The sequence below is a fragment of the Bombina bombina genome, chromosome 8, assembly GCF_027579735.1.
Source record: "Bombina bombina isolate aBomBom1 chromosome 8, aBomBom1.pri, whole genome shotgun sequence".
In the NCBI taxonomy this organism is placed as follows: Eukaryota; Metazoa; Chordata; class Amphibia; order Anura; family Bombinatoridae; genus Bombina; species Bombina bombina.
Window position 1 is genome coordinate 157,704,769 of NC_069506.1, and position 144,179 is coordinate 157,848,947.

At 37.6% G+C, this 144,179-nt stretch overlaps 1 protein-coding gene across 1 annotated transcript; it reads right to left on the reverse strand.

Annotated features, from left to right (window-relative positions):
- Positions 1-16,226: 16,226 nt before the first annotated feature.
- Positions 16,227-116,276, reverse strand: CACNG7 (calcium voltage-gated channel auxiliary subunit gamma 7). The gene is made up of 5 exons (XM_053689929.1): positions 116,081-116,276; positions 41,857-41,943; positions 40,221-40,361; positions 36,589-36,734; positions 16,227-16,484 (listed from the first exon to the last, which is right to left on the reverse strand). The coding sequence occupies exons 1-5, from the start codon at positions 116,274-116,276 to the stop codon at positions 16,227-16,229; spliced, it is 828 nt and encodes a 275-aa protein (XP_053545904.1).
- Between the last annotated feature and the right edge of the window lie 27,903 nt (positions 116,277-144,179).

The following is a 144,179-nucleotide window of genomic DNA, read 5'->3' on the forward strand; positions in this document are numbered from 1 at the left end:
CCAAAAATAGCCTCCGAAGAAGCAAGGTATCAAATTTGTTAAATTTGAAAAGTATGAAGCGCAGACCAAGACTCCGTCTTGTAAATCTGTTCAACAGAAGCCACATTTAAAAAAGGCCCAAGTAAAAACCACAGCTCTAGTAGAATGAGCTGTAATCCCTTCAGGAGGCTGCTGTCCAGCAGTCTCATAAGCTAAATGAATTATGCTTTTTAACCAAAAAGACAGAGAGGCTGCTGAAGTCTTTTGACCTCTCCTCTGTCCAGAATAGACAACAAACAAGGTTAACGTTTGATGAAAACTGTAGTAGCTTGTAAGTAAAACTTTAAAGCACAAACCACGTCCAATATTGTGTAATAGACGTTCCTTCTTTGAGGAAGGATTAGGATACAAGCATGGAACACCTATCTCTTGAGTGATGTACTTGTTAGATACCACCTTAGGAAAAAACCCAGGTTGGTACGCAGGACTACCTTATCCGTACGAAGGACCAGATAAGGAGAATCACATTGTAACACAGATAACTTGGAGACTCTACGAGTCGAGGAATTAGCTACCCAAAAGGAACTTTCCAAGATAAAGATTGATATCTATGGAACAAAAAAGGTTCAAACGGAACTTCTTGAAGAACCTTAAGAATCAGGTTTAAGCTCCATGGCGGAGCAACAGTTTTAAACACAGGCTTGGATCTAACCAAAGCCTGACCAAATGCCTGAACATCTAGAATACCTGCCAGACGCTTGTGCAAAAAAATAGACAGAGTAAAAATCTGTCCCCTTTTAAGGAATTAGCTGACAACCCTTTTCTCAAAAACATCTTGGAGAAAAGATAATATCCTGGGAATCCAGACTTTACTCCATGAGTAACCCTTGGATTCATAACAATCAGATATTTACACCATATCTATGTTCAATTTTCCTAGAGACAGGCTTTCATGTCTGTATTAAGGTATCAATGACTGACTCGGAGAAGCCATGCTTTGATAACATCAAGCGTTCAGTCTCCAGGCAGTCCATCTCAGATTGATTCTATTTAGATGGTTGAAAGGACCCTGAGGTAGAGGGACCTGTCTCAGAAGCAGAGACCGTGATGGAAAGGATGACATGTCCACCAGATCTGCATACCAGGTCCTGCGTGGCTACGCAGGCGCTGTCAAAAACACCAAAGCCCTCTCCTGCTTGGTCTTGACCTCCGGAGGAAATCCCACTCCCCCGGAAGAAAAGTCTGCCGACTTAGAAAATCCACCTCCCATTTCTCAACACCTGGGATATGGATAGCTGATAGACAAGAGTAAGTCTCTGTCCAGTGAATTATTGTAAGACTTCTAACATCGCTAGGGAACTTCTGTTCCCCCTTGATGGCTGATGTAAGCCACAGTCGTGTATATTGTCCGACTGAGTATGATGTACCTCAGAGTTGCTAACTGAGGCCAAGTCTGAAGAGCATGGAATATCACTCCCAGTTCCAGAATATTTATTAGAAGGAGGGTCTCCTCCTAAGTCCACTATCCCTGAGCCTTCAGGGAGTTCCAGACTGCATCCCAACCTAAAAGGCTGGCATCTATTGTAACAATTGTCCCATCTGACCTGTGGAAGGTCATACCCTTGGACAGATGGACCCGACATAGTCACCAGAGAAGAGAATCTCTGGTCTCTTGGTCCAGGTTTAACAGGGGGACAAATCTGTGTAATCCCCGTTCCTCTGACTGAGCATGCATAGTTGCAGCGGTCTGAAATGTAGACGTGCAAACGGTACTATGTCCCTTGCCACTACCATTAAGCCGATTTCATTCATGTACTGAGCCACCGAAGGGCGCGGATGGGATGAAAAAAACACGGCAGAAATTTAGAAACTTTGACAACCTGGACTCCGTCAGGTAAATTTTCATTTCTACAGAATCTATCAGAGTCCCTAGGAGGGAAACCCTTGAGATTGGGGATAGAGAACTCTTTCCTTGTTCACTTTCCACCCATGTGATCTCAGAAATGCCAGTACTACGTCCGTATGAGACTGGGCAATTTGGATGTTTGACGCCTGTATCAGGATGTCGTCTAAATAAGGGGCCACTTCTATGCCCCGACCGCCAAAGCGACCCCAGAACCTCCATAAAGATTATTGGGGCTGTAGATATCCCAAAGGAAAGAGCTACAAACTGGTAATGCCTGTCTAGAAAGGCAAACCTGAAAAACGATGGTGATCTTTATGCATCACAATGTGAGGATAAGCATCCTTCAAATCCATTGTAGTCCTCTATTGACTCTCCTGGATCATAGTTAAGATGGTACGAATAGTTTCCATCTTAAATGACGGAATTCTGAGGAATTTGTTTAAGATCTTTAGATCCAAAATAGGTCTGAAGGTTCCCTCTCCTTGGGAACCACAAACAGATTTGAGTAAAAACTCTGTCCCTGTTCCTCTCTTGGAACTGGATGGATCTCGTACACAATGTAAGAATGCCTCCTTCTTTATCTGGTTTGCAGATAATTGTGAAAGGCGAAATCTCCCCTTTTTTTGGGGGGGAATCTTTGAAATCCAGAAGATATCTCTGGGATATAAATTCCAATGCCTAGGGATCCTGGGCATCTCTTGCCCACGCCTGGGCGAAGAATGAAAGTCTGCCCCCTATAGGATCCGTTACCGGATAGGGGTCCGTTCCTTCATGCTGCCTTAGAGGCAGCAGCAGGCTCCTTGGCCTGCTTATCTTTGTTCCAGGTCCGATTGTCTCCAGACCGCCTTGGACTGAGCAAAAATTCCCTCTTGTTTTGCCTTAGAGGAAGAGGATGCCACACCTGCCCTGAAGTTTTTAAAAGGCACGAAAATTAGACCTTTTTTTTTTTTTTTTTGGCCCTTGATTTGGACCTATCCTGAGGAAGGGCATGACCTTTTCCTCCAGTGATATAAGCAATAATCTCCTTCAAACCAGGCCCGAATAGGGTCTGCCCCTTGAAGGGAAGTTAAGTAGCTTATTTATTAAAGTCACGACAGCTGACCATGATATAAGCCATAGCGCTCTGCGCGCCAGTATAGTAAAAAACAGAATTCTTAGCCGTTAGTCTAGTCAAATGAACAAGGCACCAGAAAACAAAGGAATTGGCTAGCATAAGCTTGTCAAATATATTCATCCAATGGAGTCGCTTAACTGTAAAGCCTCATCAAGAGACTCAACCCAGAACGCCGCAGCAGCAGTGACAGAAGCAATGTATGCAAGGGGCTGCAGGATAAAACCCTGTTGAATAAACATTTTTTATCCATTGGATCTAAAAAGCACAACTGTCCTCGTCAGAGGTAGTGGTACGCTTAGCTAGAGTAGAAACTCTTCTCTCCACCTTAGGAACTGTCTGCCAGAAGTCCCGTGTGGTGGTAACTATTAGAAAACATTCTTCTAAAAAATAGGAGGGGAAGAGAACGGCACACCTGGTCTATCCCATTCCTTATTAAAAATTTTTTAGTAAACCTCTTTAGGTATTGGAAAAACATCAGTACACACCGGCACTGCATATTATTTATCCAGTCTACACAATTTCTCTGGCCCTGCGATTGTACACATTCATTCAGAGCAGCCAAAGCCTCCCTGAGCAACAAGTGGAGGTTCTCAAGCATAAATTTTAAATGTAGAAATATCAGAATCAGGTTAAATCATCTTCCCTGAGTCAAAAAAAAATAATCACCCACAGACTAAGCATATTGTGAGGTAGTATCATACATGGTTCTTAAAGCGTCTGTATGCTCTGTATCTACCCCCAGAGCTAACTGCTTTCCTTTAATTTCAGGTAGTCTGACTAATACTGCTGCCAGAATATTATTCACCACCTTTGCCATGTCTTGTAAAATAAACGCTATGGGCGCCCTTGATGTACTTGGCGCCATTTGAGCGTGAGTCCCTGAAGCGGGAGTCGAAGGGTCTGACACGTGGGGAGAGTTAGTCGGCATAACTTTCCCCTCGACAGAATCCCCTGGTAAAAGAAACGCTATGGGTGCCCTTGATGTACTTGGCGCCATTTGAGCGTGAGTCCCTAAAGCGGGAGTCAAAAGGTCTGACACGTGGGGAGAGTTAGTCGGCATAACTACCCCCACGACAGAATCCTCTGGTGATAATGTTTTTAAAGACAAAAAATGATCTTTATTGTTTAACATGAAATCAGTACATCTGGTACACATTCTAAGATGGGGTTCCACCATGGCTTTAAAACATAATGAACACAGAGCTTCCTCTATGTCAGACATGTTAGAACAGACTAATAATGAGACTAGTAAGCTTGGAAAACACTTTAAATCAAGTTAACAAGCAAATATATAAAACGTTACTGTACCTTTAAGAGAAACAAATTTTGTCAAAATTTGAAAAACAGTGAAAAAAAGGCAGTAAAACAAACAAAATTTTTACAGTACATGTAATAAGGTAACAGAGCATTGCACCCACTTGCAAATGGATGATTAACCCCTTAATGCAAAAAAACAGATCAAAAAAACGACATAGACGTTTTTAAAAACAGACACAACAAACTGCCACAGCCAACAGTGGGAAGCTTCAGTTAACTGTTTCTATGCAAAATTTAAGCCAGCCATGTGGAAAAAACTTAGGCCCCAATAAGTTTTATCACCAAACATATGTTAAAAAACGATTAAACATGCCAGCAAACGTTTTAAAACACATTTTTACAAGAGTATGTATCTCTATTAATAAGCCTGATACCAGTCGCTTTTACTGCATTTAAGGCTATACCAACATTACAGTGTTATCACCAATGTACGTTAAAAAACGATTAAACATGCCAGCAAACGTTTTAAAACACATTTTTATAAGAGTATGTATCTCTATTAATAAGCCTGATACCAGTCGCTATCGCTGCATTTAAGGCTTTACTTACATTACTTCGGTATCAGCAGTATTTTCTTAGTCAATTCCATTCCTGGAAAAATATTTTACTGCACATACCTTATCTGCAGGAAAACCTGCACGCCATTCCCCCTCTGAAGTACCTCACTCCTCAGAATGTGTGAGAACAGCAAATGGATCTTAGTTACGTCTGCTAAGATCATAGAAAAACGCAGGCAGATTCTTCTTCCAAATACTGCCTGAGATAAACAGCACACTCCGGTGCCATTTAAAAATAACAAACTTTTGATTGAAGAATAAACTAAGTAGAATGCACCACAGACTCTCACGACCTCCTATCTATGTTGAGGCTTGCAAGAGAATGACTGAATATGGCAGTTAGGGGAGGAGCTATATAGCAGCTTTGCTGTGGGTGGACTCTTGCAACTTCCTGTTGGGAAGGAGAATATATTCCATAAGTAATGGATGATCCGTGGACTGGATACACTTAACAAGAGAAAAACCCACTAAATTACACAAAATAAAAAATAAATTATCAAATATTTAAACTAATTACTCCTAATCTAATAGCCCTATCAAAATAACCCCCCCCCCCCCCAAATAAAAAAAAAACCTAGCCTAAACTAAACTGTCAATAGCCCTTAAAAAGGCCTTTTGCAGGGCATTGCCCCAAATAAATCAGCTCTTTTACCTGTAAAATAAAATACACCCCAACAGTAAATCCCACCACCCACTCAACCAAACCCCCCAAATTAAAACCTATCTAAAAAACCTAAGCTCCCCATTCCCCTGAAAAGGGCATTTGGATGGGCATTGTCCTTAAAAGGGCAGTTAGCTCTTTTTCAGCCCAAACCCTAAGCTAAAAATAAAACCCACCCAATAAACCCTTTAAAAACCTAACACTAACCCCCAAAGAGCCACTTAAAGTTTTTGAAGACCCGACATCCATCCTCAACGAAGTGGCAGAAGTCTTCATCCAGACATCATCTTCTATCTTCATCCATTCATCTGGCGCGAAGCGGCTCTATCTTCAAGACATCCGATGTGGAGCATCTTCTTCTTCCGAAGGCTCTTCTTGAATGAAGGTTCCTTTAATTCTGATTGGCTGATATAATTCTATCAGACAATCGGAATTCAAGGGACGCCATCTTGAATGACGTCACTTAAAGAAATGGAGCCGCTCCGCGCCAGATGGATGAAGATAGAAGATGCCGTCTGGATGAAGACTTCTGCCAGCTTGGATGAAGACTTCAGCCCGCTTGGATGAAGACTTCTCCCGGCTTCGTTGAGGACTTCTTGCCACTTGGATGAAGACTTCTGCCACTTTGTTGAGGATGGATGTCAGGTCTTCAAAAACTGTTAGTGGATTTTCAGGGGTTAGTGTTAAGTTTTTTTAAGGGTTTATTGGATGGGTTTTATTTTTAGCTTAGGGTTTGGGCTAAAAAAGAGCTAAATGTCATTTTAAGGGCAATGCCCATCCAAATGCCCTTAGGAGCTTAGGTTTTTTAGATAGGTTTTTATTTGGGTGGTTTGGTTGTGTGGGTGGTGGGTTTTACCGTTGGGTGGGTGTTTGTATTTTATTTTACAGGTAAAGGAGCTTATTTCTTTGGGCAATGCCCCACAGAAGGCCCTTTTAAGGGCTATTGGCATCTTAGTTTAGGCTAGGGCTTTTTTTATTTTGGGGGGCTTATTTATTTTGATTGGGTTATTAGATTAGGAGTAATTAGTTTAAATATTTGACAATTTCTTTTTTATTTTGTGCAATTTAGTGTTTTTTTTTGTGTAATTTAGTTAATTGTATTTAATAATGTAATTTATTTAATTGTAGTGTAAGTTTAGGTTTTAGTGTAACTCAGGTTAGGTTTTATTTTACAGGTACATTTGTATTTATTTTAGCTAGGTAGTTAGTAAATAGTTAATAACTATTTACTAACTAGTCTACCTAGTTAAAATAAATAAAAACTGTGAAATAAAAATAAACCCTAAGATAGCTACAATGTAACTATTAGTTATATTTTAGCTAGCTTAGGGTTTATTTTATAGGTAAGTATTTAGTTTTAAATAGGAATTATTTAGTTATTAATAGCAGGTTTTATTTAGATTTATTTTAATTACATTAAAATTAGTGGGTGTTAGGGTTACGTTAGGGTTAGACTTAGGGTTAGGGGTTAATAACTTTAGTATAGTGGCGGCGATGTTAGGGGTGGAAGATTAGGGGTTAATAAATGTATGTAGGTGACGGCGATGTTAGGGGCGGCAGATTAGGGGTTAATAAGTGTAATGTAGGTGGCCGTGATGTTAGGGGTGGCAGATTAGAGGTTAATAAGTGTAATATAGGTGGCAGCGAAGTTGGGAGCAGCAGATTAGGGGTTAATAAGTATAATGTAGGTGTCGGCGATGTCGGGGGCGGCAGATTAGGGGTTAATAAGTGTAGGTAGGTGGCGGCGATGTCGGGGTGGCAGATTAGGGGTTAATAAGTGTAATGTAGGTGTCGGCGATGTCGGGGGCTGCAGATTAGGGGTGTTTAGACTCAGGGTTTATGTTAGGGTGTTAGGTGTAAACATAAATTTTCTTTCCCCATAGGAATCAATGGGGCTGCGCTTCGGAGCTTTACGCTCCTTTATTGCAAGTGTTAGGATTTTTTTCAGCCGGCTCTCCTCATTGATGTTTATGGGGAAATCATGCACGAGCACGTAAAACCAGCTCACAGCAGCGCTGGTATTGGAGTGCAGTATGGAGCTCAATGGAGCTTTACGCTGCAATATTGCCTGCTTACGCCGGGGTTTTCCAAACCTGTAATAGCAGCGCTATAGGGAGGTGAGCGGTGACAATAACTTGCAAGTTAGCACCGAGCCGCTCATAACGCAAAACTCATAATCTAGCCGAAAATTAGTTATTTAACTAATCAAAATGAAACGGAAAGAAAACAATTTTTTAGGGGCACATGTCTACAACTACGTAATGTCTCCAATCTACCTGACTAATAAAGTATTAAAAAAAGGCCCTATTATAACTATAGGAGCTATTTTGCTACATTTATATCCAATTTTAAAATGATATGCATTGTCATGTATAGTGAATATTATTTTAAGTATTGTATCTAATTTAACATGTAGTTATTTTTGATTGATAATTTTATTATTTTAAACATAAATATATCATTTTAATTATATATTTATGCTTAAAATAATAGAAATAACAATGAAAAAACCCTACATTTTAAATAATATACAATACTTAAAATAATATTCATTTTACATGACAATGCATATCATTTTAAAATTGGATATAAATGTAATACTAAAATAAACTATTAACTCCTTATGCGCCTCACCCCCAGTGCAAACGACACTATTAGCCCCTAATCTGCAATAACCTAAAGACCTTACCACCCCTAACCTGTTAACCCCTATATTGCCACAACCCACCAACCCAATATATCCCCTAACCTATTAACCCCATCACCAACAAAACCTCCAATAACCCCCCTAACCTATTAACCCCTAAACTGCCACAACACCCCAATGCAAACTACTCCTACACTACTTCTGCCTAACACCCCACTTCTAAACTAAGTTACAAAAAATAACAAACCTTAAATAACATTAACAAACACTAAATAAAAAACACTATCAAAAATAAAAAACACCATTATGCCTATACTAAAACTAAGCCCTCCTTTAAAAAAAAAAAACACCCCAAAATAAAAATCCTACACTTGCACTAAAAGTTACTATAATGATAGCCAAAAGAATGGCTATTTTTGTAGGGCAAAGCCCAAAAGCTCTTTTTCTACACAAAAATACAACCCCATTCTACAATCAAAGTAACCCCCCACTTCCCAAAAAAAGCTTAATCTAAAAAAACTAAGCTTTTTCTATTGGCATAATCAGCAAATATGAATGCAAGGGTATCCCTATATAACGGGGTACCTCGCAATTAAAAATCAGTGTGCAGCCGGTGGACGCATAAAAAGGACATTATGGAAAAAGATCACAGATGGCAAAAAAAGAAGATTAGAAGATGCATCGGTGAAAGATGGATGAAGATGGACCAAAGCCGCCATGTTGAAAATAGAAGAGGACTGTCACCTCCATAAAGATGGGCCCCCGCTGCTGTCAGAATGAAGATGGGCCCCGCCATGAAGAGGAGCACAGCAGTTGGCAGAGTCAAGTTGGTGAGTACAAACTTTGGGGTATAGCGTTAGTATTTTTTGGGGTAGGCTTTTTTGTTGTTAAGCTTAGGTTTTTTTCCGTTTTTAGTTTTTTTTAGTATAGGATTTTTTGAGAATAGGTTTTTTATTTTTTGGCCAGCCAAAAAGTTGTAATTACTTTAGGGCACTGCCATACCAAATGCTCTTCCAAGGGCACTGCCCAACCAAATGCCCTATTAAAGGCAATGCCCAACCAAATGCCCTTTTGTAGGGCAATCTTTTTTTAGGAAAGGGTCATTTTTTTGTTTAGGATTTTTTTTTTTTAATTAGGCTTTTTTTTGGGGGGGGGGGTAGGTTACTTTTATTGTAGAATGGGGTTTTATGTTTGTGTAGAAAAAGAGCTAAATCGCTTTAAGGCAATGCCCTACAAAAAAGCACTTCTAAGAGCTGTTGTTATAGTAACTTAAAGTGTTATTATAGGGGTTTTTTCATTTGGGGTGTTTTTTTTTTTTAAAGGGGGCCTTCATTTTAGTATAGGCATAACTGAGGTTTTTTGTTTTTTTTTAGTAGTTTTTTTTCTGTAATGTTGTTTTTTTTATTTTGTGTAAATTTAGTGTTTGTTATTTTTTTGTAATTTAGGGGGGTTAGGTGTTAGGTAGAAGTAGTGGAAATCGTTTGCGTTGGGGGATTGTGACAGATAAGGGATTAATAGGTTAGGAGTTTATTGCATTGTGGGTTTGAGGCAGATTAGAGGTTAATAGGTTAGGGGGTTTATTGTGTTGGGGCTTGTGGTGAATTAGGGTTTAATAGGTTAGGGGGTTTATTGTATTGGGGGTTGTGGTGGATTAGGGGATAATAGGTCAGGCGGCTTATTCTGTTGGGGGTTGTGGTGGATGAAGGTTTAATAGGTTAACATTATTATTGCATTGGGATGTTGTGGTGGTGTAGGATTTAATAGGTATGGGGGTTGTGGCAGTGTAGGGGTTAAGTAGAGTAGGGGGATAATGCATTGGGCTATTGGCAGTTTAGGGCTTAATAGGGTAGAAGGTTTATTGAGGTGGGTTATTGGCGGTTTAGGAGATAGTAGGGTAGAAGGCTTATTGTGGTGCTCTATTAACTGATTAAATAGTGTGGGGATAGTTTGCGGTAGTGGGTTCTGTCTTTTAGGGGTACATACTGTAGGTATAGTTGTTAGGCTTGCCATAATACATTCCAAAGGGATCCTTTACTATACATCCCCAATGTTGGTGCCGATGCTGGCTGAAATTTATCGCCAGCATCTCAGACCATTGGGATGTATAGTAAAAAGTAAAATGCCTCTCAGCGATGCTGTCTGTTAATCTCTTTGATTGTATCCCTGCATCTCAGCACTTTTGATCATCAGGGCCTCAGCCATAGCTGCAAGCTATAATTTCTGCAACAATAAAGTGTTCCAAAAATTAAATAATGAATTAGTACTTTAACATATCCCTCCAATTATCTTTTAATCTTTTCTTTTTTATCCTTGTGCAATAATAATCTACAGTATAATCTCATGAACAAAAAACATTTATCAAACATATTTAATATGTTAATATTTTTCTGAACAGTGTTTTATCAGGTCAAATATGACACCAATGTATTACCAGATTTGTTTTATTTATCATAATTCTGAAATGACAGTAAAATGGCTGCTGGGTCTTGTGAGAGTTGAGAATATTACTCTCATCTTATTCTGCAAAATGGTCATGCCCCTAATTGACAGCACATTTTATACATCAATATTGTGTAACAGAAAAAAACTTTTGATGTTTCTAGCTATTGGCACGGTACCTCCTTCCTCTGTCTCCAGTTTACCAGGTTTGTAACGATAATTTAAAACTAATACATTGCACTTAGAGCAAAATCCCATTAAAGCATCTTGAGATTTGGAAGCAGGTTTAAAGTACATTTTATAAGCTTTAAATGCTGTTTTCTTTTTCAGAATGCATTTTTAAAATAAACAAAACAGAATTTATGTTACAATTATCTCTTCAATGCATTGTAACTTATACTCATTTATCAGTGCCCCTTAAAATTAACATTATAAAAAAGGCATTTTTTGATGTCATCCAAATAACCATTTTCAGATCTCAACAACCACTTTTGTATTGTATGTTTGTAAAATAATTTGCAACTCAGACAGCAATGCCTACTAGATTGTTATTGAAATACATAGCTTTCAAAACTAATGTAACAAATAGTATACAGAGGTTTTATCAGGATGCATATCAGTACCATGTTCAATTTACATTTGATTTAGATTTCTGGAAGACAATTTTGTTTAAACTAACAAAAATAGATTTGGCTTTTTCCTATACACTAATTCATCTCTTATATTGCTGACCATGCTTTAATGTATGTGCAAAAAATAGCACCAGTTACATCTATATCATTTCTATATTATTTACATTTTTAATCTCTTCTATATATTTTATTTTCTATCATAATTCTATACATTGTAATATGTATAATATGGATGAGAGACGTGTGATATGTATTTTTAAAGAATGTACTATCAGGCAGGGGATAATTTTTAAGAACCAAATAAAAAAACAACAAAATTATTTTAAATTGCAAAATAGGAAACTCAGAGATATTTTGCTTAAGTATTAAATCTAGTGGCAATACAGAAATTAAGCCTATAATATTTATACAGAATAATGTGGTAAATAGATGGGCTTCGGATTCTTTTCTGGAATCACAATATATATGTTCCATTATTTTTATCCTATCACTACTCTGTGTTTTATCACTAAATATTTAATTATATGCCACATCATTCAAAGTGCACAAAACTATTATATTTCTTTTTGTCTTTTTTGTTTTTTACAGACCCCAAATAAAATTGGTGAGAGTCACTATCTTCACTGCATCCTATAATCAAATTAGAGCATTTTATGATTCCAATTAGCAAATAATTCTCATCAATTTGCAACTTGAATAACCCACTATATAAAAATATGCTATAATACAAATTTCAGATTACACAAGCTATACATGGTTTATAACCCTCTGAAAATTAGTATCATAGACTTTCATATTGCACTAAACATTCTAAATTTATGATTGTCTTACTATCAAAATGTTAACAGTATTTTTACATGTTTTTGTCCTTGTGCAGTTCCTATGAACAATTTATTTATCTGTACGTCTCTTTACCTTAGGTAGCTTGATGTTTCCATTAATATCATTCATCTGTAGTGATCAGAGCAGTCAAAAATTATTTTTTGGTAGAGAATGTATTCTCAAGTATACCTGTACCCTAAAAATTCATTAAAAACTATTTAATTCCATCCAAATTGTGATCAAATAAACGGTAAAGTAAAATGTACAATTGAATACCAATTAGGAAAATATATTGTGGAAAAAAAATTCCCTGTCCAACTTTAACAAAAAATCTTTAAAACCAGACTCTGAAACTTGCCAAAGCTGTCTGTATACATGTGCTTTCCCAAACACAAACATCTATGTATGTCTAAAATAATCTAAACATTCTCATTAATTAGAAAGTTGCACAATAAAAAGAAATCATGATTACAGCAATTTACATGACCAGAGTGCACTAATTTGATCTCTGAAATTAAAATAGGTATTTTATTTTCATTACAAACCAGAAATTACAAATTGTGGTGCCACTAAATGAAACTTTCTGAAGATGTAGGGAAAAAAGAATAACTATAATTTGGCCTTAATAAAATAAGTTATGTAAACAAACTAAATATATACTGTATGTGTATGTATATATATATATATTTTAAACTGAACCAATATATAATTGAGATACATTTTGCACTCTGCCTTGGGAAGCTTCCAATATTACATTTTTTCTTGAATAATACAAGGATCAGGACTATCTAATGCCCTTGGTAAGAAGGATCTTTGTTAATAACATATAACAATATTCAGAATAATTTCTGATATAATACTGTACATAATGAATATAGCTATCAAACTAGAGACTTTGAGGGCTACTAATGACCCTACTTTTGAGTGCATCCCTACTAAAGCAAGGATTTATTAAAAAGGACTTATTCAAAACAGTTTAAAAGCAGGTAAATATTTGAAGTCTAGCCTGTGGCCAAAAATTTTAAAATATTACTGTAGACAATGACTGAAGATCATTCACTTCAGTTTTTCTAAGAATTACGGTAATGAAGCGCAATCACATGCCAACAAGACTTTACAGTCATGTAGGAGACCTCAATGTTTTGTTGGAATGCCAAATCTCTCAAACCAATAATGAAACCTTTTAAACCTTTCAATAGATGTAAAATCTGTACCTGCTTTTTTTGTTATCACCTATAAAGATTGGACTTAAAAAACTTATCATGGCCACCAATAACTAGAAAACAAAAATATGTAATTTGATAATTATTCTTCATTGTCAAAATAGTTGTAGACTATTAAGAAATTGAATGGTGTAAATGGGGGGTTTAAATTATTAACCAACACTTTGCTTATGGAACATCATGTTTTAAGATATATTGAGCGGGGCATTTCAGAGACCATAGTGCATTGCCTGCATAAGCAGCTGGTGCCTTTAAACTTATTGAGTCACAAACCTTAATAACATCTTACCAATAAATGTCTATATATAATCATCAATCAGATGTGCACATGTAATAACAGCAGTTAAATACTGCAATGAAAAAAAAGCAATCTGTTTGGTCAATTAGAGGTATGTATCATACATTACATTTTTCTCTTAGCTTTGTAGACAACATATCACGTTCCCATTTAATGATAGGATATGAAAGCAGAGCTGAAATCTATACTATTTCAAAAATATATTATCCTTAATTAGTAAGGAGATTATATTACAAATAATGATACATCTAGAGATCTTTACCAAAATGCCATAATTTAGCCTAATCTATGGGTAATTCAGATCCAGTAAAGATTTCCAGACAGGTCATTATTTTGTTACTATATTTCATGTTACATTTCTTACATTGCATTGATATATATCAACTATCTACATACATTTCAGTGCTCTTAAGATACCATCATAGTCTGCTCATTGCAGAAACAAAAAGTCATCCACGGATGAAACGATATATAACATGGACTTGCTGTGTCCCTGTGAACAATCACAGTGGCAAATTGATTAGTATAAGTCAATAGGCCTTGCTATATTTGTTAAACCAACACTCCACAATGTGTTGTTTTGGTAGTGCAACAAGGAAACATTTTTCAGCTGACATGTTATGTTATGAACTTTGAGGATTCAAAAGAATCTCTTTTATAGTCTGTAAGTCTTTATGCTGTCCTGAATTCCAAAGTTTTATGTGCACTGTGCCAACGAAATTGAACCACAGTACTTATTGGTGTAGTTTTATATATCTCCCCATAATTGTTGCCAAGAGTCAGAATTTGTGTTTAAATATTAGTCTTCCAATAGGTTAATATTTGTCATTTAGGAATTATTATTGTACACAATTCCAATAAGGGTTTGGCCTCCTTAAAGAAAATATTCACAACATATCAATTGGAGCATAAGAGAAGAATGATACAAATAAATTTTTTTTCTACATATTTCAGATGTTTACAGAAACAAAGTTATGGTTATAATGTGATGCCATTATATCCTTACTTAGAATGGGGTCCTTTTATTGTAATATTAGCTCAAGCTCAATAAAAAAGAAATAGGACTGAACTTATTAAATCATCATTTTTCTGGCTTCCCCTGAGGAAAACAATGGTTTGTCTCATTTTGTACAGAGAAAACACATGCTTTTCTGTAAAGATTGTGTTTGGTGCCAAAACGCTAATTCTGTAACCTGCACATGCTGCAAATCAAACAGCTGGTTTAGACAATTTGCAGCAGTTTAAAAATCTAGGTTAAAAATTTTGCTTTTTGACCTCTCTAGGGAGTGTGGAACAAAACACAATTTCCACTCAAAATCATGACGTGTTTTTATGTTCCTTTATGTTATAAAAGTGACATAGGAGCATGGGTAGATATTTATTAGTAATGTAAGAATAAATTATTTAGACTATTGTTTGTCCTTTGCAGAATAAACATCTGCATAAAATTTATATCAAATCAATCTTTATTGCTAAGCGTATTTTTTAGAAAACTGGAAAAATTACCTAACAAACAGCCATTTTTTTATAGATTAAAGGACTAAAATGTTAGAAGCTGGTGAAGAAAGTAATGATGCATCAAATAATTGACACATAACATACAATATTGTGGTGCTCGGGAATGTATATGCAAAATTTCTGTTTTTAGCCTGTTTCTGTATTGTATAAAATATAAAAGGTTCAGATTAGTTCTGATAAGTTTGTATTATAAGATGTGCGTTAATGCCATAATACACAATTCTAGATATAACGGCCAATAAAATCAGAAATATATGTAATGAAAAATCTCTTGTTACATTTACAGGGAGATTTTTATCTTGCTTTCCTTATACCTTGCACAGTGGACAAAAAAGAGGAATTTGTTATTGTTCACACCAACTCATGTAACATTAATTCACATTCCACTTAGAGACATCCATGGCAAAAACAAGTCTTTGTTTGTTTACAGTATTTTATATTTGCTAAGATGAATCTCAAGTGCTTGCAGCTGAAGAAATGTTCGTGTTAAAGATCTTGCTTTCGACCAGAATTTCAGTAGTAAAACATCTCTTCTTTGCATTTTTTCCCTTACGGAAAAGTTACTGAGCTGTACAAGATTAAAGTTTTTATATAAATCCATTTGAATCTGTTTTTTTTTTTTTTATTTACAATATTTATACTCTATTTGTGACTTATAAACTTCATTAAAACAAACCGAAACCAAAATCAAAATGGAAGAGAATGTGTTATTTTTCTTTGCGTTTGTTCAAAGTTGCTCATTTCCTTTAAACGTATGTATTGGTAGTTAGCAGTGCAGGGTTTCTGTATTCATTTCAAGAATCCCTTCAAAGAACAAAAAACAATTAAAAATGGAACAAAATGATTAAATTAAAAACTAGTAATATGTAGTGATGTATACCCAACCAAAACAAGTTATTGAATGGGTATTAACATAATCAAGGAAAAATGAACGGAAGGCTAAAAAACATGGAAGAGGAGTCTTAGAGTTGGGAAGTACGAATCATGTTTTATCTCCACATTACACTGTCGCTGGTTAAACATGTCAATCTCTGACATTGGTGTGGAGTGTTGAACCTTTTAAGGTGAGAAGATTCATTGCAACTTCCAAAAAGTTTCCTACTGGCTCCATCTTTAGCAGGGGGATGTAGATATATGTATGTGGTCAGGATACTTGATGGCTGGTGGATAGTTCTGAGTCATCTGAATTGACACATCACTAGAGATGTCCGATGGACTGCGGCCTCGGTGCCATACTTCAGGGTGAAGGAACTGACCTGAGTAGTCTGAGCAGTCACTGAGCCGAGGTCGGTAGAAGGCAGGGTGTGGGCGATACATCTCCTCTTCTGCATATCGTTTGGTGAAAAGGTAAACAGACATTACACCTGCACCCTGCATCCAGAAAAGTGAAACAAAATAAAGTTGTAACAATGTGAAATAATAATGTTTTTTTTATTATAATACGTAAATCATTTTCTTTAGAATACAACTGCATGTAGACATCAATTTAATGCATCTGAAGAACCAGCAATGATAATACAGCTCATGCAGGATTTTTTTCTAAAATTGTTACTATGCAAAATTTAAATATTTGATTTAGGAATTTATCCTATGTACTGGGGGCTTCAAGGGAATATTAAGGTGTCCAATACTTTCTGTAGCACCTCCAATTCTCAGAATGCAAAGTGATACCATGTTAACATGCCCTGTGCTCCAGGTAGTGTAAAGAGAAAGGAGGGAGAAGCATTATTTCATTAGGTAGTAGAAGATGAGGTCCCCAGCAAGTACCCCATTTACCCCTTCTTTGTGGTCAATTGTTGACACACCCAAATGTTATGAGCAAAAAGGCTCCACTGGTTATCTAGATTGTTTTGCACAATAATTAAATTTACTGGTGAAAACATTTTATATGACTATCTCAAATGTGCTTTTTGTCTACTATTTATGATTCATTACCAATCTCTCACACCAATCTTCCATCTTCCTCTCACATAATATGCCATGTCCCATTGCACCCAGCTAGAAAGTATTCTTTCAATTTTGTCTACATTTGAATTTCCAAAGTATTTCTCAAAATCCTCTACCTATCTCAGTCTCACTGTTGTTTGCATTCTTTTGGTAGAACATTGGGTATAATATAATGTAGAAAACAAAAGAGAGAAACAGGAGGCGCCTCATAGGGTAAGTGTAAAAAGGTATATGTGAAGGCAAGGGGCAACTCACAGATTGCAGGGTACTACACATAGTGCAAAAAGATTTATAGAAAAAGAACACTAAATAAGCTAATACCTCTTGGAGATTGAGAAGACATTTTTTCTGTGACATGATATATTTTAAAATAGAAACTACTTTTATTATTACTGGCATCTATTGACTGTTTTTTACATTCAATAATTTATCATAATTGTGTGTAAAGACGATAAATGTTATACAACTACTTTTCTCATGAATATACTGATTGCTATCAAAAACAAATATATAGCTAGCAAATACACTGATTGTTAATAAATAAAATGATTGTAGTAGGTTGGCCAACCTTTTTTGTTCTTTATGTACTTATACAAACTTCCTAAGCAATGCTTTTCCTTTTAAAGTTTAGAAATTAAAAATTAAAAATTAAAAAAATTAATTATAGTTCAGACATCAACTTCAAGCTAGAAAGCTAAAAAGTAAAACAGGCAACAAATCTAAAATAATGGCAAATATTTGTCTTAAGTGAGACATTCATAGAGGATTCATATAAAAAGGTTAATCTTAAAAGTCCATCTAAAAAGTTTATCTTAAGAGTTCAAGTGGAGAAAAACCTGCATACGAGTAGTAATGATCTTGCTATAGCCTTTGGTATAGCAATAGCAGTTTTGCTGCTGAAACCCTGTATATACTGAGATACAATAAGCAGGTATATTGATCTGACCTTATTTTTTTTACAGGTAAAAGAGCTGATTTCTTTGGGACAATGCCCTGCAAAAGGCCCTTTAAAGGGCTATTGGCAGTTTAGTTTAGGCTAGGGTTTTTTTTATTTTCGGGGGACTTTTTTATTTTGATAGGGCTATTAGATTAGGTGTAATTAGTTTAAATATTTGATCATTTCTTTTTTATTTTGTGTAATTTAGTGGGTTTTTTTTTTGTAATTTAGTTAATTGTATTTAATTAATGCAATTTATTTAATTGTAGTGTAAGGTTAGGATTTAGTGTAAGACAGGTTAGGTTTTATTTTACAGGTAAATTTGTATTTATTTTAGCTAGGTAGTTATTAAATAGTTAATAACTATTTACTAACTAGTCTACCTAGTTAAAATAAAAACAAACTTGCCTGTGAAATAAAAATAAAACCTAAGATAGCTACAATGTAACTATTAGTTATATTGTAGCTAGCTGAGGGTTTATTTTAAAGGTAAGTATTTAGTTTTAAATAGGAATTAGTTAGTTATTAATAGTAGGGTTTATTTAGATTTATTTTAATTACATTAAAGTTAGTGGGTGTTAGTGTTAGGGTTAGGTTTAGGGGTTAATAACTTTAGTATAGTGGCAGTGATTTGGGGCGGCAGATTTGGGGTTAAAAAGTTTAGTTAGGTGGCGGCGACATTGGGTGTGGCAGATTAGGGGTTAATAAGTGTAGGTAGGTGGCGGCGATGTCAGGGGTGGCAGATTAGGAGTTAATAACTGTAATGTAGGTTGCGGCGATGTTAGGGACAGCAGATTAGGGGTTAATAATATTTAACTAGTGTTTGCGATGCGGGAGTACGGCGGTTTAGGGGTTAATATGTTTATTATAGTGGCAGCAAAGTTCAGAGCGGCAGATTAGGGGTTAATAATTTTATTTTAGTGTTTGTGATGCGGGAGGGCCTCGGTTTAGGGGTTAATAGGTAGTTTATGGGTGTTAGCATACTTTTCAGCACTTTTGTTATGAGTTTTATGTTACAGCGTTGTAACATAAAAGCCATAACTACTGACTTTCATTTTACGGTATGGATCTTGACGGTATTGGCTGTACCGCTCACTTTTTGGCCTCCCAGGCAGACTCGTAATACCGGCGCAAAGGAAGTCCCATTGAAAAAGGACTTTTTGAAAGCTGTGGTAGTTACGTTGCGTTACGGCCAAAAAAGTGTGCGGTACAGAAATACCTGCAAGACTCGTAATACCAGCGGTAGTGAAAAAGAGCCTTAACACTGATTTTTCACCCATAACGCAAAATTTGTAATCTAGCCGAATGTGTTCACGCCCGGGGAGTTATTTAAGAGTTAAAGTTAATGTAAATTTTGATGCTTAAGTGCACGGTTTTTAAAAATTCGATTAAAAATAGGGGCACTTTAATTCATCAAAATTTACATTTCACTTGTGTTGTGAAAAAATACCTTTTAATCTTGACAGCTGCTCCAGCTTCCTCCGCCCGTCTCAAAGCCTTTTCCTGGGTCTAAAATGAGGAATCCGGCTTCCTCCAATCACGGTGCTGAATCAGACACTGATTCCTCCAGGCGGAAACCATGATTGGAGGATGACGATCCATCATTTCTGACCTCAGAAATGGCTTGCGATGACCGGGGGAAGATGAAGCGGCTGGCAAGTTTAAAAGGTAAGTGTTTTTTCACCACAAAGTGAAATGTAAATTTTGATGAATTAAAGTGCCACTGTTTTTAATCAAATTTGTAAAAAACGTGCACTTTAGCATAAAAATTTTAATTTACTTTAACACAACACAATACTAAATGCAAGTCAATAGATAATAAATAAAAAGTCATGTGATCAGGGAGCTGTCAGAGGATGCTTAGATACAAGGTAATAACAAAGGTAAAAAGTATATTAATATAACTGTGTTGGTTGTGCAAAACTGGGGAATGGGTAATAAAGGGATTAGCTATCTTTTAAAACAATAACATTATATTGTAGACTGTCCCTTTAAAGGGGCATTAATCCCAAAACATTTATTTCATGATTCAGATAGAGCATACAATTTTTTAACAACTTTCTAATTTCATTTGCTTGCTTCTCTTGTTATTCTTTGCTGAAAGGTTTATCTAGGTAAGCTAAGGAGCAGCAAATAACCTAGGTTCTAGCTGCTTATTGGTGGCTGCATATATATATACCAATTGTCATTGGCTCACTCCTTTGTTTAGTTAGAAATCAGTAGTGAATTGCTGCTCCTTCAAAAAAGATACCAAAAGAATGAAGCCAATTTGATAATAGAAGTAAAACTGGAAAGTTGCTTAAAATTGTATGTTCTACCTAAATCATGAAAGAACATTTTTGGGTTTCATATCCCTTTAAGTCCAGGTTGGCTCCTCCAAATAAGGAAAACAGTGGGTTGAATCTGACCATTGAAAAACAACTGCAGCAAACAAGATCTAAATCAGTTCTTATACATTTTAGACTATGATGATAAGTTAAAGGGACAGTCAACACCAGAATTTTTGTTGTTTTAAAAGATAGATAATCCCTTAATTACCAATACCCCAGTTTTGCCTAACCAACACAGTTATATTTATACACATTTTACCTTGTATCTAAGCCTCAGCAGAATGCCCCTTATTTCAGTTCTTTTGACAGACTTGCATTTTAGCCAAATAGAGATGTCTCCATGGTAAATTCACGTGCATGAGCTCAATGTTATCTATATGAAACACGTGAACTAATGCCCTCTAGTGGTGAAAAACTATCAAAATGCATTTAGATTAGAGGCGGCCTTCAAGGTCTAAGAAATTAGCATATGAACCTCCTAGGTTTAGCTTTCAATTAAGAATACCAAGAGAACAAAGCAAAATTGGTGATAAAAGTAAACTGAAAAGTTGTTTAAAATTACATGACCTATTTGAAACATGAAAGTTTTTTTTTGGACTTGACTGTCCCTTTAATCTATAGGAAGACAGCAGGAAGATTTTGTAATTACAAATTGTTTACTGTCCCTTTAAGACAGGTTGGCCTCCCATTTGCCTTAAGACTAAATAAAATAGTTTTGCTTCAGAAATGCGTTATGATTCAACCAGCCCTTATTTGCTTTAGCTCCTCACATTGCTTGCTTAAAGGGACAGTCAACACCAGAATTTTTGTTGTTTAAAAAGCTATATAATCCCTTTATTACTCATTCCCCAGTTTTACATAACCAACACAATTATAATAATATACTTTTTACCTCTATTATTACCTTGTATCTGCCCCCTTATTTCAGTTCTTTTGACAGACTTGCATTTAAGCCAATCAGTGCTCACTCTTAGGTAACTTCACGTGTGTGAGCTAAATGTTATCTATATAAAACACATGAACTAATGCCCTCTAGTGGTAAAAAACTGTCAAAATGCATTCAGATTAGAGGCAGCCTTCAAGGTCTAAGAAATTGGCATATGAACCTCCTAGGTTTAGCTTTCAACTAAGAATACCAATAGAACAAAGCAAAATTGGTGATAAAAGTAAATTGAAAAGTTTTTTAAAATTACACTCTTTATCTGAATCATAAAAGGTTTTTTTTTTTTACTTGTCTGTCCCTTTAAGAAGACAAGCACAAATGATTATGTTAAAAATGAGTGGGGCTGGTGACAACTGACCTAGGTGAACTTAGCAGAAGTATATTATTATTTATTAAGGGGCACAGAGAGCTTCTGTAGGTGATGAAAAAGCACGGCAGCTGTTCTCAAAGATGCCAGGAGGATGTTGGGAAAAGATTCAGAGACTGAGATGGCCTGCTAGCCAAGAGAGCTGGGCAGTAATGTGAGATTTGTAGCCTCTATCTTAGCATAATTAATTGACACATGATTAAACGATCATATCAGAGGCTACTACAGAGAACTGTGAAGGTGCTCTCAGTGGCTGACCTGGCATAAGCTGGTGAGTTAATTAGAGCAAATTAATGCTAGTTTGTTTGCAGAGGGAAAAGAGCTGTAACCCTTTCCGTTATGAATCACAGTGCTGCAGTAATAAAGTCAGTATGGAATTCAAATTAACAAACCGCAAGCATATCACCTTCTCTGCTTTAAATATGTTTGATTACATGAATGTGGCTGTATGTATTACTGGGTGTCCAAACAAAAGTACATGTATGGGTTTATAAATCTATAACCAGACAGCTTTGATACCCTTATACAGAATAAAAAATCCCATAATTATATCACTATCAAATTTAACATTTGAGTATTCAGCTGCAATATTTGAATGTAAAGATAAAAAAATTAAATATTTAAGATTATTGTTTTATCAAGTGTATCAAGAGCCTATACCTAATATATTGGTAAAGGTATACAGACAGATAGACCCTTATTCTGCTAAATAAGAACTGCTGAGCAAAACAACAACATATGTTTTAGCCTTTTTTTAGCCATTTTGTACATGATATACCAGGAATATAGGATTTTTAAGCGAATTTCCACAATGGGGTTTCACAAACATTCATAGAAGAATTTGATACTCAGCCAAAGTCAAAATAAACATGGCAACTAATTGGTTCAGTATTGATGATGACTACTTAATATGTTTGGATGCAGGTATTTTCACTTAAAGGAACAGTTTATTTCAGAATTTGTATTGTTTAAAAAGATAAATAATCCCTTTATTATTCATTTCCCAGTTTTGCATAGCCAACATGGTTAAATAAGTTAAATTAATATACTTTTACCTCTGTGATTACCTTGTTTCTAAGCCTCTGCAGACTGACCCCTTATTTCAGTTATTTTGACAGACTTGCATTTTAGCCAATCAGTGCTCCCTCATAAGTAACTCTCGTGCATGAGCCCATTTTTATCTATATGGCACACATGAACTAACACCCTCTAGCTGTGAAAACTATCAAATGCATTGAGATAAGAGGCAGTCTCCAAGGGCTTAGACATTAGCATATGAGCCTACCTATGTTTAGCTTTCAACTAAGAATACTAAAGGAACAAAGAAAATGTTATGATAAAAGTGAATTGGAAAGTTGTTTAAAATTGCATGCCCTATTTGATACATGAAAGTTTAATTTTGACTAGACTGTCCCTTTACCATCAATATCAATGAATTGCATTAGATTTGAGATATATATATATATATATATATATATATATATATGTATATATATTTACTGTATACTACACAAATTCAACTCTTTCTGGTCTTTTTGAAACAGATTATACTCAATAGGTCATTGCATAGCCTATCTGCACATCCCCCACAGAAAACCTGGACTACCTGTTTTGTACAAGAGCAGAGGAATCTGGGGGGAAATATGCAAATGAGATAAACAATACCACACATTCATAGAAACATACGGCTAGATTACGAGTTGTGCTTTAAAGGGACACTGAACCTAATTTTTTTCTTTTGCGATTCAAATAGAGCATGCAATTTTAAGCAACTTTCTAATTGACTCCTATTATCATATTTTTTTCATTCTCTTGCTATCTTTATTTGAAAAAGAAGGCATCTAAGCTTTTTTTTGGATTCAGAACTTTGGACAGCACTTTTTTATTGGTGGATGAATATATCCACCAATCAGCAAGGACAACCCAGGTTGTTCACCAAAAATGGGCCGGCATCTAAACTTACATTCTTGCATTTCAAATAAAGATACCAAGAGAATGAAGAAAATTTGATAATAGGAGTAAATTAGAAAGTTGCTTAAAATGTCATGCTCTATCTGAATCACAAAAGAAATAATTTGGGTTCAGTGTCCCTTTAAGGTAAAAAAGCAGCATTAACAAGTCCTAACGCTGCTTTTTTACGCCTGCTGGTATTACGAGTCTTGCAGGTATAGGTGTCCCGCACACTTTTTTGGCCTTACCGCAAACCTACTTACGTAAACTTCATAAAGCCTTTTTTCTATGGGACTTCCATAGCGCTGGTATTACGAGTTTGTCCTGGGAGGCCAAAAAGTGAGCGGTACAGCCTCTACCGACAAGATTCGTAACACATTCTAAAGTCAGTAGTTATGAGTTTTACACTACAACGCTGTAGCATAAAACCCATAACTAAAGTGCTAAAAAGTACACTAACACCCATAAACTACCTATTAACCCCTAAAATGAGGCCCTTCTGCATTGCAAACATTATAATAAAATTTGTAACCCCTAATCTGCCACTCCGGACATCGCCACCACTATAATAAACATATTAACCCCTAATCCAACTCACTCCCGCCTCACAAACACTAGTTAAATATTATTAACCCCTAATCTACTGCCCCTAACATTGCCGCCACCTACATTATACTTATTGACCCCTAATCTTCCGCTCAGGACATCGCCACCACCTACATTATATTTATTAACCCCTAATCTGCTGCCCCCAACTTCGCCGACACCTACCTACATTTATTAACCCCTAATCTGCCATCCCCAACGTCACCGCTACTGTTCTAAATGTATTAACCCTTTAAACCTAAGTCTAACCCTAACACCCCCTAACTTAAATATAATTAAAATAAATATAAATACAAATTCCTATAATTAACTAAATAATTCCTATTTAAAACTAAATACTTACCTATAAAATAAACCCTAAGCTAGCTACAATATAACTAATAGTTACATTGTATCTAGCTTAGGGTTTATTTTTATTTTACAGGCAAGTTTGTATTTATTTTAACTAGGTAGAATAGTTACTAAATAGTTATTAACTATTTAATAACTACCTAGCTAAAATAAATACAAATTTACCTGTAAAATAAAACCTAACATAAGTTAAAATAACATTTAACACTACACTACAATTAAATAAATTCCCTACATTAGATACAATTAAATAAATTAAATAAAATTAGCTAAATTACCACACAAAAAACCCCACTAAATTACAGAAAATAAAAAACAAATTACAAGATCTTTAAACTAATTACACCTAATCTAATAGCCCTATCAAAATAAAAAAGCCCACCCAAAATAAAAAAAAAACCCTAGCCTAAACTAAACTACCAATAGCCCTTAAAAGGGCCTTTTGAGGGGCATTGCCCCAAAGAAATCAGCTCTTTTACCTGTAAAAAAAAATACAAACAACCCCCCCAACAGTAAAACCCACCACCCACACAACCAACCCCTCAAATAAAAGCCTAACTAAAAAACCTAAGCTCCCCATTGCCCTGAGAAGGGCATTTGGATGGGCATTGCCCTTAAAAGGGCATTTAGCTCTATTGCTGCCCAAAGCCCTAACCTAAAAAGTAAACCCACCCAATACACCCTTAAAAGAATCCTAACACTAACCCCCGAATATTCACTTACCGGGAGAAGTCTTCATCCAAGCGGCAAGATGTCCTCAACAAAGCCGTCAGAAGTGGTCCTCCAGACGGACAGAAGTGGTCCTCCAGATGGGCAGAAGTCTTCATCCAGATGGCATCTTCTATCTTCATCCTTCCGGATCGGGTCCATCTTCAAGACATCCGGCGCGGAGCATACTCTTCTTCCGACGTCTTCTTCTGGAATGACGGTACCTTTAAGTGACATCATCCAAGATGGTGACCCTTAGATTCCGATTGGCTGATAGAATTCTATTTATTTTTAGGTTAGGGCTTTGGGCAGCAATAGAGCTAAATGCCCTTTTAAGGGCAATGCCCTTTTCAGGGCAATGGGGAGCTTATTTTTTTTTAGTTAGGCTTTTATTTGGGGGGTTTGTTGTGTGGGTGGTAGGTTTTACTCTTGCGGGGGGTTGTGTGTATTTTTTTACAGGTAAAAGGGCTGATTTCTTTGGGGCAATGCCCCGCAAAAGGCCCCTTTAAGGGCTATTGATAGTTTAGTTTAGGCTAGGGTTTTTTTTTTTATTTTGGGGGCTTTTTTAATTTGATAGGGCTCTTAGATTAGGTGTAATTAGTTTAAAGATCTTGTAATTTGTTTTTTATTTTCTGTAATTTAGTGGGGTTTTTTGTAATTTAGCTAATTTTATTTAATTTATTTAATTGTATTTAATTTAGGTAATTTATTTAATTGTAGGGTTAGGTTAGGTGTTAGTGTAACTTAGGTTAGGTTTTATTTTACAGGTAAATTTGTATTTATTTTAGCTAGGTAGTTATTAAATAGTTAATAACTATTTAATAACTATTCTACCTAGTTAAAATAAATACAAACTTGTCTGTAAAATAAAAATAAACCCTAAGATAGCTAGCTAAGTATTTAGTTTTAAATAGGAATAATTTAGTTAATGATAGTAATTTTATTTATATTTATTTAAATTATATTTTAGTTAGGGGGTGTTAGGGTTAGGGTTAGACTTAGGTTTAGGGGTTAATAAATTTAGAATAGTGGCGATGTTGGAGGCGGCAGATTAGGGGTTAATAAATTTAGGTAGGTAGCGGCGATGTTAGGGGCAGCAGATTAGGGGTTAATAAATATAATGTAGGTGTCAGCGATGTTGGGGGCAGCAGATTAGTGGTTAATAAGTATAATGTAGGTGTCGGCGATGTTGGGGGCGGCAGATTAGGGGTTAATAAGTATAATGTAGGTGTTGGCGATGTCGGGGGTGGCAGCTTAGGGGTTAATAAGTGTAATATTAGGGGTGTTTAGACTCGGGGTTCATGTTAGAGTGTTAGGTGACATTGATGTCTATTGGGAAATCGTGCACGAGCACGTACAACCAGCTCACCTCTGACTTAAGCAGTGCTGGTATTGGAGTGCGGTATGGAGCACAATTTTGCTCTATGCTCATTTCTTGCCTTTTAACGCTGGGTTTGTAAAAACCTGTAATACCAGCGCTGCAGGTAAGTGAGCGGTGAGAATAAACTGCATGTTAGCACTGCACAGCTCATAACACAAGACTCGTAATCTAGCCGATAGATTTTGACGGCAGATAATAACCATAGACCCAGTAAGTTTGCCCAATATGTCATAAAAGTATAAACATATCTAGTTCATAGGATAGTCTTGTGCTTATCCCAGGGATTCTTAAAAACCCTACATTACTACCTCTTGTGAAACTTTATTCCATGAATCAATCACCTTTTCTGTAAAGAAGTGCCTCCGCATATTACTCCTGAATCTACTACCCTTCAGTGGCGGCTGGTGAATTTTTAGGATGGGGGTGCACAAGACCCTCCCCCTATTAGAAAGCCACGCCCCTTTGAAAAACCACGCCCCTTTTGAAAAACACGCCCCTTTAATAAGCCACGCCCATTTTAAAAGCCACACCCCTTTGTGAAAGTCACGCCCCTCAAATGGCCCCACCCATTTGAACCAGCAGTGTTTTTGGTCATCGTCTTCTTGAAATATCCAGCCCCGGCCTGGGGGTAACTTCAACTGAAGTTTGTGACTGATTCCTCAACATTATTCTCAAGTATCTGCTGATATTGAGTGGAATCCATGAGACCCTCAACAATATTCCCAGTAGTACAGGTCTTTGGAGGTGGTCTGTGGGCTGTTTTTGACCGTTCTCACCATCCTTTGCCTTTGCCTCTGGCCCTCTCTGATATTTTACTTGCCCTGCCACTTCTGGCCTTAACAAGAACTGTGCCTGTGGTCTTCCATATCCTCACCATGCATTGCTCACTCTGTTCCTCATAGTGGACACAGACATCTTAAATCTATGAATGCATACTCTTCAGTACAGCCATGTTCACGTGCGACAGTGCACAAATGGAGGAGCCTACACTACCTGCCCATGTCTAGTCTTAAAATATACATGATGGTGCTCAGTTAAATTATATAATAACATATATATATTAACCAAATGATTAATTAAAGCTGCAAAATAATAAGAATGTTGAATGTACATTCATGAAAACATATATATTCCTGGATTTAAAGAACCTTCCACTTTATAGAGAAATACAACCACATTTCAATTACTGTTGCCCCAGCCCCCAGTGTTCGATATAAGGCAATGCAGCCAAAGGCCTTGGCAACATGAAGATAAATACACCCACATTTTACTTTCTACAAAAGAAGATTATTTCTATTACACTAGTGCTTAATAATTAACTTCAACAGTAAAGATTAAAACAGAATGTTGTTAACTCAAGTACAATTTTTGTAAATTAAGTCAATCCGCCTGTCTTTTTTTGAGGCAAATAAATCAATAACATTTTCGGTGAATGTAGGCATGTCATTGATCAATTGTTTTTCAATTGTGAGCATGGCTAGAGCAGTCAGTCTTTCCTCAGTCATGGTGCTCCTTAGAAATGTCTTAACTCGTTTTAAAGTTGAGAAACATCTCTCAGCCTCAGCAGTTGTCACGGGAATAGTCGAAATAATTTGCAACAGTTTGTAGGTCTCAGAGAAAGTACTGTCCAAGTTATTTTCTATTACAAACTGTAGAAGACTGATGGCACCATTCATATTTCGGAAATCTGGTCTTCTGTAAATTACTCCTAGTTCAGTTTTCAGGCGATCTTTCTGTAATGTGTGATAAACCGCTGATGTTTGTTCAAGAAGCTGATTTGGAAAATTTTTCTCGTAATCCGCAAATTTTTCCGCTTGGAGGAGAGAAACAGCCGAGTAGTGAGTTATAAAAGAAAATCTATCTTTTACTTGATTTGTGATAACATCGCATATCTCTTTAGCTGCCACAGTCTGAGCAATGTGAATATTTTCTCTCTTCCTTTTCCTAGATGTTTCCTCTGTTTCTGATATCGTCATGGTCACTGTGTCCATTCTATTCCTTTCGTTTTCCATTGTCTGCTGGAAAGTGTTAATATGTTTTCTAATAAGTGCCGCATCTGTTTGTGTTTTCTGAAGTTGGTTGTATAACACATCTACATGTGGCATAATATTGTGAAAAACTGTAAGCCAAAACACAAATACCGAGTCTTGTAACATACGCCGAACAGCCCCTGCTTGATTTATAGCTATTTCTTTTTTCGATGTTGACTCTATTTTTTCCATGCATTCAATTAACTGTTCCCTGTTTTCAAAAACTGTATTGACGGTTCGACTCTTGAAATTCCACCTGGTGGCTGAACCATGAGGTATCCTTCTTCTAACAGTTTCATCTAGAATAGCTATCCTTTGTGGCGAGTTACTAAAAAAGTTAGTAATGTCACTTAGATTTGAAAAAAATACTTGAACTTGTTGATTTTGACTGCTTGCTTGGCTGACAATTAAATTGAGCTGATGTGCGTAGCAATGCACAAAATGTGCATTCTTGTAGGTACGTTTAATTATAGCCTGAACACCTGCATGCTGACCACTCATCACGCTTGCACCGTCGTAACTCTGCGATATCAGTTTCTCTGGGTTGTCTATAACTTTTTCCAAAGTAGCTTGAATACACGTAGCTAAAGATTCGGCATCATGTCCAGCTGGATTAGTGAATTCCCAGAATCTCTCAACCGGTTGTCCGTTACCTATAATGTATCTAAAAACAACAACCAATTGGAAGGCAGATGAAACATCAGTAGTTTCATCTGCTATCACTGCTACAAAACTTGCATTTGAGATTTCCTTCTTTATTTGGTTCTGGCAAACAGTAAGCATACAGTCTAATAAATCGTTTTGAATTTCTTTTGACGTTCCTTTAAAAACAGTGGCACTAGCGAGATGTTCTTTTAGAGATGCATCAAGCTCTGCTGAGAAGTTTATAAGACCTCTGAAAATGCCTGGATTTAATGAATCATCTCGTTCGTCATGTCCTCGAAGTGCAAGCTCAAATGCGCCGCAAAATAAAATACAATTAATTATTTTGGAAAGAACATAGCGATTTTTCGTTACTTGCTCATTATGTTTTTTAATATTCAAACGATATGCACTGTCAAGTTGTTGCCGAATATCAACCCTTCCTAGCAAATTAAACTCTAATGTGGAGTTTAAATGTGATTGGGAGCAATTATGTTTATTGGTTTTTTGACTTAAATGTGATAAATTGGCGACACCATAACTCACCCAGCTTGAATCCCCACTTTGTTTTGCAAACAGGAGACAATAAAAACAAAAGAGCCTGTTAGATAATTCACAACCACAAATCCATGGATATTTATCATATACCTCGGGTTTGAATTCTCTTTTGTAATCTCTAGTTTTACATTTTGTCACCTGGGTAAGGTTAAGCATAGGTGTTGGCCTGAGCATTTTAATTTCCATTTTTCTTTCAATGGGCAACGTTGAAAAATGTAATTGCTTTAGCTCAGACACACTAATTTTACTAAGTGCCATCTTAACTGTTAGTTTACACACAAAGAACAGTCCTTTGCTCTTATCTAATATATAACTTGTAGGTAGGTAGCTCTGCAGCTGTTAGAAAATATACAACTTAATAGTTTAATAGTTTGGCGGTGGTTATGTAATATATAACTTGTAGGTAGGTAGCTCTGCTGCTCTGCAGCTGTTAGAAAATATACAACTCAACTTGAAGTAATAGTTTAATAGTTTGGCGGTTGTTATGTAATATATAACTTGTAGGTAGGTAGCTCTGCTGCTCTGCAGCTGTTAGAAAATATACAACTCAACTTGAAGTAATAGTTTAATAGTTTGGCGGTTGTTATGTAATATATAACTTGTAGGTAGGTAGCTCTGCTGCTCTGCAGCTGTTAGAAAATATACAACTCAACTTGAAGTAATAGTTTAATAGTTTGGCGGTTGTTATGTAATATATAACTTGTAGGTAGGTAGCTCTGCAGCTGTTAGAAAATATACAACTTAATAGTTTAATAGTTTGGCGGTTATTATGTAATAAATAACTTGTAGGTAGGTAGCTCTGCTGCTCTGCAGCTGTTAGAAAATATACAACTCAACTTGAAGTAATAGTTTAATAGTTTGGCGGTTGTTATGTAATATATAACTTGTAGGTAGGTAGCTCTGCTGCTCTGCAGCTGTTAGAAAATATACAACTCAACTTGAAGTAATAGTTTAATAGTTTGGCGGTTGTTATGTAATATATAACTTGTAGGTAGGTAGCTCTGCAGCTGTTAGAAAATATACAACTTAATAGTTTAATAGTTTGGCGGTTATTATGTAATATATAACTTGTAGGTAGGTAGCTCTGCTGCTCTGCAGCTGTTAGAAAATATACAACTCAACTTGAAGTAATAGTTTAATAGTTTGGCGGTTGTTATGTAATATATAACTTGTAGGTAGGTAGCTCTGCTGCTCTGCAGCTGTTAGAAAATATACAACTCAACTTGAAGTAATAGTTTAATAGTTTGGCGGTTGTTATGTAATATATAACTTGTAGGTAGGTAGCTCTGCAGCTGTTAGAAAATATACAACTTAATAGTTTAATAGTTTGGCGGTTATTATGTAATATATAACTTGTAGGTAGGTAGCTCTGCTGCTCTGCAGCTGTTAGAAAATATACAACTCAACTTGAAGTAATAGTTTAATAGTTTGGCGATTGTTATGTAATATATAACTTGTAGGTAGGTAGCTCTGCTGCTCTGCAGCTGTTAGAAAATATACAACTCAACTTGAAGTAATAGTTTAATAGTTTGGCGGTTGTTATGTAATATATAACTTGTAGGTAGGTAGCTCTGCAGCTGTTAGAAAATATACAACTTAATAGTTTAATAGTTTGGCGGTTATTATGTAATATATAACTTGTAGGTAGGTAGCTCTGCTGCTCTGCAGCTGTTAGAAAATATACAACTCAACTTGAAGTAATAGTTTAATAGTTTGGCGGTTGTTATGTAATATATAACTTGTAGGTAGGTAGCTCTGCTGCTCTGCAGCTGTTAGAAAATATACAACTCAACTTGAAGTAATAGTTTAATAGTTTGGCGGTTGTTATGTAATATATAACTTGTAGGTAGGTAGCTCTGCTGCTCTGCAGCTGTTAGAAAATATACAACTCAACTTGAAGTAATAGTTTAATAGTTTGGCGGTTGTTATGTAATATATAACTTGTAGGTAGGTAGCTTTGCTGCTCTGCAGCTATTAGAAAATATCAACTAGAAGTTGAACTAAATTGTTAAAGAACTCCCTAAAAATCCAGTATACTCCTAAACTTGCTAATCTCAGACTGTGTCTGTTGTTTAAATTACAAGTAGAAAAATAAAAATGTTTTTTTTTTTAAACACTAGTTCAAGTTCAAGACTCAACTCAAGTTACTCTATATAAAAAGCAATCTCAGACTCAGACTGTATCTGTTGTTTAAATTACAAGTAGAAAAATAAAAATGTTTTTTTTTTTTTAAACACTAGTTCAAGTTCAAGACTCAACTCAAGTTACTCTATATAAAAAGAAATCTCAGACTCAGACTGTATCTGTTGTTTAAATTACAAGTAGAAAAATAAAAATGTTTTTTTTTTTTAAACACTAGTTCAAGTTCAAGACTCAAGTTACTCTATATAAAAAGCAATCTCAGACTCAGACTGTATCTGTTGTTTAAATTACAAGTAGAAAAATAAAAATGTTTTTTTTTAAACACTAGTTCAAGTTCAAGACTCAAGTTACTCTATATAAAAAGCAATCTCAGACTCAGACTGTATCTGTTGTTTAAATTACAAGTAGAAAAATAAAAATGTTTTTTTTTTAACACTAATTCAAGTTCAACTTAGACTCAACTCACTCTATCTAAAAAGCAATCTCAGACTCAGACTGTATCTGTTGTTTAAATTACAAATAGAAAAAAAAGGTTTGTTTTTTTTTAACACTAGTTCAAGACTCAACTCACTCAGTTACTCTATATAAAAAACTGCAGGCCTGCAGCAAAAATCATTAAAATATCTGCCCACAAAGTTACTAAACTAATAATATATTACTAGTATAAATTAAGTTAACTAAAGTATCTTCAAGTTCTATATAGATATAGATAACTAGAAAATCTGAATACTACTAGTAGTGACTGTGAATCTACAGTTCTAAACTAATTTGCTGCTAAGCTAAGCCTAATGTAATTAATAATAATTATAATGGCTATTGGCTAACTATCTAACTGTCTATTAGCCTGCTCCTGGGCCCTGGCTATTTCTTTGCACACTACTTGACTGCAGCTCAGCAGACACTGAGTCAGCACACAGCAGCAAATATGACTGTCTGTCACTGTTCAATCAACTTGTTGATGCTTGATGGCTGCCAGCAGGCAGCAAAAAATATATAGTTTTGTTGTAAACAATTTTTGCACAGAGCTATGCAAAAACACTCCTCTCAGCTCAACGGCTATCTCCACAAAGATTTTCGCGCCGTTGAGCTGGGAGGAGCCTCGTGGGGGCCATCACGTGAGCCATGGAGCCTATCAAAGAGTCTGAGGAGTCCGGATCAAGAGGCTGGGGGAGGAGACAGAGCACAGGCTGAACGACCGCACAGTTCAGCCTGTGCGATTATGCCTCTATAGGCATGAGGCTGGGGAGGAGCTCTACGCCTGCACAGTGAATACATTGCGATCACTGTGCAGGCATATAGAGCTCCTTACCGCACGTGCGAGTGGGGGGTGGAGACTGGAGCCTGCCCTGGACTGTCAATCAGCCTCTCTCAGCTCAGCCTCAGGCAGCAGCAGCAGGCAGTGCGCCGTGGTGGTGTGTGGTGTGACGTCACGGACGTCAGCACACTGAGTAGTCCACCCGGTCCTAGCTCCTGCCTCCTGCCTGAGCCTGATAATAAATATACAGTGTCTGTTAATGAACACTCAGTGGCGAGTCAGTGATGAGAATGATAATAGATTAAATAGCAGGGTATATAAGCTAAGCAGCAGTGCCAGTAAAGCATTATTTAATACATATAATATTAAATAATATAAATAAAAAATAAAATTAAAATTTTTCATAATTTTTTTTTTCTCATTTTTTTTTTTTTAAATGCTCATTTTTTTCCCCCCTCCTCTGCCCCCTGGGGGTTCACGTGCGACAGTGCACATATGGAGGAGCCTCCACTGCTACCCTTCAGCTTGAGAGACTCCTTGTTTTTGAATTTTTCTTTTTATAAATAATACTCTCAGACTCAGCTATATTAAGCCCCTTAATATACTTGAAAGTAACTATTATATCCCATCTTTCTCTTCTCTCTTCTAAGCTTTACATGTTTAGATAATTGAGCCTCTCCTGGTAAGTTTTATTTTTTAGATCATGTACCATTTTGGAGGCCCTCCTTTGCACAGATTTGAGTTTGTTTAGATCCTTCTAGTGATATGGCCTCCTGAACTGCACACAAAAGTCAAGATGAGGCCTAACTAATGATCTGTAAAGTGGCATAAGAACCTTAGTATTTCTGCTGCAAACACCTCTACCAATGCAACCAATAAAATAACTGGCCTTACTCAAAGCAATACTACATTGTTTACTATGTTTTAAATCATCTTAACTGATTACCAGGTCCCATTTCTCATTTGTAACAGTAAGTAAAGGGTAATTAAGTCTATAAATAGCATTTGGAGTTTTCTGTCCTAAATGAGTAATTATGCACTTAAATTTAGATCTTTTGTCCAATCCTCTAATTTGTGTAGATCACTTTTCATTTTGACCACCCTCCTGAAATATCTTCTCTATTACAAATGTTTGTATTATCTGCAAACAGACATAATTTCCCCTGTAGCCCTTTGCTGATATCTCTGATAAATATGTTAAACAAAACAGGCCCCAGAACTGACCCTTGAGGAACACCACTAGTAACTGCCCCTTCTGCTGATTGCACTCTGTCTTCTACCCTTTCTTAGCATTCTTTGCTTCAATGCTCATGCTAGTGCAATGCTACCCTGGTGTCTTTTAAGAATATCATAGATTCCTAAATCTTGCTCAGTGAAAATTAGTTTAGGGACATTAAACCAGTCTCCATTCAAAGTAAAGAAAGATGTGGAGAAAAAAAAACATCTCCATTATGAGTAGGAAAGTACTCAATAGGTCACATACAGAAAACCCGAATTAGCAATTTTTGTAAAAGAGCAGAAACATCTGGGAAAGGATCTTCAAAGAAGCTAAACTAATAAGTAACAATTTATAGAGTGTCCTACAGTCCATTACCTAAATATATGGTCCTGCTTGCTATTATGTGCAGACTGTGTCCTGCTTTCCATTTCCTGCATATTGTATTATGTTGGCCTATACCTGTATGCTGTGTCCTGCTGTTCATAACAGAGATACAGTATACTGCTTGATATTAGCTTCATACTGTGTCCTGCTGGCCATTACATTTAAACTATGACTTGCTAGTCTTTATCTGTATACTGTGACATATTTGACAGTCCTTTTTGCTATTTGTTGATTATAATCCCATGTGGGCTTTCTATTGCCAACTTACTGTGTCCTGCTTGCCATTACTTGCAAAAAGGTGTTTTTCTGGCCATCACCTGCATACAGTGTCTGTTGGGCATTGCCTATATACTGTGTCCTGCATCATATTAGCTGCAAAGTGTGTCCTGCTTGTCATTACCTGCATTTTGTATCTTGCTGGTCACCATCTGCACATTTCATTTAGCCAATAGTTTCTCAAAATGTGTGACTCTAGCCTTAACATATCTGAATTTGTTTGAATAGCTGAAAGAAAGATGGTGCTCTCTTGTAGCTCCAAATCCTGTTGTAGTGTAGTATATCAATAAAAAATACAGAAATAAAGGACATATGCTGACCACATCCACAGACTTTAATATTATATTATTATATTTTTGATACCTAGAGAGCAAAGTAATTTTATTAATAGAAGTAAATTGGAATTTGTGTTTAACTTGTGCCCTGTATCTGCATCATAAAAGGAAAAGTTTTAGTTTTATATCCCTTTAAGTATAATTAAAGGTATCTAACCCTTTAACATTCTACCAAGTTATTGTATGGCTTAAATCATTTAGTTATGTCTGTCCCTAATTGGTCACAGCACAAGGAGACTAAGAACATGAATTCCACAATACCTTTCATGTCTCCTCTGTCAGAATTAGTTTAATGATTTCACATGATATATCATTTATTGTGAAAAAAAGTTCCAAGTCGCACTTCCTTATTAACAATCCAATATATTAGATGCTCAACAACATTTCTTATATTGTTATAGGTTGTTGGAAGTCTAATACATGTTTGGGTTGACCAATAAGAGTGGTGTTGCTTTAAACATTTTTTTTTCTGGAATGGATTGAAGTGCAGTAACCTGCAGCTGGTACTCCTAAGAAACACAGGTCTGGAATATTGGATTTCCTGATATAGGCTAGATTATTAGTGGATCGCAATTTGGCACTACCGCTCAAGCATAAAACCTCGCAAGTTGGAGGCTTTTTGTTGAGTTAAAAGTAAAGATTTTGTGCACGAGCAAACCCGGAACACGCTAACCAAATATTGCAACCGCTTTGCCACCTATAACCTGACAGGAGTTATGAATAGTTCACATTTTAATGTTCTTCACATACATGTGAAGAACATAGGAATGTAAAATATATATATATATAACACATCAGGGTTCGTAATTTAGGACTAACACAGCTGGTTTGCACACATGAAAAATTGCTAACTTCAAGGAGCGTTCTTGAAATATTAATTATAAAATTATAAACATTAATAGAAATTATTAAAAATGATTTTACATACTGTAAAATATTCTAAATATTCCATAGAATATATAATTTTTTACAGTATGAATAGCGCTTCACTTACGTTATAATCCAGCCCATATATTTTTCAATCATAAGAAATAAGATTTTATTTTTTTTATCTTAAATGTTTCTGTGAAGACAATGGTTGCAATAGTTTTACTGAAGATGTAATAGCACAAACCTCTTTAAGAAGAAATGAGGATGCAGCAAAAGCAAACGACCAACCATAGCGGTACTGAAAGTACTGTTCAGAACTACTGGGACGATTCATAACTTCATCATTGATGCTAGAGATGTAAAGAACCAAACCAACTATCAAGGAAAGACCTGAAATATGTGCAGGACAGAAAAAAAAAAGATTAAGGTACAAAAGGACAAGAAACCAGCATTATTTCTCCATCAGGATCTAATATCCTAAGAACATGACCAACTGTTTATACTTTGCAGTTCAATACATTATGACCAGATACACTTATAAATACTCATAATAAAAGGTATGGTTGAAGAAATATCAAGAAAATGGTAGTAACGAAGCCCAAAGGTCCATATAACATATCAGAAATGTATTGTTTTTTTAAAGGGATGTTGTAGTCATTATTTGCTTGGTTTCAAGTAAAACAAGAAATACTAAACAATATTACAGTCTTTTTAAATGCATATTTGTATTCTGATGACCAAAAACTCATTGGCATAGAGAAAAATAAGGCAAATCTTTGGGGTCTTTTTTGGAGCATTATATTGTAATGTTTGTGTGTCTCATTCACTTCCAGAACCATAAATAGATAGAGTCATAGCTCTTAAGCTAAAATTTGCCTTTCTAAAATTGTTTGAGACACCTCTCAGTATGGGCGAGACTTCTTACATGATCTCACCAGACCAGACAGCATTATATCATCGGGCCCTAAGTCATCATTTGCTTGTCAGCATGTAATTCTCCAACAATACAGCAGTGTGGCCCTTATCAGCAAGTTAAAATTCATATGAAGTAAACAGCAGATGCTGGTTTATTAGCTTTATTATAAAATTCAGAAAACTTTTACGTAGCATTTTATGGGGAAAAGTATATCTATTTTGCTCTTTCAGAGATGTGCCAATAGCATGCCACCTTTATTACTATGGCAACAACAGAGGTTTGCAAAACATTGAGTCAAATAATTATTTTCACATTGATCAAAACTCTTTTACTTTATGTTTGGAAAAAAGTTGAATATACACCAATATACAAATTGTGAAATACATAATAGAGGTGCACAGAAAAAAAGATTCACTTTTTACAAATCGTTCATCATGAAAAACAAATGTATTTATTTTCATCCAATATTCATAAAGGGTGTTGTTGGGAATTAATGTATTATTGAAAAAAGGGTAGGGACTGGCCAGGAACAAAAGTGGAGCTTACATTCTTACTGGCTGACACTAGAATCAGTCAACTAACAAGGACATTGTTAACTAATTATTGAATAGTGAAAATTTTAACTTTCAAAGCCTTTGCTTCTTGAATAGTGTAACTTTGAACATTTCAAACCTTTCTCGCATACAGAAAAGCATTTCCTACCTTTAGAGTAATTTCTTTAACTGTACAAAAGAATCAACTATATTTTTCCCATGCATACATTCAGTTCTTTCATTTATTCATTAAAGAACTGTTTGTTTATTGTTTTCAAAATAATGCATAAAATATGGAAGAATGTCTTTTTTTTACATTTGTCTGAAGATGAGTGAACCCGTCTAACATGTACCTCCTAACCTTTCCCTGAGGCTATATTACAAAAGGAAAGTGAAGGGAACTTGTGGGTGGTGGCGCAGTGAATTTAACATTGACTTCTTAGACGTGTCTGTGACAAAAGATGGACATGGGTTCATAACAGATATCTTTAGGAAAGACACTGATAGGAATAGCTTATTATGTTTTGATAGCGCTCATCATCCATTGCTTGTCAGGTCACTTCCACGGAGCCAAATGCTCAGGGTAAAACGCATTGTAGATGATCAAGCAAAATCTGCTAGATTGGCTGAAATGGGTTGTTATCCCAAAGAGCTCATTTCTGATACTATTAAAGCGGTACTACCCATTCAAAGCGAATCCTTGTTAAAACCTAGGCCCCCTAAGGGCAATAACAAGAAAATCACATTTGTCTCTGAATTCTGTAGACAGAGTAAAACCATACTTAAAATCATTCGTCAACATTGGGGCATTCTCCAAGGCTGTAACCCTGATATTGAGGATTTCTGCCAGTTCCCTATGCCCGCGTATAAACGCAGCAAAAATTTAGAGAGATGTTCTCATTAAAGCTGACATTGACCCTGGCAGAGCTCAACAACAGGGTTACATTACTAAAAAGAGTTTAGGGTGTTTCCCTTGCCTTGGTTGTGTAAATTGTAGCTCAATAATCAAAAGTCCTTATTTTTTGCATCCTCAAACTGGTCATAAATTTAAATATAGGGATTATTTTACTTGTAACACCAATTATGTTGTTTATTTAATTAAATGCCCATGTGGGCATGTCTATGTTGGTGAATCTACCAGATGCATTGGTGATTGCATTACCGAGCATAAAAGCAATATAAGACGTAAAGTCATCACAGCCCCGGTAGCGCACCACTTTTTATCAGCAGGACACCAAATAAGTCAACTTTGGTTCCAAGTTATTGAACAGATAAAAACCCCAAGTTGGGGTGGTAACAGGAATCTGTTACTCAAACAACGGGAAACTTTTTGGATCGATAAGTTAGATAGCTTGGAACCGAAGGGGATGAATAGGGAAATCAATTGGTCAGTGTTTTACTAATATATTTCTCCTTTATTCCTCATCCATCTCCTTGTTGGGGTCAACAACATGCTCTTCCTACATAAATATTTTTATGTTCTTTTTTATTTTTGAATATGTTTAGCATTTCCTCTTTTGCTGTCTGCCTAGCCAAATCATTAAAGGGACACTGAACCAAAAATGTTTCTTTTGTGATTCAGATAGAACATGCAATTTTAAGCAACTTTCTAATTTACTCATATTATCAATTTTTCTTTATTCTCTTGCTATCTTTATATAAAAAAAGAAGGCATCTAAGCTTTTTTTCTTGGTTCAGTACTCTGGACAGCAGTTTTTGATTGGTGGATGAATTTATCCACCAATCAGCAAGGACAACCTAGTTTGTTCAGCCAAAAATGGGCCGGCATCTACACTTACATTCTTGCATTTCAAATAAAGATTCCAAGAGAATGAAGAAAATTTGCTAATAGGAGTAAATTAGAAAGTTGCTTAAAATGTCATGCTCTATCTGAATCACAAAAGAAAAAATTTGGGTACAGTGTCCCTTTAATTGCTTGGTATTCTCTCCAAATCTCTGAGATATCTTGTGATATAATAAATGCTTCATTGCAATATATTTTTATTAAACTGTCAGTAAATATAGTATACGATTTATGCCCTCCTATATTGTTAATTTGATGGATTGCTGTTGTTATTTTGTTGCTCATAACACTGCGTAAATTGCCTCAGCAACATTGTATATACTTTGTATCCTTGAGGTTTCTTAGCTGTTTTTTTAATTTAGCACTTTTGCATATATGATCTGAAGAGGGCGCTAACCATTGTGTATACAATTCACCGCTTAGAATGTAAGGGTTAAATTACCAGGTAAATGCCTATTTAAACAGGTGTGCGTGCTCATGATTTTATCACATGATTAAGGGGCATTGGCCCTGAAATGTCGTGTTTATGTCTGACACACACACACACACACATCTGTCGGTTTTACTGTACGTAGTCTTTCACCTTATTTTGCAAAGAGAGATACAAAAAACAATGATCTTACCAGATAGTATAAAGAAGATTCCAGAAACAAAAGCTAGTATCGTTCTCTGTGGTCGAATATGTCCAATATTGCTGATTACAAAAGCGGTGAATACAAGAAATAGGCTGACCATAGGAAAGGGAGTGGCACTGCGGATAGTTTCTAAATTAAAAAGTGAAAGATAAACATTATGTTAAATGTGCTCTTCTCCATAAAGTACACAAGTTAAGGACTACATATAGTACAATAGTTTTTCCATTTGTAGCCTCCACCCTCAAAAACAGATGTTTATAAATTAACTCAAAAGGCTAAAGTTTAGATTTATGGATAAAGAATGTTAAGTGCTGCATCTCACAATTTATCTCTCCTATAAATCAGATTGCAAAGGCCAATCCATCCCCTCAAAAATCCCATGGGAATCTTTGTATGGCAGCCAAACTGGGCACTTGCTGTGATATTTATGCACTTTGTACCGCATGGCATTTTAAAGGACCAAATAAAAGTTGTGTTTTTACTCTTCTATCCAGTTTGCCATTCCATGCTTGGGATTTAGTTTGTTTAAAGGACCAGTAAATAGAGTAGATTTGCATAATCAACAAATGAATGATAAAATGACAATGCAATAGCACATACTCTGAACTGAATGAGTAGTTGATTTGTTTTATATTTATTTCCACTATTCCTGTATCATGTGACAGCCATCAACTAATCAAAAATGCATATATAGATATATTCTTTTCATTCTTGCACATGCTCAGTAGGAGCTGATGACTCAAAACGTGTAAATATAAAAATACTGTGCACATTTTGTTAATGTAAGTAAATTGGAAAGTTTTTTAAAATTGTATGCTCTATCGGAATAATGAAAGTTTAATTTTGACTTGAGTGTCCCTTTAAGCTTTGAGCAGAGTTCACAGAGTAAGCGGGCGACTCTGTACCCTGCTGATGACATCATCACAAATTTTCAACCTGATATACGGACAACTTTGATGGGACACTTTACATTGGTGAGTGGAAATTTTGATGACTTAATATACTATATTTTTCCTACTTTGGGTGAATTAATACGGACATCTTAAAGTAGTTTAAGTTGCTTATAGAACTTTGTTATTCACTTATGCACCAGCAACACATAGTTGTATTCAAACGACATTGTGACAAGTTGTGTATACAAAAGGTTACTGTTTACTTTGTAGTATTGGAAGCAATTATAACAACAGGTATAAGTAGCAGTGTTTATTATAGTCACATTAAAAGCACTTGATGCCCCTGTTTCCGCTCGAGCCTTTAGGCTCTCCGGAAACAGCAGTTATGAAGCAGCGGTCTAAAGGTCGCTGCTCCATAACTGGTCTGCCTGCTCTGAGGCCGTAGACAGAAATTAACCCGATCGAATACGATCGGGTTGATTGACACCCCCTGATAACGCAAATCTGCAGGGGGCAGCATTGCACCAGCAGTTGACAAGAACTGCTGGTGCAATGATAAATACCGACAGAGTATGCTGTCGGCATTTATCGATGTGCAGCAGACATGATACGCTACCTTGTATCATATCCGCTCGCACTATGATAAATATACCCCTTAGAGTGTGACTATTTATATAAGATCCATATTATGATTTATTTAGTATGAGTGTTGTGAACATTGTCTAACTTACTGAGTATATTTGCAGTGTTCTCTGTCACGATGTCAGTATCTGGTCCATGGAAAAATTCTGATGCAACACACCTACCCTTTTCTCGACCTGTAATAAAAATGAGTAAATGAACAATCATTGCATACATAAAGGGAACTACTAGCAGTGCACGCCAGGGGCCTTTTCCCTTCCCCCTGACATCACAGTAAATAATTTATAAGCATGACTGTGAAATTTCTTATTTGACTGAAACAGTAGCTGGTAGAGCAAAGTGCTCCTGGCAATATTTTATTTTTATTTTAACACTGGTAGGAACTGCAGGAGAGAAAGCTGCAGTAAATGAATCTTGTGTGCTGAGTCTTCAGTGTATTGGTTTTCTTCCTAAACACCAATGGAGTACATAAAGCTTCATAGACATATTATGCAAGGCATATGAACATGATACAAGTGGTGAGAGCAAGCATCGCACAGTAATAATATTCTTTTATTTAATTCAAACCATTAAAGTTTAAAGATGTTTGTTCATCTTTAAGCAATCAGAAATCATTGTAAATTGTAGAGAAACAGTTTGCCAACACCTTAAAGGGACAGTCCAGCCAAAATTGGAATCCACATGGATGCATTTCAGTTTTGAGTAGAAGGATTTTTGTAATATACATGACCTAGCTAAAATGCTTCTAATAAAAGATATTGCTGTTTCAAAAGTGTATTTAAGTATGCACCGTGCACCAGCATTTTAAACACAGCACTTGCTCAAAGCCTAAGGTGCTTGTATCATCAGGTAATGACTGGATTTCTTAATTGCTGATATAATACAAGCCCCACTGGCATTCAGAGCAGCTGCATTATTTAAAATGCTAGCGAACTGAAAATATCTAGCATTGCTTCACATGCATGTGCAGAGAAAAATGTTAACACTAAAACAGTGATAACTTTTATTAGAAGCATGTTTGCCAATACATGTATATTGTAAATATGTTTCTATTCAAAGATGTAATTAATCCATGTGCATTTATATTTTGACCGGAATGTCCCTTTAAAGCAGAATCTTTAGGGACCTTAATGAAGTATAATTGTCCACATATTTAAAAAAGATGAACAGCCACTAGGTGGCAGTCACCCTTGTTTAATTTCTGGTAAATAGATGGCATTTTGCACTGTAGGTGGAGTGTAAGAGACCTGCTGAGAAGCGATTTGGTTAATGAAAAGTTTTCCGTACTGCATTTAAGAGTATTCCTAGGGATATCCAGTGCATGCTGCTCTATTACTTCTCATGCAACAGTCAAGTCTATACTAGGGATGAAAATGCTTAACGTGCATTTTATTTCGGAAACAATCCAAATATATTTTTCAAACAATTTGTGTAACATTATTTCTTAAAGAATATACTATGAAATCAGATTATGGCTCCCAATTATCATGCTGCGTATGCAGCTCAGGGTCCGATCACTGCAGGCTTACATGAGCGAGCCTGCAGCCAAAAGTTAGGAAGAAGCGGTCATTAGAACACAGCTCCTAACCAGTACCTCCCAACTGTCCCGATTTTCACAAGAGAGTCACGATTTTAGGGGTCTGTCTCGCTGTCCCGGGTTGCTAGCCATCTGTCCCGTATTGCCCCATGCATTAAAAAAAATAAAAAATAAAAAAATTCTATTGGGCCCATACTCTGAAGCAGCTGGCTTTTCTCTCCCAGGGTTATATATTTGTTAGATTCCTTGTGGAAAAGGAATGGTGTGTGGGTTAAGTAGGAGTAAGGAGGCTGTATACCCTCTGACCTCAGGTAATGGTGAACTCTAACCCCTGGTAGTGATGATGTCTAACCCCTGGTGATAATACTAGAATGCCTTCAGTTTTATACGATGAGCAGTGCTAACACCAGGGTAACGGATATTGGCAGCCTCAGACTGCCAGCTAATGTTATGTAGTGTGTTACTGTGCATTTTTGCTAACTTTAAAGGCCAGCATCTAGAATATTAATGGGGAATGCAATGAGCAGTTTTAAAGAATCTATTATTAAATGTCCAATTAAGATAAAAATATTTAGCACTGTCTCTGCAAAGGTTAATTAAATACAGAGCTCACATAGCTATAAACCAGTGGTTTGAGCTTGTGTTTGATTTGCTGCCTATGAGTATTAAAAGATATGACTTTATTTAGAATTTTATTTATATTACTTTGGTCTTCTGATTTTTTTTAAGCTCCACCCCTGCTCCTGCCCACAAAATTTAAATTTTTTGCCGCGGGGGTGGGGGTGGGGGGGTGGCCCTCTTTTGAATTTTGAAATGTAGGGAGGTATGAGGTACACCAGCTATTACGTTCACCCTGGGGTGATTGACAACCCCCTACTTGCGTGCCAATGGGTTAACGCCAGCAGGAGGCAGTATTGCACAAGCAAACATTGTCCATCCGGCAGTTGATAAATGCCGGCCTATTTTTGATACTAATTTATTAATCTGGTGCCAGATTTGCGCATAAAACCCTGCTATCCCCCCTTTGGCCAGTGACACTAAATTATCTACTCAGTGCTTCTAACTAACAAACATATCAGTTTAAAGGACAATAAATTAAGAATGAATTCCTCATATAATTGTTCATTATACATAGTAAAAAAAAAAAAAAAAAAAACTTAAAGGGACAGTCAACACCAGAATATGTGTTGTTTAAAAAGAAAGATAATCCCTTTATTACCCATTCCCCAGTTTTGCATAACCAACACAGTTATAATAATACAAGTTTTACCTTTGTAATTACCTTGTATCTAAGCTTCTGCTGACTGCCGACTTACTTTAGTTCTTTTGACAGACATGCATTTTAGCCAATCAGTGCTCACTCCTAGATCACTTCATGTGCATGAGCTCAATGTTATTTATATGAAACACATGAACTAATGCCATCTAGTAGTCAAAATGCATTCAGATTAGAGGCAGTCTTCAAGATCTAAGAAATTAGCATATGAACCTCCTAGGTTTAACTTTCAACTAAGAATACCAAAGAGAACAAAGCAAAATTGGTGATAAAAGTAAATTGGGAAGTTGTTTAAAATTACACCCCTATCTGAATCATGAAAGTTTTTTTTGGACTTGACTGTCCCTTTAACAGTGCACTTTCATATTTTTCTATGCTTTTTATATAATTTTCTATGAATATTTTGAACTCTGACCTTCAATATCCAATAATGTTTTTGACAGACTGTACCAATTAAAGTGATGGTAAATTTCAGACTATAAGAATGTTGCAATGAAAAATATATTAGTTTGCAATTAAAACCACATAATATATAATTATATATATATACTGTATATATATATATATATATATATATATAAAATTTTACAAATTATAATTTATATCCTAATTGGTATTGTCTGTTCCTCTGCCCCCCTTCATTTCCTCTTTTGGTTGGGCTGTGATGTATAGGGCAGTCACATCCACTCTCTATATAGGGCTTTAAAGGGGCTGGACTTCAAGCTTGTCAAATGACACACATACTGATTGGATTTTCACTAGAATTGTCATTTAAAAAAAAAAGTTCATCCAAGTGGGCCGGCATAACATTGCAATAGAAGCATTAATATATTCAGAAAGAAGCTACTACCAGGTGGCAACCGGGCCATAGAACAAGCTATTGATGCTGCTGTTCGTTCCTGGCAGACTGCTTCTCATTCTGTTTTGCATGCACTAATTTAACCCTTTAACAGATGGATTTAAAACAGAAAAAAGGTACACATATACTTTATTAATGGCAAATATTAAATATATGGCATTTGATTAGTTAAGGTTTACCATCACTTTAATGCAGTGTACAGAACACATATTCACATAATATATATAACATGATAGAAAGAGTACTGTGATGTTTTATCAGTTATTATTGCCTTAAAGAGACAGTCTACACCAGAATTTTTATTGTTTTAACAGATAGATAATCCTTTATTACACATTCCCTAGTTTTGCATAACCAACATAGTTATAATAATACACTTTTTTACCTTTGTGATTACCTTGTATCTAAGCTTCAGCAAACTACCCCCTTATTTCAGTTCTTTTGACAGACTTGCATTTTAGCCAATCAGTGCTGGCTCCTAGGTAACTCCATGTGCGCGAGCACAGTGTTATCTCTATTACACACATGAATTAACACCCTCTAGTGGTGAAAAACTGTCAAAATTTATTCAGTAAAGAGGCGGCCTTCAAGGTCTAAGAAATTAGCATATGAACCTCCTAGGTTTAGCTTTCAACTAAGAATACCAAAGAGAACAAAGCAAAATTGGTGATAAAAGTAAATTGGAAAATTGTTTAAAATGACATGTCCTATCTGAATCATGAAAGTTTATTTTGGACTAGTCTGTTCTTTTAAGAGGACATATCTCCTCACCTTTATAGAAAGTAAGGGAAACATATATCAAGATTGCAAGTGACAAGTTCTCAAGTAGAAAACCTATTAACCATTTACAATGCTGCATCTCATGGTAAAATGTAACACTGCACAAGAGCTCTCTTGTGCAATGCCTCCTCCTACACTTGAGCGTGTTACTTCTACGAGAGCAAAGCATGTCAATCACCTAGAACAAGTGAGTGCCAAGGGATTTATCTTGCCAGCTCTGATATGGCAGAGAGGCTTAAGAAGTTTCTGCTTCTTAAATTTGTGCTAGCAGTCTCACTCATGGGAGCCTACACAGCAAATCTTCAAAAGCTGCAAATGCAGATTAATAAGTCTTCCCCTAAATCTGTCAATTAGTACTCAACTCTCTTTCTTGTAATACTCAATAGGATATGAATGAAATTCCAAGACTATGAAGCATAGATGTATCTTCAGGACTGTAACTATTTTCTAAAATCCCTTATGCCTATTATTAATTCTTGTGTTGTCTACTTGATGCATTAGGAACATCAAATTCATGTTTTCACAGCATTAAACAACTGGATGAAGCTTGTATCAACAAATAAAATGAATGACAAATATAATAACTAAAACATGCATATGGTATACACAATGTTCCTGCAGCTACAATCATTATTTATGTTATTATTGATATAACATCTTTAGCAAAATAGATTAATTTCTTTGTCCAGAAAAAGAACAAGATGCAGGAAAAACAATTTTTTTTCTTGTAATATTTATTGGAATTTTTGCTGTTTTAAAAGACAGAAAATCCCTTTATTACCTATTCCCTAGTTTTACATAACCAACACAGTTATAATAATACACGTTTTACCTCTGTAATTAGATTGTATCTACGCCTCTGCAGACTGCCACCTTATTTCAGTTCCTTTGACAGACTTGCATTTTAGCCAATCGGTGCTCACTCCTAGGTAACTTCACGTGCCTGAGCTTAATGTTATCTATATGAAACACATGAACGAACGCCCCCTAGTGGTGAAATACTGTCAAAATGCATTTAAATTAGAGGCAGCCTTCAAAGTCTAATGGCTAGATTACGAGTCTTGCGTTAGCATTAAAAAGCAGCGTTGAGAGGTTCCAATGCTGCTTTTTAACGCCCGCTGGTATTACGTGTCAGACAGGAGAGGGTCTATCGCTCACTTTTTTTCCGAGATTTTAGCATACCGCAAATCCCCCTACGTCAATTGCGTATCCTATCTTTTTAATGGGATTTTCCTAATGCCGGTATTACGATTGCCTTCAAAAGTGAGCGGTACACCCTCTCCTGTCCAGACTCCTACCGCATTTAAAAGTCAGTAGTTAAGAGTTTTATGGGCTAACGCCGGAACATAAGCCTCTTAACTAAAGTTCTACAAAGTACACTAACACCCATAAACTACCTATTAACCACTAAACTGAGCCCCCCCCCACCATCGCAAACACGATTTTTGCAAACACGAAATTATTTAACCCCTAATCTGTCAACAGGACATCGCCGCCACTTTAATAAATGTATTAACCCCTAAACCGCCGCACTCCCGCCTCGTAAACACTAGTTAAATTTTATTAACCCCTAATCTGCTGACCCCAAGGTCGTCAAAACTATATTACATTTATTAACCCCTAAATCTAAATCTAACTCTAACCCCCCTAACTTAAATATAATTTAAATAAAACGAAATTACATTACTACAATTAAATAAACTAATCCTATTTAGACTAAATACTTACCTATAAAATAAACCCTAAGCTAGCTACAATATAACTAATAGTTACATTGTAGCTAGCCTAGGCCTAGATTTGGAGTTCGGCGGTAGCCGTCAAAACCAGCGTTAGAGGCTCCTAACGCTGGTTTTGGCCGCCCGCTGGTATTTGGAGTCAGTGATTAAAGGGTCTAACGCTCACTTTTCAGCCGCGACTTTTCCATACCGCAGATCCCCCTACGCCATTTGCGTAGCCTATCTTTTCAATGGGATCTTTCTAACGCTGGTATTTAGAGTCGTTTCTGAAGTGAGCGTTAGAGCTCTAACGACAAGATTCCAGCCGCCTGAAAATAGCAGGAGTTAAGAGCTTTCTGGCTAACGCCGGTTTATAAAGCTCTTAACTACTGTACCCTAAAGTACACTAACACCCATAAACTACCTATGTACCCCTAAACCGAGCTCCCCCCACACCGCCGCCACTCGATTAAAATTTTTAACCCCTAATCTGCCGACCGCCACCTACGTTATATTTATGTACCCCTAATCTGCTGCCCCTAACCCCGCCGACCCCTGTATTACATTTATTAACCCCTAACTTGCCCCCCACAACGTCGCCGCCAGCTACTTAAAATAATTAACCCCTAATCTTCCGACCGCAAATCGCCGCCACCTACGTTATCCCTATGTACCCCTAATCTGCTGCCCCTAACATCGCCGACCCCTATATTATATTTATTAACCCCTAATCTGCCCCCCTCAACGTCGCCGACACCTGCCTACACTTATTAACCCCTAATCTGCCGAGCGGACCTGAGCGCTACTATAATAAATGTATTAACCCCTAATCCGCCTCACTAACCCTATCATAAATAGTATTAACCCCTAATCTGCCCTCCCTAACATCGCCGACACCTAACTTCAATTATTAACCCCTAATCTGCCGACCGGAGCTCACCGCTATTCTAATAAATGTATTAACCCCTAAAGCTAAGTCTAACCCTAACACTAACACCCCCCTAAGTTAAATATAATTTAAATCTAACGAAATAAATTAACTCTTATTAAATATATTCCTATTTAAAGCTAAATACTTACCTGTAAAATAAACCCTAATATAGCTACAATATAAATTATAATTATATTATAGCTATTTTAGGATTAATATTTATTTTACAGGCAACTTTGTAATTATTTTAACCAGGTACAATAGCTATTAAATAGTTAAGAACTATTTAATAGTTACCTAGTTAAAATAATAACAAATTTACCTGTAAAATAAATCCTAACCTAAGTTATAATTAAACCTAACACTACCCTATCAATAAAATAATTAAATAAACTACCTACAATTACCTACAATTAACCTAACACTACACTATCAATAAATTAATTAAACACAATTCCTACAAATAAATACAATTAAATAAACTAGCTAAAGTACAAAAAATAAAAAAGAACTAAGTTACAGAAAATATAAAAATATTTACAAACATAAGAAAAATATTACAACAATTTTAAACTAATTACACCTACTCTAAGCCCCCTAATAAAATAACAAAGCCCCCCAAAATAAAAAATTCCCTACCCTATTCTAAATTTAAAAAGTTACAAGCTCTTTTACCTTACCAGCCCTGAACAGGGCCCTTTGCGGGGCATGCCCCAAGAATTTCAGCTCTTTTGCCTGTAAAAAAAAACATACAATACCCCCCCCCCAACATTACAACCCACCACCCACATACCCCTAATCTAACCCAAACCCCCTTAAAGAAACCTAACACTAAGCCCCTGAAGATCTTCCTACCTTGTCTTCACCATACCAGGTTCACCGATCCGTCCTGGCTCCAACATCTTCATCCAACCCAAGCGGGGGTTGGCGATCCATAATCCGGTCCAGAAGAGGCTCCAAAGTCTTCCTCCTATCCGGCAAGAAGAGGACATCCGGACCGGCAAACATCTTCTCCAAGCGGCATCTTCGATCTTCTTCCATCCGGAGCGAAGCGGCAGGATCCTGAAGACATCCAGCGCGGAACATCCATCCGGACCGACGACTGAACGACGAATGACTGTTCCTTTAAGGGACGTCATCCAAGATGGCGTCCCTGGAATTCCGATTGGCTGATAGGATTCTATCAGCCAATCGGAATTAAGGTAGGAATTTTCTGATTGGCTGATGGAATCAGCCAATCAGAATCAAGTTCAATCCGATTGGCTGATCCAATCAGCCAATCAGATTGAGCTTGCATTCTATTGGCTGTTCCGATCAGCCAATAGAATGCGAGCTCAATCTGATTGGCTGATTGGATCGGCCAATCGGATTGAACTAGATTCTGATTGGCTGATTCCATCAGCCAATCAGAAAATTCCTACCTTAATTCCGATTGGCTGATAGAATCCTATCAGCCAATCGGAATTCGAGGGACGCCATCTTGGATGACGTCCCTTAAAGGAACAGTCATTCGTCGTTCAGTCGTCGGTCCGGATGGATGTTCCGCGCTGGATGTCTTCAGGATCCTGCCGCTTCGCTCCGGATGGAAGAAGATCGAAGATGCCGCTTGGAGAAGATGTTTGCCGGTCCGGATGTCCTCTTCTTGCCGGATAGGAGGAAGACTTTGGAGCCTCTTCTGGACCGGATTATGGATCGCCAACCCCCGCTTGGGTTGGATGAAGATGTTGGAGCCAGGACGGATCGGTGAACCTGGTATGGTGAAGACAAGGTAGGAAGATCTTCAGGGGCTTAGTGTTAGGTTTCTTTAAGGGGGTTTGGGTTAGATTAGGGGTATGTGGGTGGTGGGTTGTAATGTTGGGGGGGGGTATTGTATGTTTTTTTTTACAGGCAAAAGAGCTGAAATTCTTGGGGCATGCCCCGCAAAGGGCCCTGTTCAGGGCTGGTAAGGTAAAAGAGCTTGTAACTTTTTTAATTTAGAATAGGGTAGGGATTTTTTTATTTTGGGGGGCTTTGTTATTTTATTAGGGGGCTTAGAGTAGGTGTAATTAGTTTAAAATTGTTGTAATAGTTTTCTTATGTTTGTAAATATTTTTTTATTTTCTGTAACTTAGTTCTTTTTTATTTTTTGTACTTTAGCTAGTTTATTTAATTGTATTTATTTGTAGGAATTGTGTTTAATTAATTTATTGATAGTGTAGTGTTAGGTTAATTGTAGGTAATTGTAGGTAGTTTATTTAATTATTTTATTGATAGGGTAGTGTTAGGTTTAATTATAACTTAGGTTAGGATTTATTTTACAGGTAAATTTGTTATTATTTTAACTAGGTAACTATTAAATAGTTCTTAACTATTTAATAGCTATTGTACCTGGTTAAAATAATTACAAAGTTGCCTGTAAAATAAATATTAATCCTAAAATAGCTATAATATAATTATAATTTATATTGTAGCTATATTAGGGTTTATTTTACAGGTAAGTATTTAGCTTTAAATAGGAATAATTTATTTAATAAGAGTTAATTTATTTCGTTAGATTTAAATTATATTTAACTTAGGGGGGTGTTAGTGTTAGGGTTAGACTTAGCTTTAGGGGTTAATACATTTATTAGAATAGCGGTGAGCTCCGGTCGGCAGATTAGGGGTTAATAATTGAAGTTAGGTGTCGGCGATGTTAGGGAGGGCAGATTAGGGGTTAATACTATTTATGATAGGGTTAGTGAGGCGGATTAGGGGTTAATACATTTATTATAGTAGCGCTCCGGTCCGCTCGGCAGATTAGGGGTTAATAAGTGTAGGCAGGTGTCGGCGACGTTGTGGGGGGCAGGTTAGGGGTTAATAAATATAATATAGGGGTCGGCGGTGTTAGGGGTAGCAGATTAGGGGTACATAGGGATAACGTAGGTGGCGGCGGTTTACGGAGCGGCAGATTAGGGGTTAAAAAAAATATGCAGGGGTCAGCGATAGCGGGGGTGGCAGATTAGGGCTTAATAAGTGTAAGGTTAGGGGTGTTTAGACTCGGGGTACATGTTAGAGTGTTAGGTGCAGACGTAGGAAGTGTTTCCCCATAGGAAACAATGGGGCTGCGTTAGGAGCTGAACGCTGCTTTTTTGCAGGTGTTAGGTTTTTTTTCAGCTCAAACAGCCCCATTGTTTCCTATGGGGGAATCGTGCACGAGCACGTTTTTGAGGCCGGCCGCGTCCGTAAGCAACTCTGGTATCGAGAGTTGCATTTGCGGTAAAAATGCTCTACGCTCCTTTTTTGGAGCCTAACGCAGCATTTGTTTGAACTCTCGATACCAGAGTTAAATTTATGGTGCGGCCAGAAAAAAGCCCGCGGAGCGTTAACAGCCCTTTTACCGCCGAACTCCAAATCTAGGCCCTAGGATTTATATTTATTTTACATTCAACTTTGTATTTATTTTAACTAGGTACAATAGTTATTAAATAGTTATTAACTATTTAATAACTACCTAGCTAAAATAAGTACAAAAGTACCTGTAAAATAAACCCTAACTTAAGTTACAATTACACCTAACACTACACTATAATTAAACTAATTACCTAAACTGCATACAAAGAGAGAAGCGCTCTACCAGGAACGAACAACAGCTCAGTGGCTTGTTCTATGGCGATTTACCACCCGGAGGCAGCCTCTTTTAGACTAGTGTGCTTTTCACAGAAGAAAACTTTCCTGAAGTATATCAGTCTGATCCCGCCAAGTAAGGTCAGTCCAGCCCCGAAATACCAGGCAATTCTCCTCTGAACAAGGAACATGACAACCCCAGACGATCGTTTCGGCCTCCTATGGGCCTCGTCAGTGAGGTGCAGCCACATTCCTCTAAGCACACTGGGCAAGGAGTCCACGTCTGGTTTCCCCCATCACCCATAGGGAGACTTCCCCAGGGTCATAATAATTTGCATACAAAGAGAGAAGCGCTCTACCAGGAATGAACAACAGCTCAATGGCTTGTTCTATGGTGATTTACCACCCGGAGGCAGCCTCTTTTAGACCAGTGTGCTTTTCACAGAAGAAAACTTTCCTGAAGTATATCAGTCTGATCCGGCCAAGTAAGGTCAGTCCAGCCCCGAAATACCAGGCAATTCTCCTCTGAACAAGGAACATGACAACCCCAGACGATCGTTTCGGCCTCCTATGGACCTCGTCAGTGAGGTGCAGCCACATTCCTCTAAGCACACTGGGCAAGGAGTCCACGTCTGGTTTCCCCCATCACCCATAGGGAGACTTCCTCAGGGTCATAATAATTTGCATACAAAGAGAGAAGCTCTCTACCAGGAACGAACAACAGCTCAGTGGCTTGTTCTATGGCGATTTACCACCCGGAGGCAGCCTCTTTTAGACCAGTGTGCTTTTCACAGAAGAAAACTTTCCTGAAGTATATCAGTCTGATCCCGCCAAATAAGGTCAGTCCAGCCCCGAAATACCAGGCAATTCTCCTCTGAACAAGGAACATGACAACCCCAGACGATCATTTCGGCCTCGTCAGTGAGGTGCAGCCACATTCCTCTAAGCACACTGGGCAAGGAGTCCACGTCTGGTTTCCCCCATCACCCATAGGGAGACTTCCCCAGGGTCATAATAATTTGCATACAAAGAGAGAAGCGCTCTACCAGGAACGAACAACAGCTCAGTGGCTTGTTCTATGGCGATTTACCACCCGGAGGCAGCCTCTTTTAGACCAGTGTGCTTTTCACAGAAGAAAACTTTCCTGAAGTATATCAGTCTGATCCCGCCAAGTAAAGTCAGTCCAGCCCCGAAATACCAGGCAATTCTCCTCTGAACAAGGAACATGACAACCCCAGACGATCTTTTCGGCCTCCTATGGGCCTCGTCAGTGAGGTGCAGCCACATTCCTCTAAGCACACTGGGCAAGGAGGCCGAAACGATCGTCTGGGGTTGTCATGTTCCTTGTTCAGAGGAGAATTGCCTGGTATTTCGGGGCTGGACTGACCTTACTTGGCAGGATCAGACTGATATACTTCAGGAAAGTTTTCTTCTGTGAAAAGCACACTGGTCTAAAAGAGGCTGCTTCCGGGTGGTAAATCGCCATAGAACAAGCCACTGGGCTGTTGTTCATTCCTGGTAGAGCGCTTCTCTCTTTGTATGCAAATTATTATGACCCTGGGGAAGTCTCCCTATGGGTGATGGGGGAAACCAGACGTGGACTCCTTGCCCAGTGTGCTTAGAGGAATGTGGCTGCACCTCACTGACGAGGCCCATAGGAGGCCGAAACGATCGTCTGTGGTTGTCATGTTCCTTGTTCAGAGGAGAATTGCCTGGTATTTCGGGGCTGGACTGACCTTACTTGGCAGGATTAGACTGATATACTTCAGGAACGTTTTCTTCTGTGAAAAGCACACTGGTCTAAAAGAGGCTGTTTCCGGGTGGTAAATCGCCATAGAACAAGCCACTGAGCTGTTGTTCGTTCCTGGTAGAGCGCTTCTCTCTTTGTATGCAAATTATTATGACCCTGGGGAAGTCTACCTATGGGTGATGGGGGAAACCAGACGTGGACTCCTTGCCCAGTGTGCTTAGAGGAATGTGGCTGCACCTCACTGACGAGGCCCATAGGAGGCCGAAACGATTGTCTGGGGTTGTCATGTTCCTTGTTCAGAGGAGAATTGCCTGGTATTTCGGGGCTGGACTGACCTTACTTGGCAGGATCAGACTGATATACTTCAGGAAAGTTTTCTTCTGGGAAAAGCACACTGGTCTAAAAGAGGCTGCTTCCGGGTGGTAAATCGCCATAGAACAAGCCACTGAGCTGTTGTTCGTTCCTGGTAGAGCGCTTCTCCCTTTGTATGCAAATTATTATGACCCTGGGGAAGTCTCCCTATGGGTGATGGGGGAAACCAGACGTGGACTCCTTGCCCAGTGTGCTTAGAGGAATGTGGCTGCACCTCACTGACGAGGCCCATAGGAGGCCGAAACGATCGTCTGGGGTTGTCATGTTCCTTGTTCAGAGGAGAATTGCCTGGTATTTCGGGGCTGGACTGACCTTACTTGGCAGGATCAGACTGATATACTTCAGGAAAGTTTTCTTCTGTGAAAAGCACACTGGTCTAAAAGAGGCTGCTTCCGGGTAGTAAATCGCCATAGAACAAGCCACTGAGCTGTTGTTCATTCCTGGTAGAGCGCTTCTCTCTTTGTATGCAAATTATTATGACCCTGGGGAAGTCTCCCTATGGGTGATGGGGGAAACCAGATGTGGACTCCTTGCCCAGTGTGCTTAGAGGAATGTGGCTGCACCTCACTGACGAGGCCCATAGGAGGCCGAAACGATCGTCTGGGGTTGTCATGTTCCTTGTTCAGAGGAGTATTGCCTGGTATTTCGGGGCTGGACTGACCTTACTTGGCAGGATCAGACTGATATACTTCAGGAAAGTTTTCTTCTGTGAAAAGCACACTGGTCTAAAAGAGGCTGCTTCCGGGTGGTAAATCGCCATAGAACAAGCCACTGAGCTGTTGTTCGTTCCTGGTAGAGCGCTTCTCTCTTTGTATGCAAATTATTATGACCCTGGGGAAGTCTCCCTATGGGTGATGGGGGAAACCAGACGTGGACTCCTTGCCCAGTGTGCTTAGAGGAATGTGGCTGCACCTCACTGACGAGGCCCATATGAGGCCGAAACGATTGTCTGGGGTTGTCATGTTCCTTGTTCAGAGGAGAATTGCCTGGTATTTCGGGGCTGGACTGACCTTACTTGGCAGGATCAGACTGATATACTTCAGGAAAGTTTTCTTCTGTGAAAAGCACACTGGTCTAAAAGAGGCTGCTTCCGGGTGGTAAATCGCCATAGAACAAGCCACTGAGCTGTTGTTCGTTCCTGGTAGAGCGCTTCCCTCTTGGTATGCAAATTATTATGACCCTGGGGAAGTCTCCCTATGGGTGATGGGGGAAACTAGACGTGGACTCCTTGCCCAGTGTGCTTAGAGGAATGTGGCTGCACCTCACTGACGAGGCCCATAGGAGGCCGAAACGATCGTCTGGGATTGTCATGTTCCTTGTTCAGAGGAGAATTGCCTGGTATTTCAGGGCTGGACTGACCTTACTTGGCAGGATCAGACTGATATACTTCAGGAAAGTTTTCTTCTGTGTAAAGCACACTGGTCTAAAAGAGGCTGCTTCCGGGTGGTAAATCGCCATAGAACAAGCCACTGAGCTGTTGTTCGTTCCTGGTAGAGCACTTCTCTCTTTGTATGCAAATTATTATGACCCTGGGGAAGTCTCCCTATGGGTGATGGGGGAAACCAGACATGGACTCCTTGCCCAGTGTGCTTAGAGGAATGTGGCTGCACCTCACTGACGAGGCCCATATGAGGCCGAAACGATTGTCTGGGGTTGTCATGTTCCTTGTTCAGAGGAGAATTGCCTGGTATTTCGGGGCTGGACTGACCTTACTTGGCAGGATCAGACTGATATACTTCAGGAAAGTTTTCTTCTGTGAAAAGCACACTGGTCTAAAAGAGGCTGCTTCAGGGTGGTAAATCGCCATAGAACAAGCCACTGAGCTGTTGTTCGTTCCTGGTAGAGCGCTTCCCTCTTGGTATGCAAATTATTATGACCCTGGGGAAGTCTCCCTATGGGTGATGGGGGAAACTAGACATGGACTCCTTGTCCAGTGTGCTTAGAGGAATGTGGCTGCACCTCACTGACGAGGCCCATAGGAGGCCGAAACGATCATCTAGGGTTGTCATGTTCCTTGTTCAGAGGAGAATTGCCTGGTATTTCAGGGCTGGACTGACCTTACTTGGCAGGATCAGACTGATATACTTCAGGAAAGTTTTCTTCTGTGAAAAGCACACTGGTCTAAAAGAGGCTGCTTCCGGGTGGTAAATCGCCATAGAACAAGCCACTGAGCTGTTGTTCGTTCCTGGTAGAGCGCTTCTCTCTTTGTATGCAAATTATTATGACCCTGGGGAAGTCTCCCTATGGGTGATGGGGGAAACCAGACGTGGACTCCTTGCCCAGTGTGCTTAGAGGAATGTGGCTGCACCTCACTGACGAGGCCCATAGGAGGCCGAAACGATCATCTGGGGTTGTCATGTTCCTTGTTCAGAGGAGAATTGCCTGGTATTTCGGGGCTGGACTGACCTTACTTGGCAGGATCAGACTGATATACTTCAGGAAAGTTTTCTTCTGTGAAAAGCACACTGGTCTAAAAGAGGCTGCTTCCGGGTGGTAAATCGCCATAGAACAAGCCACTGAGCTGTTGTTCGTTCCTGGTAGAGCGCTTCTCTCTTTGTATGCAAATTATTATGACCCTGGGGAAGTCTCCCTATGGGTGATGGGGGAAACCAGACGTGGACTCCTTGCCCAGTGTGATTAGAGGAATGTGGCTGCACCTCACTGACGAGGCCCATAGGAGGCCGAAACGAACGTCTGCGGTTGTCATGTTCCTTGTTCAGAGGAGAATTGCCTGGTATTTCGGGGCTGGACTGACCTTACTTGGCAGTATCAGACTGATATACTTCAGGAACGTTTTCTTCTGTGAAAAGCACACTGGTCTAAAAGAGGCTGCTTCCGGGTGGTAAATCGCCATAGAACAAGCCACTGAGCTGTTGTTCATTCCTGGTAGAGCGCTTCTCTCTTTGTATGCTAATTACCTAAACTACCTACAATTAATTACAATTAAATTAAATAAACTAAATTACGAAAAAAACACACTAAAATACAGAAAATAAAAAAAGAATTACAATTTTTTAAAACTAATTACAGCTAATCTAATCCCCCTAATAAAATAAAAAAGCCCCCCAAAATAATAAAATTCCCTACCCTATACTAAATTACAAATAGCCCTTAAAAGGGCCTTTTGCGGGGCATTGCCCCAAAGTAATTAGCTCTTTCACCTGTAAAAAAAAATACAATACCCCCCCAACATTAAAACCCACCACCCACATTCCCAACCCTACTCTAAAACCCACCCAATCCCCCTTAAAAAAAAACTAACATTACCCACTTGAAGATCACCCTACCTTGAGACGTCTTCACCCAGCCAGCCACAAGTGGTCCTCCAGAGGGTCCGAAGTCTTCATCCTATCCGGCCAGAAGAGGACCTCCAGACCAGCCGAAGTCTTCATCCAGGCGGCATCTTCTATCTTCATCCTTACGGAGTGGAGCGGATCCATCTTCAAGACATCCGATGCAGAGCATCCTCTTCATCCGACGGCCGACGACTGAATGACTGGTCCTTTAAGTGACATCATCAAAGATGGCATCTCTTCAATTCCGATCGAAATTAAGGTAGGAAAAATCCTATTGGCTGATGCAATTAGTCAATAGGATTGAAGTTCAATCCGATTGGCTGATCCAATCAGCCAATGGGATTGAGCTTGCATTCTATTGGCTGTTCCAATCATCCAATAGAATGCAAGGTCAATCCTATTGGCTGACTGCATCAGCCAATAGGATTTTTCCTACCTTAATTCCGATTGGCTGATAAGATTCTATCAGCCAATCGGAATTGAAGGGACGCCATCTTGGATGACGTCACTTAAAGGACCAGTCATTCAGTCGTCGGCCGTCGGATGAAGAGGATGCTCTGCGTCGGATGGCTTAAAGATGAACCCGCTCCGCTCTGGAAGGATGAAGATAGAAGATGCCACCTGGATGAAGACTTCAGCCGGTCTGGAGGTCCTCTTCTGGCCGGATAGGATGAAGACTTCGGACCCTCTGGAGGACCACTTGTGCCCGGCTGGGTGAAGATGTCTCAAGGTAGGGTGATCTTCAAGGGGGTAGTGTTAGGTTTTCTTAAGGGGGGATTGGGTGGGTTTTAGAGTAGGGTTGGGAGTGTGGGTGGTGGGTTTTAATGTTGGGGGGTATTGTATTTTTTTTTACAGGTGAAAGAGCTGATTACTTTGGGGCAATGCCCTGCAATATGCCCTTTTAAGGGCTATTTGTAATTTAGTATAGGGTAGGGAATTTTATTATTTTGGGGGGCTTTTTATTTTATTAGGGGGATTAGATTAGCTGTAATTAGTTTAAAAAAATTGTAATTCTTTTTTTATTTTCTGTAATTTAGTGTTTTTTCATAATTTAGTTTATTTAATTTAATTGTAATTAATTGTAGGTAGTTTAGGTAATTAGTTTAATTATAGTGTAGTGTTAGGTGTAATTGTAACTTAAGTTAGGGTTTATTTTACAGGTACTTTTGTACTTATTTTAGCTAGGTAGTTATTAAATAGTTAATAACTATTTAATAACTATTGTACCTAGTTAAAATAAATACAAAGTTGCCTGTAAAGCTAGCTACATTGTAACTATTAGTTATATTGTAGCTAGCTTAGGGTTTATTTTATAGGTAAGTATTTAGTTTTAAATAGGAATAATTTATTTAATTGTAGTAAATTTATTTAGATTATTTTAAATTATATTTAAGTTAGGGGGTGTTAGGGTTAGATTTAGGGGTTAATACATTTATTATAGTGGCGGCGACGTTGGCGGCGGCAAATTAGGGGTTATTAAATTTAATATAGTTGCGGCGACATTGGGCGGGGCAGATTAGGGGTTAATAACTATAATGTAGGTGTCGGCGATGTTGGGGGCAATAGATTAGGGGTTCATAAGTATAATGTAGGTTGTGGCGGTGTCCAGAGCGGCAGATTAGGGGTTCATAATATAATGTAAGTGTCAGCAATAGCGGGGCAGCAGATTAGGGGTTAATAAGTGTAAGATTAGGGGTGTTTTGACTCGGGGTTCATGTTAGGGTGTTAGGTGCAGACATAAAATTAATTTCCCCATAGGAAACAATGGGGCTTGCTTTAGGAGCTGAACGCTGCATTTTTGCAGGTGTTAGGTTTTTTTTCAGCCAGCTCAGCCCCATTGTTTCCTATTGGGAAATCGTGCACAAGCACGTTTAGCCATCTTACCGCTACCGTAAGCAACGCTGGTATTACAGTGAGATGTGGAGCTAAATTTTGCTCAAGGCTCACTTTTCTGAGGCTAATGCCGGCTTGAAGAAAACTCGTAATACCAGCGTTGGCTTCAGTGAGTGGTGAGAAAAAAGGAGCCTTAGCCCCGCATAGCCTTACCGACAAAAACTCGTAATCTAGGTGTAAGAAATTAGCATATGAACCTCCTAGGTTTAGCTTTCAACTAAAAATACCAAGAGAACAAAGCAAAATTGGTGATAAAAGTACATTGGAAAGTTGTTTAAAATTACATGCCCTATTTGAATCATGAAAGTTTTTTTTTATTTGACTGTTCCTTTTATTTAACACAGCTCACGTTCACCTAAATTACAAGTTTTGCGTTCATGTTTTAACGCTGGAAGAATGCAGCCATTACGAGTCTTGTCGGTATAGCTGTACTGCAAGCCTTTTAGCCTGTAATGCAACGTCAGTCCCGCACTAAAAAAATTATGTTTTTTCATGGGATTTCCACAGCGCTGCCATTACAAGTTTTGTGGTGAGGCTAAAAAGCTTGCGTTACACCCTATACCGACATGATCCGTTCCGCAATCTGAGAGTAGTAGTTATGATTTTTATGCTACAAAACTGTTACATAAAATGTATAACTAAACTGCTACAAAGTACACTAACACCCATAAACTAACTATTAACCCCTAAACCGAGTCCCTCCCGCATCGCAAACACTATTTTAAAGTTAATAACCCCTAATCTGCCACTCTCCGACCTCGTGGCCACTATACTAAAGTTATTAACCCCTATTCCCCCGCACCCCAACATCACCCACACTATAATAAAGATATTAACCCCTATTCTGCCGCTCCCCGTCATCACCACCACTAAATAAAGTTATTAACCACTAAACCTCTGGCCTCCCACATCACCACTACCACTAAATAAACCTATTAACCCCTAAACCGCCAGCCCCCCACATCTCCAACGATTAAATTACACTATTAACGCCTAAACCTAACAGCCCCTTAACTTTAAATTAAAATTACAAGATCCCTATCTTAAAATAAATAAAAACTTATTTAAAAATTACTGCTTACATTTGTATTTATATTTAAATTATTTTGCATTTAAAGGGGCAATAGGCACTTTGGGCTAGATTACAAGTAGAGCGCGGGCACGCGATAATAAACCAGCCATTACAAGTGGCTGGTTATTGCTCACAGTAGCAATTAGCACTCAGAAAATTAACTGGAGTTTAGATCAAAATAGAGGGCATTATAGTTTTTTAATAAAAAAAGTAGATTTTTTAAAAAAAAATGGGGTCTAAAATTGGTGGGAGTGGGGTGTTATAAAAATATATACATACAAATATATAATGCTAAATGATGTGCAGTAACAACTTTGTAATATACTTATTTAATTTGCACTTCTTTTCTTTAGTTTAAGTTTGAAATTCAAGAGTTTGCTTGTTCTTACATCTGGCTTCACAGTCATAAAAGAACAGTACAGACAGAATTAAACATTCATGCTTTAGATAGAGCATTACATTTTATAACAGCTTTTTCTGTATACTTCTATTTGCTTTGTTCACTTGATATTCTTTGTTGAAGCATAAACATACGCAGGCTCCTATGAGCTCAATAGCATGTACATATCGTTAGTACTTGTATGTATGACAACAGTATTTGTAAAAGTGTAATACATTGCTACAACCATAGGACTAGTTTCCACTGAAGTATTACATTTTGGAAACTGGTGATAAAAACATTTATGTCCATTAAAGTCTATGGATATTTTTTATGTTATCACCACTTAACCACCTCAATGGAAACTAGGCCATAGTGTACTAAAGACATGTGCATGCTCCTAGCAGCCTACCTAGGTTTAACAGAGGATATCAAGAGAACAATGAAAATTTGAGAATGAAAGTACAGTTGAAGCCTAAAATGGCATTCTATGGGGCCATATACACCTGTTTCCACAAGAGCCTTCAGGCTCACCGGAAACAGGAGTTAAGAAGCAACGGTCTTAAGAACGCTGCTCCTTAACTTGTCCGCTACCTCTGAGGCGGCGGACAGCAATCCGCATGATCGCATACGATCGAGTTGATTGACACCCCTGCTAGCGGCCGATTGGCCACGAATCTGCAGGGGGAGGCATTGCACAAGCATTTCACTAGAAATGCTTTTGCAATGATAAATGCCGACAGTGTATGCTGTTGGCATTTATCTTTGTGCGGCGGACATGATCCGCTACAGCGGATAATGTCAGCTGCACTTTGATAAATTGGCCCTTCTACCTGAACCTTGAAAGTTGAATTTTGACGCAGCTGGCGCTTTAACCCTGCCACATTTCCTTAAAGGGACATTAAACACTTTGAGATGGTAATATAAATTGATAAATTGTATATAATAAAACAACTCTGCAATATACATTCTTTATTTATTTTGTCCTCTTTGCCTGTAATTCCATTCTGAAATTGTGAGCTTTTCAGTTCCTGTTAGAAATGGAAGTGCAGAACACTGTTAAATCCAGCACAACCATTGGCCGCACACTCTAATGACCTATGTATAACTGTCCCTAATTGGCCACAGCAGAGAAGGTAACACAAGTTACAACATGGCAGCTCCCAGTGTTTTATAGACACTAAAACTTTACACTTATTTTGTCACTTTTTAAACAACTAATGAAACTTTAAAAAATACATCTACATGTTAGGCATGGACTAATCTTTTCTTTGAATGCATCATTCTATCTAGCATGTATTTAGTGTTTAATGTCCCTTTAACTGGCTTCAGTAGAGATTGACAGATAAGGATCTGCAAAAAGTGGATTTTGATAACAAAATTGAAATATCTGGCTGTATGTATTCCAGTAGCAAATCCTGGCTGCCTCCTCCAAATAAAGCAAATGTTGTATTGAATTTGACTAATGAAAAACAATGGCAGCAGGTAAAGTGATAATACATTAAAACCATATATAAATTCCCATGTTAGGTTATGGCAATTCTACAGAATAATTACAGAGTTTACTGCCCGTTTGAAAGAACATAACGAGAGTATGGTATACTGTAAAAACTATAAGTGTAAAAAGCACCAGTATAATGTTTAAATGCTTGGGATCCCTGACGTTGTGTGTGACGTCACCGGCTACACAAGAGCTGCACAGACACCTGTGCCATCCCGGGAGTGGACGGAATATACCCACAGAAGAACAGGTAGGCACTTAGAGGTGTATCATCCAGGTAGTGCGGTGGATGTACACGGCATTTAGCAAGGAATTTTTAGTGCTATTTGACAAACTTTTTAGCTTTGAGGCATCCGAAAATTAACTGCCAAAGACTAGTTCAAGAAATCATTTGGAGCATTAACTTGTTTTACCTATTGGAGTATCCAGGACTGGTAATAAGAACAAAAGTAATAGCATGCATCAAGTGATATAAAGAGTTAACCACTGATTGTAATAAGATATTGCCTTATTCAGCTTCAATTTTAACTTCTGAAGTTTATAGGGACTGACAGTCCCAATAGCAATAATTGTATACACGTACTTTTATATACTTATTTTCTAGTTGCACAATTACCCAGAGGTTTTAATATATTTTGTCTTGTTTACGACCGGTCATATATATGTATGTATTATAATAAATCTTTTTATTTTTAAGATACTACATATCTTCATCTATTTTCTACACTGTTTTAGTACATTGTTTGAGCTGATTTATATAGACCATTTATTTTAATAGATACTTTATTTCAGATATCTTCTTAGTTTTATCCATTTGTCCCCATTGCTGTTTAGCGCATATACACGTATATTTTATATTTAACCTCATCAATCTGAAACCTCTAGGTCCCACTTTTTTTTTATAGAATTCAGTGAGTTATGCCCCTGTGAAGTCTGCACTGTAATTTCTCTCTAAACTAGAGAAGCTTTGATCATCGGGCCAATATAAAGTAAGTAAGCTCCCTAGGAAACTACATTTGTTACCCTTATAAAACAGGCATGAAAATATTTTACAACTAAGAATATTTTCAAAACCCATTTTTCAAGTATGTTACCATAGTGTTGTGGTTGTAATTATTGCTTTTCTGCATTGCTAGAGTGTAAAATGTGCTGTGTAGCACTTACCACTCCTATGAAAGTCCCTGTATTGAAACGATAGGTAAAGCAACCTGGTCTCACCTCAGCAATGAGACACATTCAGCAGCCTAAAAAACATTCATGAATCAGATTTTTGAATCTTTATTGTCCAGCGTTTTTAACTGCAATAAAATAATATATTATTTCATAAACCATATAACTGCTCAAAATCGCCTAATAAAAATAGTCATAGGCTATTGGTCTTAATATCAGCTGTAGACAGCGATTTCCTAGTGAACTGACCTTTTTCAGTTTGCAGCTAGAGGTAATGAACTGCATAGATTGCAGAAAAGAAGGTTTAAAATGAATTCAGGGAAAATAATTTAAAAATTCTATCAATATTTGTCCTTGGAAGATTCTTTCACCTTTGCGTTTACGCAGAGGCTAGATATAAATATTTGTTTCACAAGACTGAGTAGCAAATAGATGGTTACATTAAAAAGCTCTTCTTTGAAAACTTTGCTTCCTGTAAAAAAAAAAAGAAGCTAACAATTGATTTTCTGTATCAATAAGTATAATATGAGATTTTTTTTTCTATTTATAGCATGAAATTTGAGTAGCTGTGTAGGAGCTCTCTTGGGATAAGAATGGAAGCTATTTATATTTATATTAAATACAATCAGAATTTTACTCATTTGAGAATTCCTTCCAGTTTCTGGAAGACACCTTCTTCAAGCAGTGGTACAGGAAGAAGTCTGCATCCTTCAAGAAAAACATGATTTTCATGCAGGACAATGCTCCATCACACGCGTCCAAGTACTCCACAGCGTGGCTGGCAAGAAAGGGTATAAAAGAAGAAAATCTAATGACATGGCCTCCTTGTTCACCTGATCTGAACCCCATTGAGAACCTGTGGTCCATCATCAAATGTGAGATTTACAAGGAGGGAAAACAGTACACCTCTCTGAGCAGTGTCTGGGAGGCTGTGGTTGCTGCTGCACGCAATGTTGATGGTGAACAGATCAAAACACTGACAGAATCCATAGATGGCAGGCTTTTGAGTGTCCTTGCAAAGAAAGGTGGCTATATTGGTCACTGATTTGTTTTTGTTTTGTTTTTGAATGTCAGAAATGTATATTTGTGAATGTTGAGATGTTATATTGGTTTCACTGGTAAAAATAAATAATTGAAATGGGTATATATTTGTTTTTTGTTAAGTTGCCTAATAATTATGCACAGTAATAGTCACCTGCACACACAGATATCCCCCTAAAATAGCTATAACTAAAAACAAACTAAAAACGGGACTTGTGTGGGGGAGGGCTGTGCCCCCCCCCCTTTTTTTTTTTTTTTTTTTTGTCTTCTCTCTCCCGCCTCCTCCCTCACTCCCTAGGTCCTTGTTATGGCCCTCTATGGGGAAAGGTTTACTTTACATTGATGTGTGAAGAAAGGTGTTGTGAATCCTTTACTCTCCTTGATAGATATGAGTCCAACAAGATGAATAGTATTGAGGATGTCTAATCTTAATTTCTTGTCTTGGAATATAGGGGGCATCAATTCACCTATTAAAAGGAAATCTATAATAAAACATTTGGGTAAATTTAAACCGGATATAGTCTTCCTACAAGAAGTACATCTCGAGGCTAGTGAAATACCCAAACTTAAAGCTAAGTGGGTGGGGGAAGTGGTGGCGGCTCCATTCACTTCTAGGAAGAGGGGGGTGGCATTATTATTGGATCGTGGGTTAGATTATATGATAGGCAATATTGAACGTGACCCCGACGGGAGATTCTTAATAGTGGAATTAGCAATTAAAGGTATTAAATATACACTCTGCAATATATATGGCCCTAATCAAGTTGACCAAAATTTTTGGTCTGTCCTATTAGTTAAACTACATAGCTTCATAGGAACGAATTTAATCATTGCGGGTGATTTTAACCTAATAGCAGATCCCTCCCTGGATAATGCCAATAATAAGATGCTAAACTCCAGAGGTAGGAAAATGAGAATATTTCAGAGATTATGTTCCCATCTGGGAATGGTTGATCTATGGCGAGTTCAGAACCCGGATGTCCGCTCTTATACTTGTATTTCGCATGCGCAGAGATCGTTCTCTAGACTAGACTATTTTTTGATCTCAGAAACTATGCTAACGCAGAATTGGTTCACCAGAATTGAAGATATAGTCATCTCTGACCATGCAGTTATATCATTGGGTCTTAGGACCGTAGGCAGACGGCCTGGTCAGAACTATATTTCCTTTCCTAGACATTTGACTAATAACATTAAGTTTCAGAACCATCTCCGATTGAAATGGGCTGAATATCTTAATAATAATCATAATTACATAGATAAGGTTGAGACATTCTGGGAGGCTTCTAAAGCCGTCTTACGCGGAGAGATCAAGTCCTATACACTTTACTTATCAAAAAGCAGTAGTCTAGGGATTAGACAATTAGCCAACCGTGTGAAGAATGCATATAGAGCGTATATTACTAGGCGCACGAAAGAACGTTGGGATACCTACGTTACAGCGAAGACACTCCGGGACTCATTCCTGAAGCAGATTAGTGCCCAGGAAGAACTCAGAATGAAAGCAAGGTATGGAGGGTTCACGGGTAGATCAGCAAAGTTCCTAGCAAGGCTAGCCAAAGCTTCCCCTAGATGTGCAATCACCTCTATTAAACAGGGAACCTTGAGATACACAAGTCACACAGATATAGAAAAGGTATTTTTTGACTTTTTCCAGGATCTATATACTCAAGAGCCTATCAATCTACAGACAAAAGAGACATTCTGGAGGAAGATTAAAATCCCACGTATAGCCATAGAAGCCAGAGATGCCATCAATGCTCCTATTACGGAAGAGGAAATAATGTGGGCAATTAAGAACGCGAAACCCAATAAAGCAGCTGGTCCAGATGCTCTCCCTATAGAATATTATAGAATCCTCCAACCCCAGGTGATTCCCATATTAGTTAAGTTATTTAATTTTTACTTTTCCGAAAATAAGAGCTGTTCTACATCCTTTACAGCTGCAAATATCTCACTGATCCTTAAAAAGGGGAAAGATCCCGAATTACCAAGTTCCTATAGACCTATTTCGGTCTTAAATACCGACTATAAGTTGCTTGCGTCCATCATAGCCTTACGATTAAAACCCTATATGGGTGATTTAATTCATGAGAATCAATCTGGCTTTATGCATGGTCGTAAATCGACAAGGAACATAAGGAAGCTATTAATCCTGATTGAATCTTTCTGGAATATATATAAAACTAAGGAATCTTATGGAAGCGTTGATAAGGCTATTCTGACAGTTGATGCGGAAAAGGCTTTCGACAGGGTCAGTTGGGATCATTTGTTCTCCTCATTAGATGAATTTGGGTTCTCGGGCTCTTTTAACAATTATATACGTTTAATTTACAGTTCCCCTTCCTCCGCGGTTATTATTAATAATACCTCTACCCAGCGATTTAAACTTTTCAGAGGGACCAGGCAGGGTTGCCCACTTTCCCCCTTCCTGTTTAATCTTAGCATAGAACCACTGGCCATTTTAATACGGCAAGAATTGGAGGGGATTGCATTAGCGCGGGAGAAACTGATTCTTCTTCTCTACGCGGATGATCTACTCCTATTTCTATCTAACCTTGCAGTGTCATTACCTATACTACAGAATATTACCCGAGAGTTCGGGGAAATCTCAGGGTTTAAGATTAATACATCTAAATCTGAACTTATGTGGATAGATAAAAATCCTGTACTGCAGCTGGATCATCCCTTCAGGGAGGTCCCACAGATTACTTACCTGGGCTTACGATTATCTAGAAACCCGGAGGAATGGTATGGATTAAACTACAGGTCAGTAATGGATTCCTGTAAGAGTAAACTAGACGAATGGACTAGGCTTCCTATCTCACTAACAGCTCGAGTGACTTTGATTAAAACAATCATCTTCCCAAAGCTCCTTTATATTATGCAAAACATCCCATGGTTCCTACATAAGAGAGATATCACCATATATAATAAGGCCTGCTCCAAATTTTTATGGAATGGCAAAAGACCGCGGATTGCTGTAGGTAGGCTCATGAATTCCAAGACAACAGCAGGTTTGGCTCTCCCCGATATCCAGACATATAATCTGGTTATAATAGCTAGATTCGCATTTGACTGGCTAACGGGGAAGGAGCAAATTACGTCGTTTATGTGGGAATCACAGCTTGTGGCCCCATTTAAACTGAAAGCCCTATTACACTGTCCACTTACTTCACTCCCTTCTAATATATTCTATCTAGACACTCTGAAGAATGTCATTATTGCTTGGCAGAGACTCTGTACAGAAATGGGCAACTCGCCCCATGTTTCACAATACCTACCTATAGTGGGTAATCCAGAATTTATTCCTGGTCTATCGAATCGGATATTCATAGATTGGGAAGATAAAGGTCTCCAGACCTTATGCCAGCTGCGGGATACGGGAGGGCATACATTGTTATTCCAAGAATTGGTGTCCCGGTTTGATATAGGGCCACGGGAGTTCTATGCCTACCTTCAAGTTAGGCACTTTCTCCAAGAGATAACTACGAAATATGGGAATGACTGGTCCCTGGGTGAACTGCAGACTAGGATTTCAATATATGCAGCAGGAATATATTCAATTTCCCCCTTATACCTACTATTAAAACAAAAATCATCCAAAGCACAAGTAGACGAGATGGTGGTTAGATGGGCTAATCTATTCTCGGATATAGATGAGCAGACTATCATAGAGAGCTTTAAAATAACGCAACAGTCCTGGGTCCCGACATCCTGGAGGGAGTCCCAGATAAAAATCGGGCTACAGAGATATCTTACGCCTGCTGCGTTAGCCAAATGGTATAAAAAAGAAGCCCTTTGCTCTAGATGTTCAAATACCGGTGCTGACCTCTTTCATTGTCTATGGAGTTGTCCTAAGGTATCTCAATATTGGGGGAAAATTATATATTGGATGACAGCTGTCTTGAAGTTGGATTATAAAATATCCCCTATTGAGATCTTCTTCTTGGTAAAATATCGGCACTCAATTAAGAATCATAAGTTGATAAATACTATCATCTTATCGGCACGGAATCTTATATTTAAGACATGGAAAGCAACTGCCTTGCCCACAATGGCACAATTTAAAAGGGCCTTGACTGATCAGTTCATAATAGAACAGATTAATCTACCTTATCCACAAGAAAAACATCTAGTAGTATTTTTAAAAAAATGGGAGATATTTCTAAGATCGCTACCCCTATTGCACCAAAAAAAATTAATTAAACCTTTTAGTAACTCGGAATATCTACAGTTGAATGTATTGGCAGGTCACTTCCCTGGCAAATGGGCAATGGACTTTGAGTAAGTGTTTGGGGGTGAGATGAGGGGGGGGGACGGAGAAGAGCGTTTCCCGTTTCCCTTTTTTTTTTTTTTTGTTTTGTTTTGTTTTGTCTTGTCTTGTTTTGTTTTGTCTTGTTTTGCTTGTTTGTTTGTCTTTGTGGTGTCCTGTTTGTGGTTTGGGTTGGGGGGTCCGGATACTGGCCATACTGTAATTTTGGTAGCGTACATATAATGTGAGGATAGAAGGTAAGAAAAAAAAAAAACTGAATCGAAGAAAGCATAGCGAGTTTTCCAAGGGCCATCTGGTTACACTACACAATTTTAGCTAAATCTGAATGCGCACTTTAAAAGACAGCACTGAGAACTGTTTTCAACCAGTCACGGCTACTACTGACTCATTGGTTTGGTTCACCTTGGTTGTACCTAATTGTGTATGGATTTGTATATAATCACTGTTTCCCATTACCTTTAGTTTAAGAAAGAAGGTAAACTTTTAATTATAAATGTCTTTTCATATTTTAATACACAGACATATGCACTTATGGATAAAGGTTTTTTCTTTTTCTTTTTAGTTGATGTCTATACAGCACATTATTTTCCCCATAAAGGATTTATGACAAATATGTTTTTTTTCTATTGGTTCTCAAATAGCACAGTTTATGATGCACTATATTAACTCGAATATTGTATGTATGTGTTTTTTGTTCTTTTTGTCCTTTTCCCACTGTCACTGTATGTGGACAAAGCATTTGTTTGTAATTATTTATAACTTCAATAAAAAAATGTTTAAAAAAAAAAAAAAAAAAAAAAAAAAAAAAAAAAAAACAAACTAAAAACTACTTCCAAAACTATTCAGCTTTGATATTAATGAGTTTTTTGGGTTCATTGAGAACATGGTTGTTGTTCAATAATAAAATTAATCCTCAAAAATACAACTTGCCTAATAATTCTGCACTCCCTGTAGAACAAACAGGAGAAGAGAGATACACAAAATAGGTGATAGAGGGAAGCATAAATAAATATACTGTAATCCTTCAGAAACGCTCATTGTTACTTTTCCGCAAAATTCACTATTAAAATATATGGTAATGACTAAAGACACCTAATTTTTTTTGTGGTAAAATTGTAAGATTACAATGTACCCCATAGAGGCAAAAAAGGGAGAAAATAAGTCATAAATAGTAATATAACAGGAAACAATAGCATATAATCTCCAAAAAAAGAAGAATTAAACTGTATTGGTTTATACAAGTGCTTGGACACCCCCTTGTAATTTTTTAGTGCCTTCTCCAGTGCTAAATGTAGTTTTTAGGAATATAGATTTGTATATGTTGGATAGAATATGAACCTCACAATGTAGACTTCTTAATGTGTGCATATGATGGGTAATAAAAAAATAATTGCATCTTACCTTTGTCACGTTCAGAAAAGCTTTATCAGAAGTAAAGGAATTTAGTAATACCCCTTAGGCACCACCAGATGGCAATCTTATTCATATGTGCAACTTTCTTACTTGGGTTTTTTTTGAGGGTAGTCTTGAAAGTGCATATAAAATTTAATGATAAGATGTACAGAACAAATAAAAAGATAAACAATTATTCTAAGCATTTTTTTTCCATGTTCGAGATGACCCAAGTAAAAAAGATTGCAGGATTCTCCAAAAGCTACCAAACTCAATTGAGTTGGACTGTCATGAGAATAATTTTGAGCTTTTGTGATTATCTCACTGGCATGATCTGCACTCTTTTGTTTCTGTTTTTATTTTTTAATTTGTTTTTATTTTATATTTTGCTTATGGTTTTTTATACAATGAACAGAATGTTGTTTGTAATTATGTTTCAAAATATATATTGCATATGAACACTGTGCTTACTTATTATTAAAAGGTAAATATACATTTTCTTTAGAATACTGGATAAAAAATGAAAAATAACAAAAATAATAATAACGATAAGAGACTCTAGTTAACAAAAACTGAAATGTATTTTTATGGTATTGAGATTGTCTATGTACATTTTAAACTTGTTTTCCAATTAATAAATAAAAAGTGAAGAGTCATCTTAATGCTTAAGGAAACAAAGACATTTTAGATAATTGAGTGCTTCCAACTTCATGGCTACCGTAAGGGGAAGGCCCTTTACTGTTCAAGTATGACTGTGCCCCTGCGCACAAAACAAGGTCCATGAATATGGGTTTTAGGGAGTTTGGTGTTGAGGAACTCTAGTGGTATGCACAGTGCTCTAACCTCAACCCCATTGTACACCTTCGGGATGACTTAGAATGTTGACTGTTTGTCAGACCTTCTTGTCCAACATTAGCGCCTGACCTCACAAATGCTCTTTTGGCTATCTGTATATGGAGAATGGCTTAATAAATAAGTAAAATAGAATGTCAGAGACAATATACAAAAAGTACTAAGTAGAAACGCAGATTTGCAAGCAGACATTAGCAGTGGCCAGTTGTCTACAGTGCTTAATATATATCTCATACCTAATAAAACTTCATGTCCCCAATTGTTCTGTTTTATTCTGTGCGCCTTATTATGTTGAGTGTTATTATCTGTAATATCACTGAAGTTGCGCTGTTTTTTTTATCGTTGCCTCGTATTCTTCCCAATAAAATTTAATTGAATGGTAATGATCTAAGCGATTAGTTTGTTGGTATTGGTATTTCTCTAATGTTATCAGCCGTGATACATTTTATCGCCACTCTTGTATCGTGGGCACTCGGGTTGACTTCCATAATCTTTCGATAAGCTGCTTAGCACCGCTAATCATTATGTACAGCAATGATAGTCTGATACAACATTTTAACTTTGGTGGTTTATTAAATACAACACTAAGGGGTCTGGATCTATTGATTGTCCTGTAGCGTGTTTCATTTCTTTCGATATCTCTGTCCAGTATGGGGTGATTAATGGGCATCTCCACCAAATATGCGCCAGTGTGCCTTCCTGTGCGCAGCCTCTCCAACATAATTTGCTGGTATTTGGGGACATTCTATGGAGTCTACTTGGGTATAGGTACCACCTAGTCAATATTTTCATGTTAGTTTCAGTGATGCTTATGGATGAGGGTGATTTTACCATCTGTCTAAATAATATTTGCCAGTCTTTAGGTGATATTTTTATATTTAATTCTCTTTCCCAAACTTTAGTATATTTAGGTATAAATAGTGTGGGGGGGGGAGTGTGTGTAGTCGTCTATTCTATTAAATATTTTTTGAAGCTGTGGTGTCAGAATTGATACAAATTTTTTATAACACTTAACTGTGAACCCGTCCGAGCCTGGACTTTTCCCTACAGGTAACTGTGTGATAGCAGCCTTTATGTCCGTTGCTGATATGGACTGAGTTATCTGTGGTATATCGATATCCTGTAGATATGCAGTTAGATCTACAGAGGAACAAAAACACTACCACTAAAAGGGAGAGTTATTAGGTGCGCCAAGTATTGTGTAAAGATTTCTGTATCTGACAGTAATTAATAAAAAGATACAAAGAATAAAATATATATAAAATAAAATAAAAAATAGAAAACAGTAATGTAATATAAAATAAACGAATGTTAAAAATAATAAAATAAATCAAAAAGTCTCTAGAAGTGTATATTTATAGAAGAATGTTAAAAAAGTCCTTTATAATCCTTTTAGTTGGGAAAGGTATAGTTGTGATATCATAAATAGTGTGGAGAACAAAATGCAGGCAGCTCTTCAGAAGTGAGATGGCCTCTCACTATGATGATACACCTATAAATAAACAGAAGAGAAGGTGCCCATAGTGTAATATGTTCCAAGTATTGGTGGAGTATATAAAGGTGAATAATATGCACTCACATTTAAGGAAGCACTATCAAGTGCTATATGGACAGGCCAGAAATTCTAGAGTAAACTGGCTAACTCTCTTCCTGTAGCAACAGCAGGTATAGATATGAGGATATTTTATCTTCTTCCTTGAGATAAATCAAAAAAGAGCATCCATAGTGCAATATGTTTGATACATATAAAGTATAAAGAAAATACCAAATATTTTGCACTCACATTTGGTGAAGCACTTCCAAGTACTATACTCGCAGGTCAGAAATTCTAGAGTAGTCTGGCTAACTCTTTCGCCGTATCAGGAACATAAGGTGGATATCTCTCAGTTGTGGATTGGATACAAAAAGAAACAAATAGCAAATAGCAAGGCATTGGCTGTATTTAGGTGTATACTGCTTGCTAAAAAATGTGTCTAAAAATCAATTTTGATTAAAACATATTATTTATTATCAAAACTAAAACACAACGACGCGTTTCTCAGTATAACACTTTTTCATCAGGCTGATCAAACAGTGATATACTGAGAAACGCCCCCCTGTGTTTTAGTTTTGATAATAAATAATATTTTTTAATCAAAACTGATATTTATACACATTTTTTAGCAAGCAGTATACACCTAAATTCTGCCAATTTCTTGCTATTTGTTTATTTTTGTATCCATCCATAGAATAAATGGCCTGCGAGTATAGCACTTGGAAGTGCTTCACCAAATGTGAGTGCAAAAGATTTGGTATTTTCTTTATACTTTATATGTATCAAACATATTGATCTATGGATGCTCTTTTTTATTTATCTCAAGGAAGAAGACAAAATATCCTCATATCTATACCTGATGTTGCTACAGGAAGAGAGTTAGCCAGTTTACTCTAGAATTTCTGGCCTGTCCATATAGCACTTGATAGTGCTTCCTTAAATGTGAGTGCATATTATTCACCTTTATATACTCCACCAATACTTGGAACATATTACGCTATGGGCGCCTTCTCTTCTGTTTATTTATAGATCTACAGAGGGTTTTGTCCGGCACTCTGAACTTTTAATATTATATAAGTCTCTATAATATCTTTCAAATTGAGTCTGATGTCAGAAGTGGAGTGAGCAGATATATTTGAGGGGATTTTGATTGTATGGATATAAGTTTTAAGCTTTTTTTTGCTTTGAGGGCTCTAGCTAGAAGTTTCCCTGTTCTATTGCTTTCACAATAGAAGTGTTGTTTAGTTTTTATTGCCAATAAATTATATTCTTGTAACATGAGGCTCTGCATTTCTTTCCTAAGAGCTTGGAGCTGGAGATATAATTGCTGATCTCCTGGTTTTTGTTTATGTGCGTATTCTGCGGTAGAGAGAGACTGAGATATATCCAAATATTTTTTTCTGGCTGCTTTTTTAAATTTGTGATTTTAATTTAATAAATTTCCCTCTAATAAAACACTTGTGGGCTTCCCATACCATATAGGGGTCACTATCTTCTAGAGAGTTCAAAGTGAAGTTTTCTGCTAATGCCTTTTCAACATGTTCTGTGGTTTTAGTAGGCCCTAGCAAGGTATCATCCAGTTTCCATATAAATGGATGGAGAGGGGTGTTGGGCCATCTGAATTGTGCATGCACTGCAGAATGGTCGGACCATGTTGTATGTGTTATTTTTGATGACTGCAAGGTAGTAAGACCATCTGAGTTAGTCAGTATGTAATCAAGTCTGCTATAAGTGTGGTGCGGGTTAGAAAAAAAAGGTATAATCTCTTTTATGGGGGTATAGAAGTCTCCAAATGTCATGCAAATCGCATTCTTTCATCAGCTTCCCTAGATTTTTGACTGTTTTTTGGAGGTACTGGGATCTGGGTTTGAAGTATCCATGTGTATATCTAGTGGTATATTGAACCCCCCCCCCCCATTAGTTTTATGCCTTTTGCGATATCAAGAATCCTGTTGGAAATGTTCCTGTAAAACTGGAGTTGTTTGGTATTTGGGGCGTAGATATTAATTAAGGTCATTGGCAATCCATAAAGAAGGCCAAAGATTCCTAGAAATCTACCCTCTTGGTCTACTTTTGTCTGTATGTGTTTGAAGGGAATATCCTTATGAATAAGAATGCTTACTCCACTGTTTTTCTTTGTGGCTGAGTTATGATAGTGTTGTGTATATTTGTTACCAAAGTATTTTGGCTCTTTCAGACTCTGGAAGTGGGTTTCCTGTAGGAAAAGTATATCTCCCTTCCTTTTAGCTAGACCTAGTAGTGCCATGGTTCTTTTTTGAGGGGAGTTAAAACCCTTCACGTTCTTTGATAGTAGTACTATATTTCTACCTATTTGAGCCATTTATGTATCATATGTGCGATAAGATAAAAAAACAACCTTTCTAATATAACCTTTCTGTGTACATCAAAACATTTCTGGGTAAGCTGTGAGTGATTGTATAACGCAAAAAAAGAAAAAAAAAGAAAAGAATCATACCAACAAATACAAAACAATTGTATAACAAAATCTGGCAAACCAAGCCAGAAAATTGATCTGAACAAAAATGAATATACCTGTCTGGTACCAACTTTTGAACTCTTATTTTGATTTATTGCTATCAAAGAGAGGTTGTGAACCAGCTCTGAATTGTGTCTATTTTAAATATTCTTCATATTGCCATTCATCTTTTAGTCATTTTGTTCTTTAAACAGTTAACCATGCTAACATCATTAGATCCTATCTATTTTCCATCCCCCGACCGAATTCATATAAACCAACATATAAATACATTATGCATATTATAACTCTTCATTACCACCTAAACATTTTATCATAACCCATTAAACTGTAACATAACTTTACCCATCTTGCGTGTGCAGTGAGTCATTATATTCAATACAGCAAGCCATTTCACCTAGAGTTTATTCTAGTTGCTGATCCGCTGCTATTGCTCTTTGTCCTTCTCAAAGAAGGAGTATATCTATGGAGTAATTATTGTACCAGTCTTGGGTCGACTTGTTTCCATCTCTTAGGATATTCTTGAGCAGCCATCCTTTTATTCAGCTGTTGAGTTGTTTCTGCGTCTGGTATCTTCGGAAGGTCAATGTCCAGTGCTGTACAAAAGTCCTTGATTTCCTTTGTGGTACAACAAGACAATTTCCTGTTGCCATATAGGAAATAAATATGAAAGGGGAATCCCCATCTGTATAATATTCTTTTCTGGCGCAAAAGCGCAGTTAGTGGAGTTAACTCCCTCTGCCTCTGCAAAGTTCTTTAAGAGAAATCTTAGTAAAATTGAAGAACCATGCCTCTGAACTTCACGGGCTGGTGTTTTTGTGAGAGGTTTAAGATTTCTTCTTTTTAATTAAATTGCTTGAACTTCATGATGATGTCTCTTGGCGGGGCCATATCTGGAGGTCTTGTTCTTAGTGCACAATGTGCCCTCACCCAAGGGATTTCTGTGGATACTGTAGTATTCCTCAGGGGGGGCGAATAAGGCAGGGAAATAAGTTGGCAGGTTTTTAGGGAGTAACATTTCTGGTATGCCTCGAATCCTTAGATTTTTTCTGCGGCTTTGGTTCTCGAGATCCTCAATTTTGTCATATAGTGTGTCAAGCAGAGTTATCTGTTGGGTTGTGCTATCTTGCAAATGGTTGATTTCCTCCTGCATATTGTCTGTGTATTCCTCTAGAGATTCCACCCTATTCCCAATGGAGTGCACATCCTGCTTAAGTTCAGCAATCTCTTCTCTTATACAAGATCTAATGATGTCAGCTATATCTTGTTTAGATGCCAGTGAGGATAGTAGAGCGTTAGGAACAAGTGAAACTTCCTCTGTTGACTTTTGAGGACTTTGATGCAGTGTAGCCACATTTTCAGGTCCTTTTTCAGTTATATGTTTTCAACAAAAATGTCCTTTGTACCGCTCGTCTTTGAAACTCTAGTAGACTTAGAAAACCTTTTAGCATTCATCTTGAGCGCCAATATGTGTCGTGTATTCAAGTATGCTTGCCAACTATCAAGATTGACTCCTCTGATATATCTTTAGAATCGCTGTCAGGAAGAAAAAGTGTTCCCAGCCAGTTGATATAAACTTGAATGTCCTTGGAGTCAGCTTATTATAGCTATCTGGGTGATAAAGGTTTCCCTTCTCTAATAGTATGAGATGGTAATGTTTTCCAGCAAAGTGTCTGCTTTGTTTAGAGCAGGATGGAATCCGGAAAAGTAGGCCCAATCCTGTGGCGCAGCAAATATCGCTGCTGTCTGATTATGTAGTAAATCATATTTCTACAAGTGTGGGTCCATGAACCTTATGGCTGGTTGTACAAATAAAGAAATGTATACTGACTTCCACCAGGCTCACCCTTGGTGCCACTGTACAATGCCAGCCTGCAATATTGTGTAACATTAGCCTGGCTTTGCTTTCTCCATTTACACTACGCCAATCTTATGTTTTGCTCTCTCGCTGTGTTACCTGGCTGAACTATCAGGTCAGTGGTTGTCTCTGGTTATTTCTCTGCTCCATGGTCTGACCCTGGTCTATGGATTGCTCTTTCCTTCTCTAGCGCAGTTCTGCTATGCTGCATGGATACAATACTGCGTCACCCGTTAGGCAACTGTTACCGGGGCGCCGGTGGGTCAGTTGTTCAGTTTTTTTCTTTCTTTTTCCGTGCAAGACCCAGACTGGTGGGTGCAGCAGGATTTCATCAATTTATTGGTGCCTCTTGTTTCTATCTTTGCATGGATCTTGTTCCATAATTTGGCAGTTCTGTAGAGCTGGTATACGGAGCTCTGGTATTACGCTGCCATTGTAGCTGCGGTCAGCTCCCCCCTGGTGTCTTTTCTTTTTACTTCAAAACAGCTAAGAAAAATTTGTCTTTGGTAAAACACCTGTTCATATTGTCTGATCAAGGATATAAGCAGCTACTAATAAAACAATATGGCTAAAGTGGTTTACCAAGGTACCATCAACGATATCTGCTGCTTTTAATATGAAAATAAAGGTGAAAATTGTATTCATGTAAATAAAAAACATTTTGTTTAACTTCAACATTGGATCTAGATGTTTTCTTTGCTCACAAAGGGCTAGATTTTGAGTGGAGTGTTATTTATTGTTGTGATTCACAAGTTGAAGGTAAAAAGATTTCACTCACCCAATAACTAATGCAATAACTCAACACGTGCAAAAAGGCGGTTAGAATATCGAGATCACCAGCGCGAAAAGTGGGAAAAAAGCCTAACACCCCACAAGTCGTGCAAACTCGATCACATTTTTTGCAAGTGTGCTAACCAGACATGAAATATGAATATTTCAATTTCCAATGTTGTTCACATAGAAGAATATGTTCTATTTATTCTTAGATACATATCTCTATATACATATGATGATTGTTTGTAAATATAGATCTATGTCTTGAAGAAGGCCTTTGGATAGGCCGAAACGTCGACATTCTGTAATATGAAATTGATGCTATAAATAAATATTATATACTTTATAAAGTCCTGTGAGTGCCCTCCATCTACAAAACTATATATATATATATATATATATATATATATATATATATATATATAGTTTCAGAGTTCAGCGCACATAGAATGGAGAAAAACAAAAACAAATTATGGTGCAGTATGTCAGTACTAGGCAATCAAAAACTAAACGTGAGATTCAGACCGCTACTCCATAACTTGTCCGCCTGCTCTGAGGCAGCGGACAGAAATGAACCCGATCAAATACGATCGGGTTGATTGACACCCCCTGCTACCGTCCAATTTGACGCAAATCTGCAGGGGGTGGCATTGCACCAGCAATTCACAAGAACTGCTGGTGCAATGATAAATGCAGACAGCGTATGCTGTCAGCATTTATCGACGTGCGGCAGACATGATACGCTACTTCGTATCATGTCCGTTCGCACATTGATAAATATGCCCCGTAGCCTATTTATGTTGAATAAAAAGGTTGACAACAATTAAGAGAAATGTGATTCTAAATCATCCTGTTACAGAATATCTCTTTTATTGATTAAAGTTAACAATTATGCCTTATGAGTCTAAAATAAAGATCAACTCCACATTTGAAAAACATAATTTATGCTTACCTGATAAATTTATTTCTCTTGTAGTGTATCCAGTCCACGGATCATCCATTACTTGTGGGATATTCTCCTTCCCAACAGGAAGTTGCAAGAGGATCACCCACAGCAGAGCTGCTATATAGCTCCTCCCCTCACTGCCATATCCAGTCATTCGACCGAAACAAGCCGAGAAAAGGAGAAACCATAGGGTGCAGTGGTGACTGTAGTTTAATTAAAATATAGACCTGCCTGAAAAGGACAGGGCGGGCCGTGGACTGGATACACTACAAGAGAAATAAATTTATCAGGTAAGCATAAATTATGTTTTCTCTTGTTAAGTGTATCCAGTACACGGATCATCCATTACTTGTGGGATACCAATACCAAAGCTAAAGTACACGGATGATGGGAGGGACAAGGCAGGAACTTAAACGGAAGGAACCACTGCCTGTAGAACCTTTCTCCCAAAAACAGCCTCAGAAGAAGCAAAAGTATCAAATTTGTAAAATTTGGAAAAAGTATGAAGGGAAGACCAAGTTGCAGCCTTGCAAATCTGTTCAACAGAGGCCTCATTTTTAAAGGCCCAGGTGGAAGCCACAGCTCTAGTAAAATGAGCTGTAATCCTTTCAGGAGGCTGCTGTCCAGCAGTCTCATAAGATAAACGGATTATACTCCAAAGCCAAAAAGAAAGAGAGGTTGCCGAGGCCTTCTGACCTCTCCTCTGTCCAGAGTAAACCACAAACAGGTTAGATGTTTGGCGAAAATCTTTAGTAGCCTGTAAGTAAAACTTCAAGGCACGGACTACGTCTAGATTATGCAAAAGTCGTTCCTTCTTTGAAGAAGGATTAGGACATAATGATGGAACAACAATCTCTTGATTGATATTCTTGTTAGAAACAACCTTAGGTAAAAACCCAGGTTTTGTACGCAGAACAACTTTATCTGAATGAAAGATCAGATAAGGAGAATCACAATGTAAGACAGATAACTCAGAGACTCTTCGAGCCGAGGAAATAGCCATCAGAAAAAGAACTTTCAATGAAAGAAGTTTGATATCAATAGAATGAAGGGGTTCAAACGGAACCCCTTGAAGAACTTTAAGAACCAAGTTTAAGCTTCATGGAGGAGCAACAGGTTTAAACACAGGCTTAATTCTAACTAAAGCCTGACAAAATGCCTGAATGTCTGGAACTTCTGCCAGACGCTTGTGTAAAAGAATAGAGCAGAAATCTGTCCCTTTAAAGAACTAGCTGATAATCCTTTGTCCAAACCCTCTTGGAGGAAGGAAAATATCCTAGGAATCCTAACCCTACTCCATGAGTAATTCTTGGATTCACACCAATGAAGATATTTACACCATATCTTGTGGTAAATTTTCCTGGTGACAGGCTTTCGTGCCTGTATTAAGGTATCAATTACTGACTCGGAGAAGCCACGCTTTGATAGGATCAAGCGTTCAATCTCCATGCAGTCAGTCTCAGAGAAAGTAGATTTGGATGATTGAAAGGACCTTGTATTAGAAGGTCTTGTCTCAGAGGCAGAGTCCATGGTGGAAAGGATGACATGTCCACTAGGTCTGCATACCAGGTCCTGCGTGGCCACGTAGGCGCTATCAATATTACCGATGCTCTTTCCTGTTTGATTTTGGCAATCAGACGAGGGAGCAGAGGAAACGGTGGAAACACATAAGCCAGGTTGAAGAACCAAGGCGCTGCTAGAGCATCTATCAGTGCCGCTTCTGGGTCCCTGGACCTGGATCCGTAACAAGGAAGCTTGGCGTTCTGGCGAGACGCCATGAGATACAATTCTGGTATGCCCCAACGGAGAACCAATTGAGCAAACACCTCCGGATGGAGTTCCAATTTACCCGGATGAAAAGTCTGACAACTTAGAAAATCCGCCTCCCAGTTCTCTACACCTGGGATATGGATCGCTGACAGGTGGCAAGAGTGAGTCTCTGCCCAGCGAATTATCTTGGAGACTTCTGACATCGCTAGGGAACTCCTGGTTCCCCCTTGATGGTTGATGTAAGCCACAGTCGTGATGTTGTCCGACTGAAATCTGATGAACCTCAGTGTTGCTAGCTGAGGCCAAGCCAGAAGAGCATTGAATATTGGTCTTAGCTCCAGAATATTTATTGGGAGGAGTTTCTACTCCTGAGTCCATGAACCCTGAGCCTTCAGGGAGTTCCAGACTGCACCCCAACCTAGAAGGCTGGCATCTGTTGTTACAATTGTCCAATCTGGTCTGCGAAAGGTCATACCCTTGGACAGATGGGCCCGAGATAACCACCAGAGAAGAGAATTTCTGGTTTCCTGATCCAGATTTAGTAGAGGGGACATATCTGTGTAATCCCCATTCCACTGACTGACCATGCATAATTGCAGCGGTCTGAGATGCAGGCGCGCGAATGGCACTATGTCCATCGCGGCTACCATTAAGCCGATTACTTCCATGCACTGAGCCACCGTGGGGCGCGGAAGGGAGTGAAGAACGCGGCAAGCATTTAGAAGTTTTGATAACCTGGACTCCGTCAGGTAAATTTTCATTTCTACAGAATCTATTAGAGTCCCTAGGAAGGAAACCCTCGTGAGAGGAGATAGAGAACTCTTTTCTTCGTTCACTTTCCACCCATGCGACCTCAGGAATGCCAGAACTATCTCTGTATGAGATTTGGCAATTTGAAAGCTTGACGCCTGTATCAGAATATCGTCCAGGTAAGGAGCCACCGCTATGCCTCGCGGTCTTAGGACCGCCAGAAGTGAGCCCAGAACCTTTGTAAAAATTCTTGGGGCTGTAGCCAACCCGAATGGAAGAGTTACAAATTGGTAATGCCTGTCTAGAAAGGCAAACCTCAGGAACTGATGATGATTCTTGTGAATCGGAATGTGAAGGTAGGCATCCTTTAAGTCCACTGTGGTCATGTACTGACCCTCTTGGATCATGGGTTAAATGGTTTGAATAGTTTCCATCTTGAATGACGGAACTCTGAGGAATTTGTTTAGGATCTTTAAATCCAAAATTGGTCTGAAGGGTCCCTCTTTTTTGGGAACCGCAAACAGATTTGAATAAAACCCCTGTCCTTGTTCCGTCCGCGGAACTGGATGGATCACTCCCATTACAAGGAGATCTTGTACGCAGCTTAGGAATGCCTCTTTCTTTATCGGGTTTGCAGATAATCTTGAAAGGTGAAATCTCCCTTGTGGAGGAGAAGCTTTGAAGTCCAGAAGATATCCCTGAGATATGATCTCCAACGCCCAGGGATCCTGAACATCTCTTGCCCACGCCTGGGCGAAGAGAGAGAGTCTGCCCCCTACTAGATCCGTTGTCGGATAGGGGGCCGCTCCTTCATGCTGTCTTAGAGGCAGCAGCAGGCTTTCTGGCCTGCTTGCCCTTGTTCCAGGACTGGTTAGTTTTCCAGGCCTGCTTGGATTGAGCAAAAGTTCCCTCTTGTTTTGAAGCAGAGGAAGTTGATGCTGCACCTGCCTTGAAATTTCGAAAGGCACGAAAATTAGACTGTTTGGCCTTTGATTTGGCCCTGTCCTGAGGAAGGGTATGACCCTTACCTCCAGTAATGTCAGCAATAATTTCTTTCAAACCAGGCCCAAATAAGGTCTGCCCCTTGAAAGGAATGTTGAGTAATTTAGACTTTGAAGTCACATCAGCTGACCAGGATTTGAGCCATAGCGCCCTACGCACCTGGATGGCGAATCCGGAATTCTTAGCCGTTAGTTTAGTCAAATGAACAATGGCATCAGAAACAAAATGAGTTAGCTAGCTTAAGAGTTCTAAGCTTGTCAACAATTTCAGTCAATGGAGCTGTATGGATGGCCTCTTCCAGGGCCTCAAACCAGAATGCCGCCGCAGCAGTGACAGGCGCAATGCATGCAAGGGGCTGTAAAATAAAACCTTGTTGAATAAACATTTTCTTAAGGTAACCCTCTAATTTTTTATCCATTGGATCTGAAAAAGCACAACTGTCCTCAACCGGGATAGTGGTACGCTTTGCTAAAGTAGAAACTGCTCCCTCCACCTTAGGGACAGTCTGCCATAAGTCCCGTGTAGTGGCATCTATTGGAAACATTTTTCTAAATATAGGAGGTGGGGAAAAGGGCACACCGGGCCTATCCCACTCCTTACTAATAATTTCTGTAAGCCTTTAGGTATTGGAAAAACATCAGTACTCACCGGCACTGCATAGTATTTATCCAGCCTACACAATTTCTCTGGCACTGCAATTGTGTCACAGTCATTAAGAGCAGCTAATACCTCCCCAAGCAATACATGGAGGTTCTCAAGCTTAAATTTAAAATTAGAAATCTCTGAATCAGGTCTACCCGATTCAGAGACGTCACCCACAGACTGAAGCTCTCCGTCCTCTCCGTCCTCAGGTTCTGCATATTGTGACGCAGTATCAGACATGGCTCTTACAGCATCTACGTGCTCTGTATCTCTCTAACCCCAGAGCTATCGCGCTTGCCTCTCAATTCAGGCAATCTGGATAATACCTCTGACAGGGTATTATTCATGATTGCAGCCATGTCCTGCAAAGTAATCGCTATGAGCGTCCCTGATGTACTTGGCGCCATATTAGAGTGCGTCCCTTGAGTGGGAGGCGAAGGGTCCGACACGTGGGGAGAGTTAGTCGGCATAACTTCCCCCTGGACAGACCCCTCTGGTGACAATTCTTTTATAGATAAAGACTGATCTTTACTGTTTAAGGTGAAATCAATACATTTAGTACACATTCTCCTATGGGGCTCCACCATGGCTTTTAAACATAATGAACAAGTATCCTCTGTTTCAGGCATATTTGTACAGACTAGCAATGAGACTAGCAAGCTTGGAAAACACTTTAAAGCAAGTTAACAAGCAATAAAAAAAACGTTACTGTGCCTTTAAGAGAAACAAATTTTGACAAAATTTGAAATAACAGTGAAAAAAGGCAGTTACACTAACAAAATTTTTACAGTGTATGTAACAAGTCAGCAGAGCATTGCACCCACTTGCAAATGGATGATTAACCCCTTAATAACAAAAACAGAATAATAAATGACAAAAACGTTTTTTAAACACAGTCACAAAAACTGCCACAGTCTACTGTGATTGTTACCCTCCTCAAACACGACTTTGAAGCCTTTTGAGCCCTTCAGAGATGTCCTGTATCATGCAGAGGGAAGCTGAATGTCTCTGTCAGTATTTTTAGCTGCACAGAAAAGCACTAAAATAGGCCCTTCCCACTCATATTGCAACAGTGGAAAGCTTCAGGAAACTGTTTCTAGGCAAAAATCAAGCCAGCCATGTGGAAAAAAACTAGGCCCCAATAAGTTTTGTCACCAAACATATATAAAAACGATGAACATGCCAGCAAACGTTTTATATTACACTTTTATAAGAGTATGTATCTCTGTTAATAAGCCTGATACCAGTCGCTATCACTGCATTTAAGGCTTAACTTACATTAATCCGGTATCAGCAGCATTTTTCTAGCAAATTCCATCCCTAGAAATATATTTACTGCACATACCTTATTGCAGGAAAACCTGCACGCCATTCCCCCTCTGAAGTTACCACACTCCTCAGAATATGTGAGAACGGCAGTGGATCTTAGTTACTTCTGCTAAGATCATAGAAATCACAGACAGATTCTTCTTCTAATGCTGCCTGAGATGAAACAGTACACTCCGGTACCATTTAAAAATAACAAACTTTTGATTAAAGTTAAAAAACTAACTATAATACACCACTCTCCTCTTACTACGTCCATCTTTGTTGAGAGTTGCAAGAGAATGACTGGATATGGCAGTGAGGGGAGGAGCTATATAGCAGCTCTGCTGTGGGTGATCCTCTTGCAACTTCCTGTTGGGAAGGAGAATATCCCACAAGTAATGGATGATCCGTGGACTGGATACACTTAACAAGAGAAATTAAAACTAGATGCAAATGTTTCTATTCGCTCAAGCACAATTAATAGTGTTAATATTTTTGCACTCATAGTATAAATACAATGTTTGTTTTTTTTATCACATGTGGAGTAGGGGCACTAACATCTTCATGTCAGATAATGCAGGTGCGCTAAATCCATTACATAATAGACTTCTATGGTGACTTGCAGTGAAATTCACATTGGATATTGTTCAAGCGCTAAGCTGATTGTGCGCAAGTAGTGTAATTCTTCATGTAGTCCTGTGCTCTACTATTAATAATTGTTTACTTCAGGGTTTAAAAAGCTCTAAATTTTGTAACAGTAGTTTGAATTAAAGGGACAGTCAAGTCCAAAAAAAACTTTCATGTTTTAAATAGGGCATACAATTTTAAACAACTTCCCAATTTACTTTTATCACCAATTTTGCTTTGTTCTCTTGGTATTCTTAGTTGAAAGCTAAAACTAGGAGGTTCATATGCTAATTTCTTAGACCTTGAAGACTGCCTCAAATCTGAATACATTTTGACCACTAGAGGGCATTAGTTCACATGTTTCATATAGATAACATTGAGCTCATGCACGTAAAGTGACCTAGGACTGAGCACTGATTTGCTAAACTGCATGTCTGTCAAAAGAACTGAAACAAGGGGGCAGTTTGCAGAGGCTTAGATACAAGATAATCACAGAGGTAAAACGTGTATTATTATAACTGTGTTGGTTATGCAAAATTGGGAAATGGGTAATAAAGGGATTATCTTTCTTTTTAAACAACAAAAATTCTGGTATTGACTGTCCCTTTAAGCTTGAGCACAACACTTGCAATACAAGCGCAATGAGCATAATAGCGATCCCTGTGCTATCCATTAAAAGTATTGAGTGGGCTAGAAAAGTTTTAGTCATGTTAAAATGCTTTAAATATTAACATGCACTTGTAATACTAGATTGTGCTTTATACTTTGTGCAAGGTTGCACAAAGTATAACACATCCTATGCTTTTGACTGCATTCCACTTCTAATTTAGTCCTTAGAGTAATTGCAATTTAAACTTCAATACAAATATTTTTTAGTATAATTCTAATTATAAAACTGCTTCTTGTGAAAGATAACACAACTTGTGTGGGCTTGCCAGCCTCCAAGCATACAACTACTTGTGTATTCCCCTCTCTCCTTTGACCTGTGCAAGAGGGGAATGCACGTACATTCAATGAACCTCCATGTATGCTCAGTGGAACTAATGTACAGTAAAAATAATCACAAAAAATTGCAAAAAAAAAAGTTTATTACAAAATGTTTATATTCTTTGTTGAAATGCACTCATGTTTTCAATATTAGATTTTTTGGATTAGTAATTATTCATAATGCTTGCGCAAAACATATTTATTTTGATCTCTTTATTAAATCAACATAACTGTAAAAATGTTTTACGCACTCATGAGCCATCAGTCATGTAAAATTATTTAATAAATAAAGGTTATAGTGAAATAATAAAATTTTTATTCACTAAACAGAAATGTCATAATGGCCTAGAAGTCGATCCGATATAGATCGTAGTTTGCGGCGCAAGCGAGGGAACCCGCGTCGCCCGCAGTTTCAGCTCGCAACTCGAGCTATCCCATATATGTCGCCGTCAGATGCTAACGTGCCGTAAGTCTGATAAACCAGCGATGTCCAGAAATCTGCGCAAGTACAAATTTCTGGCGTCGCCAGTGACTTGCGGCACGTTAGAAACTGCCGGCGCCTACAAAACCTGACTAAAGTCTAAATTACCCGCACTGTCTAACACGCCTCCCTAACATAGCCCGACACGTCTAACACGTCTAACCCTCTATCCGCTATCCCCCCTCACTAGCCTAACAATAAAATATGTATTAACCCCTAAACCGCCGCTCCCGGAGCCCGCCGCAACCTAATAAAATTATTAACCCCTAAACCGCCGCCAGCTATACTGAATCTATAACCCCCTAAAGTGAGCCCCTAACACCGCCGCCATCTACCTTACCTACCCCCTAAAGTGAGCCCCTACCCCGCCGCTATCTATTTTAAAATTATTAACCCCTAATCTAATCCCCCTACCCCGCCGCCATCTATATTAAATTATTTAACCCCTAAAATACTAAACTATCCCTACCACTAAACCTAAGTCTAACCCTACAAATAGCCCTGAAAAGGGCTTTTTGCGTGGCATTGCCCCAAAGTAACAGCTCTTTTGCCAGCCCTTAAAAGGTCTTTTGGCGGGGCTTTGTCACAAAGTAAACTGCTCTTTTGCCTACAATCTACATCCCCCTACACCGCGGCCACCTATAATAAATGTATTAACCCCTAATCTAATCCCCCTACACCGCCGCCAGCTATATTAATTATATTAACCCTAATTATATTAGGGTTAATATAGTTAATATAGTTATTATATTATATATATTAACTATATTAACCCTAATTATATTAGGGTTAATATAGTTAATATCGTTATTATATTATGTATATATTAAGTATAATAACCCTATCTAACTCTAACATCCTAACTAAACTCTTATTAAAATAAATCTAATATTAATATTATTAATTAAAATATTCCTATTTAAATCTAAATACTTACCTATAAAATAAACCCTAAGATAGCTACAATATAATGAATAATTACATTATAGCTATGTTAGGGTTTATATTTATTTTACAGGTAAATTGTTAATTATTTTAACTAGGTATAATAGCTATTAAATAGTTATTAACTATTTAATAGCTACCTAGTTAAATAATTACCCAATTACCTGTAAAATAAATCCTAACCTAAGTTACAAATACACCTACACTATCAATAAATTAAAGAAACTACAAATATCTATCTAAAAATACAATTAAATAAACTAAACTAAATTACAAAAAAAAAAAAACACTAAATTACAAAAAATAAAAAAAGATTACAAGATTTTTAAGCTAATTACACCTATTCTAAGCCCCCTAATAAAATAATAAAGCCCCCCAAAATAAAAAAAATTCCCTACCCTATTCTAAATTAAAAAAAGTTCAAAGCTCTTTTACCTTACCAGCCCTTAAAAGGGCCTTTTGTGGGGCATGCCCCAAAGAAAACTGCTCTTTTGCCTGCAAAAAAAAACACAATACCACCCCCCAACATTACAACCCACCACCCACATACCCCTAATCTAACCCAAACCCCCCTTAAATAAGCCTAACACTACCCCCCTGAAGATCTCCCTACCTTGTATTCACCCAGCCGGGCCGAACTCCTCATCCGATCCAGGCGATGTGTTCCAGCAAGCGGCAGTGAAGTCTTCTTCCATCCGGGCGATGTCTTTAAGCAAGCGGCAGAGAGTCTTCTTCCATCGGCGACGTCTTCAAGCAAATCGGCATCTTCAATCTTCTTTCTTCGCTCCTCCACGACGACTTCCCGACGAATGAGGTTCCTTTAAATGACGTCATCCAAGATGGCGTCCGCCGAATTCCGATTGGCTGATAGGATTCTATCAGCCAATCGGAATTAAGGTAGAAATATCTGATTGGCTGATTGAATCAGCCAATCAGATTCAAGTTCAATCCGATTGGCTGAACCAATCAGATTGAACTTGAATCTGATTGGCTGATTCAATCAGCCAATCAGATTTTTCTACCTTAATTCCGATTGGCTGATAGAATCCTATCAGCCAATCGGAATTCGACGGACGCCATCTTGGATGACGTCATTTAAAGGAACCTCATTCGTCAGGAAGTCGTCGTGCCGGAAGGATGCTCTGCGGCGGAGGAGCGAAGGAAGAAGATTGAAGAAGCTGATTTGCTTTAAGACATTGCCGATGGAAGAAGACTCTCTGCCGCTTGCTGGAACACATCGCCCGGATGGAAGAAGACTTCACTGCCGCTTGCTGGAACACATCGCCCGGATCGGATGAGGAGTTCGGCACGGTGTGGTGAAGACAAGGTAGGGAGATCTTCAGGGGGGTAGTGTTAGGTTTATTTAAGGGGGGTTTGGGTTAGATTAGGGGTATGTGGGTGGTGGGTTGTAATGTTAGGGGGTGGTATTGTGTTTTTTTTTGCAGGCAAAAGAGCAGTTTTCTTTGGGGCATGCCCCCACAAAAGGCCCTTTTAAGGGCTGGTAAGGCAAAAGAGCTTTGAACTTTTTTTAATTTAGAATAGGGTAGGGAATTTTTTTATTTTGGGGGGCTTTATTATTTTATTAGGGGGCTTAGAATAGGTGTAATTAGCTTAAAAATCTTGTAATCTTTTTTTTATTTTTTGTAATTTAGTGTTTGTTTGTTTTTGTAATTTAGTTTAGTTTATTTAATTGTATTTTTAGATAGATATTTGTAGTTTCTTTAATTTATTGATAGTGTAGGTGTATTTGTAACTTAGGTTAGGATTTATTTTACAGGTAATTGGGTAATTATTTTAACTAGGTAGCTATTAAATAGTTAATAACTATTTAATAGCTATTATACCTAGTTAAAATAATTAACTATTTACCTGTAAAATAAATATAAACCCTAACATAGCTATAATGTAATTATTCATTATATTGTAGCTATCTTAGGGTTTATTTTATAGGTAAGTATTTAGATGTAAATAGGAATATTTTAGTTTATAATATGAATTAGATTTATTTAATAAGAATTTAGTTAAGGGTGTTAGGGTTAGATAGAGTTAATATAGTTAATATAAATACTATAGTAACTATATTAACTATATTAACCCTAATATAATTATGGTTAATATAGTTAATATATATAATGTAATAACTATATTAACTATAATATACTTAGGGTTAATATAGATAATATAGCTGGCGGCGGGGTAGGTAGATTAAATTAGGGGTTAATAATTTTAATATAGATGGCGGCGGTGTAAGGGGTTCACATTAGGGGATAGATCAGTTAGATGGTGGCGGTTTTAGGGGCTCACAGTAGGGGGTTAGTTTATGTAGATGGCGACGGTTTATGGGTTAAATACTTTATTATGGATTGCGGCGGGGGATCGCGGTTGACAGGGAGATAGACATTGCGCATGCGTTAGGTGTTAGGTTTATTTTGCAGATCGCGGTTGACAGGGAGATAGACATTGCGCATGCGTTAGGTGTTAGGTTTATTTTCTAGCTAGTTTAGGGAGTTACGGGGCTCCAATAGTCAGCGTAAGGCTTCTTACGGCTGCATTTTGTGGCGAGGTGAAAATGGAGTAAGATTTCTCCATTTTCGCCACGTAAGTCCTTACGCTGCATATTGGATACCAAACTGCGCTGGTTTGGTATACCTGCCTATGGCCCAAAAAACTACGGGCAACGACAGAAATATACGGGCGTAACTTCTAGGTTACGCCGTATATAGGATACCAAACCAGCGCAAATATTGGCGTCGCCGGCTTTTGAGGGCGACGATTTTTATCGGATCGACCCCCTGATGTGCAGAGTAAATGGTTATGTTACTTGCAAATACTTGACAGACAGCTGCTAGAGTATATCATGCACTATAAATAAAATCCATTGAAATTTTCTTATATAGGCTTCTATGCTCACGGGTGACGCATCAATTTGACTCAAATCAGCAGTTTTGAACCTGTGAATTAAATGTTTTACGATGTGGTAAAATGACAGAGGTTAATCACATTGTTTGATGCTAGTTAATCAGACTGTTGATTTCAAGTGACTCTCCAATACGGAGCAGAGATTACAAACTCTCAATGCAAATTTCTGATATCTTTATAACAAGTAACATAAGCACATTCACACACTGAAGGACACTCTATTTCAATCAAAGATATACATATTTATTTATATATATATACACTATAACTGGTAGTATAATTAACTTTAGCTGTCCTGTGTGGCATTTTAAAATACCAAGATCACCACTTAGATTCACATGGGGCTTATAAGTGTAATTGATAGAAATTATAATGAAAGTATATTATGAATCACAAGATTGTTTTTTCATATCTCATACCCTTTTTCCTTGGGTGAGTGGATATGAATGCAAATTACTTGGGATCTCACAGATGACAGGGATGCGTAACCTTTCATTTCTTGTGGTGTTAGGTTTCATTCACCTCAAAATGTGGATATAGGTGGCTCTTCGTGCCACTCAGCTATTTTTGTTGCCACATTTATTTAAAATCTGGATTTGCACAAATTTTAGTGTGTTGCTGTTGTGCAAGAATAAATGCGGCAAAATAGAGTCGTCTTCTTCCGCATTCGGAGGTAAACTAAACCTCTGAATGCACGTGTTTAATTAGCATTAATAGAATATAGACTAAAAATCACCATATCTCAGTTAAAAAAAATTAAACAACCAACCCAATTATTTTAGGTACAGATGAGAAGTATTTAGTTAAAAATATGGGTAAAAAGTTCCCATAGCAATATGTATGCCACCATCAAACACCATGTACTGTATAATGTGTGATATGTGATACTTGAGCATATGTAAGGTAAACAAATAGGGAAGTTTACTTCCCTGTAAAGCAGAAATTTGATCTAGAAATTTACTCCAATAAAAATCTTTTTTTTTTTTTATCATGAGTTAAATAGGTTTATTTCTATTAATCCAATACACAAATTGTTTATAAATTAATGAATAACCAGGAAAAAATGTTGAGTTCTAAGTTATATGGTAAGATTCACACATGAAAATGTTTAATTCTCTAACGGCTAGATTACGAGTTTTCCGTTAGAGGCTATGTGGTGCTAACGAGCAGTTTATGCTCACCGCTCACTTACAGACAGCGCTGGTATTACAGGTTTTTAGAAACCCGTCGTTAAAAGACAAGAAGTGAGCGTTGAGCAAAATTTTGCTCATTACTGTACTCCAATACCAGCGCTGTTTAAGTAATGTGCTCGTGCACGATTTCCCCATAGGAATCAAATGGGAGAGCCGGCTGAAAAAAAGATTAACACCTGCAAAAAAGCAGCGTTTAGCTCCTAACACAGCCCCATTGATTCCTAGGGGGAGTCTAAACACCCCTAATCTTACACTTATTAACCCCTAATCTGCCGCCCCTGACATCGCCGACACCTGCATTATATTATTAACCCCTAATCTGCTGCCCCCAACATCGCCGACATCGACATTATATTTATTAACCCCTAATCTGCCGCCCCCAAGTCGCCACCACTATAATAAACATATTAAGCCCTAAACCTAAGTCAAACTCTATCCCTAACCCCCCCTAACTTAAATATAATTTAAATAAATCTAAATAAAATTACTATAATTAACTAAATTATTCCTATTTAAAACTAAATACTTACCTATAAAATAAACTCTAAGCTAGCTACAATATAACTAATAATTACATTGCATCTAGTTTAGGGTTTATTTTTATTTTACAGGAAGTTTGTATTTATTTTAACTAGGTAGAATAGTTACTAAATAGTTATTAACTATTTAATAAACTACCTAGCTAAAAAAAAGTTACAATAACACCTAACACTACACTAAAATTAAATTAATTCCATAAATTAAATACAATTAAATACAATTAAATAAAATTAGCTAAAGTACAAAAAACAAACAAACACTAAATTACCGAAAATAATAAACAAATTACAAGATTTTTAAACTAATTACACCTAATCTAATCCCCCTAACAATATAAAAAAGCCCTACCCTACATTAAATTACAAATAGCCCTTAAAAGGGCCTTTTGCGGGGCATTGCCCCAAAGTAATCAGCTCTTTTACCTATAAAAAAAATTGCAAATCCCCCCCAACATTAAAACCCACCACCAACACAACCAATCCTACTCTAAAACCCACCCAATACCCCCTTAAAAAACCTAACACTAACACCTTGCAGATTACCTTACTGGAAGAAGTCTTCATCCAACCGGGCCGAAGTCCTCAATGAATCCGGCAAAATTGGTCCTCCAGATGGGCAGAAGTGGTCCTCCAGATGGGCAGAAGTCTTCATCCAGACGGCATCTTCTATCTTCATCCATCCGGCGCGGAGCGGATCCATCTTCAAGACATCCGACGTGGAGCATCCTCTTCTTTCCACGGCAACTGAAGAATGAAAGTACTTTTAAGTGACATCATCCAAGATGGTGTCCCTTCAATTCCTTTTGGCTGATAGAATTCTATCAGCCAATTGGAATTAAGGTAGAAAAAATCCTATTGGCTGATTGGATCAGCCAATAGGATTGAGCTGGCATTCTATTGGCTGATTGGAACATATTAGTTATATTGCAGCTAGCTTAGGGATTATTTTACAGGTAAGTATTTCGTTTTAAATAGGAATAATTTAGTTAATTATAGTAATTTTATTTAGATTTATTTAAATTATATTTAAGTGATGGGGGTTAGGGTTAGACTTAGGGGTTAATAACTTTAGTATAGTGGTGGCGACATTGGGGGCAGCAGATTAGGGGTTAATAAATGTAGGTAGGTGTCGGCGATGTTAGGGATGGCAGATTAGGGGTTAATAATATTTAACTAATGTTTGCGAGGCGGGAGTGCAGCAGTTTAGGGGTTAATATATTTATTATAGTGGCAGCGATATCTGGTTTGGCAGAAAAGAGGTTAAAAATTTTATTTTAGTGTTTGCGATGTGGGAGGGCCTCGGTTTAGGGGTTAATAGGTAGTTTATGGGTGTTAGTGTACTTTTTAGCACTTTAGTTAAGAGTTTTATGCTACGGCGTTGTAGTGTAAAACTCTAAACTACTGACTTTAAAATGCGGTACCAGTCGACAGCAGAGGGTCTACCGCTCGTAATACCGGCGCTATGCAAGTCCCATTGAAAAAAGAGGATATGCAATTTACGTAAGTAGATATGCAGTATTTCCAAGTCTGGCCAAAAAAGTGAGCGGTACACCTGTACCTGCAAGACTCGTAATACCAGCGGGCGTTAAAAAGCAGCGTTGAGACCGGCTACCGCTGCTTTTTAAGCCTAACGCAAAACTCAGAATCTAGGTGTAAGTTTTTTTTTTTGTTTTTTTTTAATACATACAAAGTACGGTCCCTCATCCAGTAATTCAATACTTGATCCAAAATATTTGTGGGTTTGAAAGGAAATTGAAAACGAATAATATGGCATATTCATCCCAAAATGGATTTATGTTTCCTGTTCCTGCAATACATTTGGTTAAACTTTGTGAATAGGGACAATTTAGTTTTTATTATTGCAAAAGGTCTCTAACAACAACCATTTTATTTTTTGTAATACAATTATTAACATAATGTACTAGGATTAGAGAATAAACATTCATTGAGATGTCTGATTGTGCTCATTTTATTTGAATCCCATTTTATATCAGAAACTGGAGTTAGTAGTTGGCATTCTGCGCTCCATAAAAACCCTTCCTTATGTTTATTGAATTTACTTCACATGGCCCAATACACTGGGTGTGAGGCAAGGCATTTCGGGTTACCCTATATTGGGGTTGAATCCAGTGTTTCCAATTGTGTCCATTGGCTGTTTTACACCTCTTTTTGATGCTGGGGTGATCTCAATCAAAACTATGGGCTCCATGTATCAAGCAGTGAGAGCTGCTCCGGAGCCCTTGCAGAGCATATTCACATATGCGAGCCTGCTTCCACAATGTAAGAAGCAGTGGTCATTAGACCGCTGCTTCTTACACCCTACGCCACCTCTGAGGTGATGAGGGAAAATCACAGAGAGCTAGCTCATGGTGATTGACAGCCCCTTCAGTCGCGCGATTGGTCACGTAAATGAAGTGGCAGGCATTATACACTGCGATGAGTGTGTAATGATACATACGAGTCAGCGGATGAACATATCGGCTGCCCGTATGTAGTGAAGGCGAGCGGCCAGCTTTGCAAGTCGAGAAGCTGTCTGCCTGCCTGTTAGTAAATAGAGCCATATAACCCAATTTCTAAATTGGAAAAAGAATGGATTGGATATGAGTGGATATCAGAAAATTCACCCATAAGATGGATAGACAACATTGAAGATCACAATCCATCCAACCACTAGCTTTGTACTGTATATATCAATAACGAAATGGACACATCAAATTTAACAGCCAAAGAGTGTTGATAAAAAGCAAAAAAATGTTTGGGGGTTTTCATGTTTGAAAGTATTTCAAAAATATTTTGAATAATTCTATTATCTTACACACGTGCAATACAGTCTGAAACAGACACTAATGTTATTTTAGTTGTATATATGAATATATTATTTAGATTCATTAAAACTATATTCAGCACTATTGTATAGTCTATAGGTAGTGGGCTGGGCAGAAATTTACACACACATATATATATATATATATATATATATATATATATATATATATATATATATATACGTATTTAATAAACATATATGTGATATCTTGTACAGCAAACAAGATTTGTATGTAACGAGAGAAAACTAAAATCATGTCCAAAATATCTAGAAATGGCATTTAGCAATTACATTCTTAATTTTTTTTTTTTTTATACTCAAATTTTTGTGATTTCATCTTATTAAACATAATTTCTATTAGCAATCATGTATTTTTGTGATTTTATGATTGGGATTTATCCGTTTACCATTCTGTCTTGATGATAGGTGACTTGGCGGTAGATGGGCTGTTAACGCTCCGCAGGCTTTTTTCTGGCCGCACCATAAATTTAACTCTGGTATCAAGAGTTCAAAAAAATGCTGCGTTAGGCTCCAAAAAAGGAGCGTAGAGCATTTTTACCGCAAATGCAACTCTCGATACCAGAGTTGCTTACGGACGCGGCCAGCCTCAAAAACGTGCTCGTGTACGATTCCCCCATAGGAAACAATGGGGCTGTTTGAGCTGAAAAAAAACCTAACACCTGCAAAAAAGCAGCGTTCAGCTCCTAACGCAGCCCCATTGTTTCCTATGGGGAAACACTTCCTACGTCTGCACCTAACACTCTAACATGTACCCCGAGTCTAAACACCCCTAACCTTACACTTATTAACCCCTAATCTGCCGCCCCCGCTATCGCTGACCCCTGCATTATATTATTAACCCCTAATCTTCCGTTCCGTAAACCGCCGCAACTTACAATATCCCTATGTACCCCTAATCTGCTGCCCCTAACACCGCCGAACCCTGTATTATATTTATTAACCCCTAACCTGCCCCCCACAACGTCGCCGCCAGCTACTTACAATAATTAACCCCTAATCTTCCGAGCGGACCTGAGCGCTACTATAATAAAGTTATTAACCCCTAATCCGCCTCACTAACCCTATCATAAATAGTATTAACCCCTAATCTGCCCTCCCTAACATCGCCGACACCTAACTTCAATTATTAACCCCTAATCTGACGACCGGAGCTCATCGCTACTATAATAAATGGATTAACCCCTAAAGCTAAGTCTAACCCTAACACTAACACCCCCCTAACTTAAATATAATTTAAATCTAACGAAATTAATTAACTCTTATTAAATAAATTATTCCTATTGAAAGCTAAATACTTACCTGTAAAATACATCCTAATATAGCTACAATATAAATTATAATTATATTATAGCTATTTTAGGATTAATATTTATTTTACAGGTAACTTTGTAATTATTTTAACCAGGTACAATAGCTATTAAATAGTTAAGAACTATTTAATAGTTACCTAGTTAAAATAATAACAAAATTACCTGTAAAATAAATCCTAACCTAAGTTATAATTAAACCTAACACTACCCTATCAATAAATTAATTAAATAAACTACCTACAATTACCTACAATTAACCTAACACTACACTATCAATAAATAAATTAAATACAATTGCTACAAATAACTACAATTACATAAACTAACTAAAGTACAAAAAATAAAAAAGAACTAAGTTACAAAAAATAAAAAAATATTTACAAACATAAGAAAAATATTACAACAATTTTAAACTAATTACACCTACTCTAAGCCCCCTAATAAAATAACAAAGACCCCCAAAATAAAAAAATGCCCTACCCTATTCTAAATTAATAGAGTTAAAAGCTCTTTTACCTTACCAGCCCTGAACAGGGCCCTTTGCGGGGCATGCCCCAAGAAAATCAGCTCTTTTGCCTGTAAAAAAAAAACATACAATACCCCCCCCCCAACATTACAACCCACCACCCACATACCCCTAATCTAACCCAAACCCCCCTTAAATAAACCTAACACTAAGCCCCTGAAGATCTTCCTACCTTGTCTTCACCATACCAGGTTCACCGATCCGTCCTGGCATCCGGTGCTGAAGAGGTCCAGAAGAGGCTCCAAAGTCTTCCTCCTATCCGGCAAGAAGAGGACATCCGGACCGGCAAACATCTTCTCCAAGCGGCATCTTCGATCTTCTTCCATCCGGTGCGGAGCGGGTCCATCTAGAAGCAGCCGACGCGGATCCATCCTCTTCTTCTGGCGTCTCCCGACGAATGACGGTTCCTTTAAGGGACGTCATCCAAGATGGCGTCCCTCGAATTCCGATTGGCTGATAGGATTCTATCAGCCAATCGGAATTAAGGTAGGAATATTCTGATTGGCTGATGGAATCAGCCAATCAGAATCAAGTTCAATCCGATTGGCTGATCCAATCAGCCAATCAGATTGAGCTCGCATTCTATTGGCTGTTCCGATCAGCCAATAGAATGCAAGCTCAATCTGATTGGCTGATTGGATCAGCCAATAGGATTGAACTTGATTCTGATTGGCTGATTCCATCTGCCAATCAGAATATTCCTACCTTAATTCCGATTGGCTGATAGAATCCTATCAGCCAATCGGAATTCGAGGGACGCCATCTTGGATGACGTCCCTTAAAGGAACCGTCATTCGTCGGGAGACGCCAGAAGAAGAGGATGGATCCGTGTCGGCTGCTTCAAGATGGACCCGCTCCGCACCGGATGGAAGAAGATCGAAGATGCCGCTTGGAGAAGATGTTTGCCGGTCCGGATGTCCTCTTCTTGCCGGATAGGAGGAAGACTTTGGAGCCTCTTCTGGGCCTCTTCAGCACCGGATGCCAGGACGGATCGGTGAACCTGGTATGGTGAAGACAAGGTAGGAAGATCTTCAGGGGCTTAGTGTTAGGTTTATTTAAGGGGGGTTTGGGTTAGATTAGGGGTATGTGGGTGGTGGGTTGTAATGTTGGGGGGGGGTATTGTATGTTTTTGTTTACAGGCAAAAGAGCTGATTTTCTTGGGGCATGCCCCGCAAAGGGCCCTGTTCAGGGCTGGTAAGGTAAAAGAGCTTTTAACTCTATTAATTTAGAATAGGGTAGGGCATTTTTTTATTTTGGGGGTCTTTGTTATTTTATTAGGGGGCTTAGAGTAGGTGTAATTAGTTTAAAATTGTTGTAATATTTTTCTTATGTTTGTAAATATTTTTTTATTTTTTGTAACTTAGTTCTTTTTTATTTTTTGTACTTTAGTTAGTTTATTTAATTGTATTTATTTGTAGCAATTGTATTTAATTTATTTATTGATAGTGTAGTGTTAGGTTAATTGTAGGTAATTGTAGGTAGTTTATTTAATTAATTTATTGATAGGGTAGTGTTAGGTTTAATTATAACTTAGGTTAGGATTTATTTTACAGGTAATTTTGTTATTATTTTAACTAGGTAACTATTAAATAGTTCTTAACTATTTAATAGCTATTGTACCTGGTTAAAATAATTACAAAGTTACCTGTAAAATAAATATTAATCCTAAAATAGCTATAATATAATTATAATTTATATTGTAGCTATATTAGGATTTATTTTACAGGTAAGTATTTAGCTTTAAATAGGAATAATTTATTTAATAAGAGTTAATTAATTTCGTTAGATTTAAATTATATTTAAGTTAGGGGGGTGTTAGTGTTAGGGTTAGACTTAGCTTTAGGGGTTAATACATTTATTAGGATAGCGGCGAGATTCGGTCGTCAGATTAGGGGTTAATAATTGAAGTTAGGTGTCGGTGATGTTAGGGAGGGCAGATTAGGGGTTAATACTATTTATGATAGGGTTAGTGAGGCAGATTAGGGGTTAATAACTTTATTATAGTAGCGGTGAGGTCCGGTCGGCAGATTAGGGGTTAATAAGTGTAGGCAGTTGTCGGCGACGTTGAGGGGGGCAGATTAGCGGTTAATAAATATAATATAGGGGTCAGCGGTGTTAGGGGCAGCAGATTAGGGGTACATAAGGATAACGTAGGTGGCGGCGCTTTGCGGTCGGCAGATTAGGGGTTAAAAAAATTTAATCGAGTTGCGGCAATGTGGGGGGACCTCGGTTTAGGGGTACATAGGTAGTTTATGGGTTAGTGTACTTTAGAGTACAGTAGTTAAGAGCTTTAGAAACCGGCGTTAGCCCAGAAAGCTCTTAACTCTTTTTTTTTTTCCTGCGGCTGGAGTTTTGTCATTAGAATTCTAACGCTCACTTCAGAAACGACTCTAAATACCGGCGTTAGAAAGATCCCATTGAAAAGATAGGATACGCAATTGACGTAAGGGGATCTGCGGTATGGAAAAGTCGCGGCTGAAAAGTGAGCGTTAGACCCTTTCCTGACTGACTCCAAATACCGGCGGTAGCCTAAAACCAGCGTTAGGAGCCTCTAACGCTGGTTTTCACGGCTACCGCCGAACTCTAAATCTAGGCCTAAGATTTTTGCTTAGGTATTTACAGTAAAAAAAATCATGTTTTTAATAATTGTGATTTACAGTATCTAGAATCTTGTGTCACATCTTTTTACAATAATTGAAATTCAGCAGAGTTCTATAACCGTTCTGTATAGTGAGTTAGCAGTTTTACAATTTACTGTATGAGAACTGTTACAATTCTGTTATAGAAGATTATGGGCCAGCAGATTACAAGTAGCGAGCAGTTACGTCTGAACGATATTGGGTTTATTACGGCTGTTTGCTATATCTATATATATATATTAGCAAAATACCATCCGATATATGTAGAAATATGTATTTAATAATAAATAGAACATATTCTGCTATGTGAAGAATATTGGAATGCAAATTATTATTTTCATGTCAAGTTAGCGCACTTGAGAATATGTGAACAGGTTTGCCTCGTGAGTAGGGTGCTATTTTTTTTCCCATTGACTTCTATGGGGCAATACTTTTGCTATTGCTATATTCTAACTTTGGTGCTTTTTGCGTGGAATATGAGGCTACAAGACACATGCAAAAATCTTACTTCTAGAGGAGTTAGCATGCGAAAGGCAGCATTAAATACCACTCCACTTGTAATCTGGCCCTATGTAGACACTTACTACTTATTGAAATTATTTCCTGCAGTGTTCTTCTCAATTGTAGATAAAAATCTCACCAAATCATAAAAAAAATATTTTTAAAGTATTTAATTTTGTAAAAAAAAATATAATTGAGCAATCATGCCCAGTATACTCATTATGTCCATATACAAATGGCAAAGTTATTACTTATAATTAGCTTTGTTCAATGCCAAATTTCAGACGAAGGCACAGACGTTTGATAATCATAACTTTTTAGAGCATTCTTGTAAAAGTGCAACTCATTAAGATCTGGATTTAACATGTTGCACTTTCACAAGAATAAATCCAGCACCAAAAAAGAGCCTAATGCCACGACAGAATGAAATTGCTGAATACAAATCTCTACTTTCCGTAAATACCACTCTATCCAATTGCAAAACACACACATGGACTCTATTAACCCTTTCCTGTGATCAGCATCCATTATCAGTGGTTCATGGTGCTGTTGTGGGAGAAATTTAAATCAAATCTTGTGGCAGTTATCCAATTTGGCTGTTTTTCGACTTGGAAAGATTATGTTCTCTTTGTTTCCTTAGTATAAAATAAATCTGAAAGATTAGAACCAACCCCATTATGGTTAAATCTTCATTGATTCTATTTGCATTGCCTATTTTAACTGAAGAGTGAACAGTTATAAAAATGAATCTATCACAGGGTATGTTTAATCCCACCTCCCCAAATGATACCTATTTTTAGCTTCAGATGGGGTTTAGCTTTAAGTGGGGAAGAGGAGCAAAAAACTACTATGGTTGAAAACAACTATCAACAATTTGCTAATGAAATAGACCTTTAAACATACATAAAAAGGGACCAAGGTCTCACCTAGGGATAGAATTATCAGAATTATCTAATGTTATATTTGATAAATGGAAAACTAAAATTGTTTCAAATTAACTAACGCAGTCAACATTACTATTTTTTTAAAAATTTTAACATTTACTCATCCATGGGGGCCGATTTATCAAGTGTTATCAGTTCTGGTGAATTGCTTGTGCAATGCCGCCTCCTGCAGATTTGCCGCTAGTAGGGGGTGTCAATCAACCCGATGGTATGTCATCGGGCGGATTGATGTCCGTCACCTCAGAGGAGGCATGCGAGTTAAGGAGAAGTTGCTTCTTAGCTCCTGTTTTTCCGCCGAGCCTGAAGGCTTGCGCAGAAACATTGGTATACGCCCCATTTTGGCCGTGATAAATCGGCCCCATAGTCTCATCTGCATATACTGTGGTGGTAATTGGGTGTTATAAGGTAATTTCACAATTTACTTTGGGTGAGACACACATTTCCTACAGATCTTTAAAGCTTCCAGGTATGTTATGACTTTAAATGCCAAACTGCTAACTCAAGCATGCTTAGAATGAGGGAAACCCTTAGATTGTATATCTATCTATCTATCTATCTATCTATCTATATATACTGTATATATATATATATATATATATATAGAGTACAGATATGTGTGAGTGAAAAGACATTTTATTCGGGTGTATGCATGCTTTAGGTTTACCGCTCGTATTACAAGTTGAAAGTAAATGCAATTACTTGGGCAGTATTACAATTTACAACAGCATATTGCACAAAAAAGTTATAAGGGCTCAAATATATGATAACTATATCTATATATTCCTATATATCTGAATATATATAGGTATAGATATATATTGTACCAGAATATCATTAGATATATATAGAAATATGTATTTATGAATAAATAGAACAAATTCTTCTATGAAGAACATTGGAATGTGAAATATTCATATTTTCATGTCGGGCTAACATACTTGAGAATATGCAATCTGATTTGCATGTGAGTAGGGTGTTTTTCCACTTTTTTGCGTGAAAATAATATTGCGTGTGCAATTTTCAAAGTTCGGCTTTTTACTCGCATCGGGTTAGCGCACGACTTGTAATAAGAGTGCTACCCAACGCACACAAAAACCTTACTTCTAGCGGAGTTAACGCTTGAGCAGGAACGTTAAATACAGCTCCACTTGTAATTTGGCCCTTTGAAGTAGTTGAAAAATGATTCTAAAGATGTTTAATGTGAGTAACTTGATAGAACATAAACAAAAAGTTCCAAGAAAGTTCATGAAAAAAATGTTTTCTAATACTTCTTGGTATAGTATGACTGTGTCTAATAAAAGACACAAATATTCTAACTTATATTATTGGAATTAAGCATTTACGTAAAACCTTGATAAAAAAAGGTTTGAAAAAACTTAAAAGAAATACTATTATTATAAGCAGTAGTAGCCTTATTATTAATAATAAATACTAATATGCTGGAAATCCAAATGTGAACAATCCATATAAAACATTTCTATCTACAAAAATACCTCTCTTTTTATTTTTCAATTATGTTTATTTTAGTGAATTCCTTATGCACAAATGTTCATTATATCATCTGCATTACCAAAAAGTGTCAGCCTCAGCACCAATACAAGGGCAAATATAGAGACTGTGAAATTAGCTTTTTCTACAGTCTCTGTATTGCACCTGCTAACTTTAAAATAACACATAACGTAGCACCCTCACTTTCCCGTTTCCTATACAGCAATTGTGTTTTGAAAGACCTTGATTTTTCTGTCTATACTGTGCCAGCAAATACATAGCACCATACAGAAATAAATCACTAATTGCTCACTTTTTTATGTTTGGTCCCAAACCTTATGTGATACATAATACATTTTGACTAATAAAGCTTACCTGTCTTTATAACGAAAGATCATGGATGGGGGAGGTAGGGGAGGTGGGAGCATATACTGCCTTATAATTATTAAAAAATAAATAAAAACAAATATTTTATTAAAAAAATATAAAAAAATATTTTATTTAAAAAAAAACAGTTTTATAGGTACTGGCAGATAGCTGGAGGATCAGGGAAGTTGGGGGATAAGGGGGGATCCTACACTGGAGAAATGTTTTAAAAAAATGTTATTAAGAGGGTTACCAATGGGGGATGGGCAAGGGTAGAGAGCTGTTTGGGAGGGATCAGGGGGTGGGGAGTGTCAGGTAGGAGCCTAATCTCTACACTAAAGCTAAGATTAACCTTTTAAGATAGCTAATTAACCCCTACAGTGCCAGGAATAATAGTAGTGTGGTGAGCAGCTGCAATTAGTGGCCTTCTAATTACCAAAAGCAATGGCAAAGCCATATGTCTGCTATTTCTGAACAAAGGGGATCCCAGAGAAACTTTTGCAAACATGTGTGCCATGATTGCACAAGCAGTATGTAAATAATTTCTGTGAGAAACCAAAGTTTGTCAAAAAAGTACCACATTTTTTTATTTGATGGCATTTGGTGGTAAAATGGTGGCAGGAAATATACTAAAATGGGCCTAGATCAATACCTTGGGTTGTCTACTTAAAAAACATATATAGAGTTGATAGGTAAATAAAAAAAACATTTCTGTTTTAATGGAATGATAGCAAAAATACTAAAAATGCTCTGGTATTTTAGGAAAGTTTTTGTCTAGAAGTCCTGGTAGTGAAAGTGTTAAGAGGCGAGCGGACAGCCTACACTGTCGGCATTTAACATTGCACAAACATTTCTGGTGAAATGCTTGTGCATTGCCGCCCCCTGCTCACTGGCGGCCAATCGGCTTCTAGCAGGGGCCGTTAATCATCCCGATTGGATGGAATCAGAATGATTTAAATCCGCCAACTAAAAGGTGGTGGAGAAGTTAAGGAACATCTGTCTCACGACTGCTGCTTCTTAACTTCCGTTTCAGGTGGACCTTAAACAATGGGGCTCTGAAGTAGAATCTGCTGTTTAATAAATCGACCCCTATGAGTCAGTAACAGGTACTCTAACACTAATTCAATTTCACCTAGATTATGAGTTATGTGCGCTATAGGGAATTTAACAAACGCAACAAAAGTTGCGTTATTTAACCCTCTATAGCGCTGCCATTACAAGTTTTCAAACAGCCGGCTTATGTGTGCGATATGAGCTCCATACCACACACAATTCAAGTGCTGTTTTGACATGCTTGTGCACGCTTTCCCCATAGACATCAATGGGGAGAAGGTGTCAGAAAAAAACTAACATCTGACGTGCAGAATGAAAAGCTCCATAACGCAGACCCACTTAGAGTGTTTGAAGTCCCGCCTGGGTGAAGATAGAAGAGGCTGCATGGATGAAGACTTCTCGCCGCCTGGATGAGGACATCGCCGCCTGGATGAAAATCATTCAAGCGGGACTTAAAAAACTGTTAGTGGATCTTCGGGGATTAGTTTTTTAAGGTTTTTTGGGTTTTTTTTTGTTTGTTTTTTTAGTTTAGGGTTTGGGCTTTTCTTAAAAGAGCTAAATGCCCTTTTCAGGGCAATGCAAAAGAGCTAAATGCCCTTTTAAGGGCAATGCCCATACAAATGCCCTTTTCAGGGCAATTTGTAGCTTAGGTTTTTGTTAGTTAGGTTTTTTATTTTGGGGGGTTGGTTGGGTGGTGGATTTTACTGTTGGAGGTTCTTTGTATTCTTTTTACAGGTAAAAGAGCTGTTTAACTTAGGGCAATGTAATACAAAAGGCCCCTTTAAAGGCTACTGGTAGTTTATTGTAGGCTAGGTTTTTTTTATTTTGGGGGAGTTTTTTTATTTTTATAGGGCTATTAGATTAGGTGTAATTCTTTTTTACTTTTGATAATTTCGTTTGTTATTTTTCGTAATTTAGTGTTTGTTATTTTTTTCTAATTTAGTCTTTTTTATTTTATGTAATTCGATAGTTTGTGATTTTTAGAGTAGTGTTAGGATTTTGTTAAGATGTATTTTAGTTTTCTTTAATTGGTAGTTAGTTTAATTTTAGTTTAATAGTTATATTAGTTTAATTGTAAGTTTAAACTTAGTTTTTTTTTAATTTGACAGGTAAGTTTTAATTTAATTTAAGATAGAGGTTAATAATTTTTATTAGTGGCGGCGATATCGGAGCGGCAGATTAGGGGTTAATAAATTTAATATAGTGTTTGCGATGCAGGAAGGCCTCGGTTTAGGGATTAATATGTAGTTTATGTGTGGTTAGTGTACTTTGTGACACTTTAGTTATGAGTTTTATGCAACAGTTTTGTTGTGTAAAACTCCTAATGCTTTTATATTGTGAAACGGATCTTGTCGGTATAGGGTAGAACACAAGCTTTTTAGCCTCACCGCAAAACTCGTAATGGCTGCGCTATGGAAGTCCCATTAAAAAAACATATTTTTTACGAGTGGGGGACTGACGTTGCGTTACTGGCTAAAATGCTTGTTGTACAGCTATACCGACAAGATTTGTAATGGCTGCGGTGCTGTTTTAACGCTGAAATTATCATTTTTTTCAGCGTTAAAACACAAACGCAAAGCTTGTAATCTAGGTGTTTGTCATTAGATGTATTTAGATGAATAGTACATCCAAGTATAAGGTTTGATACCTGATATTTTTTGTATAAATGAAATGTGTTTAGAAACAAAGACTCAATGCAAATGTTTTTCCCTTTACAATAAAACTAAAGCTTCCGCTAATGTTAAGAATTTCACTTTAAAAAAATCAAACATTTTGGAACAATGAAATTCATTTAGTCAGGTTTTTCTTACCAGGTCCCCATAAGTATATAAAAGTGAAACCTATCAATTAAAAAATAAAACAAATCAATCTCCCAAGTTGGTTGCATTGCTGGATAGCATCATAATCATATAAAAAAAAACTAAACTTGCATACTTATATATACACAGATTAAAAACATCACAAGCATATTAAAAGCATTTTCTTTCTTTCTTTTTTTTCCTTTATTTATTTCTTAACCAGCAGCTATTTTAAATGTTTATCACAGACAGATAAACACACTGGCACTTAATTTTAATTAACATAGCCATTAGTGTTTCTCCCCCACACCATGACTCCTGCACTGTAATTCATTGCCCCTAATTTATGCCATCCACAAGGAGACCCTATCCATGAGACCTTCTCATCTGAACCCCCCCAAGCACAATATACCACCAACCCCAATGAAGAATAAAAACCTCCAGAAATGACAGATGATTATCAAGATGGATGCTCTTATTTCTTATCTTCCGCCTCTTCTAGCCATGCCCCTAACAATACTCATGTGTATTAATATTGATCAAAATGTATAGTTGTTTTAATCCTTGATTGGTTAAATAATCAACCAATCAGGGCTAAAGATCCAAGCTACATGTCAGAATTATAATATTTAGTCTGATCTTAAATCCCATGTATATGTCATTTGGAGCTGGAATATAACAATATTAGGTACCCTGGATAGATGAGACTGAAAATTAGGAAATTAGTGTGAATGAAAAAACAAAAGCACACTTTCCAATAGTGATTAGTAGGATCAAAAGAAGGGTCAACTGTGTCAAATTAGAATGAAGAAACAACCAATTAGCACTAAAATCAGGAATAAGATAAAAGCCTTTGCACAAGGGCTTCTAGTGTTTGTTGCACTGAGTGGTTACATGAAGGAGGGGGTCTTAGGGCCTTGCCTTTATTGATAGAGATACTATATAGGTGGGGTTACAATTAGGGATGGGCGAATTTTTCTAAAAATTCGAAATTTAAAACGAATTTTGATACATTCGTTCGTTCAAATCGAATTTCAAATGTTTATATAACATTCTAACATTCTATTTTCGAATTTTCATTTTCGAATTTTTCAATAATATTCGAAAATATTCGTTCGAATAATAGAATGTTTAGCTATGTATTCATTCAATTTCGAAATGTAATATTCGAATTCGAATGTGACATTTGAATTTGAAATAGTATTTCTAGTCTACAACTGTGTTTAATAAATGTAATATTCTAATTCGAATGCTACATTCGAATTCGAATGTCACATTCGAATTTGAAATAGTATTTCTAGTCTAATACTGTGTTTTAAATGTGATATTCGATTTGAATGTGATATTCGATTCGAATGTGAAATTGAAAATAGTATTTCTTGTCTAATACTGTGTTTTATAAATGTAATATTCAAATTAGAATGTAACATTCGAATTCGAATGTCAAATTCAAATTCGAATGTTACATTCGAAAACTGTAAATAACATTTGAAAATCGAATTTTTAAGAACATTCGTTCTTATCAACATTCTATTATGTAAATTGAATTTCTACAATAACATTCGTTCTAACATTCGAATTTGGATATAAACACATTCGCCCATCACTAGTTACAATGCTGTAGAGACAGTGAATAACAGTTATGGGGAAGACAAGTCATTGTGGTGTAGGGATGTTTGGGGATTATTTTTTAAACTTCTTATTTGTTTGGTGGGTTTTCAATGGTTAAAGGTTTAATTTAGATTGAGAGGTGGCAGTTTTAATTTGGGTAACAGATTATTGAAGATAAGGTACAATTGCAGGGGGTATTGTGTTGATGGGTTCACATTTAGTCAATGAGGGTCATTCAGTGGTGGGGGTTTAATGTCAATATCTTTATATCAGCAGAATGTCTGTCAAACTATAGCTTAATAACAATTAGTCAAGTAATATTGCTCCAAACCAGTGCTGTTTTGATGCTGATATTGTTTTTTATAGACACTTAACCTGCGAATACATATTGCTTGAAAAAATGTTTTTAGCTTCTAGTTCAGGCTCTAAGAAATCCAGTGTAGTCAGTTGCAGCATAGTTAGTTTATCTAATATGAAATCAAGTAGAGGAATTGATTATGAAGTATTGTTAGCATCGAGAATTCAGTCAGGTCCTTGAAACCTCTCTAGATTATTACAAAGCAGGAGGCCCTTCACAATCAATAATGTAAACTTTTTAATCAACACCTCAAGCCAGCTTTTATACTTGACCTTCTTTCTAATTTTGTCTCATTTTCCTTAATACAAGTTTGTCACATGTTAAAGGTCAAGTTATAGCCCATAAATAGCAATGCATTATACAAACAACAACATTAAAGTACAGTATATTCATATATTTACCAAATGTGTTTAAGGTATGAGACATACATTTTATGATTATTGTCAATAAGCAATAAAAATTATGCAAAAAAAAAAAACAAGCTGTAAGTAAAACACATTTAAGACATTATAAGTGAACACGTCAATTTATATTATCAATAATCTAAATAACAATCGGCTAGATTACGAGTTTTGCGTTAGAGGCTATGCGGTGCTAACAAGCAGTTTTCTCTCACTGCTCACTTACCTACAGCGCTGGTATTACAGGTTTTTATAAACCCGGCGTTAATAGGCAAGAAGTGAGCGTCAAGCAAAATTTTGCTCCTTACCGCACTCCAATACCAGCGCTGCTTAAGCCAGCGGTGAGCTGGTTGTACGTGCTCGTGCACGATTTCCCCATAGGAATCAACAGGGAGAGCCGGCTGAGAAAAAGTCTAACACCTGCAATAAAGCAGCTTAAAACTCAGTAACGCAGCCCTATTGATTCCTATGGGGAAATAAAATTTATGTTTACACCCAACACCCTAACATGAACCCCAAGTATAAACACCCCTAATCTTACACTTATTAACCCCTAATCTGCCGCCCCCGACATCGCCAACACCTGCATTATATTTATTAACCCCTAATCTGCCGCCCCCGACATCGCCCCCACCAACATTATACTTATGAACCCCTAATCTGCTGCCCCCAACATCACCAACACCTACATTATATTTATTAAACCTTAATCTTCCGCCCACAATGTCGCCGCAACCTACCTACACTTATTATGCCCTAATCTGCCACCCCCAATGTTGCCGCCACTTTAATAAACATATTAACCCCTAAACTGCTGCACTCAGGCCTCGCAAACATTAGTTAAATATTATTAACCCCTAATCTGCCATCCCTAACATCGCCGCCACATACCTACATTTATTAACCCCTAAAATACCGCCCCCCAACGTCGCCGACCACTATACTAAATGTATTAACCCCTAAACCTAAGTCTAACCCTAACCCTAACACCCCCTAACTTAAATATAATTACAATAAATCTAAAAAAAAAATACTATCATTACCTAAATAATTCATATTTAAAACTAAATACTTACCTGTAAAATAAACCCTAAGATAGATACAATATAACTAATAGTTACTATCGCCTAGATTTAGAGTTCTGCGTTAGCCGTCAAAACCAGCGTTAAGGGCTCCTAACACTGGTTTTGGCCGCCAGCTGGTATTTAGAGTCAGTCAGGAAAGGGTCTAACGCTCACTTTCCAGCCGTGACTTTTCCATACCGCAGATCCCCTTACGCCAATTGCGTATCCTATCTTTTCAATGGGATCTTTCTAACGCTGGTATTTAGAGTCTTGGCTGAAGTAAGCGTTAGAACTCTAACGACAAAACTCCAGCCACCGAAAAAAGTCAGGAGTTAAGAGCTTTATGGGATAACGCCGGTTTATAAAGCTCTTAACTACTGTGCTCTAAAGTACACTAACACCCATAAACTACCTAAGTACCCCTAAACCAAGGTCCCCCCACATCGCCGTCACTCTAATACATTTTTTTAACCCCTAACCTGCTGATCGCACACCGCCGCCACGTTATCCCTATGTACCCCTATTCTGCTGCCCCTAATATCGCCGACACCTACATTATATTTATTAACCCCTAATCTGCCCCCCCAACGTCGCCGCTACCTACCTACACTTATTAACCCCTAATCTGCCGACCGGACCTCGCCGCTACTCTAATAAATGTATTAACCCCTAAAGCTAAGTCTAACCCTAACACCCCCCTAAGTTAAATATAATTATTATCTAACAAAATAAATTAACTCTTATTAAATAAATTATTCCTATTTAAAACTAAATACTTACCTGTAAAATAAACCCTAATATAGCTACAATATAACAAATAATTATAATGTAGCTATTTTAGGATTTATATTTATTTTACAGGCAACTTTGTATTTATTTTAACTAGGTACAATAGTTATTAAATAGTTAAGAACTATTTAATAGCTACCTAGTTAAAATAATTACAAAATGACCTGTAAAATAAATCCTAACCTAAGTTACAATTAAACCTAACACTACACTATCAATAAATTAATTAAATAAATTAACTAAACTACCTACAATTACCTACAATTAAATCAACTAAACTAAATTACAAAAAAAACAAACACTAAATTACAAAAAATAAAAATAGATTACAAGAATTTTAAACTAATTACACCTACTCTAAGCCCCCTAAAAAATTAACGAAGCCCCCCAAAATAAAAAAATGCCCTACCCTATTCTAAAATAAAAAGTTAACAGCTCTATTACCTTACCAGCCCTTAAAAGGGCATTTTGCAGGGCATGCCCCAAAGAAATCAGCTCTTTTGCCTGTAAAAAAAACATACAATACCCCCCCAAACATTACAACCCACCACCCACATACCCCTAATCTAACCCACCCAAACCCCCTTAAAAAACCTAACACTAAGCCCCTGAAGATCTTCCTACCTTATCTTCACCCAGCCGGGTATCACCGATCCGTCCAGAAGAGGGTCCGAAGTCTTCATCCTATCCGGGCAGAAGAGCTCCTCCAGAGGGTCCGAAGTCTTCATCCTATCCGGGCAGAAGAGGACATCCGGACCGGCAGACATCTTCATCCATGCGGCGTCTTCTATCTTCTTCCATCCGGCGTGGAGCGGGACCATCTTGAAGCAGCTGACGCGAAGCCATCCTTCTTCACCGACAGACTAACGACGAATGAAGGTTCCTTTAAATGACGTCATCCAAGATGTCGTCTCTCGAATTCCGATTGGCTGATAGGATTCTATCAGCCAATCGGAATTAAGGTAGGAAAAATCTGATTGGCTGATTGAATCAGCCAATCAGATTCAAGTTCAATCCGATTGGCTGATCCAATCAGCCTATCAGCCAATTGGAATTCGAGGGACGCCATCTTGGATGACGTCATTTAAAGGAACCTTCATTTGTCGTTAGTCCATCGGTGAAGACGGATGGCTCTGCGTCGGCTGCTTCAAGATGGTCCCGCTCCGCGCCGGATGGAAGAAGATAGAAGATGCCGCATGGATGAAGATGTCTGCCGGTCCGGATGTCCTCTTCTGCCCGGATAGGATGAAGGCTTGGACCCTCTGGAGGAGCTCTTCTGCCCGGATAGGATGAAGACTTCGGACCCTCTTCTGGATGGATCGGTGATACCCGGCTGGGTGAAGATAAGGTAGGAAGATCTTCAGGGGCTTAGTGTTAGGTTTTTAAAGGGGGTTTGGGTGGGTTAGATTAGGGGTATGTGGGTGGTGGGTTGTAATGTTGGGGGGGTATTGTATGTTTTTTTTTTACAGGCAAAAGAGCTGATTTCTTTGGGGCATGCCCCGCAAAATGCCCTTTTAAGGGCTGGTAAGGTAATAGAGCTGTTAACTTTTTATTTTAGAATAGGGTAGGGCATTTTTTTATTTTGGGGGGCTTTGTTATTTTTTTAGGGGGCTCAGAGTAGGTGTAATTAGTTTAAAATTCTTGTAATCTTTTTTTATTTTTGTAATTTAGTGTTTGTTTTTTTTTGTAATTTAGTTTAGTTGATTTAATTGTAGGTAATTGTAGGTAGTTTAGTTAATTTATTTAATTAATTAATTTATTGATAGTGTAGTGTTAGGTTTAATTGTAACTTAGGTTAGGATTTATTTTACAGGTAATTTTGTAATTATTTTAACTAGGTAGCTATTAAATAGTTATGAACTATTTAATAGCTATTGTACCTAGTTAAAATAAATACAAAGTTGCCTGTAAAATAAATATAAATCCTAAAATAGCTACAATATAATTATTAGTTATATTATAGCTATATTAGGGTTTATTTTACAGGTAAGTATTTAGCTTTAAATAGGAATAATTTATTTAATAAGAGTTAATTTATTTTGTTAGATAAAAATTATATTTAACTTAGGGGGGGTGTTAGTGTTAGGGTTTCGACTTAGCTTTAGGGGTTAATACATTTATTAGAGTAGCGGCGAGGTCCGGTCGGCAGATTAGGGGTTAATAAGTGTAAGTAAAGTAGCGGCGATGTTGGGGGGGCAGATTAAGGGTTAATAAATATAATATAGGTGTTGGCGATGTTGTAGGCAGCAGATTAGGGGTACATAGGGATAATGTAGGTTGCAGCGGTGTCCGGAGCGGCAGATTAGGGGTTAATAATAATATGCAGGGGTCAGCGATAGTGGGGTCGGCAGATTAGGGGTTAATAAGTGTAAGGTTAGGGGTGTTTCGACTCGGGGTACATGTTAGAGTGTTAGGTGCAGACTTAGGAAGTGTTTCCCCATAGGAAACAATGGGGTTGCATTAGGAGCTGAACGCTGCTTTTTTGCAGGTGTTAGTTTTTTTTTCAGCTCAAACTGCCCCATTGTTTCCTATGGGGAAATCGTGCACGAGCACGTTTTTTAAGCTGGCCGCGTCCGTAAGCAACTCTGGTATTTAGAGTTGAAGTCGCGGTAAATTATGCTCTACACTCCCTTTTTGGAGCCTAACGCAGCCCTTCTGAGAACTCTAAATACCAGTGGTATTTAAAAGGTGCGGGGGGAAAAAACACGCTTAGCTAATGCACCCCTTTGGCTGCAAAACTCTAAATCTAGCCGATTGTATCTTAGGGTTTATTTTTATTTTACTGGCAAGTTTGTATTTATTTTAACTAGGTAGAATAGTTATTAAATAGTTATTAACTATTTAATAACTACCTAGCTAAAATAAATACAAAAGTACTTGTAAAATAAAACCTAACCTAAGTTACAATAATACCTAACACTACACTATAATTAAATAAATTAACTAAATTAACAACAATTAAATAAATTAAATTAGCTAAAGTACACAAAACCCCCCACTAAATTACAGAAAATAATAAACAAATTTCAAGATATTTAAACTAATTACACCTAATCTAATGGCCCTATCAAAATAAAAAAAAGCCCTACCAAAATAAAAAAAACCTAGCCTAAACTAAACTACCAATAGCCCTTAAAAGGGCCTTTTGCTGGACATTGCCCCAAAGTAATCAGCTCTTTTACCTGAAAAAAAAAATACAAACAACCCACCAACTGTAAAACCCACCACCCACACAACCATCCCCCCAAATAAAATACTATCTAAAAAAACCTAAGCTCCTCATTGCCCTGAAAAGGACATTTGGATGGGCATTGCCCTTAAATGGGCAGTTAGCTCTTTTGCTGCCCAAACCCTAATCTAAAAAATAAAACCCACCCAATACACCCTTAAAAAACCTAACACTAACCCCCTGAAGATCGACTTACTGTTCTAAAGACCGGACATCCATCCTCAAGGAAGCGGGAGAAGTCTTCATCTAACCGAGCTGAAGTCATCAACGAAGCCAGGAGAAGTCTTCATCCAAGCCGGGCGAAGTGGTCCTCCAGACGGGCAGAAGTCTTCATCCATCCGACGCGGAGCTGGTCCATCTTAAAGACATCCGACGTGGAGCATCCTCTACAAACGAAGTTTTCTTACTAAATGACGGTTCCTTTAAGTGACGTCATCCAAGATGGCTTCCCTTAGATTCCGATTGGCTGATAGAATTCTATCAGCCAATCGGAATTAAGGTAGAAAAAATCAATAGGAAGTTAAATCCTATTGGCTGATCCAATCAGCCAATAGGATTGAGCTTGCATTCTATTGGCTGATTGGAACAGCCAATAGCATGCAAGATCTATCCTATTGGCTGATTGCATCAGCCAATAGGATTTTTTCTACCATAATTCCGATTGGCTGATAGAATTCTATCAGTCAATCGGAATCTAAGGGACTCCATCTTGGATGACGTCACTTAAAGGAACAGTCATTCAGTAAGAAGACTTCATTTGAAAACGATGCTCCGTGTCGGATGTCTTGAAGATGGACCCGCTCCTCGTCGGATAGATGAAGATAGAAGATGCTGTCTGGATGAAGACTTCTGCCCATCTGGGGGACCACTTCCCCCGGCTTGGAAAAAGACTTCTCCCGGTTTCGTTGAGGACTTCGGCCCGGTTGGATGAAGACTTCTGCCGCTTCCTTGAGGATGGATGTCCGGTCTTCAGAACAGTAAGTCGATATTCAGGGGGTTAGTGTTAGGTTTTTTTAAGGGTTTATTGGGTGGGTTTTATTTTTTAGATTAGGGTTTGGGCCGCAAAAGAGCTAACTGCCCTTTTAAGGGCAAAGCCCATCCAAATGCCCTTTTCAGGGCAATGGGGAGCTTAGGGTTTTTTAGATAGTATTTTATTTGGGTAGTTGGTTGTGTGGGTGGTGGGTTTTACTGTTGGGGGTTGTTTTTATTTTTTTTACAGGTAAAAGAGCTGATTACTTTGGGGCAATGCCCTGCAAAAAGCCCTTTTAAGGGCTATTGATAGTTTAGTTTAAGCTAGGGTTTTTTTATTTTGGGGGGGCTTTTTTATTTTGATAGGGCTATTAGATTAGGTGTAATTAGTTTAAATATCTTGTAATTTGTTTATTATTTTCTGTAATTTAGTGTGTTTTTTTGTACTTTAGCTAATTTAATTTAATTTATTTAATTGTTTTTAATGTAATTAATTTATTTAATTGTAGGGTTAGGTTAGGTGTTATTGTAACTTTGGTTAGGTTTTATTTTACAGGTACTTTTGTATTTATTTTAGCTAGGTAGTTATTAAATAGTTAATAACTATTTAATAACTATTCTACCTAGTTAAAATAAATACAAACTTGCCTGTAAAATAAAAATAAACCCTAAGCTAGATACAATGTAAATATTAGTTATATTGTAGCTAGCTTAGGGATTATTTTATAGGTAAGTATTTAGTTTTAAATAGGAATTATTTAGGCAATAATATTAATTTTTATTTAGATTTATTGTAATTATATTTAGGTTAGGGGGTGTTAGGGTTAGACTTAGGTTTAGGGGTTAATACATTTAATATAGTGGCGGCGACGGGGGCGGCAGATTAGGGGTTAATAAGTGTAGGTAGGTGGCGGTGATGTTAGGGACGGCAAATTAGGGGTTAATATTATTTAACTAGTGTTTACGAGGCCGGAGTGTGGCGGTTTAGGGGTTAATATGTTTATTATAGTTGCGACGATGTCCGGAGCAGCAGATTAGGGGTTACAATTTTTATTATAGTGTTTGCGATGCCGGAGGGCCTCGGTTTAGGGGTTAATAGGTAGTTTATGGGTGTTAGTGTACTTTTTAGCACTTTAGTTATGAGTTTTATGTTACGGCGTTGTACCATAAAACTCTTAACTACTGACTTTTAAATGTGTTAGGGATCTTGGAGGTAGAGGGTGTACTGCTCACTTTTTGGCCTCCCAGGATAGACTTGTAAAATCAGCGCTATGGAAGTCCGATAGAAAAAGACTTTACGAAGTTTACGTAAGTCATTTTGCGGTAAGGTCAAAGAAGTGTGCTGTGCCCCTAAACCTGCAAGACTCATAATAGCAGCGTGAGGGAAAAAGCAGCGTTAGGACCTGTTAACGCTGCTTTTTTCAGCCTAACGCACAACTCGTAATCAAGCCGAGTATATATTAAATTTTACAAGTTAATCTTTTTAAACTTTAGAAACAGATCAACAACAGTATAGGATTAATAAAATACAAAAAAAATCATCTGACCTTTACAATAATAATAATATATTTTTTTAAAAAATTAATACATATAAATAGCTATGAATAAATTGCACAAACTTAAAGGGACATAAAACCCAAAAATGTTCTTTCATGTTTCAGATAGAGAATACAATTTTAAACAGCATTTCAATTTACCTCTATTATCTAATTTGCTTCATTCTTTAGATAAACTTTGTTGGAGAAATAGCAATGCACATGGGTGAGCCAATCACATGAGGCATCAATGTACAGAATCCAATCAGCAGCTACTGAGCCTATTTAGATATGCTTTTCAACAAATTATATCAAAATAATTAAGCAAATTAGATAATAGAAGTAAATTGGAAAGTTGTTTAAAATCACATAATCCTTCTAAATCATGAAATAAAAAAATGTGTGTTTCACATTTTATAGAATATAATGTGCCTTACCAGCTACAAAACACACTCTCCAAAGTCCGGCATGAAGAGCCATTTTTACTTCAGTTGTCTGGTTCTGAGGCAGAACAATTCCCTCTTCCATGTAAAGCCAGTAATCAGTACTAACCGCTATGCCCACTAGAAGGAGACCACACGCTCCAAAGACACTACTGAGTAGGGTCAGTGCCCGGCTGCTGCAATTACTCATTCTAGGACGCAGGGAGAGTCCGATCGATAATGATTCACAGTTACCTACAGAGCAAGAGAAAATGAAAACATTATTAGCAATAATGACTTAGACAAGAGAAGGATTTGAATTATCTGCAAGTATAAAGTTACGCTTTTGTGATTCAAATAAAGCATACCTTGTTAAAAAAGTAAACATTAAAGGGATACTAACCCCAATTTTTTTCTTTCATGATTCAGATATAGCATGCATTTTAAAGCAATTTTCTAATTTACTCCTATTATCAATTTTTCTTTGTTCTCATGTTATCTTGATTTGAAAAAGCAGTAATGAAAGGTTAGGAGCCGGACCATTTTTATTTCAGCACCTGGGTAGCGCTTGCTGATTGGTTTGCTACATTTAGCCACAAATCAGCAAGTACCCAGGTGCTGAACAAAAAATGGGCTGGCTCTAAAGCTTACAGAACTGCTTTTTAGAATCAAGATAGCATGAGAACAAAGAAGAAAAATTGATAATAGGAGTAAATTAGAAAGTTGCTTAAAATCTCATGCTCTATCTGAATCATAAAAGAAAAAAATTGGGTTTAGTATCCCTTTAATTTTACAATTGATATTTTTTACTAAATGTGCCTCTTTCCATGAGAACCTAACTAGATAAACTTAGGAGAATTATAGAATCATGAAACCCAAAAGATGTATTTTATATTTCATGATTCAGATACAGAAAAGAAATTTAAAACAGTTTCCAGTTTTTTATATTTTCAAATTTGATTGCTGTTATTGTATTCTTTGTTAAAGAGCATACTTAGGTAGGTAGAAAACACGTGTCTGGAGAACTATAGGACAGCAATTTGTGGAAACTGCTGCCATGTAGTGTTCTTGCAAATTTATAACATAGTTAAAAGTAAATTGCTACCATACAGTGCTTTAAACACGTGCACACTCCTGAGCTTACCTACCTGCTTTTCAACAAACTAACAGCTAATTTTCTAGTTTTTTGAGCGCTATAGGGATTTTAACGACTGCCACAAAAGCGGCGTTATTTCACCTCCCTATAGCGCTGCTATTACAAGTTTTAAAAAAGCAGGCTTGTGTGGGCGATATGGTTGCGTTGAGCTCCATACTGCATCAAAATCAAGCGATGATGTCGCTGCCACTATACTAAAGTTATTAACCCCTAAACCTCTGGCCTCCCACATCACTACCACTAAATAAATCCATTAACCCCTAAACCTAACCCTAATGTAACCCTAACCCTAACGTAACCCTAAGCCTAACACCCCCTAACTTTAACATAATTAAAATACAGCTAAAGTTACAATTATTAACTAAATAATAACTATTTAAAACTAAATACAAACTTACCTGTAAAATAAAACCTAAGCTAGCTACAATATAACTAATATTTATATTGTAGCTAGCTTAGCTTTTATTTTTATTTCACAGGTAAGTTTGTATTTATTTTAACTAGGTAGACTAGTTAGTAAATAGTTATAAACTATTTATTAACTACCTAGTTAAAATAAATACAAACTTACCTGTGAAATAAAACCTAACACTAAAACCTAACATTACAAAAAAAACACTAAAATTACTAAAAAATAAAAATAACATTAAAAAAACCCCCACTAAATTACAAAAAATAAGAAACAAATTATCAAAAATAAAAAACAATTACACCTTAGTTTTTTTAGTTAGTTATTTTATTTGGGGGGGGGGGGTTGGTTGTGGGGGTGATGGGTTTTACTGTTGTGGGGCTGTTTGTATTTTTCTTACAGGTAAAAGAGCTGATATCTTTGGCGCAATGCCCTCCAAAAGGCCCTTTTAATGGCCATTGGTAGTTTATTGTAGGCTAGGGTTTTTTTTATTTTGGGGAGGTTTTTTTCATTTTGATAGGGCTATTAGATTAGGTGTAATTCTTTTTTATTTTTGATCATTGTTTCTTATTTTTTGTAATTTGGTGTTCTTTTTTGTAATTTTTTTTTTTTAATTAGATACTTTTTGTAATTTTTAGAGTAGTGTTAGGATTTTTTTAATGTGTAGTTTAGTTTAATTGTAGTTTAATAATTATCTTAGTTTAATTGTTAGTTAAAATGAATTTGTTTAATTTGACAGGTAACTTTTAATTTAATTTAAAATAGGGAAATTGTAATTTTAATATAAAGTTAGGGGGGGGGGGGCGTTAGGTTTAGGGGTTAATAGTTTATTTTACTATATATCATTGTGAGGGGCTTTCGGTTTAGGGGTTAATAGTTTATTTAAGTATATTTCGTTATGGGGGGCTTGCGGTTTAGGGGTTATTATAGCGGCGGTGTGGGCGGACGGCAGATTAGGGGTTAATTATATTTAAATAGTGTTAGCGATGCTGGAGGGTGGCGGTTTAGGGGTTAATAGGTTTATTATAGTGGTGACGATATCGGGGAGTGGCGGAATAGGGGTTAATATATTTTAATAGTGGTGGCGATGTCCGGAGCGGCAGATTAGGGGTTAATAAATTTATTATAGTGTTTGCGATGCGGGAGGGCCTCAGTTTAGGGGTTAATAGGTAATTTTGCTCATTACCGCACTCCAATACCAGTGCTGCTTAAGTCAGCGGTGAGCTGGTCGTACCTATTCGTGCACGATTTACCCATAGGAATCAATGGGGAGAGCCGGCTGAGAAAAAGTCTAACACCTGCAAAAAAGCAGCATAAAACTCAGTAACGCAGCCCCATTGATTCCTATGGGGAAATAAAATGTATGTCTACACCTAACACCCTAACATGAACCCCAAGTCTAAACACCCTAACCTTATAATTATTAACCCCTAATCTGCCGCCCCTGACATCGCCGTCACCTACATTATACTTATTAACCCTTAATCTGCCACTCCGGACACTGCCCCCACCTACATTATATGTATTAAGCCCTAATCTGCTGCCCCCAACATCGCCAGCACCTACATACTATTTATTAACCCCTAATCTGCCGCCCCCAATGTCGCCGCAACCTACCTACACTTATTGACCGTTAATCTGCTGCCCCCAACGTCGCCGCCACTATAACAAACATATTAACCACTTAAACCGCAACACTCCCGCCTCGCAAACATTAGTTAAATTTTATTAACCCCTAATCTGCCGTCCCTAACATCGCCACCACCTACCTACATTTATTAACCCCTAATCTGCCGCCCCAACGTCGCCACCACCTACCTACATTTATTAACCCCTAATCTGCCACCCCAACGTCGCCGCTGCTATACTAAATGTATTAACCCCTAAATCTAAGTCTAACCCTAACCCTAACACCCCCTAACTTAAATATAATTTAAATAAATCTAAATAAAATTACTATCATTAACTAAATTATTACTATTTTAAACTAAATCAGCCAATAGAATGCAAGATTAATCCTATTGGCTGATTGGATCAGCCAGTAGGATTGAACTTCAATCCTATTGGTTGATTGCATCAGCCAATAGAATTTTTTCTACCTTAATTCCGATTGGCTGATAGAATTCTATCAGCCAATCGGAATCTAAGGGACGCCATCTTGGAAGACGTCACTTAAAGGTACCTTCATTAATTTTTAGTCGTCGAATGAAGAGGATGCTCAGCGTCAGATGTCTTGAAGATGGACCCGCTCTGAGCCAGATGGATGAAGATAGAAGATGCCTTCTGGATGAAGACTTCTGCCCGTCTGGAGGACCACTTTGCCCGGCTTGGATGAAGACTTCTCCCGGCTTTGTTGAGGACTTCGGCCCGGCTTGGATGAAGACTTCTCCCGGTAAGTCGATCTTCAGGGGGTTAGTGTTAGGTTTTTTTAAGGGTGTATTGGGTGGGTTTTATTTTTTATTTTTAGGTTAGGGACTTTGGGCCTGCAAAAGTGCTAACTGCCCTTTTAAGGGCAATGCCCATCCAAATGCCCTTTTCAGGGCAATGGGGAGCTTAGGTTTTTTTAGATAGTATTTTATTTGGGGGATTGGTTGTGTGGGTGGTGGGATTTACTGTTGGGGGGTTGTTTGTATTTTTTCAGGTAAAATAGCTAATTACTTTGGGGCAATGGTAGTTTAGTTTAGGCTAGGGTTTTTTTTATTTGGGAGGGGGGCTTTTTAATTTTGATAGGGCTATTAGATTAGGTGTAATTAGTTTAAATATCTTGTAATTTGTTTATTATTTTCTGTAATTTAGTGTTTGCTTGTTTTTGTACTTTAGCTAATTTAATTTAATTGATTTAATTGTTGTTAATTTAGTTAATTTATTTAATTATAGTGTAGTGTTAGGTCTAAGTGTAACTTAGGTTAGGTTTTATTTTACAGGTACTTTTGTATTTATTTTAGCTAGGTAGTTATTAAATAGTTAATAACTATTTAATAACTATTCTACCTAGTTAAAATAAATACAAATTTGCCTGTAAAATAAAAATAAACCCTAAGCAAGCTACAATGTAACTATTAGTTATATTGTAGCTAGCTTAGGGTTTATTTTATAGGTAAGTACAGGTAGCCCTCAGTTTACGCCGGGGTTAGGTTCCAGAAGGAATGGTTGTAAATCGAAACTGTTGTAAATTGAAACACAGTTTATAATATAAGTCAATGGGAAGTGAGGGAGATAGGTTCCAGGCCCCTCTCAAAATTGTCATAAGTAACACCTAATACATTATTTTTAAAGCTTTGAAACAAAGACTTTAAATACTAAACAGCATTATAAACCTGATAAAATAATCACACAACACAGAATATATAATTAAACTAAGTTAAATGAACAAAAACATTTGCTAAACAGCATTATAAACCTAATAAAATTATCACACAACACAGACTTCACTTGCAAGAAATAAGAGGGGGCGCCCTATAGGGGGAACCAGAAATTTCTAAGTTCCTACAATATATCAGACATTTGGATATAATATGTCATATGCGTATCTCTCATGGGAGATAGACTTTGCTAGTGCTTAAATATTAGAGTTAGCAATCTTAAGTAGTTACAATATATAGGATATAGTAATTGTCTCCTAAGAGAAAAACAAGTGTAGAAAAAATATTGGAGGTATGGCTCGATATCAAATGAATTCTGCTATAGATACCTTCTAATAGATAGAGATAAAAATATTTTTCCTAAGAGAGAGAGAATGAAATATATATATACCTATATACACACATATATATATACCCAATAGTAAAGAGGTAACTCAATAATATGATATACTTAAATCACAGTGGTAAGTGACTTGTAGGATCCATAATACGGTGTAGAAAATATATGGAAGATGGTGTATACTCAAGGTGATATAGTCTCTATGGGTAATGATAGAAAGTCACTGTGATGAGTGGGAGGCAGCTGTCTGTGGAGATCCAGGCCGGGATCCAAAGCAGCAATCTACAAAAGCAAGAGGAAACAGAAGCGCCACATGGCCCAATATTGTCTGGTTCAAAAAACAGGTAGATGTAAATGCACAGGGTAAACTCACATTTGTGGAAGCACCTCAATTAGTGCTATAGTAGCAGTCTGGGATTTCTTATAGTCACCCAGGGGACCACTCTCCTGGTGTAGGTATGGTGTCTAGATTGAAGATATAAGGAAACACAGGTGCCTATATGGCCTAGTATTGTTTTAACTGCGGGGAGTCGAAATGTAGATAGAAAAGGTACTCACATTTGGTGTAGCATCTCCCTTGATGCTATAGAGACAGAATGGGATCAATATAGTCACCCACCCGACTTAAGCACAGGCCTACTGGATACAGAGGAAATCCAGGAACCACCAGTATTCAGAAGTGGGCCCAAACAAGGGACCCCTCTCACATTAGGGTAAGATGGCAAACAAAGAGGTGATAGCAAGTGTCCAAATATATATAAAATGGTTTATTAAAATAGTCAAAATCACAGCAACGCGTTTCTCAGCTCAAGGCTGTTTCATGATGACCCTAATGTGAGAGGGGTCCCTTGTTTGGGCCCACTTCTGAATACTGGTGGTTCCTGGATTTCCTCTGTATCCAGTAGGCCTGTGCTTAAGTCTGGTGGGTGACTATATTGATCCCATTCTGTCTCTATAGCATCAAGGGAGATGCTACACCAAATGTGAGTACCTTTTCTATCTACATTTCGACTCCCCGCAGTTAAAACAATACTAGGCCATATAGGCACCTGTGTTTCTTTATATCTTCAATCTAGACACCATACCTACACCAGGAGAGTGGTCCCCTGGGTGACTATAAGAAATCCCAGACTGCTACTATAGCACTAATTGAGGTGCTTCCACAAATGTGAGTTTACCCTGTGCATTTACATCTACCTGTTTTTTGAACCAGACAGACTTCACTTGCATTTTTCTGCAAACAGTTCTTTCTATGCATTCAAATCTGGACTGATTTATAGACAGGAAGATCTTGTTCCTTTGAAATCTGCTCGATAGCTCAGGTCTGGTTAAACTGATTAATTTCAGCTTGCTTGGCTTTGCTGCAACACAAGCGGACAGCTCCACCTACTAGCTATTTTAATCAATGCACTGCTTCTCAATGCTTTTCAATAGCAGTCACATGACTGGAAAAAAAGGTTGTTATTCTGAAACGGTGTAAATTGAACCGTTGTAAAACGAGGGCCACCTGTATTTAGTTTTAAATAGGAATAATTTAGTTAATGATAGAAATATTTATTTATATTTATTTAAATTATATTTAAGTTAGGGGGGTTAGGGTTAGACTTAGGTTTAGGGGTTAATAACTTTAATATAGTGGCAGCGACGTTGGGGGTGGCAGATTAGGGTTAATAAATGTAGGTAGGTGGCGGCGATGTTAGGGACGGCAGATTAGGGGTTAATAAAATGTAATTAATGTTTGCGAGGCGGGAGTGCGGCGGTTTAGGGGTTAATATGTTTATTATAGTGGTGGTGACGTTGGGGGCGGCAGATTAGGGGTTAATAAGTATAGGTAGGATGCAGCGACATTGGAGGTGTCAGATTAGGGGATAATAAATATAATGTAGTTGTCGGCGATGTTGGGAGCAGCAGATTAGGGGTTCATAAATATAATGTAGGTGGCAGCGGTGTCCGGAGTGGCAGATTAGGGGTTAAAAAATGTATTATAGTGTTTGCGATGCGGGAGGGCCTCGGTTTAGGGGTTAATAGATAGGTTATGGGTGTTAGTGTACTTTTTAGCACTTTAGTTATGAGTTTTATGTTACGGCGTTGTACCATAAAACTCATAACTACTGACTTTTAAATGCGTTAGGGATCTTGACAGGGCAGGGTGTACCGCTTACTTTTTGGCCTCCCAGGACAGACTCGTAATACCGGCGCTATGGAAGTCCCATAGAAAAAAGACTTTACAAAGTTTACGTAAGTCGTTTTGCGGTAAGGCCAAATAAGTGTGCGGTACACCTAAACCTTCAAGACTCGTAATAGCAGCGGATGTAAAAAAGCAGCGTTAAGACCTCTTAACGCTGCTTTTTTACCCTAATGCACAACTCGTAATCTAGCCGAATGTTTGTAACAATGTTATACATATATTTCTTAAGGTGCATGCTCAATCCTGATCTTACCTAAATATGTTCCAATTAAAAGTAGTTATATTGTATTAGGATTCTAAGAGAAAGAGGTTAATTTGATCATAAAAGTACACCGGATTTTTTTTTTTTTTTTTTTTTATTTGTGTACTCTACCGGAACAATGACAGTTTAATTATGCATTATATGTCCCTTTAATGGGTAACTTATTTGTTCAAACAATATACTGTACAAACATCTGGGATTTTATAGTTTGTTACTTATTTTAACTAAACATATTAACAGAAATTAACAGTTTGTAAAGAGGCACAAACTTTTTAATGTTATTTTTAAATGTTATATATGGGTAAATCTCCATTCTGGGCTAGATTACAAGTGGCACGCTAACGTTAGCACACATGCAATATTAAAATAGCGCACCCGCCATGAGTTGTGTACGTATTACAAGTTGAAAGTAAATGTGCACCGCTAAGCGCAAATATAGGGGCCGATTTATCAAAGTGCGAACGAACATGATCCGCTGTAGCGATCATGTCCACCGCACATCGATAAACGCAGACAGCATACTCTCTTAAAACCGCTGCTCCTTAACTCCTATTTCCAGCGAGCTTGTACAGAAACAGCTGCATTGGGGCCAATACGGGGCTTAATAAATCGGCCCCTTAGTGTTACAGAAGACCTTGCATAAAGGGTTAAGGCTAACTTGCGTGTGTATTACAAGTTGAAAGTAAATGTGCTCCGCCGAGCTATTGTGCATTTCAGTTTTAGCTGGGATTTCCCTTTAACACATTTTTAACATTCCTCTTTTTTATATCACAAAATGTCAGCATCCCTTACCCTTTTAATAAGGCTCACTTCAAACTTTCTTTCAAGACAACTCAAAGTGCAAACATTGTCCTTTATTGAAAACATATATTGCAGCTTTTCACATTATGTAAAGCTTCACAATTTTATATTTTTCTAAACATTCTGAACAGTGTGAATCTACATGTATGTGCTAGAAACAGAATGTGTGATGCCAACAAAGTTATTTTGGTAGAGAATTTGCCCCTGACTTTTACAATCTCAATAGTAGGCAAAGCACCCTACAATTATAGCAGATACAAAATAGAGTAACAACAATAATACCTCTAACCACAAAAAACAGCAATAAGATAGATAGATAGAGAGATAGATAGATAGATAGATAGATAGATAGCTAAATAGATAGATAGACACTGTAGATAGATAGACAGATAGATACAGTCTCCTGTAATCATACAAATCTAGATAATTAGAGACTGCATTTTAAAAACAAAAAGTCTCCAATACAATAGTCCAGATTACAAGTGGAGCACTGCTGATAGCACAGGGTCCGCTATTAATTTTGTGGGGCTACGCTAAGATTAGTGAGCAATCTGGTATTACAAGTCCATGGTAAAACAGAATTACCAGAGAATGTTTAGTGTGGCCGATATCTCTTTAGCGCACCCTATACTTTCAATGGGTGAGATTACAAGTTGTTAGTTATATGTTACGTGCGAGCGTAACACATACCTTTGTATATTAGCACAACTTGAGACCTAAAGTAAAGTGTTAGGACTAGAATAAAAGTATAGCAAAACATGTAAAAGGGGATATGGTATATGACAAGGAGTTGGATTGGGAAGGGCTCAAAGGTGTATATATATTTATATATATATATATATATATATATATATATATATATATATATATATATATATATATATATATATATATGTGAGTATATTTGTGTATGTGTATGCATATATACGTATATAATTGTATGTATGTATACATTTGTATGTGCACATATACTTACATACATAAATACACATATATACATTTGCTCTTCCCAGTCCAGCACCTTTTCAAATATCTATACCATATGCCTTTAAAACAATGCTAACACCATTTGTTTTAAAAATAGAAATACCTAAAATAGCATTGTTCTTTACTCAGAATAAAATGTTATTTTCATTTTTAAATATATATGTGCAAAGGTTTTAGGCACGTGTAAAAATGCTGCAACGTAAGAATGCATTCAAAAATAGAAATGTTAATTGTTAATTTTATCAAAAAATACAAAAGTCAGCGACTTTTTAGGAATATAGTCAAGTGCAGGATTAACCCCTTAACTGCCTAGCTATTTCCACCCTCATGAGGAGCTTTTTTGGAGAGTTTAGGTGCTGATCACATTTAATCCCCACTCTGTGCAAGAATACGAGTGGAGTGCTAACAGTTATGCGCAAGTGATAAGGGGTACATTGCTATTATATACTATATTTACTGTAAATAGTTCACATTCCTATGTTTTGCATAGAATATGAATTTTCAAATAGATTTTCCTATATTTATCTGTAAACTGTATATCTATACCTATATATAATTTTGTATAAATACACACACACACATATATATATATATATATATATATATATATACACAATATATATATATAGTACCAAAGAACACAGAAAAGTATATAGAAACACTTTTTATGAATAAGTAGAGCATATTCTTGTAAGTGAAGAACACTGGGATGTGAAATATTAATATTTTTAGGTTGGTTTAGCACGCTTGAGAATATGTGATCGGGTTTGCGCGCACATAGGCTATTTATATGTTTTAAGTCCCCTAGACATACATTACTGGAAAGGGCAGGCATTTACCTTTCCAATGGTTTATCTTGGAGGTTTGTAGAATTTAAGGGAGCTGAGATTGAGGGGTTTTTTATAAGCACCCTCACCCAGCTCCTTTGTCTTTTTTACTGTGCCTATCACTACTGGGGTTTCCGTCCTAAGTGATGTCACCACGCCCAAACATGGTAACGTCAATTACATCCCAGAAATTCCCAACTGTGATCCAACCCGAAGCCACCTCATAAGCCACCTAAGGGGGGACGCATTAAACTCTGAAAGTGGCCCCCCTCCTAGAATTACAACACGTGGTTCTTATCCACCATAATTGAATTGTGTGGATGACGACCACTTATTATCATGAGCAGTTAAGGGGCTGGTTAAACAATTATATCAAACAGGTGCTAATAATCTTCAATTTAATACTTAGGTTAAAACACAAACATTAACTGAAAGTAAAAAGCTTTGTAGGAAGAATAAAACTTGGCGATGAACAGCTAAACTCTGCTAACAAGGTGAGGTGGCTGAAGGCAGTTTAATGTCAAAAGTCATACAGCATTATAAGACTCAGCACAGCAACAAAACACAAGGTAGTTATACTGCATAAGCAAGGTCTCTCCCAAGTAGAAATTTCAAGGCAGACAGGGTTTTTCAGATGTGCGGTCCAAGCTCTTCAGAAAAAGCACAAAGAAACAATTGGAAGATGTCCTGTAGTACCATAAGCTCAGACTTGGCAGAAACCAGTGGGCACTTGGTACACCCATCTACAGTCTGGAAAATTCTTACTTCCATATGGCTCAACCTTAAATTGTGGGTAGGGCCATGGCAGGAAGGGGGAATCAAGTGTGTTGTGGGCGGGTTTAGGGCATATCACAGAGCAAGTACTTCCTGTTAGATTAAGAATAAAAAAAAATGCTTTAAAGTGGTTACAATAGAAGATTGCATTAGGTTTAATATTGGTGGGGAAATCTGGTCCTCTGCATTGTCTTCCTAAAAACAGTCCTTTCAAACCAAAAAAAGAAAAGGGTAATTAAGAGCATTTTGTGCAACTAAAAAAAATTGGGCGGCAGTGGTTCTAGAAGAAACAAATAGATGTTGCAATTGCTTGGTATCTGCCACAATACTTGAGTCTCTGAAAGTTTCAGTGCCTTGAATCCAATTACTGACTCACTGGTTACTATAGCATCAGGATATACGCTACACCATGGTTGTGCCTCTGTCATTAGTAACTTGCACAGAATCTAGGCACACATATTTTGAGTGCCTAAGAGTTCTATGTTTAATATAATCAATTATAAAACATGAACAGAAATTTACCCCATGCAACCTCCTTAAAATGTATTTTTGTACCTGATTAATATACATCTGAAAACAGCAACAATCATTAGATTTTGCCACCATGGCAAATGTTAGATTACAAACTAACACATTCTTATACACTGCTTAGCTAATGTTTGGTACTTGAGAAACAGTTGCATAGTAATAAAGCATCAAATTATTTTGAGAATGTTACAAAACCAACAGTGATTTTATTTACTTGAATACATTTTGTTGAAACCTTGAAGTCATATTGCTTATCTGGAACAGTGACAGTTCATCCTCTGGATAGCCATGTTTATACCCACTCCAAAATTATTCACAGCTTTTATATATATATATATATATATATATATATATATATATATATATATATATATATATATATATATATATATATATATATATATATATATATATATATATAAATATATATATTTCTTTTACAAGATATGACGAGCGAATGGATTTCATCCTTACTTATGGGATATCGCCTCCTCGTCAGCAGGAGGCAAAGAGCACCACAGCAGAGCTGTATATATAGCTCCTCCCTTCCCTCCCACCCCAGTCATTCTCTTTGCCTCTGTTAGTGATAGGATGAGGTAAAGCGAGGTGTTAGTTTAGATTCTTCAATCAAGTGTTTATTATTTTTAAATGGTACCAGTGTGTACTATTTTTCTCAGGGCTGGAGCTACAGGCTTTAAGCAATGGACTGGGGAGTCCATTCTATTCTAATTCAAGCGACTCCCATATTGTTTGCTGCCCTATTGATGGTCTTAGCAGATATTATCTAAGACCCTGTTTGTCCACACATATCTGCTGGAGGTGAGGAAAAGAACATCTTCATTGTGTGGGACAGCCTCATACTGCGTTCAGTATTAAGGTATGTACAGTCATTTACTTCTTGGGAGACTGTAGTATCTCAGAAAGGACTGGTACTGATTCCCTATACCGGGAAGGGGTGATCAATTTGCACAGGGTAAGAGTGTGTGCATGGGTATCCCCTCTTTATTAGGTAAAGTTTAGCAGGTGCTATCAGGACCCTAATAAATGTTTAATCAGTTTGATGTGTTCAGGGGCTTGACGCAGGGAGAGTGTGGCAACTAAGTGTTCTGCGTTAACTTTTGATTTAATGGTGGGAACAAGAGAGTGTTTTTTGTGGGGGCACATTTGGCAACTTTTAACTTATATTTGCATGGCTTTGACCAGGTCGGTGATTCCGACATTTTTATTCCCATGCGGTACTTATGAAGAAGGTTAATCAAGGCCGGGGACTTAATTCTGCCCATGATGGGCGGGGCTTAGCATTTCGCGCACTGAGACGTGCACTTGTTATCCGGACCCTGACTGTTGAGAGAGAGGTTCTCAGAGCTCTGGTGTGGCCTAAGACAGCTTGTGTTAGTAATCGCTCAAGCGGTCTTGGGAGCGCCATTCTTGGAGGTCTATCAGGACTCGTGGGGGCAGGTAGACGCCACAGCAGAGCTGTGGCGAGGTGCTAGTGCTTAATTTCACATAATTTGTCTGTACAGCATACCGGACAATCTATAAAAGAGGTTTTGTGGTGCTCCTTGTTATTAAATATTATTGCGGTTCAGTAAAAAAGTATACGGTTTTATTTTTTAAAGGCACAGTACATAGTTTTTTTCAACAAAATTTCTAAAAGTGTTTGTTTTTTAATCACATTAAAACAACCAATATTGCTATTGCTGGTTTGTTTATCATGGCTGACCTTCAGGAAGGTACATGTTCTATGTGTTTAGATGCCAATGTGGAACCCCCTATCCCTTTTTGTCCATCATCATGTACTGAGAGGGCTTTACAGTTTAAAGAACAAATTTTCTTTAATGCAAGTATGTCTAAGGATGTTTCTCAGCCTGATGAGACTCAGGGTGTGCCACATCTTTCTCCCCAAGCGTCACAACCTTTAACGCCCGCTCAGGCGACGCCATGTTCTTAAACTGCATCCACTTCATTAACTCTGCAGGATATGGCTGCAGTTATGTCATCCACTCTTACAGAAGTTTTATGTAAGTTGCCAGTTTTACAAGGCAAATGCAGTAGGACAGAGACCCATGTGGTCCCTGAGACTTCTGATGCTTTGATGGCTATCCCTGATGTACCCTTCCATAGCTCTGAATTGGGGGGTAGGGAGGCCCTCTCTGATGGGGAACTGTCTGACTCAGGAAGTGCATTGCCCCCGAAAGATTCGGACATCATGTCCTTCGGATTTAAGCTTGAGCACCTTCGCCTCTTGCTGCTAGAGGTCTTGGTGACTCTAGACAACTGTGACTCTATTGTGGTCCCACCAAAGAAATTGAGTAAGATGGACAAATACTTAGAGATCCCTTTTTATTTTAATGTTTTTCGGGTTCCTAAGAGAAATTCGGAAATTATTACAAGGGAATGGGAAAGGCCGAGTATACCGTTCTCTCCTTCCCCTATTTTTAAGAAAATGTACCCTATAGCTGACACCGTTCGGGACTCTTGGCAGACAGTCCCTAAGGTGGAGGGAGCTATTTCTACCCTGGCGAAGTGTACGACTATTCCTATTGAGGACAGTTGTGCTTTCAAAGACCCCGTGGATAAGAAGTTGGAGGGTCTTCTCAAAAAACTCGATGTTCATCAAGGGTTTTTATTGCAACTGGCGGCCTGCATTGTAACAGTTACGACTGCGGCTGCTTTTTGGTTTGACGCTTTAGAAGAGACTCTTAGAACTCTTTAGAGGAAATACAGGACAGAATTAAGGACCTTAAGCTGGCTAATTCTTTTATTACAGATGCTTCCTTTCAGATCACCAAACTAGCGACTAAGAGTTCGGGATTCTCCATCTTAGCACAAAGAGCTTTATGGTTAAAATCTTGGACTGCGGATGTGTCCTCTAAATCCAAGCTTTTGGCTATTCCTTTCAAGGGAAAGACCCTATTCGGGCCTGATTTGAAAGAAATAATTTCTGATATTACGGGAGGTAAGGGTCATCTCCTCCCTCAAGACAAAACATCTAAGCAAAGGCGACGACAGAGTAATTTTCGTTCCTTTCGTAAATTTAAAAGGGGTCCCCCCTTCCTCTTCTGAAGGGAATTATTCTCAAACCAAGCCCACCTGGAGACCCAACCAGGCTTGGAACAAGGGTAAACAATCCAAGAAGCCCGCTGCTGCTCCCAAGACTGCATGAAGGGGCGGCGCCCGATCTGGGACTGGATCTAGTAGGGGGCAGACTTTCTCTCTTTGTCCAGGTTTGGATAAGAGATGTTCAGGATCCCTGGACACTAGAAATTGTCTCAAGGGTATCAGTTGGAGTTAAAAAATTCCTCCCCAAGGGGAAGGTTTCTTCTTTCACGATTGTCTGTAGACCAGATAAACAGAGAGGCATTCTTATGTTGTATAAAAGACCTCTCCACTATGGGAGTAATTTGTCCCGTTCCAATACAGGAACAGGAGCAGGGGTTTTACTCAAATCTTTTTGTGGTTCCCAAAAAAGAGGGAATGTTCCGACCCATTTTAGATCTCAAGAGTCTAAACAAGTTTCTCAGAGTTCCATCCTTCAAGATAGAGACTATTCGGACAATTCTTCCATTGATCCAGGAGGGTCAATATATGACTAAGGATGCATATCTTCATATTCCTATCCACAGAGATCATCACCAGTTCCTGAGGTTTGCCTTTCTGGACAAACATTTTCAGTTTTGTGGCCCTTCCTTTCGGGCTGGCCACGGTACCCAGGATCTTCACGAAGGTTCTAGGGTCTCTGCTGGTGGTTCTCATGCCACGGGGCATTGCGGTGGTGCCTTATCTGGACAATATTCTGATCCAGGCATCGTCTTATCAGCTGACAAAGTCTCATACCAACATTGTTCTATCCTTTCTAAGGACTCACGGGTGGAAGGTGAATCTAGAAAAGAGTTCACTATTACCACAGACAAGGGTTCCTTTCCTGGGAACTCTAATAGACTCTATATCCATGAAAATCTTTTTGACGGAAGTCAGAAAGTTAAATATTCTGAATACATGCCGATCCCTTCAGTCCAATCCTCGGCCATCAGTGGTTCAGTACATGCAGGTAATTGGATTGATGGTGGCGGCAATGGACATCATTCCGTTTGCTCGTTTTCATCTCAGACCTCTACAACTGAGCATGCTCAGACAGTGGAATGGAGATTATGCAAATTTGTCTCCTCAGATAGATCTGGATCAGGAGACAAGGGACTCTCTTCTTTGGTGGTGGTCGCCGGATCATCTGTCCCAAGGGACGTGCTTCCGCAGACCCTCATGGGTGATTGTGACAACGGACGCCAGCCTACTAGGATGGGGTGCAGTCTGGAATTCCCTGAAGGCTCAGGGTGTGTGGACTCATCAGAGTCTCTACTTCCCATCAATATTCTGGAGTTGAGAGCAATATTCAATGCGCTTCAGCCTTGGCCTCAGTTGGCTTCGGCCAAATTCATCCGATTTCAGTCGGACAACATCACGGCTGTGGCTTACATTAATCATCAGGGAGGAACAAGGAGTTCCTTAGCGATGACAGAAGTATCCAAGATAATTCGGTGGGCGGAGGCTCACTCTTGTTATCTGTCAGCAATCTACATCCCAGGAGTGGACAACTGGGATGCAGATTTTTTGAGCAGACAGACGTTTCATCCGGGGGAATGGGAACTCCATCCGGAGGTCTTTGCCACCCTGATTCTCAGATGGGGCAGACCGGAACTGGATCTTATGGCATCTTGTCAGAATGCCAAGCTCCTAAGATACGGATCCAGGTACAGGGATCCTCAGGCCGCATTGATAGATGCCTTGGCAGTGCCTTGGTCGTTCAACCTAGCTTATGTGTTTCCACCGTTTGCTCTCCTTCCCCGGGTGACTGCTCGGATCAAACAGGAGAGGGCATCAGTGATTCTCATCGCTCCTGCGTGGCCTTGCAGGACTTGGTATGCCAATCTGGTGGACATGTCCTCTCTGCCACCGTGGAAGCTTCCATTGAGGCAGGACCTTCTCATTCAGGGACCCTTCCATCATCCGAATCTAATTTCTCTGCAGCTGACTGCTTGGAGATTGAACGCTTGATTTTATCTAAATCAGGGTTCTCTGATTCGGTCATTGATACCTTGATCCAGGCGCATAAGCCTGTTACTAGAAAGATTTACCATAAGATATGGCGTAAATATCTTTATTGGTGCAAATTCAAGGGCTACTCATGGAGTAAGATTAAGATTCCTAGGATTTTGTCCTTTCTCCAAGAAGGATTGGAGAAAAGATTATCAGCAAGTTCCTTAAAGGGACAGATTTCTGCTTTATCTATTTTGCTACACAAATGTCTGGCAGATATTCCGGATGTTCAATCTTTTTGTCAGGCTCTGACTAGGATCAGGCCTGTGTTTAGACCTATTGCTCCTCCTTGGAGTTTGACTATAGTTCTTAAGGTTCTTCAAGGGGTTCCGTTTGAACCTAAGCATTCCATAGATATTAAGTTATTATCTTGGAAAGTTTTATTTCTGGTTGCTATTTCTTCTGCTCGCAGAGTTTCTGAACTTTCGGCATTACAATGTGATTCTCCTTACCTTATTTTTCATTCCGATAAGGTAGTGTTACATGCCAAACCTGGTTTTCTTCCTAAGGTTGTTTCCAACAAAAATATTAATCCGGAAATTATTGTTCCTTCATTGTGTCCTAATCCTTCTTCTAAGAAGGAGCGTCTGTTACATAACTTGGACGTGGTCCGTGTCCTGAAGTTTAACTTGCAGGCGACTAAAGAATTTCGTCAATCATCTTCATTATTTGTTGTTTTTTCTGGAAAACATAGGGGCCAGAAAGCTACAGCTACCTCCCTTTCTTTTTGGCTGAAGAGTATCATCCATTTTGCATATGAGACTGCTGGACAGCAGCCTCCTGAAAGAATTACGGCTCATTCTACTAGGGCTGTGGCTTCCTCTTGGGCATTCAAAAATGATCCTTCTGTTGAACAGATTTGCAAGGCTGCAACTTGTTCGTCTCTTCACACTTTTTCCAAATTTTCCAAATTTGATACTTTTGCCTCGTCCAAGGCTGTTTTTGGGAGAAAGGTTCTTCAAGCAGTGGTGCTTTCCATTTAGGTTCCTGTCTTGTCCCTCCCTTTCATCCGTGTCCTATAGCTTTGGTATTGTATCCCATAAGTAAGGATGAAATCCATGGAATCGTCATATCTTGTAAAAGAAAAGGAAATTTATGCTTACCTGATAAATGTATTTCTTTTACGATATGACGAGTCCACGGCCCACCCTGTCATTTTCTAAGACACGTTTTTATTTTTGTTAAACTTCAGTCACCTCTGCACCTTGGCTTTTCCTTTCTCTTCCTAAATTCGGTCGAATGACTGGAGTGGGAGGGAAGGGAGGAGCTATATATACAGTTCTGCTGTGGTGCTCTTTGCCTCCTCCTGCTGACCAGGAGGCGATATCCCATAAGTAAGGATGAAATCCGTGGACTTGTCATATCATAAAAGAAATAAATTTAGGTTAAATTCAGGTAAGCATAAATTTCCTTATATATATATATATCCTTGACAAAGGGCGGAGTCCTGAAACACAATCTGAATCTGATCTGATGCACCAGCTACGTCACATGGTCTGGCAAGCATATGGAGGAGGAGTAGCAGCTGATACCGTCACCCAGGGGCAAAACTACAGGAGGTGCAGAGGTTGCATCTGCGATTGGGCCCCTGAGGGTGGGGGCCCAGCTTTAAAAAAAAAAAATGTTTTTTCAGTTATAAACATTGACCTGCCACTGCCTGCACTGATATCACGTGAGTGTGACATGATGTTTTACTAGACTCTCCGACTACAGGGGTTAGTGTTTCTGTTTTACCCATTGGTGTTTATGTGTGTGTGTATGTATGTGACTGTGTATGTATTTATGCATGTATGTGTGTGTTTGTATATGTGTATATGCATGTATGTGTGTGTGTGTGTGTGTATGTTTGTGGAACCAGCAAATTACAGACCTCAGATTACAGACTGCGTCACTAACTCACTATATACAGTACTGGTGGGTTAAACAGTGTCACTATATACAGTAATAGGGGGTCAGAACATCTCACAGACTGTGGCCACAGGGTACCTTCTTTTGCAGACATAATCTGATTCACCTTTTTTCTTCTGTGTTAAATGTAAGATATGTATCAAATTCACCTTTTTTTGGGTGGGGTAGGTGGGTGGGCCCAGTGGTTTCTAGTTACGCCTCTGCCATCACCATCGATTATATGGTTTGTCATCATTGCAACAAGTATGTATTAGTGCTTTTTTCTCTTTGTGCATCAAGAGGTGTTGGTGTGAAAACCAAGGAGTTATCTGTGAGTATAACAACAGGCCAAAGACAGTCTGTTTTACTAATTACACAGATTACACTGAATTGTGAGCTACACACCTGACCCTGGTGGTCTCTCCTGCATTGATTGGTGTTTGTTATACATTACCATAAGCACTATAACAACCTATATGCTCTTGTCTGTTTATGGAATATTTGACACTTACTAACACAGCGGACATTATTCCAAAATGGTATTCAGTGTGACTGTATACCGTGTGTATGAATAATAAAGGATCTGGAATAACTACTCCTTAGCCAGTACCGTGACCGAAGTATTTTTACAAACAGATGCATGGATGTATTTATTTGTCAAATTATATCAATAAGTACTGTCTGTGGAGATAATAAGTAAATGTGAATACAATAATTTTCACATGATGTCATCGGATTGCGACAGGTACAACGAACCCATGCTGGAGAGCAACGCCAAAGACGCCACAGACGAGGAAAAGTTAGTTGATGTCTGGTGGTTCCTTTCTCCCTGTGTTCCACTGGCTGAGTAAGTAAACAGAGCATAGCTCCAGGGTTTAGTGCGTGACTCATCTAACAAGCATTAAATGTTTTGGTGCAATTGTTGTGTAAAGACCCTTACCCAGTGAAAATTATTGTGTTCACATTTACTTGTCTCCACGGAGAGTACTTATTGATATAATTTGACTGATCCAGGTTCCTCCTGGTGGAATCACTGTCCATGTGGGACATTGACTCTTGTAAAGACAGGATATGGAGAATGCACCATTGCAATTTTATTCACTTATGTCTGCTATGGCCAGAGTTTCCAATGTACAGGACTGTGAACTAATCTTTTCTGAGGACAAAGGGGTACTTACTCTAAGCACCCTTTTTGATGATATGGAATGCTTATTGCTAAAGGAAACAAAATTTCAGTGGGACTTATGGACATTCAACTGCTATATTAAAGCAGGAATGATTCCGAGGGGTTTACGTTTATTTAAATTTCCCACCTTTGAAGTGTATGAAATGGACAAAGACTTTATAAACTCTTGGAACAATGTATTATCAGAATGTTCATTCCGCTTAATGTTATTATTAATTGATTATCACAATGTTTGTCTTATTAACATCAGAAAAGAAATAGACGATTTACAGTGATAACTGATTAAAAGGAGTAGCGATCCCAATTTCACCAGATTTGACTGCTTATTAAAAGATTTGGTGGCACAAGGAAAATCGTCTATAATGGAAAACAAGCATACCAAATACTTTAGAGACAAAGCAGATTACTCCTCTAACACTGTGTATATTTGGAATAGGAGGCAAAGAGGTATGGTCAGGAGAAACCAGAATCAGTCAACAGGTAATGGTAGACACAGAAATCGTAGATGTAGGGGCAATAGGTCTAACTCTAAATCAGTTACATTCTCAGAGAGTGAGGTAGACTATTCATCTGATGAGAAAACCTCTGGTAATGAGGAACCAGTTTGTACACAGGGAGGTATTTTGAAAGTCAATGATAAAGTACAATCAATACCTGAAGTTATCACTACTCCTTCTGTTAGACCAAAGTAGCAAGTAAATTATGTGTCTAGTAACAAGCCTACCAAATATACTGTATATAATGTGTCATCACATTATAATACCCAGGGACAAGCCATGTCTGGAGCTGATCAGGCCAACTTGGATTGGGTTTTCCATTGGATTAAAGAAATGGGGGGTAAATGGCATCACACAAAATACACAGAACAGATATCAGTTTAGAGGGAGTCGTCCCCAGAGCAAGTACAAATGAGTAATGTAATAAATCTGTCTAACATTACATTAACACCTATAGAAATCAAGGTCTTGAGTTATGAATTCACATTTTCTCCTACTACAAATTTTGATTTATTTCAAACTATTATAGACCTCAACAGACTTATAAGAAATATCACATTAAGGAAACACTTTTCTGGGCAAGCCAATCTGGCAATAGAGACTGATCCACAAATGAGAACAACCCCATTAGTAATGCCAGATACTCACAATTTTAGTGAGACCTGTGATCTAATTTCTTTACAAGAAGTGCAGATAGCAGCAAATGACACTACTGGCTATAATAATAGGGGGTTGTCTCTCAAAGAGAAATCCTGCTTTTATTTTATCCTATTCAAAGCAGAGGGAATGTGATTGAAACATTCTTTAATAGAGTAGAGACTGACTTGGAAGCTCTGAGAGACAATGTAAAGAAAACTAGTCATAATCTAACAGTTCAAGTAAGGAAAGCATTGAAATATTTACAGGACAATCCACACTTAGGAGTAAGACTTGCGGACAAGGGTGGCACAGTTGTGGTAATGAACAAATCCCAATATATTGGTGAAGCACTAAGACAGCTATCTAATAGTAATGATTATTTGGTTTTAAAAGGGAACCCTACCACATTGTTTAAGGAAGAACTTAACTACATTTTGGATGAGGGGTTGGAACAGGCGTATATTGATAGAGCAACTATGGAATATCCCAATGTAGATCGTCCTAAGATGCCCCTGTTCCACCACCTCACCAAAGTCCATAAATCTACCTCAAATGTACAAGGTCATCCTATAGTCAGTGGGGTGGATTCTCTACTGGCTAATCTTTCTCTTCACCATCCTATGTAAAAGACACCAAACACATTTTAAACATCATGAATTATGTAAAATGGAAAGAGGGATACATATGGCTCACAATTGATGCTGTTTCCTTATAGTCTTTCATTCACCATGACAAAGAAATTGAGGCTTTATGATTCTTCCTAAATAAATTTACAGATTATTCTGAGGGGTTTAAATCATATATCATTAAAGTAACAATTTTTCTATTGACACATCATATTATTCAGTTTCAGGATACTTACTACCTCCAAAGATGAGGGACAGCTATGGGGGCAAAATGCGCCTTCCCCTTTGCTAACCTATTCTTAGGTTGGTGGGAGTTTGCCCACATCTTTGGCTATAGTAACCCTTACAAATCATGTACACAGTTATTTAAAAGATACATTGATGATCTGCTATTTGTGTGGAGTGGTCCTCAGGACCAAATACAACTGTTTGTAGATTGGCAAAATTTAAACAAAGTTGGTATAAAATTTACCTTTGAGTAAAACTCTGCCCAAATTAATTACCTGGATGTAACCCTGACAGGCTCAACAGAGGGTAAGATTGTATCTAAAATATACAGAAAACCCATTTCGGGTAATTCCTTGCTTCACGCCTCAAGTTGTCACCCGAGACATACCCCAAATGCAGTGGCCAAGAGGGAATTTACTAGACTTAAAAGAAACTACACTGAGAATCTTGATTACGAGCATGAGGCAGATCTTTTGGTCAAACGTTTAAGAGATAGAAAATATCCATATAGGGAGCCATAAAAGCAATAAATGCAGAACCCCCGAGGTAATGGAGATTTTAAAGGGGTAACTTTTGTCACTCAATTCAGTGCCCAATATACTGAGATTACCAAAATTGTCCGCAAACATTTTCCCCTTCTGGCCACAGATGATGGACTAGCTGGATTGGTAGAGGAGGATCTAAGGTTTTCATCTAGAAAGTGTATGACCTTAGGGGGCGTTTTGACCCCAACACAGTTAAGAAAAAATATTGATTCCCTCTACCAGCTCTTGGCTATCATGTGCTGGGACCTTTAAATGCAGTCACAAAAAATGTAGACCCTGTGAATTTGTTAAGGTAACCAAGCAGTTTACTTAATTTGTCACTGGTGAGACCTTTGATATAAGAAACTGTGTTAACTGTCTATCGACCTTTGTCGTTTATCTAATCAGCTGTCATCAATGCAGACTTCAGTACATAGGTCTCACTACAAGTGACATGAATGCTCGAATTAGGGAACATCTCTCTACCTTCACGACAGAACGATAGTCCACTCCCTTAGTCCAACATTTCACCCAGTTCCACAATGGAAGTTTAAATACTTTTAGCTGGAACATTATTGAAAAGGTGTTTAAACCTAAGCGGGCTGGTGACCTGAATCAGATACTAGCTAAGAGAGAGATATATTGGATCTTTCATTTAAAAACTAGAATTCCTGAAGGTCTAAACTCACGTTATGATCTTATACATTTCTGGGAATTGATCCAACAATAAAATTCTAAGGTTTATTGTACGTAGGATAACATAAATATGATGCATTTTTAACCTGTACTATACATACTATTATAATATATTGGCGTGCATGCCTTAGAGAGGCCATGCCATTTAAAGTTATGGGTTGTGACATAGCATGTATTTCATTGACATATCGGTTGCTATACAAATCAGCATCTTAAGTTAACCCCTTAATGACCACAATGTACCCTGTATGTCACTGGTCGTTAAGGGTTTTTTCAGGACATAATAGAACAAGTCTAGCAAGAACACGCTGTTAATGCACTCCCTCCAGCAGGCTTTGTGGAATAGAGCAGTCTCAACGCTGGTGGCAAGACCGCGCTATAAAACAATCAAGTCCCAAAAAAAGGCCAGTGACATACAGGGTACGTCGCTGGTCCTTAAGGGGTTAAGTACATATAATGTATAACTGTGTATATATTTGTTCTATAAGTTTATCTCTCAAGTGATGTTTCATCTATATTTGTTATACATTTCAGTCCTGTCTTTTGGATACATTGTATTGACCATTGCTAGTCGAATTAATTAACCTATGACAAGGAGTTAGCTGGAAGCACAGCAAGCTTTCACCAATAGTGATTTTACTTCCTTCTTAAACGTGTGTGTAAGTAGATCTAGTATGGTTATGTTTACGGCTAACAGCCAAAACGCGTAAGCCGGATGGTGCTGCGCTTGTATGTCTGCTCCTTTGCTGTGTGATTCTCCATTTTATACTTCATCAATAAAAGTTAAATTTTATTAGACTGGATTCCACTTTTTCTTTACATGTATTTATTTGTGGCATATTCTGATACTACTGTTCTAAGGACTGTCCTCATTTTCTCACAATATACAAGAATAACTCTTGTGGTCTATTACAAGACATCTATTGCATCCAGTATTACAAAAAAAAAATGTTTAAGTGATATCTGATATTCCCTAGGGACGCCTAGGGTTTTGTTTGATTTTTTCCCCAATTTTTATTTTTTATATTGCTGGCTGTGACTGTTCTGAGTGAGTGGAGAGTTGAGAGTTGATAGGGCATGAGAGTAATGCTTCTATATATATGATTGCTCCCTTGTGAATATATTACATTTAAGATAATATTTTTGTGTGCTGAGATTTTTGGTTACATTAATTTTGGTATTTTGGTAAGTGGCAATACCTCTCGTGCACCCACATTAACTCTATTCTGATCTTTTGTATTTAAGCTGTGTAGTGGTGCTGTCACTTTATTAGTAATTGATATATATATATATATATATATATATATATATATATATATCTTAATTAATTTAATGTAAAATAGCTATCAATGCCTATATATGTCTATATGAATATAGAGGTGGCCCTCGTTTTTCAACGGTTCAATTTACACCGTTTCAGAATAACAACCTTTTTTTTCAGTCATGTGACTGCTATTGAAAAGCATTGAGAAGCAGTGCATTTATTAAAATAGCCAGTAGGTGGAGCTGTCCGCTTGTGTTGCAGCAAAGCCAAGCAAGCTGAAATTAATCAGTTTAACCAGACCTGAGCTATCGAGCAGATTTCAAAGGAACAAGATCTTCCTGTCTATAAATCAGTCCAGATTGGCATGCATAGAAAGAACTGTTTGCAGAAAAATGCAAGTGAAGTCTGTGTTGTGTGATTATTTTTTTAGGTTTATACTGTTTAGCAAATGTTTTTGTTCATTTAACTTAATTTAATTATATATTCTGTGTTGTGTGATTATTTTATTAGGTTTATAATGCTGTTTAGCATTTAAAGTCTTCATTTCAAAACTTTAAAAATAAAGTATTAGGTGTTACTTATGACAATTTTGAGAGTGGCCTGGAACATATCTCCCTCACTTCCCATTGACTTACATTATAAACTGGGTTTCAATTTACAACGATTTCGATTTACAACCATTCCTTCTGGAACCTAACCCCGGTGTAAACTGAGGGCTACCTGTATACAGATAATATATATATTGTATCTACAGATATTATATACAAAAATGATATTGCATGTTTCAAGGTATTTGACTGGGAAGGGCTCATATGTGTAAATATATGTCTATGTGTATACATGTGTATATATAATTATGTCTGTGTTTATATGTGTATATACACTCACCGGCCACTTTATTAGGTACTCTTGTTCAATTGCTTGGTAACACAAATTGCTAAACAGCCAATCACATGGCAGCAACTCAATGCATTTAGGCATCTAGACGTGGTAAAGACAACTTGCTGAAGTTTGAACCGAGCATCAAAATGGGGAAGAAAGGGGATTTAAGTATCTTTGAACGTGGCATGGTTGTTGGTGCCAGAGGGGCTTGTCTGAGTATTTAAAAAACTGCTAATCTACTGGGATTTTCATGCACAACCGTCTCTCGTGTTTACAGAGAATGGTCCGAAAAAGAGAAAATATCCAGTAAGCGGCAGTTGTGTGCCTTGTTGATGTCAGAGGTCAGAGGAGAATGGGCAGACCGGTTCAAGATGATTGAAAGGCAACAGTAACTCAAATAACCACTCATTACAACCAAGGTATGCAGAATACCATCTATGATCGCATATCACGTTGAAACTTGAAGCAGATAGGCTACAGCAGCAGAAGACCACACTGGGTGCCACTCCTGTCAGCTAAGAACAGGAAACTGAGGCTACAATTCGCACAGGCTCACCAAAATTGGACAATAGAAGATTGGAAAAACATTGCCTGTTCTGATGAGTCTCGATTTCAGCTGCCACATTCAGATTATAGGGTCAGAATTTGGCGTAAACAACATGAAAGCATGGATCCATCCTGCCTTGTATCAACAGTTCAGGCTGGTGGGGGTGGTGATAATGATATGGGTGATATATTCTTGGCACACTTTGCGTCTCTTAGTAAACATTTAGCATCATTTAAATGCCACAGTCTACCTGAGTATTGTTGCCGACCATGTCTGTCTTCTGATGGCTATTTCCAGCAGGATTATGCACCATGTCACAAAACTCAAATCATCTTAAACTGGTTTCTTGAAAATGACAATGAGTTAACTGTACTTCAATTGTCTCCACAGTCACCAGATCCAGTTGCCAGATCTCAATCCAATAGAGCACCTTTGGGATGTGGTGGAACAGGAGATTCGCATCATGGATGTGCAGCCTACAAATCTGCAGCAACTGCGTGATGCTATCATGTCAATATGGATCAAAATCTCTGAGGAATGTTTCCAACACCTTGTTGAATCTATGCCATGAAGAATTCTGAAGGCAAAAAGGGGTTCCAAACCAGTACTAGCAAAGTGTATCTAATAAAGTGGCCGGTTAGTATATATATATATATATATATATATATATATATATATATATATATATATATGAAACAAAAAAAGCGTGTATGTCAAAGGGTTAAAAAACCTCTCTTTCAAAACACAGAACTGCGCTCTAAATAAACCTATTTTTTTAAAATACAATATAAATATCTGGATGATGCCAAAATCAAAACATTCAAATAATCAAATAATATTGATTCATTGAAAATATATAACAGAATGAAATATATAATGATAAGATAATAAATCACAATAAAAAGGATAAGTTGGTTGGATCCCACGTAATAGTGCAGATCAATTGTAGGTGTCGGCTGCTGTATCTTATTAATCCTCCGGAATCTCACGGAGTAAGGTAGAAATCTAAAAAAATGAGAAAGAAAGCGCACAAAGGCACCTACATAGTGCAAATCAATTTAATTTAAACAATAATACAGGGGTATATTAAAACTGCTCCCCGTAGGGTATCTACTCACAAGAGTCAACCTCAAACTTGTGAGGTATGTTTGAGCATGTAGTTTGAAAGTTCCGCTCAGAACCGCTTGCTATGAAAGTGCTTAATCAAAGAAGTCAGGACAAATCCAACCTGAATGCCGGGTGTCGCTGTCTGTAACTCGAGATCTGGACAAGTATTTCTCCCGGCCTCTTATTCCACTCACATCCCTTTTTGGTAGGAGTTTTTTTTGGGATACAATCTTTCTTGAGCAAAATGGTCCGTGCAGATACAAACACAGCTGATCGCAAATAGTGCTGGCAGAATGGTGAACCGCTGAGGGAGAGAGCTGAGATCCCAGGAACAATTCTGAATCCTCATTAATTGTTCCTGGGATCTCAGCTCTCTCCCTCAGCGGTTCACCATTCTGCCAGCACTATTTGCGATCAGCTGTGTTTGTATCTGCACGGACCATTTTGCTCAAGAAAGATTGTATCCCAAAAAAACTCCTACCAAAAAGGGATGTGAGTGGAATAAGAGGCCGGGAGAAATACTTGTCCAGATCTCGAGTTACAGACAGCGACACCCGGCATTCAGGTTGGATTTGTCCTGACTTCTTTGATTAAGCACTTTCATAGCAAGCGGTTCTGAGCGGAACTTTCAAACTACATGCTCAAACATACCTCACAAGTTTGAGGTTGACTCTTGTGAGTAGATACCCTACGGGGAGCAGTTTTAATATACCCCTGTATTATTGTTTAAATTAAATTGATTTGCACTATGTAGGTGCCTTTGTGCGCTTTCTTTCTCATTTTTTTAGATATATATATATATATATATATATATATATATATATATATATATATATATATATATATATCAGAACAAAAACTTGCACTCTCTGGTCTTTTTCAAATTCAATCTCTTACTGTGAAAAGTAGTGACGTTTTGGAGACAAAGTATCCCCTTCCTTCCTTATATTATACTGGCACCCTGGCAGTTGCTATACTAAGTGAGAGCGCTCTCCTTCAATATTATGTTATATATATACATATATATATATATATATATATATATACAGTATATATATAAGTGCATAAATACACATGTATACACATATATATAGACATGTAAACATATACACACACACATATATATAATGTATTTATACACATCAGAGCCATTTGCGATATACCATATCCCTTTTATATCAATGTAAAAAAATATATTTTTATTAAAAAAGTGTATATATGGGTGTAATACTTTATTTTAATACTAGTCCTAAAGTCAGTTTACACAAGCTATTTTTACAGTACATCAGTCCCACCCCTTGCT

Bases quoted from the DNA above. Each gene is read 5' to 3' on its own strand.
- CACNG7 (XM_053689929.1), bottom strand. From the start codon at position 116,276: ATGAGTAATTGCAGCAGCCGGGCACTGACCCTACTCAGTAGTGTCTTT. The intron at 40,362-41,856 runs GTAAGTTAGACA...TTTTTAATTTAG, and splicing joins GAACACTGCAAATATACTCA to AAACTATCCGCAGTGCCACT. The intron at 36,735-40,220 runs GTAAGATCATTG...CACATATTTCAG, and splicing joins AATCTTCTTTATACTATCTG to GTCTTTCCTTGATAGTTGGT.